This window comes from Leptinotarsa decemlineata, unplaced genomic scaffold (assembly GCF_025532065.1).
Source record: "Leptinotarsa decemlineata unplaced genomic scaffold, Ldec_3_MD MMD2_P_RNA_scaffold_9, whole genome shotgun sequence".
Taxonomy (NCBI): domain Eukaryota; kingdom Metazoa; phylum Arthropoda; class Insecta; order Coleoptera; family Chrysomelidae; genus Leptinotarsa; species Leptinotarsa decemlineata.
The window spans coordinates 4,291,950-4,411,728 of NW_027412536.1; the positions used below are offsets into that span (position 1 = coordinate 4,291,950).

The following is a 119,779-nucleotide window of genomic DNA, read 5'->3' on the forward strand; positions in this document are numbered from 1 at the left end:
TTGATTGAAAATTGTGTTCATCGGTATAGTAGAATTATGTTGTTTGGAACGTCTGGAAAGGCGTAAATGAGAGTATCTCCATTTTCGTTTAATTCAATATAGAAATCATTGTATAATAAAAAAGACAAACTCCTGGTTGTCTGAAAGACAAAAATGATTCGTACATAGATAGGTACATTGAAAGTGTGCAGCTTTTTGGATTTTTTAAAACCCGAGGTGAATAAATAACATTTAAACTCACTATTCTCGTACACTGACGATAGTTTGAAAATTGCAGGACAATTGTTAGGAATACATGAAATCTTGTGATTAAATTTCAAATAATTTTGTTAAGTTTCATTAGGAGGATCTGCTGGAATTATCATTATTGATGTGTATGGAATGGTGAGGGATGTTCATCAAGTGATGTATAAACACTAAAACTTTTATTCGATTTGGAACATAGTGGTTTTTTTCATTAAACCACATCTGTCTCCTCCAATCCACCACTTACATGAAAATCGTATTTATTTCGAAACTGAATAAGAGATGTTGATAAATACGTTATAGGATTTTCATTCACGCATTCAATGTAATTCACGACAGTGTACGACGACGAATATGAGTGAGATTGTACCTATCTCATATAATATTTTGAAAAAGGGTTTATTCTGGAAGTATTTAGTCTCTTTCATGCACATTTTTTTATATGAAGATGTGAAAGAAAAAAACCAAAACGTTTTCCCCAAAATTAATCTCTCCTGAAAATATACCCCTTTCAATTAAAACTAGAAATCTTCTTCATGAAATCAGTTCGTTTCCACACCACCCTTGAAGTAGAACTGATGGCGCGTTTTATTTTATAGTGGTATCTCTTTTAGGCCTAAGCCACTGTTCTCAACCTGAATAGACTTGAACATTCTTCTGAAAGAAAATGAGTGATACATTTTCATTTATAATTCTTTATATACCTATACGTACGGGTTATTAAACACCAACTCTTCCAGAGTGTTCTCGTCCATTTTTTTTCATCACTATTACTAGGAATATTATTAGAATGTATTCAAATCGAATTTATTATATACTTACGGATTAATCATCGTCTCTAAAATAATTCATTTTGAAATTATTATAATGTCTACTTGTAATATTCTACTTATAAAATAACCTTTAGCATCACCCATATAGGGTGGTGTTGAAGTTAATCTCAATCCCCAAACGGGTTGAAGGTTCCTCATTTTCCTGACCCACTACACTGGAGGAAAACATATTTAAAAAAAATTACAAAAAGCTTATCGTACTAACTTTTGCCTATCTAAGATTGCCGAAAACTTTTTGTCGCTCTTTACCATTATTTTAAGTAATTTGTTCCCGTACACCCATCGGTAACCCTCAGAGGCATCTCTATATTGCATTGAATGAAAGTATAATTACATAATTTGAAAAAATAATGTTCAATACTACTCACATGATAACTACGAGTTTCTCAAAAAATGAAGTGTTGAAGATTGTTTGCTTGCCCCATCCTCAATTGTACCTTTCAATGTTTGTCTCCGAAAACCAAAGATACTGGGATAAATTAGTTCCTCTTTTTCTGTTGGTATACAGGAGTTCCCATCATGACGCAACAGGTTACACACCATTCATGTTGTTAACTGGTAGGGATGAACTGAAGCTTCCGATGTATTGTGTGGCAGTCCTCTCGATGAATCTCAATAAGAGGTACCTCTATTAGAGTATGTGAATGACCTGAAGGAGAGACTTGAAATTGTACACGAATTTGCCAGGACCAAATTACAGCTTTCCAGCGACAGGATGAAAATAAGATTTGACAAATAGTCGAAAGAGTTTGTGTCCCATATTGCAGAGACCATAGCAAGGACCTTCCTTGGTAAACAAAAAGTTAAACGATCTGGTATATAGATACCAATTGTCACTCAGAAGCAAGCCTAAAGTTGTCCACATAGAGAGTCTTTACATGGGTCGTGATGTCCCCTCTTTTGGAATCTTGTTAGGGGCGAACAACCTCAAGGAAGGGGGTAGTGTTGTAAATCATGCCCTGAAGAATATAACGCCGGCCGCCACTGGTACCTATAAACCAATGGTGACGTAGCTGAGAGCGCGAGGATTTACCATGTTCGCTGCCGCTCTAGATGTAGCGAGAATAATGCTACCGATTTGATTTAGTTATATCAATTATTATCAAAAACAAGGTTACCTTCTTATCTTTATTGAACAGTGAACAGTGTCGCCTTGAAAAGTGAACTATTTGATATTACTTTCAGTGTTCATTTGAAAGTAGTTGTTTCGAGAAAGCATTTTCTTTCAGTTTGTAACTGAAAGTACTTTCAATATATGTTCTACACATCTTTGTTAAGAGTTTATTTTGAACAGAATTTATTTTCTTCGTCCTTTGAAGTGTTCCACATTTTTCATATGGATGAAGAAGTAGAAAGCCAACACCTTTTTTTCCCAATAATAAGTCTACTGAAATAAGTCTACTGAGCCAATGGTATAACCTATAGCTCTAAAGCTAAAGGAGAGCAGTTGTAGCAATATAATAGAATATTTCAAATACCAGAAAAAACAGTAATCTAGAAACACAGGAGGTTGAAATGACAACAGCACAGTTGCAACACTAAATAATATTAAGTGTTGCAAATAATATAGATATACCATATCTATTCACTCGGTATCGTAGACTTTGGCGTTCGACAAAAAGAAGTATTTACTTCCTGGATTCCTGAATTTGTAGTAACTGTTGGAGTGAACTGCTTAAAACTAGGTCTGACGATATTATTAAACTAAAAACTGGCGTTTTAAGACATCAATTAGCCAGGTACCTTCAGTCGCTTTATTTTCACAGGTTTTAGGAGAGCAATTTAGAGTTAAATCTGTAGAGAGACCTATTGTCCTCTTTACATTTTTCTGTCCATAAGTATGCAGATAATAACCAGAAATGTCATAAGTACTTACTGGTATCGTGATCTGAATAGCAACTTACTCTTTGTCGATGAAGGTTTCATGATTCTTTGAGGATTGTCGAGTCTACTAGTAGGTGAAGTATATGAAATTTATTTCACATGACTTCCGTGTTCAAAATTTTTATATTTCATAGTTATTGATGGAATGAATAATTTGAAAATGCCACACTCATTTGGGTAGTTACTGAAGCGTTGAAAATTACTAGTAGATCTTGTGTTGTGAAAAATAATTTACATCAGACAATTGCAAGTTTCATTATTTTCGCTTCAAAAAATTGAAGGAAAATTACACAAGCCGGTTTGAAGGTATAATTTTACCACGTATATTATGAAAAATAACAAAAGTGAAGGAATAAAAAAGAGTTTCCACAAAAGAAACCATCATATTAAAATTCATAAATTTCTTTGTGATAGTTCTTCGAAAAAAAAAACGTATCTACTTCGTTCAGTTTATATTCAGCGGTAATAATGAGTGGGTTCTTGCTATCCATCCTATTCAACTGAAATGAATTGAAAATATACGATTCATTTTTGATAGGGGTTGTAATTGTAGTGTATCAAGAGTGCAAATTACAACATGGAAATCGTACTAATGATTTTAAAAATATATAAATAAGGCTTTCCGTTCCTCAAACATCAGTTGAGTATTGGTTGAGTTAAGAAAACATCCTCTAGAATAAACTAGAAGAATAAATCCCATCATGAGGTGAGCCGAATACTTATTTATGTGATGCATTCCGCCAGGTATTCATAATGAATTCAAACATGTTTATTAGTAATATTACATTCTGATAATATTATTCAAACTAAAATACTAGTAATCACATAATGAAAGAGGATATTTCTGAAAAAAAACCTAATTTGTCAAAAATGTACCTACTATTCAACAATAATTCAATCGAACGGACACATTGATTTTAATTGTGGTCATACAGAATAGTCCATCTTCAATTCAAAACTATTAGACGTTAGAGAGGACCACCATCTGCTGAATAATTTCGGTCGACAAATTTTTTTCTATGTAGAGAACATCCAAATAGATTCATTTTATTCGATGTCAAAGATCCAAAACAATTCCCAAAATCTCAAAAATTGAACACAATTTATGGTATCATAATTTATTGAAAATTCAATATGAAAATTCATATAATATACACTCTTAATACCTCGGGCATTAATATACTTTCTGAGTCATTCGAATATTTTTCTGATAATTGTAATTTACTGGTAGCCACTATTGATGCCAACACTTTATATATGTTCTTATGTCAACACAATATGCAAAGAGAAATGATCTGTAAAATTCGTAGGTTGAATTTGACGTGATTTTACATTATCAAATCTCTCAAAAATATGCAGTGAATAAACAAAATGTAAAGAAGAGGAATTCAATGTCACAAGATGTAAACATGAACATTTCATTCAATTATTGTTGTGGGTAAACAATGTACGCTGTCTGTTCAAAATATAATGTGCATTTTGATTTTTCTCGAAAAATATTTATTTAATCATCGATTTCTAGTTTGTCCCCTTCAAAGTAGTCCTCAGATATAATACACTTCTGCCAGCTTTTTTCAATACTCGAAGCAGTTCCGATATGCACTTTTTGGTATGTCCCTGAGCTTTCTTAGCGATTCAGTTTTCATGGGTTTCTTCAATCTTGGGAATAGGAAAAAGTCACAAGGAAACCAAATCTGGTGAATACGGTAGCTGTGGCATGATTGAGGTGTTGTTTTTGACGAAAAAAATAAGAACAAACTATGACAAGCCGTACGACCATGTGGCAAGAACTCCTGATGCACTCGCCAGGGCTTCTTAAACTTTTTTCATTACGGCCCCATTTATGATTGCGAGTTTTCTGACCCCATATAAATATAAAAGAAAGATGAATGAATATTTTTTGATGATTCATTTATTAGGTAACCATATGAATATACATACATATGAAAATGTATAGTTTTAGAATTCGTTTAGAAACATACAAAAATCTAAAATAAAAAATTGCACAAAATGTTGTAAAATTGTATTTATTATAGTTACAAAAAAATATGCCCTATTTTTCATCGAAATTGCATTTTTTTCAATATTTCAATGAAATGGAATTCTGACCGTCTTAGTTCGCTTGAATATGTTCGAACGCAGTCGTGGTAAGTGGTAAGTATTGAATTTAAATTAAAGAAAAACATGTAATGAGATGGATGTGCCTGTTTTTTATTGCTTGATAACAAATTGAATCTTGGTGGAATGTTTGACACTGCTGGACGTAAGACCTCTCCAACATTTTTTAGCGATGAAAGATATTAGGATTCAATATGTGTTAAAGTTGAGAAAGTAACTTAACATAAATATGTAGTGTTGAATGGCAAAAGACATCTATCGCCATATCAGCGATTGTGGTGGAATTTAGTTCTGGGCTCTTCCATTGGGACAATTGAACTTTGGTTTCGATGTTACAAACATATACCAATGATTCGTAATCAGTTATTCCCCTTTTAAGTACATCTGAATTGCCGTTGACGTCCTTTAATGATTACTAAGCGATGCTCATGCGTCCGTTTTTTGGTCACTATTCAGAAATTTTGTAACGAACTCCGCTGTCACACGCTTCATATCCAAAATTAAAAAAAAATTGCATGGCATGAGCCAACCAATTTTCCGTCCTTTAACGATTCCTAAGCGATGCTAATGCGTCGGTTTTTTGGTCAGTATTCATAAATTTTGTAACGAACTCCGCTGCCACACGCTTCATGTCCAAAATTTTTGAAAAAATTGCATGGCATGAGCCAACCAATTTGCCGACACCCTCAGCAACTTCTCTAATAGTGAATCGACGATTCTACGTAACAATTTTCATCGCTTTCTCAACATTTTTATCGGTTGTCGATGTGCTGGGGCGTCAAGGGCGAGCGTTCTCATTCACATCTTCCCGACCTTCTGTAAAATTCTTGCATTGCTTGTAAACATTTTTCGAACTCGCCGTTTATAACTGTAAACAAAACACTTCTAACTTTTATACTTCTCGCCACAAACTAAACATGCTAAACAGCTAAAACTGTGAACATATGTTCGAGGCGACTGAACCAACATGGAAAAATAAAAAAATCGCCAATTGAATGTTCATTGCTTGCGAAATTTGAACATTCACCTTATTTTTTTCAACAGTCCACGTATTCATTTGGCACTTTTCTGACTTCTTCACTTGAGTTTAATACTGATTAAATATTTACAAGTACTAGCATACGACGGCCCCGGATTTGAACGGGTAGTATAGCATATAGGCCTACATTTTCTGTCATAGAGTCGCATCAGCTTTTAATCGAAAACATCGACTTTCGATGAAATTTACTCAAACGAAAGTCTGTTTGCAACTATCTACCCGAAGAAAAAAAACATTTACCCAAAACAAAAAAACGACCTTAGACTGCGAAGTAATACACTACGTAAAACAAAACCAATTTTTTATTCTTTCAAATAATTGAGATGGTCCACAGAAATTTGAAATAGCAAAAGAAATTTCTTTTTTTGAAATATTCACATTGAAAATAGTCTACAGTTTGAATCCGATTTGACTTTGAATTTAAAAAAATCCGAACGCATGGACACTCGTGGTTATCCCATGAACAATCAGAAAAAACCTATCAAACCATTATTGATGATTGACAATTACACAATCGACTTTAGCCATGATGAATTATCAATAATAATAGAAAAATTACTTCAGATATCCATTGCGAAGTCATATTTTCATTATATCTATTAATAAAAAAAAACTTCTATATGTTGCGAACTTTATGTGTTTAACCATTGTCCACCTATGAACTCCAATCCTCAAAACACGAAACTGGTGAGACATTTTACTTTTGACGTGGGATTCCTCACGTTTCCTTGCGAGCGACAACCCTTAGAGTGTCCGTTCACGAGCCACATTTTGCGATCGGATCGACCACACAATTGCAGTCGCGTTCCAGCGAACTCAAGCAGCCCATAAGAAATACTGTACTACACGTACACGGGCGTTCACCAAAGTCAAAACTGCAGTGAACTTGCTGATGATCTCCGCCGAGATGTCATCGCGGCATCCGCCGTACAGTAACCACAAACTTGCAGTCGTACCCAACCGCGTACATATTAGAGAAAAAGTACACGACGGTGTACATATTAGAGAAAAAGTACACGACGGTGTACGCGGTTGGGTACGACTGCAAGTTTGTGGTTAGTGTACGGCGGATGCCGCGATGACATCTCGGCGGAGATCAGCAGCAAGTTGACTGCAGACGCCCATTTTGACTTTTGTGAACGCCCGTGTACGTGTAGTGCAGTATTTCTTATGGGCGGCTTGAGTTCGCTGGAACGCGACTGCAACTGTGTGGTCGATCCGACCGCAAAATTTGGCTCGTGTACGGACGCACTTAGGCTCACACAGCACTCAATTTTTGATGTCAGTTGCCTCAACTGCAAGTGCGGTTTATATGACCGCAAGTCGACCACAAAAATGTGGTTGGGTCAACCGCGAAGTGCAGTCAACGTGGCCACAATGTTGTGGTTGCCTCAACGGCAAATATGTGGTCCGTGTACGGCCGGACTTAATCGTAGAAATGTGTGTGGACTGTGTGGACAGATTGAAGATTCTTATTTTTTAACGTGAAATTTCTAGCACAGGTGGACGATATGCAGTGAAAATTAATGTTTCAAATTTCATAATTTCAATGAATACGAAACTTCACTGTCATATATTGCCCAGAAAATACCCGCATTGGCCTGTTACCAGAAAAATAAATAAATACACCTCCAGAAATTCTTTTTTGTTGTTGCAAAGTTCATCTAGTTTTTTCATTTCATTGTTAAACTGATTCGGATTTTCAATGAATGGACGTTAATATGTCAGTAATCGAATGAACTCTTCATTCTTATTACACTCGTATTCCTTTTTCAAAAGATTTTCATCGAGTTTGATCATTTTTCTGACCAATAATTCAGTTACAAACTAACTCGAAATATCATACTTTTCTTCAAACTAAACATTGACATACAGTTTCATAACTATTCAAAAACTTTCGTTCTAGCGATATACTAAACATGATCGAAAATTTTGTGATTTCAAACATTCAAAGACCAATGCGAAATGTCGGGAAGAAAATAGTAGGTACTGATCAAATCAAAATAAAATTTTCCCTTAGTAGGCTTTTGAAAGAAATTTTTAGTTTCGGTTAATGTCAAATTATTACGTTTAATGAACCAAGTTGTTTTGTGTACAGATTTTCGTACATTTATAATTCACAAATGAGTTTTATGTACAATGTTATCCACACAAGACAGAGTGGAAATTGTTCTTTCATGTGGTGAGAATGTGCCATATCGAGATGTATTTTCAATCACCGGCATCCAGAAAAAAATATTCACTTTAGTACCGTGGGAAGGATATTGAAAACATTCAAAAAAACTGGCTCTGCGGACATTCGTTTCGAAAAATCACATAATTCGATAAAGTATAACAAAGAAGAACAACTTAATGTTTGTTTGAGCGTTGTTGAAAACGAAAAAACTCATATTAGGAGTATTAATGAAGATAAAGGGGTTGGCAGAGAAACTGCGAGAATAATTTTACATAAAAATAAATTCCACCCCTATAGCTAAAGTTCATGCACACTCTTAAAGAAGAGATTTCGATATTCGAGTAGAATTTTCATTTCGCTTCCAAGGTGAGAGAGAAAATGATATCGCATTTCCTTATAGGATTTTATGGACAGACAAGGCAACTTTCATGTCGAATGGAACAGTTAGTTCCCAAAATTGTCCAACAGTAATGAAAATTTTGTAACAGAATACCGAGACTAATATTCATTCAAGAAAAATGTGTGGTGTGGGTTATTACATAACCAAATGATTGGACCATATTTTTTTTAAAGAAAATTTTAACGCAGACATATACAGAAATTTCATTATGAATCAGTTGTCTGAAGTTTTCTATAATCTGCCTATAAGTGTTAGACGAAATGTGTGGTATCATCTTGACGGGACACTGATCCACCAAACGGTAGAGGTGAAACAGTGTCTCAGTCAAATGTTCAGAGGCAAAGTGATAGGACGAGATTGAGGAGATTATTGGCCATCAAGATAACCGGACTTATCTCCGATGGACTTTTTTCTATGGGGTTATCTGAAACAAAAAGTGTATAAGAACCGGACATTTGCAAACAGAGATCATTTAGAGAATACCATTCGGGAGTGTTGTGCTAACATAAATCCCCTATTTATTAAAAATGCCACAATGTCTGTGAATGAAAAGACTATAATTTGTATAGAACAGGAAGGACATACTGAATGACAAATTCGGGTTCTTTTTAAGATTATTGAGATGAATCAATGAATGTTATGATGTTTTGCTGTGGTTATAGTTATTTTGGTTTAATATTATTTGCACAACTAATGGTGAAAATAAAGAATATAAGATTTATGGAATTAAGTCAAGAAGCGTCATTATTTGCTCGATAACTACATCTAACAGTTTACATCCAACAGTCACACTGTTGGGTGTAAACTGCATCAAAATATTTCAAACTCATATGCAGCTGATGAGATACAATTCTGCTAAAAAATTCGAGTGTAATAAAAATAAAGAGAAATACGTTTATTCGATTACTGACATATTAACGTCCATACATTGAAAATCCTAATTTAACAATTTAACAATGAAATGAATAAACTAGATGAACTTTGCAACAACAAAGACGAATTTCTTTTTCTGGTAACAGGCCAATGCGGGTATTTTCTGGGCAAGGTATGACATTGAAGTCTCGTATCCATAAAAATTATGAAATTTGAATCATGTTTCGTTCGAATCGATATAGCGAAAAATTAAAACAATTGTAAAAAAGTCGAAGTGACAGTAGAGAGTCCAAATTCGAGCAAGGGTATAACATTGGAAACCGAACAATTTTATTTTGTGGCATTCTTCGAAATTTACAAAAAAAACTTTTGAGGATTTTCGAAAAAAATGTCAAATTTGACAGGTCGAGAGTAGCACAAGACAAAAAGCAAGAGGCTGTTTTTCACTCTAATTTTTCAAGCATTTTCAAGCACAAACTGCGAAGTCAAGTTTTCATTATATCTATTGATAAAAATCTTCCATATGTCGCGAACTTTATGTGTGACACTGTTTGCTTTGGCGTAGCCCTTCACCGACGGTATCACATGCTGAAGTGAAATCCCGGGTGTACATCCGTTCCTCATTTATACAATCACGACGTTTCGGCAAGATCGCACTTCTCATATTCATGTGCTTAGCTTGGTAGGAAAAGTTTCAAGTTCAGCTATTGCATAGCGGTTGATTGAATGAGTAGAATATACCACTCACGCTAACCAACTGGCTACCGAAAGCTTGCGAGACAGACAAATCATGATTATTTATTTGATTTCAAAGATAAATATAAACTATTGTAAATTGTTAAGAAACAATGAATTTGTTTTTCGGCCATATATATAGCCATTTCACTTAAAACTGCCAAAGGAAATATCTTCAGAGAATATATTTTAATTCATTTCAATTCTTCAAACGCTAATGAGTTGACAAACATGATGACTTCAACTTGACATAACCAATTCAAATTGTTCGATGATAATAACTTTCTAATATGATGTATTTGATATGGAAATTAAATTGAATTTAGAACAGTTTTCATCAATATTTTTTCCAAAAATACTCCTTTTTCAAAACTCAAAAATTGAAATAGTTTAGATCAGAATTTATCGTTCAACATATCAATCGAATCAGGTGGCACCTCTTGTAGGTATATTTTATAAAATAAATAAATACATTCTCCACCACAGTATTTTCAATGAAAACAGTTTTTGGTTATATATTCCTTCAACTAATAATCTGGTTAAATTGTTTTGAAACTTTAAGATATTTTCTCCGAACTGATCTTAGTTTAATTGTAGATTGAGAATTAACACAATCCGTGTCTTAACTTCATACATAGTTCCACTCATTGGGTACTTGCTCCTAGCACGATATGAGGAGTTATACAACAGAATACCGGAGTAAGTACTTCTTTGTCACCAGAACTTTAAATTTACATTTTATTTTTCAGATCGAGTTCTGTTCTTCAAACCATCATAATACGTCTGTTGCATGAAATCCATAAGCATATATTTCGTTATTACTTTCAACGTTATTGTATTCAGGAGGTGAGTAAATATTTTAAAAACACCATATAAAATATTTTTGCTGAGAATCAATGAAATACCTCCGGAAGCGAAGCGTGTCGAATCATCTCGCAAAGAAGTTACGTTCACGCCTCAGCAGTGGTGTAGTTCATAAGGCATTCTCGTATTCTGAAACACAACTTTCATATTTCACACACTAAATAATTCACTTTTCTCAATGCTTTAGTAAAATTTGTAAATGCAGATTACAAGTGACAAAACTGGAATGAATGAAATCATTTCTGATCTATATGGTATGATACTTTAATATATTATGCATCAAATGATCTGCTTGATATAATTAATGTAATAAATGAGACACTAAAATCTGTATATAACTGGTGCTGCTTCAACTCGTTAAAAATTAATAGAAATAAAACAAAATTCATGATTATAGGAAATGAGAAGCAGTACCATGACTTCAAAAAATATAATTACAATATTAAAATATCAAATGATAAAATTGAGTTAGTAAGAAAAATTAAATATTTGGGTGTAATTGTAGATAATAGAATATTTTTTAAGGAACATGCTTTATATATTATTAAAACAATAGCATTCAAAATTAATTACATAAGTAGGCAATCTAAGCACTTAAACCAATGGTCGCTTTTACTTTTGTATAATAGCTTGATTTTACCTCATTTTACTTATTGTGGAACCATCTTGTACTTACTAAACCAAAATGAAATTGGAAGACTTCAGAAACTTCAAAATAGAGGAATGAGAATAATATTATCTTGTGATAGAAGAACACATATAACATTAATGTTGAATACATTAAAATGGTTATCAGTAAAAAATTACTTTCGTTATTTAGCATTAATATTTATTTTTAAAATTAAAACTGGTGATGTTCCTGTATATCTACGTGACAAATTAAAGTATAACTTTGAATATCATGAATACAATACAAGAAATCGCAATAACTTTCATATACGTCAGACTAGTAATGTCAATTCAAATAATACAGTTTTCATTAAAGGAGTTCAAGCATTCAACGAACTACCGGAGGATATTAAGAATGCTACCTCTCTAAATATATTTAAAAGAAAATTAAAAGTGCACCTTTTAGACCTTCAAAGTGTTTAGTATAGGAACCTGCTAATACAGTTTTTTTTTCTTCTTTTTATTTTATTTATTGTGCTGTTTTTATTTATATGTTTCAATGTACATGATTTTAAATTTTAAATTTTAATTGTGACATTTAAATTTTTAAATTAGATTAAGACTAATATTGTAACTGCTCGTGCTAAATAAACGATACATATATATTTATAAAACAACATGTATATGAGTCATCTACGGTATTAAAGATAATTCACGGCAAAAAGCAGGTCAGCATGATAAATTCCGGTAGATGGAGTTGGATAACTGTAGGCTGCCGGATAGGACTCAGGAGCGTGACTCCTCTCTTCTTAAGATGACGACTGGGATAGGTCTGATTGGCCAGGCTGCATACCTATTTTCTATATGGGTTGGTTGTTCACATCGCTTTGTCTGGTAATATTGCCATATATTATATCTGTAGCAATTTTTATAGTAAAGTGCCACTCCAAAGAATATAAAGATGAATGAAAAGGTACCTAATAATCCATACAGGTATAGAAATGAGATAACTTACAGGTTAGGTATATTATGTAATATACGATTTTTATTTCCATTTAATTTTTTTTCAAGATGACCACATCAATTTTAGAGAATTTGAGCAGTCAGCAATTTTCCTTCATAATATTCAGATTTTTTCTTTGCCTGATTTCATTCACTACAATATTTCTATTGAGCTTTTAGATAAAATATTTGATGAAATCGGCCGATAGTTGATGAAAATCCATATCGTATTCAAAACACACTTTTATTGTGAGATTTTTACTAAACAGTTTTACCAAAAAAACAACACGTGTTTTGCCATACCATGGCTTTTTCAGGCGTGTCTTTAAAGTAAAGTAAAGTCTTCATTACTATTCGTAATTCTTTTATGAGAATTGTCTGTATTAACAATATATTCATGAATTTCATTATTCCATCGTAGATTATCTGCCCACTGAAATGAGAGCTTTCTTTCTACACACCATGATTCTTCATCTAGTTCATTTACACTCTTTGGATGCGTTATTCCATGATATTTTAAATACTTTCCACGAAACTAAAAACATTGAGTTGTTTTGAGTTTCTTATCGTTTTGAATTTTGGTTGAATAGTATGTGTGAATAGTATGTGTGAAATTTTACTGAGATCTCTAATAATAAAGAAGTAATTAGTTAGTTTTAGAACTTTTCGTACAGTAAACTTTAAATTTTTGTGATGAGTCAAAATAAGATTAATTGTACTCTGAGAATGTTCAGAAATTCTAGTATATCCATCAACAATGTGTCATAATCCCAATATAGAATCATTATCACCTAACATTTATATTGAAGTCACCAGTGATAACAATACATGTGTTTCTTACTCCGTTTAGTTTCGGTTTTGAAATTGCCTTTGGTTTTAATAGTTTTTTGAATGAAAATACTTTGAATGACAAGACGTGGTTTTTATCTTTGACAAGTATTCAAATTCTGTTTATTTTTGCCAACTATTCAAAAAAATCTCTAATAAATTAATAGTACATGAGTAAAATAAGTAAAACAAACATTTCAGATGAATAATCCGTAGGAACACTCCATCCTGGTGAAGAGCTCCTGTTATTCAACTAATCAATAATAATCCGTAAGAACACTTACAGATTATTATTCAGTCAACTTAGCTAAAAGTCTCCTAAATGTGCCCGTGGACGTTTTAACATCTACCACTCGAATGTGACCATCTTTTCCTTGATAAACCTCAGTGACGATACCTTTTGGCCATGTGTTTCTCGAAAACTGGTTGTCAACTATGATAACCACATCACCAACCTTGACTTTTCTTAAAGATGAAGAAAACTACTGAGTTCTCTTGGTTAAAACAGGTAGATATTCTTTTCGTCATCGTCTCCAAAAATAATCCGAGAGAAGTTGATATATTCGCCACTACACTTACACTTGATGTTCCCATTAAAAAGTGATTTGGTGTCAGGGCTTCACTGTCTGCTTAGTTGAGTGACACGTAAACCAGTGGACGGCTGTTGACAATGGATTCGGCTTCTATTAATAAAGTCTGCAGAACTTCGTCTCGTGGAACTTTTTCTTTGAGAATAACATTTAAAGTAGTTTTGATATGAAAATTGAATATGAAATTGAATTCAATGTTGTCAGGGGTTAAGTTCGAAATTAACTTATTCTGATCCAAATCTTTTAAGGCTCTCTTAGGTTCATTTGCCGCTCCCCTCAGGTTCGTGTCATTATTGGAAAATACTTTTTTGGGACACCCTCTACGACCAATGAGTCTTTTTTTTAATTATATTTATTTAATGTCGCATCAACCTCGAGGGTTATTAGCGACAATTCAAATTTCATAGTAAATTGATTTCTTACAATAAATTTTCCTATACGGTGCAGCAGCTTTATACGTCTTAGAAAGGCAATTCGTTTTTCATAGTTACAATTTTGTCCTAACGCTGCTTCAATTGAAGGGGGGATGTCGTACTCGACTCTCTCGTTGGAGTAAGATGCGCACTCAGATAAAATATGTTTGACACTTATGGCACAGTCACAAACTTCACATGTAGGAGGGTTATTACCGCTGAGGAAGTATTCATGAGTGAGGCGAGTATGCCCTAGTCGAAGACGTGATAGGATAACTTGCAATTTTCTCGTTTTTGGAAGTGATTTCCAGGGTAAGACCAATGGTTTGATTGCTGATTACTTAGAGTTGGAGCCATTCCATTGCTGTTGCCACATGTTAGTAAGAATTTGTTTGTAAAACGGTTTCAGGTCAGGGTGGGCAATTCTTTTTTCAATATCTATGAGTGGGTTAGTAATAGCATCCTTTGCCAGCTGGTCGGCCCTTTCGTTGCCTGCTATACCAACATGTGATGGAACCCACATAAAGTGGATATGTTTACGTTTCTCAATAATTGAGTGGAGCTTATGTTTGATGTGAAGTATGATGAGGTGTTCTGAGTTTAGCTTCGTTATTGCCTCCAGTGTACTCAGTGAGTCGGTAATTACCAAGAATTTTGAGTGATCGCTTTTCTCTGCATATTCAAGTGCTTTCCATGTGGCATAAAGTTCTCCTGAGAATACAGTGCTTTCTTCTGCTAGTTTGAAGGAGCTATTGGAGGCAGTACTGGTGAATGCCGCCCCCACTCCTTCTTCTGATTTGGATGCGTCGGTGTATATTTGGATACAGTCTTCGAATTGTTGCAATAGTTGTTGAAAAGTTGCATGAATTAAACTATGGTTGGTGTTATTTTTCTCAAATTGTACGACCCCTTTTTCAATTTTAATGCTTGGAAAGGTCCATGAAGGAGGATTAGGAATGTTTGAGGTGTTGAAAATTTCAGGTCGATTGAGTAGTAATTTGGAAAGGAATCGATTGAGTCTCTCGTAGAATGGAATTGCCACTCTCTTCCTTTTTGCAAATGTATTTCTGAACCTTTGGGCTGTAACGTTATTGAAAACAGGGATATCTGGGTTAGATTGAACTGCAGGCCGAGATGTTTTCTTCGAATACTTAATGGAGGTTCTCCTGATTCACCAATGAGTCTTCTAATTGCTATTATTGCCGAATCTGTACTCAAAGAATATGCCATTTCAAGATGAACTGCACGGGTGCTCATGCATGTAAACAGTACTCCATATCTTTTTTCATGTCTTCGGCCAACAGAAACATTTAAAGACCCAAAATAGTCCATTCTGAGTATGGTCAAAGGTCGAACAAATGAGGTTAAACGAGAATTCGGTAATGGTGCCATCTCTGGTAGTTCTGGTTTTGCTCTTTTATTTTTGCAAAAATGGCATCTGTTCCAATGATTTCTCACTACTGATCTTGTGTTCAGAGTCCAGTAACGTTGTCTCAGTTCATTTACGACATACTCTCGACGGTTATGCGCTGCCTTAAAGTGATGGTGAAAAATCAGCAATTTCGTGAAGTAATTTGTTGGTTCGAGAATTATTGGAAATTTTGTGTGATCAGGTAAATCATTTAAATACAAAACTCTACTTTCGAGTCGTATTATTCCTTCATCATCTAAAAAAGGTGATAATTTGAAGAGCTTGCTAGAGGATTCAATTTTTCTATAATTTTGCAGGTACTCAATTTCGTCTTGAAAATGTTCCTTCTGAACATATTTTATCCATAAATTTTTGCCGATTTTGATTTCGTTAGGCATGAGTTGTTGAATAACGATTTTTTTTCTTACATTACTGATAAATCTCAGCGTCCAAGCCGTTGCACGTAACAGCTTCAACAACGATAAAATATAGCTATATCCGGCAATACTTCCTTTATATTTTCTTGGTTTCGGGAAGTAGCACCAACACACTTTCTCTTCACCTCAAAATTGTCGATCTCGTGAATACGGGTTCGGGGCCATTTCTCGCTTGGGCCCTTCAGGAAGTTGGGACCTTTTAACCATATACTAGATTCCCAATTATGAAAATTATTTTCTTTTTCATGTCTTTTTGATTAATAGCTCAATATTCACCTGGAATGGTTTTCAATAGTTCCCTTGAGTTACTTGACCGATTTCGTATTATAAAACCTCCTCTTCCATGTACTTTAATTACACCAGATGTGATTGTTTTAGCCTCTTCTAGAGTTTCAAAACTGTATAAATAATCGTCAATATAATGGCAATCTGTAATAGCTCTTACAGCTCCTGGAAAGTCTTCTCTGAATTCTAGTGTGTTTCTTCTCATCACGAATTGGGCAGAATTTGAAAACGAAACTGCTTCAAATATCATGGAATCCATCTCATATTCTCAGGATTTTTTCCATCTCTTCTTCTTCCCCTCCACAAAGAACGCTGTGCATTTCTATCTTTCTGTATAATTAGGACTCTATGAAACATTTTATGTATGTCTGCTGTTACTGCTATATTTCTTTGCCTGAATTTAAAAATGAACCCAAGTAGAGAGTTTATTAAGTCTGGGCCGTTCAAAAGAAAATCGTTGAGGCTGGTACTACTGGATTTTGCTGCTGTGTCAAATACAAAACGTATTTTAACGGTTGTTTGAAGGTGATTGACAATGTTTCATGATGAATTTTACTAGTTCGGACTTCCATTGTCTAATATGTATATAAAATGATTTGAAATCCCTGACACGACTAAAAAAGACGAATTAAAAATGAATAACTGACAATAACAACTATATTAAGCAAAAATAACCTGGAATGAAATAATAGTGAAGTGAAAATAGAACGATTGAATAAAAATAAAGAAATAAAAATGAAAATTAAAATAAAAAGTTAAGAGATTCCAAGCCATGTTAGTTCACGAGGTTTCGATTGTTAGTATCTACAATCGTCTTCAAGTGATGACTGGACTGATTCCTCCGAGAGATGACTATTTATGGGTCGTTCGAGTACTTTCACTTATCCCCGCTTTCCATTTTTTCCGCTTCACTGGTTCAGTGGGAGATAACTGTTTGGCGGGAGTTGCCCATTTTTCGCTTGATGATGGGTTTCCATATGTTGCGTATCTCTACGCTAGCTTGACTGAATACGTTGTTGGACAGCATGTATGCGGCTTTCATGAATTTTCTCCTAAACCAGAGTTCCTCTATGTGCATGATCTCAGCTTTGGACCACTCGATATTGTGTTGATGGGTCCAAACCTGGTTTGCTATTCCTGATCTGCTGATTTCCCCTCGCTGTGTGTGTTTCTTGTGCTCGGCAATGCGAACATTCAATGATTAGTTTCACCAATATAGGATTTTCCGCACTCATAGGGATTCCGGTAAATGCAATTCTTGGAATCACAGTCCGCGTTTGGTGGCCTGGTTTTCGTGAGGCTGCTACGGATAGTGTTACCGGATCTGAAGCAGGTTCTGATATTGTACTTGGAACCAATACTTCTTATTCTCTCCGATCTTCCTTGCGAGGCTCCTTCTGTTTTTTAGCCAAAGTCTTTTCTACCATCGCTTTGGAGTAGCCATTCCGTTAGAGATCATTTTTGATGATGTCTAGTTCCTTCTCGAGACCTTCCTTCGTATTACAGGGCCCGAAAGCACAGTCTAATAAAGTCTTGATGATTTCTCTTTTAGTCGATTGATGGTATATGGATTCGTGGTTCAGATAATATCCTGTGTGAGTGGGTTTTCGGTAAACATATGTTTTCCACTTAGTGTCGGTTCTCTTCACCGACGTAGCAGCCTCACGGAAACTAGGCCACCAAACGCGGACTGCGATTCCAAGAATTGCATTTACCGGATACCCTGTGAGTGCGGAAAATCCTATATTGGTGAAAATAAGAGGCCATGGAATGTTTGCATTGCTGAGCACAAGAAACACACACACACAGTAAAAATGAAAATCTCAAAGTGAAGAACATTATCTCGATTTAAAGAAATCTTGCTCTCGTATATTCATGAAGAAATATTTTTTTAAACTGAGAAACATATTCTCCCAAATTGAATTCAAATCATTATTTCAAATAGACTGAATAAACGCTTCTTTTAAGTAAAAAAAAATATTCCACCAAGATTGTGCGTACATTTCAATAAAAATAATCACATTAGCTCAAGAGAAGTAAGTATGCATTCTTTAGTCTGAGCAAAATTTTATCTCGAAGCAAAACTGTTTTGGGTTTTGAAAGAATGATATGTTTACTTGGAACATTATTTAAATGTCTCCGTATGAGAAATTAATTGTTTTCCTTTGAAGAGAAGCATTTTTCATTTAAACACTTCTATTTGTATAAATCAAATAAACTCATTTACTTCATCAAAGATGAAATTATGCTTCTGTTTATAAACTGTACTTCTCATTTGGATATATTTACTTACTTGAATCCAAAGCATCTCATCTGTAATATGAACAGCTATAAGTGGTAAGGAAAGAAACTAAACAATACATTACATATTATAATTGGTTTATCTGAAGCAATTGCAAATTATATATATTATCCTGAAAAAGCATGTGATAAAAAACAAAACGTGAGAGAGAACTATATTTTCTTTCCTAATCTTTGCTTAAATATCATATTCCAACCGCACACTTTTGAGAGATCATACGGTTATACAAATAACAAAAATAAATATTCAATGAGAAAACATATATAAAAAAAGGGACATATTCTTGACAAATTGCAATTAATACATTTTCTTGTCTCAGACAAGAAAATGTATTAATTTATTAGTGATTTTACACAAATGAAATTTTCAAAACTAGATGCCATTCTGGTAAATAACAATATAAAAATCACTATCGTCTATCAAGTTCTGCATTTTGCTTTTGTTAATCCACAATTGCCAGAACATCACTTGGATTCTGAAACGAAATAAGAAATCAGCACATCATCCTTAGCCACTATTTCAAATATATAGAAAGGTAAAAATATGAAAACAGCAGCCACTTAATCAAAAAAATATATATTTTTTCAATAAAACACTGTTTAAGTGGGTTTATTCCGTTAACCAACCCAATTGTTGTTTGCATGCGACTGACAACCCTCAAAATTTTAAGCTTGTCTGAGGTCTTATTATTTAACATACGATTCCTAGCAAGTTAAAAGGTGCTTTAACATTATTTGATTAGGAATAGATAATCAATTCAAAAGACGTACCTCAAATCCCTGCGAAGTGGACAGAAGTCTATACAGAAAAATTGCCTTTCAAAATAATTATTAGAGAATCAATGAAAAATATAAAATGTTTCAATAAAAAAATGTAACTCATGATCATAAAAACATACTTGAAGGAATATGATTCGCTATTTAAATAACAGTATTCACTCTTTTCACGTTTTTGGAAATGCATATTTCATCTCTAGTGAGTTTGGTAATATTTCTACCTATTTCTTACATTCATAAAGGAAATTTATCAAATAATTTCAAGCTGAGTAGGGTATATTCAATGAATAACATAAAAACATTTCTGAAGTGATTACAGAAAGCAAAGACGTTTCGGAATTTAACAAATATTTACATGTTGAAATCAGAAAGTGGCTGTCACATATAGAAGCTTTTTATACCTACTGGTGACTGTTTTGTCATTTTTTGTATTATAATTTATTGTCGAAACTATAAGTACCAATAGCTTCCAATAAAAAATGAATTCGGTCTGAGAGAAAATCAAATTTTATTTAGAGAAAATGCTCTTATTTGAAACAAGATGAAATGTATGTTCAAAACAAGGGATTGGCAAATTTGAATGAACGTGGAGCAATTTTCAGTTTGAATTAATATACACTTGCAGAGCTCGGCAAATGTAATAATGCATGTGTGAAAAATTACGGAGCATTGGTATAATTTTCTCAAAATGAGGGCAAAATTAAGAGTTGCCATCAACGTTTACCACTTTCTCTTCGGTACTACGTATACAACGCGGTACTTACTGAAATAGCGGAGTTTTATCCAATTATAATACTCCCCAGTCTTGGTAGATACAAAATAATCGGAAAGAAATTGCACTGCCTACAGACACATAAAACACTTCCTCCTCAAAATCGCAACACACCAACATCACTTTCCAACACATACTGGCGCGTACGCGATGCTTACAACGGAATTCCCCGCTCCCCTCTCACTTAAGAGGACCATAGAAAGACCAGAGCACCACAATTTTTTTCAAACTGAAATTCCTGTTATTTTCAGTCGATCATAATATAGTTTTGTATGTAGATTCACAAAACTCTTGTTATAAACGAATTGAGTTATTTAAAGGGATACAGTATTGAACTAAAACAGACACTATGTGTTCAGATCAAGTTGATATTGCTTTCCATTTGAAACAGTTTATTTTTCCCTTCACATAGGTGGTGGATTTTGAGATGATATTATATTTTCTTGATTCAAAATAGTTCATTTTCGCCATGATATAATCAAACGAATGATGTCGTTGAAAGGCCAAGAAATTTGTTTTCTTTGTTGTCTCTGGTGGAACATGGCGATGTTGGCATAAAGTAATAGTTTTTCCAATAGAGATAAAAATTTCAAAGCAACCTATGATATTCTTTTAAAGAAATACTTTTTACTGTGCATTTGTTTAAATCAATCCTTCTAGTAGTTTCTTTCAAGATTGTTGTGGCTCCAATATCATCTGGATTTTGTGATTTCTTGTAATATTCCACTCCCAAACTGTCAATTTGTATTTTTGGCTTTGCATTATGAAGAGATGATTGTTTTACTTTTCTTATGTAATCTAATTTTTTGAATAGATTTTTCACATCCACAGACTGCACAGGAAGAGACAAATTGTCAACGGTACAGACAATACTCAAGTTGAATGTAATACTCTCACTTAGTCCACGTATTTTCAATGATATCTTCTTCGAATTATACTCTTCGGATGTAAATGAATTTGTCCATTGGATTCTCAAAGTTTCACATGGACTTGTTGCGCCTATTTCGACTGCCAGCGTAGAATCGATCATGGTAATGGTGGATGCTTCGTCAAAGAGGGTGGATGCTAATGTATTAAATTCACCTCCAGGATCGATTAATTCAACAGGGGCAATTCTTAACAGTATTTCAGTCTTCTGGGAATGGTTGACATGATGATTAACTTGCTCTTCCACCTCAACTGAATTATCTTCCACTACTTTATGCAAAAGTGGGTTGTGTTTGAAAGTACAACTATCGATTTCACATTTTTTCTTACTTTGGCAAAATTTTGTGAGATGTGACGATCCAAGACAAGTAAAACACACTTCATTTTCTTTTGCTCACTCCCAACGTTTTTCAATATCAAGTTTCCTGAAAAATTTGCATGTTTCAACTTTATGTTCATTTTTTTGCGATATTTACATTTATAAACTATTTTTTCTTGTTGCCTGGTAGTAAAAACGCACTTCTTCTTTCCGTCCTGTTCGTGTTCTGGACCAACAACGTATATAACTTCCTCACTAGTTTCACTCAGCCATGTGAAAAATTCTGTGATGGTAATTGAATTTTTAAATTTTTTCAATTATATAACTTTTCTACCCCATTCCATATGCAAATTGGGGCCAAGTTTTTCAACAATGTCATTTAAGAGTTAGACAAGTGATCGTAGCAGTCAAATTTTTATTTATTTTTTTCATTTTACTCGTTCTTGCTATCCTGAAACTGGTTTTCCTGGGTAGTGAAAGTGTTTTAAATTTGATGCTCATCAGGAAGGTACTCAAATACACTCTGAGAATCAGCAACAAAATAGTTGGTCTTGATCGGCTGATTTTTAATATTTTTTTAAATTCTCCCTGTTCTTGCTATCTTGAAACTGTTTTTTCTTGAATACAGTGTTTCTTGAATTTGTTGCTAACCAGGAGTATACTCAAATACACCTTGGGTATCAGCAACAAAATAGTTGAAACCGACCGGCCAATTTTTATTTTTTCATTCATTTTACTCGTTATTGCTATCTTGAAACTGTTTTTCCAGGGAAAGAAAAGTGTTTTAAATCTGATGCTCATCAGGAGGGTACTCAAATGCACAAAAAACTAAATAGTTGGTCTTGATCGGCTGATTTTTAATCTTTTTTTTTTTTAATTCTCCCTTTTCTTGCTATCTTGAAACTGTTTTTTCTGGAATACAGTGTTTCTTGAATTTGTTGCTTACCAGGAGTATACTCAAATACACCTTGGGTATCAGCAACAAAATAGTTGAAACCGATCGGCCAATTTTAATTTTTTTTTTTCATTTTACTCGTCATTGCTATCTTGAAACTGGTTTTCCTGGGAAGGAAAAGTGATTTAAATTTGTTGCTCATCAGGAGGGTACTCTGCTACGCGATGTTTTTGCACAAGATAATTAAATTTACAATAGGGTTGCCGAAAATCAAAAACACCACTAACATGCCCGACTAGGTCAGTGGTTTGCACAAAGTCGTGGGTGCAACTAATTAAAAGAAAAACAATGATTTTTAACTAAATGGGGAAGCGCCACCAATTTTTGTTGGCCAGTTAAAAATCGGAAAACTGCCCAGTTATTGGGGAAGCCCACTATTGAAATATTTAACTTCTCATAAAAGTAATAATTCTATTTGCAATGACTAAGGAAGTTTATTACAATAATAAAAAGAAGAAATACAGTGACCCTTCTGTTTGCCGATTACTCACTTCAATTGCTAGATTACCACTATCATAATACATTCGCTAATATGTGCTAATATGTGACGTCACGTAAAAGCTTACACCACTCCTCTCAATGAGGTAACTTGTACATTTTATTATAGGAAATAAATAAACACCGGGTTCTTTATTCAAATAACTTAGTCTAAACTTAGCTGCTTTTCGGGTGCTCCTTTTTCGTAAGCTGCCAGGGAATGAATACTGATCCGGCAGTATCGGTGGATACGGATGTAGTAGGAATCTGTTAATATTCCCAGTGGTAATTATTAGTAAAGGTAACGATCAGGAAACTTCTTCAAGAGACTGATCCCAAATTCAAGCTGATGCAAATACGCCTTTCTTAGGAATATTCTAACACCCTGAAGAAAAATATTCTCATGACAACATCGTAATCAAAAGGTAAGAACAATAAGGACAACATTTATTATGAGTTCCATAGCTGAGTTGAACAAGGTTGTTTGAAAATACTGTACTAACCTCCTAATAATCGAGGGTGTTTCCAACATAAAACAGACAAAGATCGTCCTCTGAGAATTGAGAGAAAATACTGACTATTTGCCCTTTTTATAAAAATCCTGCTTTTGCAGCGGTGGTTTCCAATATTGTCCCAAAATACTCCAAACTTCACAATATCAAAAAGGAACCACAGTTGGCTGAAAATTCGAAAATCCCTTCTAGGTAGTTAACGAGCGAAATAATTCAACCATGCAATCAGTTCATTCAGCAATTCACGATCGAAAAATATCTTTTCGCCAAAATTTCCGTCCTTATCTTTATGTCCTTGGGTGTGAGAAAAAAAGGAACACAACCTATTTACCGACCTAGTCGGTGTCATAGGCGGGTTAGAAAGGTTTTAAATATACATAAATTCGCATGTGGAAATGAATAAACTAACCGATTATTAAAAGTATAAATAAATTGTTTAATTTATAACAAAGCAAAATTGTATCGTAACAACTCAAATACAGCAAACAAAATAATTGGCCTTGATCGGCAGATTCTTTTGTTGTTGGTTCGTCATGTACATCTTTAAGTACTATCAATTTGGCAAAAAATTCACAGCTCTTTTGATTCGGGAAAAAAATCAAGATAGTGAAATTAGGAAAATTAAAGAAAAAAATAAAAATATCAACCGAACAGTTCAGAGTATTTTGTTGATGATTCTCCAAGTGTATTTAAGAACTCTCCTGTTGAGCAACAAATTTAGAATACTCTGTACTCAAGGAAAAACCAGTTTCAAGTTAGCAAGAACAAGAAAAATGAAAAAAAAAAACTTGAAAATCGGCCGATCGGTTTCAACTATTTTCTTGCTGATACCCAAGGTGTATGTGAGTATACTCCTGGTAAGCAGCAAATTCAAAAAACACTGTATTCCAGAAAGAAACACTTTCAATATAGCAAGAACAGGAAGAATTAAAAAAAATATTGAAAATCAGCCGATCAAGACCAACTATTTTGTTGCTGATTTTCGGAGTATATTTGAGTACCCTCCTGATGAGCAACAAATTCGAAACACTTTTCCTTCCCAGGAAAACCAGTTTCAAGATAGCAAGAACGAGGAAAATTAAAAAAAAATTAAAATCGGCCGATCGGTTTTAAATATTTTGTTGCTGATACTTAAGGTGTATTTAAGTTTACTCTTTGTGAGCAATAAATTTAGAACATCTTTAATTCCAGAAAAAACCAGTTTCAAGATAGCAAGATCAGAAAAAATTTAAATAAAAATTAAATTTTTTTCGCTATATCCAAGGTTTAGCAACTGAATAGTAACTAAATCTTCTGCGAATATCAAAGGAAAAGTATATAACTTATTGAGTTACCTTGCAACCTTTATATCACGATAGCATTATTTGCAATTTTTAGGGATCGGCAAGAGCAACAAAATCGTTGTTTTGGCAACTAATTAGCAACTATTCAGCTACATTTTTTTTGCAATTCTGCTGGATTCGCCATGCTAGCCGTATACGCTGATCGAAGAACCACTTATGTTTCTGACTCCGGTTAGTTTGGGTTTTGAAATTGCCTTTGGTTTTAATAGTTTATTGAATGAAAATACTTTGAATGACAAGACGTAGTTTTTATGTTTGACAAGTATACAAATTCTGTTTATTTTTGCCAACTAGTTAAAAAATATCTAATAAATTAATAGTACATGAGCAAAATGAATGAAACAAACATTTCAGATAAATAATCCGTAGGAACAACATCAATTCTCAAAAACACTCATCCAAAAATTGTTTAAATTTTTTAAAAGAAACAAGAAAAAAATTTCATATTTTTTGTAAAGAATGACTAGCGTATGGTTAGTGATATAGTGTTTCCATAATATGAAATATTCACCAAACTTTTATATTTAAATTCATGCTTTACGAATATCAAAAAACCCCCAGTATGTTCACTCTGAGAGTAACAAACATCAAATTTGTATCTCATAATATAAAGTTGATTTGAATCAATTTCTTCAGTTATATGTGTTTTTGTTGACAAAATGATATAGGTTTCCATTTATTAATGGTAAATTCTAATTGTTTTTTATTTTGTATAAAGCCCTGTATATTTACATATTGAACATTAGTATTCATTGGATAACAGGATGAATATTTTTCCTACCGACGATTCGAATTTGATTAAATTCTTCTTTAGGGCTCGAAAAGTAGTTTCTTCATTTCGAAAAATATCAGTTATATAGTTATATTATCAATACCTACGTCGGCAAAAAAACCCATTGCTTTTTAGAAAAAATTGATGCTGTTACCCAACCAACCTTTCTTCAGAATAATTATTCATATTCATCAAAGACAGTAGTGTCTACATAAAATGATTATTTTTTCCGCATTCAATTTTTTCGACAAAGGAATTCTTCGGTTTAATTCGTATCATGATGATGTATATGATTTCGTAGTATGATTTCGACATAGTGAAAATTTGATGTAGTGACACATTTCTAGTGAGATAAAAAATCTATACTTTTCTTGTGAACTGTGATTAATAAGTTTCAGTTTTAGATACCACGTTGAATCTTACACAACATTTGAGGCATGCGTCTGTTTACAGTTCCATTGCGAAGAAACACTACCCACCAACTCTATATTGTGAAATGATGACGGCCAATTTCTGAATGTTTCGATCTTTAATGCGTATAATAATAAATCATTCTTCAACAGATGTGCTTTCTGTTCATCTTCATGTTCAAATTGTTTTTTTTAATCAAGTATACATTGTAACTTGTAAATATAAAACATATCTGCACAGTGAAATAAACAGTAAACTAAATCACCTAAAAGGTGCTATTCGATTATCTATTTTTCATTGATGATTTTGGTTAAATGGTAGTCACGCGAGAATCGTTATATTCGTGCCAGCTGTTGGAGTACGGATGTCTACAAAGTATGCTGTGATTCGATAATTCATAGAGAATATAACGACAAGTGACTATATTGTACACAGAAAAAAATACTCATATATAAACCTTCCAGAGCAAAGTCAATAGCAACATTTGTTGGCGAAAATCTCTTTAAATGTTCGAGGAAACTGATGGATTCTGTACATTTTCTTCTTTCTCTGCATTTCGATTACATCAATCTTTTTTTCGTCTCCATCCAGAATTCCTTCTTTTGTACAGGACTCCAAGCATTGTGATACACTCACTCATTTTTTTCTCCAAATCTTTACGTTTCTTCATCGATCTGGAACACTCACTCTGTTTTTTAAAGGATAACAATAGCAGGTATCAAATGAAACAAAAGGTGCTCTGTAGATTCATTTTTGTTTATTTCTGATGGGTTTTTAGTGTAAATTCAAATATATTCAACAATCAAGATGTAAAATTTTATCATCCAATATTCCAATTATTAAAATGGCATCTATCTTTCTGACAGAAAAAAGAGGAGAAAAACTGAACTGGAACTGTCATGTGATCACTCTAGGCTCTTCACCGGAATTAACTTCATGCGAACTCAGCTGAAGAATTGGAAATCTCGTTGCTCAATGTTACTCAGAGTTTGTTTTTCGATTTATGTATGGTCGATCACAGATTGGCTACATGTGAACCCTCTTGTTAGTTATTCAGGATGAAAAAACATGCCTTCTAATCACATGCTCATCTCATATGATTGAACATAAGTCATAATTGTCATGATGAATTAGAAGTAGGTGTGACATCCCTCCATGAACGTATAAAAACTTGAAGACATGCGCAAAGAATTTCTATTTGTTTATTGAAACACCGGTTGTTCTGTTAAATGTAAAAGTTTTATCATCGATCAATAATGAGATTTGTGTACGTTGAAAAAATCACAGCCTGAGATTTATGTTAAGAGAATACCTAATTTTAACACCACACTGTTTCAATACTCAAAAAGTTAATGTTCAAGTGATCAGATATTCAGGTATCATCAAATATTCCATTAATTATCACTTATGATAATTGTTCAAGTGATCAGATATTGAGGTATCATCAACTATTCCATTAATTATCACTTATGACATAAGTACATTTTTTAAAAAAAATTCAAATGAAATTAGTTATAAGGATATTAAAACCTGAACATAAAGTAGTGGTGAAAAAAGCGGCTACTGGAATTAGGAGTAACATCATCTCTACCTCCTCTTCTTTGGCAACCCTGAAATAAGAATAAGGTAAATCAACTATTCTACTTGAAGTAGAAGTAAAAAAACTGTTAATAAGCTATGCTGATTACGCAAACATTGATTTCAATTTAAGAGCCACCAGTAGACAGCTGTTTCAGCTTATACCGGGCAGGCGGTCTTCGATTGAAGACAAAATGTGGTTATATATATATATATATATATATATATATATATATATATATATATATATATACATTTATATTTATATGTTATATATTTATATATAACATTTATATTTCTGACAAAAGGCAGAGTTCGTGCTTTCTCAAGCGGAGTTGAGAAGCAGCGCTCTTCCACTCAACCTACTTGATAAGAATAACTGCGTGAACGCAAGCGAGAGATAAGTGGAACCACTTATTGGTGTGATACCCAAGTCAACTTGCCAAGTTTTTATGTCAGTGTTGGTGGTTTGACCAATCAGCCGACAATTGCCATTGCCGAAATTTGGGAAGCTAACCTGAAATGCCTGCCCGGAACTGTGGATTCGTTATCCAATGTACTGTAAATCACAATCATTGCAAGGTATGTTATATACTATATTAGTTTGCTTCATTGATTCTGTTTTATCTTCCAGTTTAGTTTATAGATTTCCAACGGTTTTGATATCTCTGTTTGTAATTTTAATTTTGACATTTTGATTGGATTTTGAGAATATGCTTTCAATTTGTTTTGATAAAATGGGAATATGAATCAATGAAGAATATATAGTTGTTTTATTTTGTGCTAACATATTGTGCTAACAAAACTTCTTCTAGATCATTTAGGGATCGAATTGTTTCCCATAAAAGGGACATAAGGCTCAATAAAAATCTTGTGCTTTGACTGAGCATTGTATTAGAAAAAATCATTTTCCAAATTAGAACAAAGTATGATTCTTTCTACAAATTGAAAACAATTACAAAAAAAGACTTTTTCTTGAAATGATAGAAATTGTGAAAGAGTCCAATACTATGAACAAACGAATAGATATCAATCATATTAGTACAATATATACTTATGTATTACATTTAGACATGAATAAAAATAAGTGACATCTTTGGGAATTTTCCATGATGTATTTCTTTTTTCAATTTGTTAAGTCAAACACGAATTTTCTCTGACATTTTGTTATAAATCAAACATAACTATATATTTCCATGAACATCAACTATTTGTTTTCAAAATTGTTAAACAAAGTTATATCAATTTTGACAACTATCAAGTCAATTTAAATTCAATCTTTGACAAAAATTGTGTACAAACTTTCTACTATTATTTTATACAGTGTTCTTATATATATGTATATATATATATATATATATATATATATATATATATATATATATATATATATATATATATATATATATATATATATATATATATAGTGTGACCAAAATTTCATGAAAAAATATTCATTATTAACAAAGTTATGACAACTCAAAAATTCGAAAACTCACACACCTAACAGTTACAAAAAACACCCTATATCAATAGATATAGCCATGAGAATATTTTTTTTATGATTTCAACAATAAAGTGACGCCAAATGAAAAAAAAAAAATAAATAGCGTAAATATTTTTAATGAAAATAACGGAATTACATTCAAGTTTTCATGCAAATTAACTAAAACTAAGACCTAATATTTCAATTTAAACCTTAGTTGCCATGGAAATGATATTACAGTTTGACACTTGTGAGAGATTTAAGTGTACTATTCTCAACAATATTCACCTTACAGTTTTTCGAATTATTTTGTGTCATGGCTGCAAGATTGAGCGTAAGAGAGAAAATTGAAATTGTACGCCTTTCGGGAGATGACGTTAGAAGTGCTAGAGAGGTTTGTAGAGTATTTAATGAGAGACATCCAGATCGTCCTCGTATTACCTGCGGTACGGTAAATAAAATAAATAAAATATTCAATGAAACTGGTGCAGTATCAAAAATGATGTTAAAAAGTAATCCTGTACAAAGACGAAAGAGAAATGACAGGAATGATCAAATCATTTTAGATTATTTCGGAAATAATCCTAATGCCAGTATATGAATGCCACTTCAGATTTGAATATTCCACGAGAAACTATTCGGAGATGTCTCAAGGCGGAGAATATTAAACCTTTCAAGCCAAAATGTTTTTACTCACTTCAAGAAGGCGACGAAACAAGACGCCTGGAATATTGTTTATGGGCCCAAGGGGAATATTTAAACAATAGAAATTTCCTAAAAAATATTTTATATACCGACGAAGCCACTTTCACTACAAATGGAGTAGTGTCATCACAGAATTGTCGCTATTGGGCAGCGGATAATCCTAACTGGGTAATGAACTGTAAGAGCCAGTATTCCCAAAAAATCAACGTCTGGTGTGGGATATTGAACGAACGAATTATTGGTCCTTTCTTTTTTGAGGAGAACATTAATGCGCAGAGGTTTCTAGAATTTTCAATCACAAAGATTTGGGATGTTATTCACGAGCTGCCAATCAATGAACGATCAAATTTAATTGTCCAGTTAGATGGGTGTCCAGTTCATTATGGCAGAGCTGTGAGGCAATGGCTTAACGAACATTTTCCAAACCGATGGATAGGCCGTGGTAGTCCGTTTATAGAGTGGCCACCCAGATCTCCAGACCTCACAGTTTTGGACTTTTTTCTTTGGGGACTTGTCACACAAAAGGTTTACAAAAACCGCTCAAGAGATAGAAATGAACTTTGTGCAAGAATTCGACATGTATGTGCAGATATTAGCCCTCAAGAACTAAGGAACGTAATCAGAAACATTCGTAAGCGCTACGACACATGTATCGAAATACGTGGTGGATTAGTAGAGGGTACTAGAATATGAGTTAGAATTAATTGTTGCACTGAATCAAAACATTTCAATAATTAGTTATTAGTCACGTTTATTAAAATTATTTGCTTCATTGTTAGTTGAATTGTGTGAATGTAATTCTGTTATTTTCATTGAAAATATATACGCTATTTGTTTTTTTTCCATCTGGCGGCACTTTATTGTTGGAATCATAAAAAAAATTATATATTGTGACTGTTAGCTGTGTGAGTTTTCGAATTTTTGAGTTGTCATAACTTTGTTATGACATAATGATTATTTTTTCATGAAATTGTGGCCACACCTATTTAGAGGCACTTTGAATCCAGTGGCGTAGTGATTTTTTTCAATAAAAAAATCGCTAATAAAAAATCCCGAATTTCGACTAAGAAAAAATATCGTAGTATGCCCTGAAACTTTAATAAACATTTCAAATTCTGTCCCAAGGTGGACCTTTTAGTACTTGACATATAAAAAAAAAATTAATAAAGTCGATTCACAACTTCAAATTTTAGGGGGTGTTTCCATTGAAAATGGGTCACACTGTATATTTTAATATTAAATTTTACAAAAAGTATTTGAAGCTTTATATCTTCTATTAATTGTCTGCGAGCGCTTTCGACAGCTGGTCGTACTGTCATCTTCTAGGCACTCCTCAAACTGAACTTGTCATTCTGTCGTCTGCCTCTTTATACGGTCCGAACGTCTCAACTCAGGTATTTAAGGTACTTTAGGTAAATTTTCCTAGAGAAGATCTAACACAAAGAGTAGTACTTGATGCAGTACAAATACAGGCAAATTTACCTAAAGTACCTGAAATATATATAATATATTAAACAAAACCATACACATTCCTAGAGAAGATCTAACACAAAGAATAGTACCTGATGCAGTACAAATTTAGGCAAATTTACCTAAAGTACCTGAAATATATATAATATATTAAACAAAACCATATACATTCCTAGAGAAGATCTAACACAAAGAATACCTGTTGCAGTACAAATACAGGCAAAGTTACCTAAAATACCTGAAATACCTGAGTTGAGATGTTCGGAACGTATAAAGAGGCAGACTAAAGGATGACAAGTTCAGTTTGAGGAGTGCTTAGAAAATGACAGTACGACTAGCTGTCGAAAGCGCTCGCAGATAATTAATAGAAGATATAAAGCTTCAAATCCTTTTTATGAAATTTAATATTAAATATATATATATATATATATATATATATATATATATATATATATATATATATATATATATATAAATCCCCCCGAAGCCCCGATACATTCGGGTGGGCGCGCCAGCATAATCAACCAACGACCACTCCTCACACCGTTGGGTAAGTGAGCCTGGCTAAGATTTCTGCCTTAGTGCGGCAGGCCAGTATGATTTTAAGATTCGAGAGTAGAGAGGGCATCATTCCACCAACGACTCCAATAATCGAAGAAAAAATATCGATATTTTATCCGTTTTTCCTTCTCTTTTCGGACGTTATTTGTTTCGCCAGGAGCTGAAAATCCCATGACAAATGTCGTCTTGCCCTGGTAGTCGAAAAGGACTACATCAGGCTTATTTATTAGCTTGTATGAGCCTGAAATGAGGAACGAATAGTTCCAATAAATTTTGCACTTCTCTTTCCCCACAACGGATTCAATATATCCCGGAGCGTAGGGTAACACCGGTGTCTCGTCAATACCGTAAGAGTAGATGGTAATATAGCACTCTCAGGGTCGCGTTATGTCGGTGGATATAAGCCGAGACCGCATATGCTGGACATGCTGATAGCAAGTGCATTAGGGTTTCGGGCTACTCGCGGCAGGCCCTGCACCTTGTGTCAGGAACCTCTATACCCATCAAAGCGAAAGTCAGGCGCTTTGATAAGCCAAGGTTTCCAATGTTATTGAATTGTATTTCAGCAGAAGTGAGGTGATCTCTGTGGCTTTTATATGAGCTTTTTACTGAACGGGTTCAATTTGGTGACAGAGTTGTGGTCAACTCGTTCAGTGTCGAAAACTAAAGCAAGTTCATCAGCTGCTCGGGCAGCTGCCCTGAAGAGATATGCTCCAATTTATGATCTTTCATGGTCACGGACCATGCAGAGAAGGGGATCCGAACTCCTGACGACTTTACAGGCTATATCCAGTCATTCTGTCATGTAGACACTCCAAACTCAAAAGTCCACGGCCTCCCTGATGTCGGGGAGTGTATAATCGTGGAACGGGCGATTTGGGATGCAAACACCTATAGAGATGTATCAGGTGTTTACGTCGAGTTGATACAGCTTCTCCCGAGTCCACTTCACTACTCCAAACGAGTAGAGTAAGATTGGAACGGCAAGCATATTTGTTGCAGCAACTTTGTTCTTCCCCGATAGTTGCAATGACCAGATCTGTCGAAGTTTGTTCTGATACTTGCCGCGGAGAGAGTCCTTCACTGCTGTTACCTCTTGTAAGCGGGGTTGTTCCACCCCGAGGTGAGTATACGTCTGTCCGGCATCCAAATGTGGTGTAGGATGCTTCCATCTACGGGCTACACATCCTCTCCGTAGTCATCTTTTGAGATGTACCATTGCACATTTGACTGTCCCGAATTTCATACCGATAGCGTGCGTGTACTCTCCCACCACCCTCAAGGACTGATGGAGATCCTTCTCTCCAAACTTTGAAGCCTTCGGGCCATAATGATTTTTTCAGTTTGTTTCAAGGGCCAATTTCTGCCCTTAACTATATTTCTAGACTAGGATAGTCAGGGCCGGCCTAAGGCGAAAGTTGCAAGTGTGCAAGACTCACATTTATGCCCCTACTGGGGCATTTAAGGTCACAGTTTTTCTGCACTTTTACGCCTTTTAGAACATTAAATTTGTCTCTCAATTTGATTTATTATTGATTGACTTGATAGGTTCAATACTCTTTCTAGTACCTTAAACCAACTAATAAATAAACTAGTTAAATAAACTGATGAAAGCTTCTGGGTCACGACGTTACAATGATGTTTACACTTGTATTGCAAGTGCTCTCAGAATAAATAGCTAATGCGGGAATCACCGTCCGCCGGACCTAAGGTAAATTTTCATATCTCATGGGTAAAAAAATAAAGCAACAGAATTACAGTATTACAGAGTTTAATAATGGCGCATACAAAACAAAAGTTTATTAACTGTTAAGATAGGTACATAGTCTCTTTTATTATACATTTACACAAGGGCTTTTCCTGCTTTCATTTCGGAGAATGAGTTAACTATGTCCAAATGATCAACTGACTGAGACAGCTCGTTTTGAAAGGTTGAAAGGCTGTTAAGTCCTTCTTGCGACAGTGTTGACCTGACGTAAGTTTTGATCAACTTCAGCTTTGAAAAGCTTCGTTCAGCGGAGGCGACCGACATGGGCATCGTGGATATGATCCGTAACGCTATTCACAGGTTGACATAGGCATCCGTGCTTTCGGTCAATGATAAAAAGTTTAGAACATCCATTGGAGACTTTTGACCAAAAAAGAATAAAGTTATGTCATGAAACTCTTCAAGTGTAATATTTAGAGAAGATATTATGAAAAAGATTAGAATGGATTTTTATCCATTTTTCTTTTTACGTTATTTACGTGTGTACTGAAGTGTCAGAATAAAACTAAAAAAAACAAGAAACAATATTACTATATATTAATTATGTAATAAAATTCTAAGTTTAATGCATTTATCTGATAAAAAATAAGGTAAGATAGGGTGAGGTAAGAAGTGGAATTTAACTGTACAAAAACCTATCAAGTTTAAATCGTTAATTTAGGATGGTGAAATATTAATATTAATTTCAATAATTAATTCCTTGGGTAAAAGTTTCTGTATAGAAACCAGCTCGTCGCACAATTCGGCCCCTCTAATGTCACTTTGGTCAGCCCCATCTGACATTAGCTCTTCCAGTTGTTGGCATTTGATCAAAAGTGTTTGTCGATCGGGCAGTTTGTCTAGATTGAAGAGAAATTCAAGTTTTGAAGTATTGGCATTCAACTGCTAAAACCTTTCTTCCACAGCTGAGTAAGCAGTATCAACTAATGGTAAGAAAAATTCAACTTTAAATTTTTCTTGTGGGTCAGTAAGAGGCTCGTGTTCGTCTCTACGCTCAACCTCATAGTCAAAGTGTTTCTTCCTCCTCCTGAGTCTTGGGGCTTTGAATTTCGCTTCAACTTTCAGCTCTTCAGCCAACTCTTTTGCTTTTACCAAACTGGAGACAAATCCATTCTCACGAACGTCGACTAAAAAATCTGAAATGGATTTCAACGCGTCTACAACTTGAGGAAAGTTGATCACCTTTGATTGCAACATCTTACTTGCTAAGTTAATTTGAAAGAGGACGTCATACCAGGTTATTAGAGAAACTAAAAAACTGTAATCTTCAAGCATTGTAGCCAAAGAGTTTGCTTCGCTCCTAACATCATCTTCAAACGAGGGATCATCATAAAGATCCCAGAGAGCTTGGCGAACTTCGACGATCTGATATCTCACTGCTTTCAGTGAGTCAATTCGTGCCTCCCACCGTGTTATACAGAGCTCTTTCAATGTCAAAGGAATCCCAGTACAAGATTCTTCAGATCTCGAAAGACTCTCTAGGAACAAGCTCCAACGTTTGGTTGAAGAGCTGAATAGGGTATACAGACGTTGGATTGTTCCAAACAGGGTCACTGTTGGAACTGAAGACTTGGCTGCATCACTAACCACCAAGTTTAAGCTGTGACAGCCACAAGGGACAAAAAAGGCTCTTTTATTTTGATCGATAATTCGTTTCTGCAACTCAGAATGTTTGCCCTTCATGTTGGCCCCGTTGTCGTAGCCTTGGCCTCTACCATTTTGAATGTCAAGACCATAGTTTTCTAAGGCCTTAAAAACGGTTTCAGACAAGCCTTTGCCAGTGGTGTCCGTGATTTCAACAAAGTCAACGAAACTTTCACATATTTCTACCGTTTTGTCACTTTTTTCATGGACATACCGGAAGATTACAAAAAGTTGTTATTTTCTACTTAAATCTGGAGTGCAGTCTAGAATTAATGCAAAGTACTTTGCTTCTTTGACTCTGTTTACAATAGACTCTCGTACTTTATCTCCCATTAAAGAAAGAAGCTCGTTTTGGATGGTTTTCCCAAGATACGAGACACATCTTCGTTTTTCATTCATTAGAACTCCTGAAATGTGTTCTTTCATCACAAGATCGAACTTGGCTATGAGTTCAACAAGACCTAAGTAGTTTCCGTTGTCTAATTTGTAAAGTGTTTCGTGGGTCCCTCTAAAGGCAAGTTGGTGATGTGCTAAAAATTGCGTAGTAGCAATGAGTCGGGTGAGAACATTTTTCCACCTTTCCTTTTCTTGCGCAACAATCCTTTGATATGAATGGTCGATTGTCGTTCCTTCAGTCAGTCTTTTTTCTCCTTCAACCCATTTTTCGTAACACTTCATGTGATTTGGAGCCGTTTCATGTTTCGTCAATGTTTTGCCTATGTGCCTCCAATCACTGTTTCCGTTTTTTCTAACAAAGTTCTTGTTCCTGATATGTTAAAGATCCTGCAGCAAAAACAGAATACACTATTTTTCTTTTTAAAGTAAGTTAACCAACGTCTCCTAACCTTTTGACCATTTTTGGCTAACCTATAATAAAACAAATTAGAAAATGATCTTTTGTTTTCATCTCTTGGATAGCTCTCCAGCTCAGTTGAGATTGGTCCCTTGGTAATAATTAAATCACGTAAGCTAGCACTTATATGATCAGGCCAAGTACCCAAGTCCGTAAAATAACTATTCAACTCAGTAGCATCATAAATATCTGATTCTTCTTGGGACTTGTCGTTGTCGCTGTCGGAATCAGAAAGAGTCGGTTCTTTATGGTCCTTTGGGGTGTCTACTTCTTCTTCTTTTTCTTCTTCAGAAGAAAAGGAATCGTTGGGTTCATGGCTTGTTTGTTTTTTTGCAATTCAAAAGGACTGCTACTACCTTCATCGCCTAGTTCTACTTGGCATTCCTTTTCAGGTTGTTGCCTACTTTGTTCACCACCAAAATGTTCTATATTGTTAAAACTTGAGGTTGGTTTGTTTAGGAAACTGCATAAGAGTTTAGAACTTGCTTTGGTGTTTTTCTCTGCAATTGCCTTCCGTTTCCGGTTTTGACAACCCGACGGTTGTTTTGGTTTTGGCTTTGAAAACATTTCCAACTGAAAAAAATATCCTACAGAGCGCCTCACTCGAAAACGTGGAGTAAAGCTTATGTTTTAGATAAATTATATAGTTCAAAAATTTATAATACATACAGGTTTCACAAACAAAATTCAACTATCCGCACGTACGCAAGCATGATTGGTGAATATACCAAAAGCTAACAGCGTAAACTAAACACAACAAACGCAGAAAAGCAAAGAGATTCAAACCCCTCCAAAAGGCTCGAGTGTGCGGCTGCATACTTCGCACACCCCTCAGGCCGGCCCTGAGGATAGTGCAAAGTGCGTGACCTAAGCAAACTTACGCTTTTTTGCATTTCAATTATTATTGTGTATTGTGACAGTTAACGACATTTAGTGGCGAGTAGTGGTATTTTTTCAGCTACCCGCTAGGTGGCATTAGGCGTAATTAAATATTTGGAATTACCCTGTTGGTTCGAGAAAGTTCTGGTTCTAGCTAGTGTATTCCGATCACCTCCAGATGGCAGTAATAATTGCATATAAAAAGGCTAGCCGCGCAAGCGCGATATAGTCTGCGTAGGAAAGGCGAAGGAAACGAAACTGTCTATTGTGAAATAAAGTTACACCCGTCAATAAAAGTATTTTGATTTGACTCATTGTTTTTATGTGTGATTTGTTAGTATGGAAAAGAAGCGAAAAATCGACAATGAATGCAGAACGTTCCAAGAAAAATGGAACTTTCAGTATTTTGTGATTGAGTCCAGTAATATGGCGGTATGTTTAATTTGTAATGAAACCATAGCTGTTCTCAAAGACTATAACATTAAACGACACTATGAATCGAAACATCTTCAAAGTTACTCCAAGTATACAGGAAGTTTGCGGAAGGAAAAATTTGAAGCTTTGAAACGCGGACTCAAATCGCAGCAATCTTTGTTTACCAAAGCGAATACTGAACAAGAGTCTGCAAATCGCGCCAGCTTTCGTGTGGCTCTTGAAATCGGAAAACGTGGCAAACCATTCACCGATGGAGAAATGAAAAAAGAATGCTTCATTGCAGTAGCCGAAGAAATATGCCCCGGAAAATTTATTTAAAAGTGTCAGTTTGTCAGCAAACACCGTGGCTCGGATGGTGCAAGACATCGCAGAAAATATATCATCTCAACTGTCTGACAAAAATGGACCTCATGAGTGGTTTTCTCTAGCATTGGATGAGTCAACGGATGTGTCAGATACTGCTCAGGTGTTGATTTTTATTCGCGGAGTAGATAAAAGCTATGAAGAGTATGAAGAACTTCTTGATATTGATAGTATTCACGGCACGACAACTGGGGCAGATATTTTTAAGGGAGTTGAAAATGCCATTAATAAAAAGAACCTTCTATGGAGAAATTTGAAATGTATAACAACTGATGGAGGCAAAAATATGTATGGTAAAAATAAAGGAGTGGTTACACTTGTGTCAAAGGCTGTAGAAAATGATGGTGGTACAAAACCAGTAGTCTTACATTGTATCATTCATCAACAGTCCTTGTGCGGAAAATGTATGGATATGTCTGAAGTTCTAAAACCAGTCATATCAGTTGTTAACTTCATCAGATCTACTGGGCTGAATCACCGACAATTCCGCGAGTTTATTTAACAGATTGGAGAAAATGATTTACCATATCATACTGCCGTACGCTGGCTTAGTTGCGGAAAAGTCCTCAAGCGCTTTTTTGAACTTCGAGCAGAGATAGAATTTTTTTTAAATGAGAAGCAGCGCCCTTTTGCCGTTTAGAAAATAGTGGATGGATGTGGAAGTTAGCCTACTATGTCGATTTGACAAATCATGTGAACGAACTGAATTTGAGATTGCAAGGAGAAAATCAGCTTCTCCCCGATTTATACACCAATATCAAATCCTTCAGGCAGAAAATAATACTATTTCAACCGCAATTACGTAAAAAATGTTTCACACATTTTGAAACATGTGAAATATTCAGCCACACTACAGAGACTGAATTTCCCGTCAATTTTGCAATCGAAACTTTGAGTGCTTTGAAGATAAATTTTGATACTCGTTTTTCAGATTTTGATGTCATTGCGAATGAAATTAGGCTTTTTCAAAATCCTTTTGATTCTGACATTGAAACCCTGGCACCGGAAGTCCAAATGGAAATTATTGATTTATGGTGCAGTGATATGCTTAAGAACAAATATCAAAATTCATATTTGTTGGAATTTTATAAGAGTCTTCCACTGGAACAATTTGATAATTTTCATACATTTGCTTGTGGGTTGTTTTCTGTTTTTGGTACTACTTACTTGTGTGAGAAAACGTTTTCTAAGATGAAGTACACAAAGAATGTTTACAGATCTCAATTAACCGATGATCATCTTAAATCTCTTTTGATAATTGGTACAAGTAAAATTGATCCACAACTACAAAGTATTGTCGGTGGAAAACTACAATTACATAAATCTCATTAGTGTTTTTGTTTCACTGTGATTAATTTCAATTATTTGTTAGTTATTAATATGCTTAAACTTAGATACTAAAGTTAAGTTTTCTTTTGTCATCATTTCTGTCGTTAAGTTTTACCTTGCAAGTAAATAAAACCGAGTAATTATCATTTTCTGTTTTCTTCTTCAACTTATCACAGCAATAGTAACAACAATTAGGTATTCATTGGCTGTCGCGGGCCGGATTGATGACACTGGCGGGCCGGATTTCGCCCGCGGGCCGTAGTTTGGAGACCCCTGCTCTAGAGACATAAAGTTCAAGATCATCCATATAAAACAAATGGGTGACCTTATGTATCCGGTGACCGGGGGTGCCACAGTTATACCCTCGAGTATTTCTGAGCGCAACGGATAATGGGTATAGTGAGATGCAAAATAGAAGGGGACTGATGGAATTGCCCTGAAATACACCCGTTCTGAAAGTGACCCACCCTGTTTTGACACTGGCTTGACCAGATGTTATGGTGAAGTGAGTTCGCCAAAGTGGTATCAGTTGTTCAATGCATCTCACTATTTTGTCGGGTACCGCAAGGCATCTGAGCAACTGCAAGATGGGCTCATGCGATATTGTATCAAATGCCTTACGGTAATCGATCCAGGTCATAGAGAGGTTACGCTTATATTGTATGGAGTCCTGCGATGAGCAGGTTATCTTTACATCCAGCAACTCCTCTCTTCGACCCTCTCTGTTCATATATCCGTTCGAACACTCGGTAAACTGCGGTGAGTATTCGTGTTTATAAGATACTTGTAAACAACTTATAACACGAGTTCAAGCATGTTATCGGCCTGTAATTCTTAGGAATCGACAAATCTCCGCTTTTGGGAATGAGAACGGTCCGTCCCTCGACAAACCAATCCGAAATCGGCTGCTCTCCGTCCAGCCGTCAACCATCAAAAGAAAACGTAATTCCATTGAAAGTGACTTTGAAATATTGTTTCAGATCCTGTTCAAGCTACATCATCGATGTCAGGAGGTACACTCAAGGAACATAGCAGCCAGAACAAGGGAGATGATTCAAATTCATCGCCTGTCCTACCACACAAACTAAAACCACTAAAGCTGGAGACCAGAAAACACGCCGCGCCGTATGAAACATAGACTTGCATTCATTCATTCTAAATGATACGTTAAAGACGGCACATAGTTTAGTTAACGACTGGGATTCGAAGAAATGTTACACATAATATACCCGATTCCTGTCAGTCATATAAGAATAATTATAATAATAAAAGTGTTATCTTGTGAACCGTGTTTCAGTGCTATACAAGACGTTGGGTTAACACAATTACGTACAATATTTATTTGAAATGTATTGAATGTTCAAAACAAGCACTGTTGGAAAATATCAGAGCTGCAACACTTTTCTCGACGCACGTTTCACCAACCGAGTTGGCGTCCTCAGGGAATGATGTACTCGTACATCAATTCCTTACTGCAAAACTGATCTCAATTTATATCTTACTTATATCACAACTAATGGAAATCTGCGAGGAACAGAATTGCTTCCAGTTCAGTAACTATTTCTACAGACACACCGAGGCACGGCAAAGAAAACCCACTTTCTTCTTTTATAGCTATTCTGTTAGGTCGAAATTTTGAAAAGTTCAACATGAAAATCGCTTTCAAAGCTTCTTGCTCACTATAACAAATGTTATGTTACTCTAAAGACAAGATGTTGGGAAATGAAAAAAGGGGATATATAAAATTATCAGTGACGACTATAACAAAAAATACGTCGGCCAGATTGAGCGAGCTATTGAAACTCGTTTCGAAGAATACGTAGCACATATTCAATTTCGGAAACCAGAAAAATATCGCTCAAAACGCTTTGAAGATGGGCCATAAAATAAATGAGACTTGTCTGAAAAGGTCCCATTTCGAACAGTTCATTGTTTATACTTATATGAATCGCTTTGATGAAATTAGCAGAATCTTTCACGTGAAAATTTCTGCTAATTTCTGCCTCGATGATGTGTGTATAAAGGTGAAAGTGTCTTCTCTTAGATAAAAATAGAGACCAGTTTTAGAACTAACAATTAGTGCAATTCATCTCCTCAAGATGCCAAATTGGTTAGTGAAACGTGCGCCTGGAAGAGTGTTTGGTGTTGAGATGTTTGGGTACAGTGCTTTTATTTTTTACGCCAGAGTTTGCAGTTCTACCTTTCATTTCAGTTTTGGATGTTGTTGTGTAATGGGGATAATTCTCATTACACCCCCCATAAATCCGTCTGCCCTTGGTATAAATAAACGAAAATTGTTAGTTATGTTCTGTACTTACGAAGATATAACCAGGAAACTAATGTTTACAATGATTCCTTCAGTGAATGCGAAGATAGCAAGAAACGTGATATACCACTCATCTCCAAAAAATACTGGCAAATGTCTCCTTGGATGGGCATTACAAAATATAATCAAAGGAACTAGTGCGACTCGCAGTAACGCTGGTATCATCACGTGAATTCCATGTTTTGGCTGAAAAAAAACCATATTTGAAAAACTTGTATGAATGTGTATGAATAATTACTTCGTGAAAAAAGTTAATGTGAAATTTTTCCATTAGATATTGCTTAGATTTCACATTTTGTACTCTTAACTCAATTAAAATCAGTTACCAAGAGATTCAGTGCAATGGTTAACAGAATTGATGACTATGTAAAACATTAATACGAAAAAAGTCACTAACTGCTAATGATTTACTAGTATGGTGGAAAACAAACTTAACTGCAGCTGCATAATGTAATATTAATGATAAATACGAAAAATATTGTTGACAATAAATAACACGGTAAGAATAATATAAGCTCAAATATAAGACGTTTTTAATATCTGTATCCAAATCATCCTCCTAATTATTCTTTATTTCAGAGTACCTTTACAGTAAAGATACAGTCAAAAATGCAAATGTATATATTGAAAAAAAAAAACGAAAGCTCGTTATACAAAGCTAGCCTTAACTTAAGGTGTGAGTACTAGTAAAAATAGTAAGAATAGTTCATCTGCTTATCGAATATTGTTTCATCTATATGTGAAGAACACTTAGTACTTACAGTTTTCACTATTTTCGCAGCCTCTCTGCCAATTAAATTGAAAGCATTGAATGTCAGAAAAGATACTACTGGCCGAAAATATAATTCTGTAATGAATACATTTGTAGATTATTTTTTATGGAAGATAATAGAATGTTTCATAAATTATGAGTAAAGGTATGAGTACTAAAACTATTTAAAAAATTGATGTGTAAAGAATCGGTCGGTCATAATTTGATCAGTTTCAAATCGATCGGTGTAGTGCATGAAAATATATGTGACGGTTTGTGTAGCACGTGTCATATATTCGACTACCATGTCCATCATGGGTAACAAATTGAAGTAACTTTTCTCGACGCGCGTTTCACCAACCTAGTTGGCGTTTTCAGAAGGTGAAGAAAACGTTGTAAGGTGAAATTATCAGTAAAACTCACTAAGAATACTTGTAATAATTATCAACTGCGGTGTATGGTAAATATGTTGTGAACCTGGTTAAGTGCTACAAGTGTATAGATGGTTTCAGGGGAGTAAAGGGCACGCATGAATAAAGAGGCGAGACATTCTCTTCACGACCTGCCCTGCGGTGGGGGCTTTGGAATACCCTAGCCGGGTGAGGTGTTATCCGTAGAGTCCTCCGAAATGAAGGCTGATCCTAAGGTGTGTGTATACATACTGATATGTTGTACGACTCGTGTTCACACAGTAACACTAACGAGACCTTCAAAATACCCGGATTCCTCTTTTCGTAGAAAGCCTTGACACGGTAATGCAGGAGTTCTGTGATTGGAACTCTTAGTCCTGTTAAGAATCCTAGGAGCCTACATGGTGCAGTCAAGAAGTAAATTATGTACCCCCCACGAGCGAAATGTTTTATGAATCTGTCTTGCAAACAGAATTTGCATCAGGAGAGGAAACAAACTCCCCCTCGATCTGTGTTATCATTTTCAAGGTCTGCTGCATTCAACCCCCCAACCCACTACTGTTACCCCCATAATAATTGCCTATATCAATCTGCTCCTGTACATGCAGTCTATTCGTCTGCATCTTGTGTTGTCTATCCTCTTTCACCTCGACATCTGGATGATTAGGCGAGCATTATCAAAAAAGCATCTAAAAGAACCTTCTTGTCCTTGTTAGTATTCACTTCTTTTTCTATGACCTGACATCTGCGTTAAGCCAGAATTTACCTTTACATAAACATGACTTTCATGTCTGATAGGTCCTTCCATTTAAATAATCGGTATTATCAAACATCATTATCAAACTCTGTTTATTCAGATGATATTTTAACATTTAGTGGTAATTCTCTCAAATTGATTTCGTGATCTCGATTGAAATTTGAAGGCTTTACTCATGAAATGTGTATAACTGTAGAAGCCTTCGAAACATGTACTGCTCCCAAACACCAGCAATTCAATAGGTACTCTCCTCGACGCGCGTTTCATCAACCAAGTTGGCGTCCACAGAAAATTAAATAGACAGTCTAGTTCATTTCCTGAGGGCGCCAACTTGGTTGGTAAAATGCTCGTTGAGGAGCATTTTACAGATCCCGTGTTTGGGAGCAGTATTTGTTTTTGATTTATTCTACTCAAGAGGTTCCAGCTCCAACATTTTTAAAGACTAACAAATTTTCCACGTTGGCATATTCTGGGTGAGGTTGTTACTTACTTTCTAAAAGCATTCCGGCCAAATGTTCATATTTGAAAGCGAAGAAAGTGTTTTCCTGTACTACTCATCTTATAAATGGTTTTTGGTAATGTTATCTCAACGACATTATATGATTTTGAGGTTCTAGTGTTTCCTTTCTTTGATAAGAGAGGTCGCTTCGAACGAAGGGAGAAATAGCATAGGTACACCTGAATAGGGGAAAAGGCAAAGGGAAATATACAATTGAAGGAGTTGTGTGATGGAACTGACTGATATTTGATGACAATCCAATATAGAGTATATAAGTAACGATACGTTGTGATATTTTCATTGAACAGCTCCTTCACAGGAGTATTCCATACTAACTAAATTCAGTTTATTGAAAATGGGCAAAATTGACTTTGATTGCAAAACAATATTGTAAGAATATATTTGCCAATAATATCATTACATACTTTCCCAAGTAGTTCCGTGCATGTTTTCAGAGACGACCAGAGCAGTAAATCCTGGAAAAATCATGGCAGTTGATCCCTGTACGAAAAGAAAGGTTGCATAGTACCATTTCGTTCTCAAGAGCCCTGATACAAGTTTTTCTCTGATTCTGTTAGATACATTATTTGCAGTCCAGTTTTCATCCATAATCATTCTTGTCGTATTTACTCGATATATAAAGTATCTTGATTTTTTATTGACCATTGTCATGAACAGCGTGGAGAGAAATATAATGAGCGTTCCGAATCCAAAGTAGTATGTCCCATTACTTTGAGAAGACATTCTGGTGCTGATGAGTATCACTTGAAAAAGAGAAGCGATTACGCCACATATGGAGTGTCCTGAGTGAAGTGCAGGATAGTAGGAAGTAGGAAAATTCTTCAGTAGTTGAAATGCAGATATAATTGCTGTTGCGCTGAAAACTTGGAAAAACATGAATAACATAGTAATAAAAAACTGAGTAACCAAAATAATCTAAAACATAACACATTTTAATGTTTCCTAAGAGGAAGTATAGAGTAAAAAACATGTGATTATGAAAGAGAATGTGGGCGGTCACCTCTCAATTTTTATTAAATAAAGTATTATTCTTTCATTTAAAAATTTTTCTGAAACAGTTTTTCAAATATTCTTTATATACCGCATCAGAGTTGGAAAATAAGCTTTTTATCATTGTTACAAATGTTCACATGCATTTTTTGTTTGACTGGAATGCGTTTCCGTTACAGTTGGGTCATCAATGAAAAACGCGATAAAACACAAACTTTTACAAGTGAATAAGATTAGAGATAGAGAGAGAGGAAGAGAGAGATAGAGAGCTCTTGTTTGGATGATAGCTTGCACTCAGTAAATCAAACAAACGGAGTTGTCTGCAATTTCTCTGATTCTGAGACCAATTAATGGCTTGTTACTATCATAAGAGAGTTCACATGTTGTTTCTTGGGAAGTTTTTACGGTTTCAATTCTTTTCCACCACACAAATAGTTGTTTCGCAACTAATAAATTGTGTCAAATGTGTACATTTCATATTTCCCAGTTAGTAAATTTTATATCGTTGATAAATCAGGAATGACACTAATGTTTAATGGTCTACATATCGGGATATTTGAATTGCCAGATATCAGAGTTGAAAAATGGAACATGAGATATATTTTATAGTTCAATTAATCAAGAGCCAATTAATTTCATGAAATTGAGCCAAAATCGAATAATGGGGTTTTCACTATTAGTGAATTTCGAAAATAAAAGCAATTGTTCTATAAAAGACAAGGTTGTTTGAATCAGTTGCCATATCGTTTCGATTTCATTAGATTGTAACTTATATCGGATGCTCAAATTGTGTATTATTTCATGTGTATTATTTCATCTACTCAACTGTAGATTTTTTTTTCATGTGATATACTCGTATATTGAATTTTTATTATCTCTTCTCTGAGATAGTCGCGAATATTCAGGAGTGCTGAGTTACTACTCACTATTATTTATCACTTATCTCGTTTCTTGTCTATTCCGCAGCAACTTTAGATCGAAAAATACTAGTACTCTCAACTATGGTTGAGTTGAAATGAAAATTTGTTTGGTTCACGTCAGTTAGTATTTCCTAATGATTATGTTGAATTTTTCACTATCTCTCAAGTAAAATTGAGCAACATGTAGTGGTAACAAGCAGAATGTTAAGGAAACAGAAACTAAATGTTACGAATAAATGTCTTATGATGGAATCAGTCGATATACTTGACGAAAATGCGTAACGTATTCAAGTAACACTTTATTGTAATATTTCCATTGGGCTGTTTACAAAACCGCAACACGTATTTCGCGTATATGAATACCCCGAAACACGTGCTAAGGTTTTGTAAACTGTCCGATGAAAATTTCAAAATGAAATGTTATTTGAAATAAAAAAGTTATTGGGACGGGCTTAAATATACACAAAAAACGCATGTTAGATAATTATTGAAAATATTGTATAATCAAATTCACAATGAATTTTCATTTACAGTTTGACCCATTTTTAATGGGAACACCCCCCTAAAATTTGAAGTTGTAAATCGATTTTAATATTTTTTTTTAAATGTCAAGTACTAATAGGTCTATCTTGGGACAAAATTTGAAATGTTTATTGAAGTTTCAGGGCGTACTACGATATTTTTTCTTAGTCGAAAATCGTGTTTTTTTATTAGCGATTTTTTTATTGAAAAAAATCACTACGCCACTGGATTCAGAGTGCCTCTAAATAGGTGTGACCGAAATTTCATGAAGAAATATTCATTATTAACAAAGTTATGACAACTCAAAAATTCGAAAACTCATACAGCTAACAGTCACAATATATCTTTTTTTTATGATTTCAACAATAAAGTGCCGCCAGATGAAAAAAAAAACAAATAGTGTAAATATTTTTAATGAAAATAACAGAATTACATTCACACAATTCAACCAACAATGAAGCAAAAAGTTTTAATAAACGTAACTAATAACTAATTATTGAAATGTTTCGATTCAGTGCAACAATTAATTCTAACTCATATTCTAGTAGCCTCTACTAATCCACCACGTATTTTGATACATGTGTCGTAGCGCTTACGAATGTTTCTGATTACGTTCCTTAGTTCTTGAGGGCTAATATCTGCACATACCTGTCGAATTCTTGCACAAAGTTCATTTCTATCTCTTGAGCGGTTTTTGTGAACCTTTTGTGTGAGAAGTCCCCAGAGAAAAATGTCCAAAACTGTGAGGTCTGGAGATCTGGGTGGCCACTCTATAAACGGACTACCACGGCTTATCCATCGGTTTGGAAAATGTTCGTTAAGCCATTGCCTCACAGCTCTGGCATAATGAACCGAACACCCATCTAACTGGACGATTAAATTTGATCGTTCATTGATTGGCAGCTCGTGAATAGCATCCCAAAACTCTGTGTTTAAAAATTCTAGAAACCTCTGAGCATTAATGTTTTCCTCAAAAAAGGAAGGACCAATAATTCGTTCGTTCAATATCCCACACCAGACGTTGATTTTCTGGGAATACTGGCTTTTACAGTTTATTACCCAGTTAGGAATATCCGCTGCCCAATAGCGACAATTCTGTGATGACACTACTCCATTTGTAGTGAAAGTGACTTCGTCGGTATATAAAATATTTTTTAGGAAATTTCTATTGTTCAAATATTCCCCTTGGGCCCATAAACAATATTCTAGGAGTCTTGTTTCGTCGCCTTCTTGAAGTGTGTGTAAAAACTTTGGCTTGAAAGGTTTAATATTCTTCGCCTTGAGACATCTCCGAATAGTTTCTCGTGGAATATTTAAATCTAAAGTGGCATTCCTTATACTGGCATTAGGATTATTTCCGAAATAATCTGAAATGATTTGATCATTCCTGTCATTCCTGTTTCGTCTTTGTACAGGATTACTTTTTAACATCATTTTTGATACTGCACCAGTTTTATTGAATATTTTATTCATTTTATTTACCGTACCGCAGCTAATACGAGGACGATCTGGATGTCTCTCATTAAATACTCTACAAACCTCTCTAGCACTTCTAACGTCATCTCCCGAAAGGCGTACAATTTCAATTTTCTCTCTTACGCTCAATCTTGCAGCCTTGACACAAAATAATTCGAAGAACTGTAAGGTGAATATTGTTGACAATAGTACACTTAAATCTTTCACAGGTGTCAAACTGTAATATCATTTCCATGGCAACTAAGGTTTAAATTGAAATATTAGGTCTTAGTTTTAGTTAATTTGCGTGAAAACTTGAATGTAATTCCTTTATTTTCATTAAACATATTTACGCTATTTGTTTTTTTTTCATCTGGCGGCACTTTATTGTTGAAATAAAAAAAAATTTCATGGCTATATCTGTTGATATAGGGTGTTTTTTGTGACTGTTAGCTGTGCGAGTTTTCTAATTTTTGAGTTGTTATAACTTTGTTAATAATGAATATTTTTCCATCAAATTTTGGTCACACCTGTTAAGAGGCACTGTGAATCCAGTGGCGCAGTGATTTTTTTCAATAAAAAAATCGCTAATAAAAAATCCCGATTTTCGACTAAGAAAAAATATCGTAGTATGCCCTGAAACTTTAATAAACATTTCAAATTTTGTCCCAAGGTAGACATTTTAGTACTTGACATTTCAAAAAAAAATTATTGAAATCGGTTTAGAACTTCAAATTTTAGGGGGTTGTTTCCATTAAAAATGGGTCACACTGTATAACAGATTGATTCAAAGTTCTGAATTTGGTCTTTGGTGTAGTTGTGGCATAGAAGGCATGTAGAAAGTATTCAAAATCATAGAACACTAAACTTAGATTTATTAACAGAACAAATAGTATATTTATTTTGATATTATCTTTTGTTCAATACCTACTGTATATGGGGTGACTGAAAAGTAATGATTACTTTTGTCTTCAAATTGGCGTGATTTCAGACATGATAAAAGGTAAAAGTGGAACCCCTGGCGTAGAATTAATGCAAAAAAATACTTTTCTCAATTACCAGAAATGCGCGTTTCACTAACCAAGTTGCCGTCTTCAGGAGATGAAGAAAACGTTCTGTACGTTTCTGGTGATTAAGGTGATTAATTTTGGTAAATTCGGACCGTGAATCACAAAAAAGGATTGAAGAGTTTTTTCCGACAAATACGCAATCACTTATATTATTAAAAAATTGCCAACTGCTAATTGATAATTTTGGGGGTAAAGATTTGATTATGTTATTTACGTTAGTTTGTTTGTTTGTTTAATCATACATTTCTGCAACACAGACATATTTTTCTCATTTTTTTAATAACTTTGAGTTGAAAAACAGCCCTGGTCAGCAGCAGTTAAACTAACCCCTGTGAAGTAACTTCCATAAATATCTGTCAACTATAATTCAATGTCCAACATGCTATCAGTCCGGGAAATCGTTGTTTTTTCGGGGGCATTTTTCAGAACCTTCTGTGTAGGTACCTTGGGAGAGATTAATGTTTCGAGATTTATTTGGAAATATTTATTTTCTTGAATGTGTGTATCTCTCCTCGATATAGTCTTCAGAATTATTTTTATCTGTAAGAGTATTTGAAAGAAGTTGAGTATAGCAATTTTATATTTTCCCTTGATTATTCGATTTGTACGTGAAATGCATGAATAGGTCAAGTTACTTACTAACTGCACTCCGTGGTTAGTATTACACAGTAACTTTTATTACATGTCAGCAGGTTCTCTATTGAGTCATCTTTATTCATTTTCAAAATTGTGTAAGGGTAAATACTCAAAAATAGAAAGAGCAACGTCAGGCTTATTCTGATTTCTGTGAGGCAATTTCGAGTATAAAGTCGGGAGCATAATTTTGAGACAATTTAATGCTCACCTTCTTTTTTTCAAGTTTAAATTATGCAGGCTAGATTGATTTACTAAAAATACAAGTTAGTTGAACATTCAACAACTTCAAAACAGAATTAAAAGCAATAGCTTTATAGTGGAATAATAGAACTGAGATCCAGTTCATAATAAAAATGAACTTATGAGGATCAATTGGTAGGATGAGTTAACAGGCGATTTCTCAGAACTGGTGTTCAATATAGCATTGGAGAGGGTAGTGATAAAGATTGGCGTGAAGTTATCCACAGATTTCTGGCCACACATGCCGACGTAGAGGAAAATAAAAATCTGTGGTTGGGATACAAAATTATTAGCACCCGTACTAATATCTGTGGCTGGAAATACCTATTCACTATAGGTTGAACGTGAAATTATTAAGACTATTTGGTGTTCAACATTTTTATAGTCTTGAGTAGATTGAGGCGTTGATAATCCTTTTCTCATCAACAATACAAATTCAGTGAAAAATAAAATTGAAAATATTAGACTTACTTTCCAATATCCTATATAGAAATGATATCCGATGATGTGCGTCAATCAAAATCACACAACTTCCATAGTTTCTTGAGAAGATCAACTTGGTGACAACAGTTTTCTTGTCATCTAAACAGATTTCGAAAAAGAAATTGTTGAAACAATCAGACTCATTTTTTGAGATTCCTTGTATTCATGAAAACCACACAACTCTTATAGAATCTTGAATAGATCAACACAGTGAAAACCGTTATCTTGTTACCCATACAGATTTCGAAAATAAAATTGTTGAAACGATCAGACCAACTTTTTAAACCCCTTGTAGAATTGAAACCAGATAATGTGCGTGCATAAAAATCGCATGAGTCTTATGGAATCTTAGGTAGATTGACGTAGTGATAACAATTTTCTTGTCACCCGAACAGATTTCGAAAACAAAAATGTTGAAACAATCAGACTCATTTTTTGAGATTCCTTGTAGAATTGGAACCAGAAGATGTGCGTTCATGAAAATTACACAACGTACGATCGGATCACTGGAGCAAAACTATACTCAGTAAACAAATTGAAGGCAGAGTATTAATAAAAATATATGGAGAATCAAATATTGGTCAGTTCCATTCAATTTTTGACAGATATCAATATAACTGGAGGAGAATCATTCACATATAAACGTACGTAATTTACATACATAAAAGTAGCCTCATTTCATTAACCATTTTTCAATAGAAAAATGTCTGTATTTCTTGAAAGGAAATCACTTATTCCAAATATGATATGAAATAATAGAACTTCAATTAAAAAAATAGTTTGGTGTTCCACGACTTTGCAAAACATCCTGTATTATTTCAAAATTTTTCAAGTAGGTGAAGCCATTATTCTTGTGAGGAAACGACCAAATGACGAAATTCAGAACTTTGAGTCACTCTGTGACAACTTGTTTTTGTTAACATTAGGGATAATACTTACAGTTCATTAAAGTAGTTATGATGATTGACACAGCAAAAAATAGCTCAGTTTCTGTGGAGAAATAAAAAAGCTTAGAAACATCATCTGTCTCTCTAAATACGACAGGTGGTTAACGAATAAACCTAACCTAACTATATTTGAATTATATGTCGTAAAATCATTCAACTATTCCGCCGTACCTGAAAACACTAGATGATTGAATTATAAATGTTCAACTATCTTTTTAAAGTCCCTAATTGAAAGTACGATTCCCAGTTTCACGGCAGAGCAACAAATTCTTTCAAAGTTCTTTTGTCCAATTTAGTAGTTATTGAGTTTTTTATATAATAAATTAGGTTAGATAGTGTGGTCAACAGGAACTGAACAGGCCTTTTTTTAATGTACAATTTATATTATCCATATGATTAGTTTTTGAGTACATTACTTCGTTCGTCATTTCTATAGTAGTTCACTTGTTATATTGAAACTTCGGCCTTCGGTCTTGAAACAAGCATTCTCTCTGAGAATCATAAGTGACTAAACGATCTGACAAAGTAATGCAAACCAGTCTGGGCAGTTAGTAAGAGAAAGTAAGAGAAAGAGCTAGTGGAGAACAAAAAGAGAGTCGTCGTTTGCAGGAGCTGATGTTAGCCTTAACTGACATGTGGTGAGATAGATGTGGATTAATATTGTAAAATTCGAAATTGGAAAGTATCAGTCAATCGGAAAGTGAGCACATGGTTTGACAAAATAAAATCCTTGGTATGACAGTACAGATAATTTTAGTTTTCGTCGTTTTCTTTTCCCGTTTTTTCTAAGATAATATGTTAATATCCTAAGTGCCTACGCCCTAGTACGTGTCTAACTTTAGTAATGAGGAATTCTAAAAACTAAATTCGAATGAAGATTTTCCGATTCCAACCTCGACAGTCTGGCAAAAACGTTTAATCGAATTTAGATTCATTATCTTTACATCGGTTGTAAGTTTAAGTTCTAGTACGTTTCACTTGTTGCTACCACCTTCCTATTCATTCAATCTAAAGAAACCGCTTTTTCCACCTTAGAACAAAAACACAGTCTCTCTAAGCGCGTTTCGTCGAAATGACGTACATAAAATAAATAAATGATTTTTTTTCAAGAAGGTGAAAATATAAGGTCAAAGAGAAATATCCAAAGCTATAGAAGGACAAAACTATCACGTCTACACCTGAAAAATAAAATTAAGTGATATTCGTTGCGCTAACTTTCTTGGAGAAAAAGTAAAAGATAAAGTGAAAGTTTGGACTATGAACTAGCCATTATAATTTTCAGTTGAACAAAGTTTACGAGTCAAAGTCAAATCAAATCTGAAATAATAATAAAAGGAGGAATCATGAAATATAACCCTTATTTTGGAATCCAGTAACTCAATAATGTAAATTTAAATAAACTCTATTTCAAGTACTCACTTCCAGATGTGTCCACTCGAGTTAAAACTGTGCTAATGCCAAACAGAATGAAGATAACACTGAGAGCAAATATGATCCTTTTCTCAGCGGGTGGAAACCGATTTGAAAAATAAGTGACTACCAGGATGGACACAAGCATCGAACCTCTAGCAACTATACTGAAACTTGAAGCGAAATTGGTTTGAAGTGGTGTTGTTTCATTAAGTGTCAATAAATAGTTTTCAGAAGTGGCCCAAAGTTGTTCACGTACATATTTGTTTGTCACGGATATTTGATGTGAAGATCCGTGAGGGAAATCTGTTGGCCTTAAGGGAAATGATCTATGTCTCGGTCCAGATGATTCGAATTTGAACATCCAATACTGAAAATTATTATAATAATTAATCACTAACTTTTATTCAATCTTATATCATTTCTACAATAAAATTGGTACAACATTCCTGAACATGTTTATGCGGCCCGCCAAGCAATTCTAAAATTGAATTTATTTTATCGACTTCCTCCCATTAATATATTGCTAAAAAATTAATTATAATAAAATGGTAGTAAATACTAAACCGACATAATTTTTTGTAACGGGTTACTCACTTGTCGGCCACTTGTTCAATTAAACATGCAATACGAACGCGTCGCGTCTGCACGATTATTTGTGAGAGGATACACACTTGTGCGTGTTTGTGTTTGCTTTTGTCACACAGTCAGTCAGACTTGTGAACTGTTAACAATTTGTTAGCAATTTAACAATTCTTGTGTTTCGTGAAAGGCGTGTCTGTAATATTATTCTCAAAAAGGCAATATTTGAGTTTTTTACTCACACAAGTGGTTATATTTTCACGTGGTATTGACACCAAATTTACTATTACGAAAGAATTGTGTTCACTGATTCCAATGCAAGGGACTACAATCGGCAAAGACCTGTCCGATGAACTAAAGTTTGTGTTGTACAATTTTTCAATTTTATTAGAAAATATTATTGGTGTATCGACAGATGTAGCCCGACAATGGGGGTAGGAGTATCGGAAAGGCTATTTCAAGGAAGGTCCCTAGAAGGGAAACATTCGTTAACCACTGCATAATTCATCAGGAAAATTTGTGTACAAAAAGATTCAGTTTGCCAAATGACACAGTACCAATAATTAGGTAAGCTAATCGATCTTATAAAGTCACGCACGTTAAATCACCGTGAATTCGGAGAATTCCTGAAAGATTTAGAAACTGAATATGTCGATGTGTATGTCGATATCATAATATATATATATATATATATATATATATATATATATATATATATATATATATATATATATATATATATATATATATATATATATATATATATTATATATATAATATATGGCGAACGATATGGCGAGTGGAACGGACGTGTCTAGAGAGCTCTATTTGAATTCAAATAACAAATGTGTAAAGTGCAATAGAAAAGTGGCCAAAGGGGTCAATTGTGTAATTTGTTCCATCACATTACACCTCAAATGTGCTAACATTGACGAAAATTCACCTCCTTCGGAGTTTAAGTGCGAACAGTGCGATACACCAGACTCTGATTTCCATGATGCCATGGATGACGCAGCAGGTAAGCTGGACCCAAGGATATTCAAATATATCATAAAACAAAAGGATGATATGATAAATGAACTGAGAAACAAAATTTCAGTTTTAAACAACCATATCGAACTATTAAAAAAACTCACTAATCTAGACATACATCCAGTTGATAAGGTTTCTTTATTGAGTAAAAACGATAATGGAATGCCCACAAGAAAAAAACTTGAGTTGTCTGGTGGGCCACAGCCAGAGTCTAGTAAAGAAATTCCAACAAAAACTGAGAATTCCCGAGGTGAATCCTCAAAGGAAAAACAATTAAAAACAAAGCCGCAATTATCAGCCGAGTTACTGAGGATTGAAAGTGAGCGGAAAATTAATGAAATCGTGAATTTATCCAAAGACACTGATACGAAAAATGTGAGTGATGAACGAGGATGGAAAATGGTGGAGAATAGAAACAAACGCAGAAAAAAAACAAATTATATACGGGAAAAACACGGAGCTCACGGTAAAAGGTGCTCCAAAGTTTACAGCACTGCACGTCAGTAGAGTGGATAAGGAGACCACATTGGTCGAACTGACTACTCTGTTGAAAAATCACTTTCCAGAGGTAGAATGCGAGTCAATTGTACCGAAGTTTCCAGGTCACTACTCTTCCTTCAAGGTGAATATTCATCATACCAACTATGATCTTGCAATGAATCCTAATATATGGCCAGCAGGAGCATGCATCAGCAAGTTTTTTTACCCAAAGCACGGGATGCAGGCAGTAAAGTAGTGATGTCTCCTCTGTCACGTGAAAATTGCATAAACACCGAAATGTGTATACTACATCTGAATATTCAATGTTTGTCTAATAAGATGGATGCGGTTTCACATTTTTTGAGCGAAAATGAGTTTTCTATTGTCTGCTTGAGTGAACACTGGCTCCAGGAAAATACCCTTTCCACTATAAGATTTGACCAATTTAATCTAGCAATCTATTAACTGAACTTAACATCGTTTTAATAACTCTACACAGATCTTGTGCCCGTGGAGATGTTCATTTGTTCATGAGTAAACTTGAAGAGTTATTATCGGATCTATCAGACATATATAATCAAGTAATCGTTTCGGGCGATTTCAATATACACTTTGAAATCGATAACAGTATTTCGAGAGAAATTAGAAACCTTGCAACTTCTTTTGGGCAGGAAATAACTTTAAAAGAGTACACCAGAATTGATCCGAGAACCGATACCACTTCTTGCATTGACAACATTCTTACAAATCTCGACTCTTCATTGTACGATGTTGGGATATTAGAGACATGTTTATCTGATCATCGAGGTCAATATATTAAAATTATTGCACCTTCCAATGTTAGTCCTGAAAAAATTTTATTTCGTCAAGTTACAACTCGTAACTTATCCAAATTCAAAGAATCAATCGAAAACTTGGATATGAATATATTTCATACTTGTACTGACGTCGACATCTTATCGCAATATTTAAATAGTTCCTTACAATATCCAGTTACAAAAAATTTTCCAATAAGGAAGACAGCCAACAATAACTGCAAATCACCATTGAATTTTTTCAATCAGGAACTGAAAGAAATCCGAAACACATTGAATGCATTGAAAGTAATAAGTGATTCTAGTAATTCGACACAGGATAAAGAGATCTTCAAAGAATTCAAGAAATACTATAATTGCTCGCTTGAAGAAGCAAAACGTCTGAAATATGACACCTACATTCTTAATTCGAATAATAGGGCCAGGGATACATGGAAAATTATTAACCAAGAAAGAGGAAAAAAAAGTTCAAATACCCACCCATCACCTAATTTAAACGCAGAAGAGTTTGTTAATTACTTCTCTACTATTGCCAAAATATTAGTTGATCAACTGCCACAAACAACTCACTCAGCAAGAAACTATCTAAAATCAATACCTGCTAATACAAATTCATTCTTCTTAGCTCCAACCACACGCAACGAGGTCATAGAGGTAATAAATGACATGAAAAAATCGAATTGTTTCGATATTTATGAGCTGAATAGTGTGATGTTGAAAGAAATAGTGTATATTATCTCTGAACCCATTGCTATACTGTGCAATTTGTGTTTCAGTCAAGGATTTTTTCCTGATATTTTCAAAAAAACGAAACTTATTCCAATTTTCAAAAAAGGTGACATTGACATGTTGGAAAATTATCGTCCAATATCGATTATTCCCATTATTGGCAAGGTGATTGAAATCATAGCTAAGAAAAGATGAACAGACTACTTTGAAAAATTCAAATACTTGAATGAACATCAATATGGATTCAGGAAAAACCGCTCAACTATACATGCTGTGTCGAGATTGGTGAATGATTTTGTGGATGCTTTTGAAAAAAGGAAATTCACGGCATCTACCTTTTGTGACTTGAGCAAGGCATTTGATTGCATATCACATCAAGTTTTACTTGACAAACTTGAATACTATGGTGTAAGAGGAGTCACAAACACGTTTTTCAAATCTTACCTCACAGGGCGTAGTCAAACAGTTCATCTGAACTCTGTACCCTCTTCATTTCGGGATATCACTTGTGGTGTACCTCAAGGATCGGTTCTAGGACCACTTCTGTTCATTATTTATATCAATGATATATTTGATCACCTTAAGTTTGTGAAGGGGCTTTTATATGCAGATGATGCTACATTTTATTTCTCGGACTCGAATCTTGTCAATTTGAAACAGAAGGATGAAACCTTGATTGAAAAGATCGATGAATGGTTAATACCGAATGGTCTGACACAAAACCAATCAAAAACACAGAAATTGATTTTTTCTTCCAATTTTTCATCTAACAGTAATCAGTCTGTGAAGCTATTAGGTATTACTTTAGACCAGTCACTAAAATGGTCCCATCATATTGATATTCTTTCGAAGAAGCTGGCTTGTCAACTCTTTCTCATGAGAAGACTGAAAAGATCTGTCAGCACAGATATACTCATGATTTCCTACTTTTCTCTTGTCCATAGCCACCTGACTTATGGAATTTTACTTTGGGGCAACTCTATCCATACTTCCAGGATTTTTGTGATGCAGAAACGTGCGGTCAGAATCATTGTAGGATTGGGTCCTAGAGATTCATGCAAATCTCATTTTATAAGATTAGGAATTATGACAGTTCCCTCTATATTTATATTTCAATGTTTATTAGAGATCCATAAAAATTGCCACACTTTTTCCACAAATAGTTCAAACCATAATTATAACACTAGGCATGGCGATTCTCTATTGAATAGGAGGTTTAGACTAGGAATATCAAAAAAAAATTCGCTCGATTTGGATATATATAATAAACTACCAGCGGAAATTAAGAAACTAGGACCAGCAAACTTTAAAGCGACAATAAAAAATTTAATAATACAAAACTGTTTTTATTCGATTGACGAATATAGTACGCCAACTACTGAACTTTTGAAATGACTTGTATATTTTTTAAGTATTAGTTTTAGTTGTTTTACGACAGTGTATGTTTCTATATACATGTATATATGTGTGTATATGTGTATGTATATGTGTATATATGTGTGTGTGGGTATATTTATATGAATTTTTCAAGAACACGAGTGTGAATATGTTCCTATTTGACTTGCTACAAATATTTCATGTATATAACGTAGCCAATAAATATCTATCTATCTATCTATCTATCTATCTATCTATCTATCTATCTATCTATCTATCTATCTATCTATCTATATATATATATATATATATATATATATATATATATATATATATATATTGTATTTATTTATACACACAGTAAGACGCTGTAGCTAACCCCCCTCTATATTAACTGTTGAACGAGGCAAGATATCAAAGTCGGACAGAATTTGTATGAAAGGGAAACATTTTCAGTACTTTGTGATAAAAAAGTCAATGATCCAAAAGTCAGTAAAGGTCAACGACCTTTACTGTGTTGAATTTCGATAACCGGTTGCTGGTGTACATATTGGACACTTGAAAAAATTATAATTCGTAACTTTGCTACCTACCAAAAGAGGATTAAAACAGCTTCAAAGTTAGTTATCACAGGTTACACACAATGTTTGTAATGTAAGTATAAGGAAATGAAATTATTCACAAAAATGAATCGTATTAAAATAAAATCGAACAAAAGTATTAACAAAAAACTCATTTCTGTTTTTAATTCAATTTAGGATGTGTTTCTGTGATCGACTATGTACATGAGAATCTACACCGTGTTATCCTAGTAACAATGAGTATTCGTTTCCTTCCATTTCATTTAAGTTTTCAAAAATAGTTCGCGCCAGATATTCAAAGGAAAAACAGAAGCAATACGAAACAGGCCGTTATTTTTAAGAGGCAGAGAGGGTGTTCGGCAAGACTTTCTGATAATCCAAACTGCTGAAAGTATCTCAGGGAATTGGTTGAAATTCTTCAAACACTGGAAGTGTGGCTGGAGCTAGACAAGCTGGAAGAAAATCTATCTCGGACAAGAAACAGATAGAAATCGTTGCGTCAGTAGTGAAAAACCCCTTGCAGTCCACGACAATAGTTGCTCGTGAGAATGATGTCTCAACAACTACCGTCAAGAAATACCTTAGAAGACATAACTGAATATATAACATGAATTAAATGAAGTAAACCCTGACAGAAGAATGCAATTTTGTGAGTTAATGTCAGAACGTTTGATTGCAAATCAAAACTGCATTAAAAGTATTTGTTTCGTAAAATTGTTAACTGAAAATCCTACAATAAAGTGTTTTTAGATCACATTTTTTAGAAATGAGTTCGAAAATGTTTTATTATTAGGAGGTTCAAGAAAAACCTTTTGATTATTTGCTCGAATGATTTTTTATGTATAAGATGAATAATAACCAACTTAAAATGAAATTCAAACGTCTTTAATTTCGGAATCGGTTATCGAGATTCATAAAAGTAAAGGTATTTATACTTGTATAGAAAACTGATATACCTTCCATAAGAAATATCACAAGACCACCCTTTCCATTCGACAAATAAATACGCCCCCCCAGTGATGTCACACTATTGGCTTTTTTTATCAAAAAGGAATGAAGCGGTTCCTTTTTAACAAACATTTTTTTCGACTTTTTCTCCGTTCGTTATATATCAAAACACGTGTGATGGTTTTTGTAAAATCCTTGAAGTGAAAATCGTAAAGCAAATTGTATCACTTATTGATAGACACTAAATCCTACAGATATCTGTACATCCACTAAAATGAAGTAGAACAACAAACAAAATAGAACGTAAGGCCGTGCTGAAATTTTAGTAGGTCATTTGATACCTCTTGAACATGTATGATTTTCATAGTCCTTATGTAGAAATGGGATCAGTTGTAGATGACGCACGTGAGAATCTTGTTGAAATATGCAATCTGGTCCCCTAATCTCAAGGTCAAGTTCACGTTCAAAGTCATGTTTCATACACATAGCTGAAGAACGTCATTCATTAGCAAACCTCAGACGCCTTTGAAGGTCAAACCTCAGACGTATTTCAAGGTCAAAAATTAGGTCACGTATCTGGGATAGACTCTAATTGCAAGGGCAGCTGTACAAGGTCATATGACACTGCACATAGATTGAGGTTGTGTGGCATCAATCAAGGTTAATGTTAGTAATGACGTCATGGTGGTGAGTGGAGGATGAAAGAAGAATAAAAACTAGCAAAAATATTCACTTCTGATGCACTGTTTGGAACCTTTGGTGTAGTAATGAGTATTACTGGAAATTTTCTCAACACCAAACCGTTATTTCACCACCTCGACACGTGTTTCCATCACCAAGTGATCATCTTCATGAGGAAGATCAAACTAATCCTACTTACAAAGCTATCCTTATTTATACCATAGATCTAGGTACCTGTGTCTCAAGTATCTTAAATTAATTTCACAATATTGCCTTATCTACTAGTCTTGAATTAATTTTACAATGTGTCCTTTGTTACGATTAGTTGTGAATAGTTGAACGCTAATTATTAAATTAGGACAACTCCTTTTGTGAAACACCCGATATATAGTTCCAGCCGACTCGGTAAGTTTTTTTTTAAGGTTACTTTTTTTTGTCCGTCCGCTCTGGGGCACTCGTAAGTGAAACTGAATGATAACGTTCGGAAGACTTGATTTCAGGCAAATTATGGTTTTCGTATATAAAATTACGTCTTTTGACGGATATAGACCTGCCGTGCCTTGTTGTGATATTGTGATTGGGTAATTCTGCTGTGGAGCGATCTTGCAATATCCTTATTATCTATTGGGATGAATTTTATGGAATGAATTATTTCTTCCGGACCGTTTAAAAACATATCCGGCAATGTTACGCTAGTTGCACACACACCGATTTTGGACGGCCGACTTTGTACCGGTCGTCCAAATTCCAATAGTGCACCACATGAGGGAACAGGACCTTGCACACATGCCTACCGGTAATCGGCGTCGATCACCGGTAAGCATGTGTGCAAGGTCCCATTGCACACATGCTACCTTGGGTAGATTTTGTGAAGATTCAATATAAAAAGAGTCGAATCGATAGTCTTTTCAATTCAGTGGATAATGATCCAAGGCCCTACCTGGAGGTTTCTATTTTCAATAATAGTTTCGTAGGTCTTTTAGATTCAGGCGCTACACAAACTGTTATCGGTAGGTCTGGTTGGTGTAAATTACAAAGTTATAAGTTGAAATTAGAGAAATGTAATCAAGTAGTTGAGGTAGTAAACGGATTAAATTGCGATGTACTGGGCATTGTAACTATTCCGACAGTATTAGAAGGAAAATGGAGAGTATTGAGCTGTCTTGTGATTTTAGATGTTAATACCGAAATAATTTTAGGTGTTGATTTTTGGCGTGACATGAACATAGTAACTGATTTGAGAGATTTTGTTTTGGAATTTAAAGAACCATGTACAGCGGTCGATGCGTTAGAAGGTGAGTCGCTTGACGACTCCGACAGAAGACAGTTCCAGGAAATGATTTACTCGTTTTTCGAAAGCATAGGTACAGGTTTAGGTCTTGCGAAAGGCATTAAAAGTCGAATCGATACTGGTGATAGCGAACCGATAAACCAACGGTACTATTATAACGTTTCTCCAGCTTTGCAGAAAATCATCAACACCGAAATAGATAAAATGTTAGAACTAGGAGTGATCGAACCGTCGAATTCACCATGGTCCTCACCTGTTATGATGGTCAGAAAGTCTTCAGGAGAGTATAGATTTTGATTAGATTTTAAAAAGGTTAATGTGATAACGCGAAAAGATGCATACCCCTTGCCTTACGTTAATTCAATTCTCGATAGGTTACGAGAAGCACGATTTTTGTCTTCCATCGATATTAAGTTGGCATATTGGGAAATTGAATTAGAGGATAGCAGTAAAGACAAAAGAGCTTTCACTGTTCCGGGAAAAGGTTTATACCGTTCTGTGCGCATGCCCTTTGGCTTGCACAACGCAGCGGCGACGTGGCAGCGATTTGTTGAAAATGTGATTGGTGTTGCTTTAGAGTTTTCCGTTTTTATATATCTAGATGATATAATTGTAGTATCGAAGGATTTTGCATATCATATGTCATCTGTTGGGATAGTTTTTCAGAAGCTTTTTGAAGTGGGTCTAACTATAAATCGCGAAAAATGTTGTTTCCTTAGGGACGAATTAAAATATTTAGGATATCTGGTAAATAAAGACGGTTTAGGCATGGACCCCTCCAAAGTAGACTCGATGTTAAACTATCCGGCTCCGAAAAACGTGAAAGATGTGCGTAGGTTTATTGGTATGGTGTCGTGGTACAGAAGGATTTTGCCACTCGAGTATCACCACACCAGTTTAACTCAGAGAAATTCGCGTTTTATATGGTGTAGCCAAGCCTTCAATGATATCAAAGAATGTTTGATTTCTGCACCGATTTTAACATGCCCAGATTTTGATAAAGAATTTATCATTCAATGCGACGCTTCGCAAGTGGGGTTAGGTTGCGTGTTGAGCCAAGAATTCGAAGTCGGCGAGAAAGTAATAGCGTACGCTAGTCGGTTTCTGACCGGTCAAGAAAAAAAACGCATACAACAAACAACCATGCTTTATCTTAGTTCGAGGATTGATACTCTGAAGGAATTTGATTTTCAATTATCGGAAATCATCGACTTTATGTTGATGATATACACATTGCCCACTCTCATCCGTTTCACTGAAGGCCCTCCTTGGCAACTCTGGAGTTGATGCCGACGAAGATTATCACTACGAGTGAAAGATTTACCACAGTCACAGGAATACATTTTATATGATACGTTCTCACTAACTCACTTGATGTAAACTGACATAACCAACACTCGTCCGCTTCTTTAATACAGTTTGATCGGGCTCGTCAAGACGTCATATCCAACCCCACCTCTCAGCTACATGCGCCAAGCCCACCTCCCAACTGGATGCGATAACAGATGTCGATACGAACAGGCAGTGGTCATTGCGCTCTCGTAGAGGGCAGACAGTCCTCGGCCGCCTGCGTGTCAGCATCGATAGCGAGGCTAGAGCGATGCATTACGTCACAGCCTTCACCACATCGAGAGAGGTGAGGGCACACCGATGAATACGCATTACTCAGCCACTCGTCGTGGAGTGAACATTTGTTGTATATGCTGATTTTGAATCAGTACTTGAACCGATTCACGTAAATGAGCCAAATCCCGAAAGTTCATACACGATTAAAACATTCAAACATGCTCCATATTCATTTGCTTATCTGATAAAATTTTCATATAATGATGATTTGTCAAAATTTGTTACATATAGGGGTGTAGATGCACCTCAGAAATTTGTGAGTATTATTGAAGATTATTTGAAAAAGATATATGAAAATCATGTCAGATACCCTCTCGAAGAAGAGGAACAATTTGCTGCTTGTGGTATATGTATAAACCATTTATTGATAGTGAAGTCAAAGTTAGAGATCATTGTCATGTTACAGGAAAGAAAAGATCACATGCCGCTCATTCCAAATGTAATTTGAATTTTAAACTCCCTAATTTTGTACCTATTATTTTCCACAATTTAAGTAGGTATGATTGCCATTTATTCATAAAAGAATTGTACAGGAATAAAGAGAAAGTTGATGTCATCCCACAAACAAAAGAGAAATATATATCTTTCACTAAGCATCTCTTTACACACACCTATACCGATAAAGATGGTAAGGTTAACAAGAAATATCTCAAAATGAGATTTATCGATAGTTATAAATTTATGACTAATTCGTTGGAGAAGTTGGGTGCTAACTTGACCTCTGATCAATGTTTGGAGATGCATAAACATTTCCCACAAATAGAGAAATTCAATTTAATGAGACAGAAAGGTGTATTTCCATATAGTTTCGTTGATGACATTGACAAATTGAATTATCCATCACTTCCAACAAAAAATCAGTTTAATGACAAACTGAGTTGTGAACATACATCAGAAAATGATTATGATAGGGCTAGAAATGTATAGAATTTATTCGAGTGTCAGAATTTGGGCGAATACTCTGATTTGTATTTAAAGTCGGATGTATTGCTATTATGTGATATTTTTGAAAACTTTCGCACCACAAGTTTAGAGATTTATAACTTAGATCCAGCACATTATTACACTGCACTTGGATTATCTTGGGATGCTATGTTGAAGTATACGAATATTTAATTGGAATTACTAACTGACATTGATATGATTCACTTTTTTCAAAAAGGTATACGAGGTGGAATTAGTCAGTGTAGTGAGAGGAAACATATAGCAAATAATAAATTTTTACCAAATCATAATCCCAATGAACCTTCCACATTCATTGCATATTTAGATGCAACGAATCTATACGGTCATAGCATGTCACAACCTCTACCAACAAGTGAATTTACATGGTTGACACCTAATGAAATTCTTAACCTTGATGTGATGAATGTGAGTTCTGATAGTTCGTATGGGTATGTGTTTGAAGTGGACATTCATTATCCACAAGAGTTGCATGATGAACATTTTTAGTTGAAAAACTAATACCACCTCGTACACAATCGAAAATTCCCAAATTAATTCCAAATTTGAATGATAAAAGAAAATATATTGTTCACTATAGAAATCTACAGCAAGCCATCAAAAATGGTTTGATTGTAATGAATACACATAGAGTATTGAAATTCAAACAATCACGTTGGATGAAGCCCTATATAGACCTTAGTACTGAAATGCGTAATAGGTCTAACAACAAATCTGTTAAAGACTAAACTAAACTAATGAATAATGTGGTATATGGAAAGACAATGGAGAATGTAGATAACAGAATTGATGTTAGACTCGTTACACATTGGGAAAATATAAAGAAAAATATTGGTGCCAGAAAATTTCGTTGCCATTCAGTTGGGTAAAGTGAAAGTCCATTTTGATACCATTATATTTGGGATTTTCTATATTAGAATTATCAAAAACAGTCATGTACGACTTCTGTGGATGCATCAAACAACACTGAAAATGTCTCTTTACTGTACACAGATACCGACTCACTCATTTTGAAAGTAAATACAGAAAATTTTTATGAATTCATGGAAAATAACATAAGTAGGTTCGATACATCCAATTACAGTATAGTCAACCAATTCAATATTCCAGTAAAAAGTTCAATCTTGGGTAACTTCAAAGACGAATTTCCGAAAGATCCAATCATGAACTTTTATGGTACAGGTGCAAAAGCGTATTATGTGAAATCTTTTGATGGTGAATTCAAGAAAGCTGAAGGGGTGAAACGATCGGTTATAAAGAATGAATTGACATGTGAAGATTACCAAAAAATTGTGGAACATGGTGGTATGATATTCAGAAAGATGAATTCATTTAGAAGCGTGTTGCATGATATGTATACTGAATTGAAGAATAAAGTTGCATTATCATATCACGACGATAAACGATTTATCATTCCGAATACTACCCACACTCTTCCTTGGGGTCATAATGATATTGAATTTTATCAAAACGATCCGAATGATAATATTCGGTGGATAACTAATATTATTCAAGAATCACAAACTCAGGAGAGTCCACTGGATCAACTAATCAATTTATTGTCTGCCGAGGTCAATAATTGAAATTCTATTCAATTCCGGAAAATCCAATATTGATATTCTTGTAGGTATTCATAAATAAAACTGTAATGTGATATTAATGTATTGTGTATGTATATGTATTACTTTGATGAATGTGAAAATGGTTAAAAAAATTATTTATATATTTGTACGTATATCCAATTATTTGCATCAATAGCAGATATTCTGTTTAATGCAGCAACTATTTTTTGAGTATTCATCTTGATGTTTTCTCACAGTTGCAGAGTGAATGAATGAACTTCAGGATCGCAAGTCGACTTATATAATTGTATAGGTAGTGGTGGTGGTACGACTCCCACTTGACTCGTTTTGAGTGGAAGAGAAGGAGAAGTTATTCCACTATACTTTGACATGATGTTAATTTGTATAAATAGAGAATGTCGGTATAGAAGAGAGCAGTCAGAGTTTCTATAAGTCATCTCTTGATATTTCTAATCGAATTAAATCGAGTAAAATGCCGTTTCCAAAAGAGTGGAATGAAAAACCAAAAGTGTGTGCCTACCCAATGATGATTGCAGGGGCTATTGTGTGCTACTTTTGCCAAATAAGTAAACCTAAGGAAGCAATTAATCCATGTACTGGTATGTGTAGTGATTGTGTGTCGCGGATTCAACTATCACCTCCATCTCATCCACTGAAGCGAACAAAATCTGATTATCGTCAGCTTGAAGTGTTCCCAACCTTAATATTGAATAATATAGGTATTTGTTAAAATATTTGTGGTACCTGTGCTGCCGTTCCAGCTCCGCTGAAACGTTGTTTGCGTTGTGATACATATTCTATGAATTGTTGGAATCATGTATGCACTACATGTATGCACGAAAAGTGACAGATCGAAGAGGAAACCAAAAAGTTCACCTAAAGAAATGAAGGGTGATTTCAAAGCTGAATCGCTATCTTCTTTCAGTCCTCTACAACGGTTTGGAGAAATGAAAAAGAAAGCAAAATGCCGCCTTCTGAAGGCGCAGATGGCTATTGCTGAACTTGAAAAGAGTGAGCGGGCTACTAATGCTAATAAGGAAAGTCTTCAAGCATTAGATGCTAAGATTGCATTAGCGAAGGTTGAATTGGCTAAAATGTGTAAAGATGCAGATGAACTCCGTTCAAAAATTGTTAAAGATAATCAATTCAATCAACGTTCGAGAATGCAAGCTCAGGCAGAGCTTGAAGAGTCGACTCAACTTTATGAGACGGCATTATCAGTGAGAGATAATTGGCGAAAAGAGTTGAAGAGTGCATTTCAAAGTGACGGCGATTAGTTTTGGGAATGATAATGTGTTTTCAATATGGAGAGTTGAAAAATATAAGCGGGAATGGAGTATACAATTAATTTGGTTTGGTATACACAGAACGTTGAGAATGGCTGGGGCAACGTTTACCGCTGCAATATTTTTTCAATTCACATACTTATAATTGAAATGAAAACAATAATGAACTTTAACATTACTTTATTCATAAATACAATAGTAGATACATTTAAACCATATTTGATTCATCAATCCAAGAATTTTGTTCGCTAGGAAGGCCTCACCACTATACATATACTTTATTTTTTCTTTCCTTCAACGCCTTCTCAATCAGATATACGTCAGGATTTTGGGTTCGTAATAACTCTTCTTCGTAAAAACATCCTCTAATAGGTTGTTCATTCATATCTTCAAGATTATAGGTCATGGTGGTGGTTTTATTAAGTTCAACAATCTTGAAGAGCTCCGTTCGCAGTGTAAGACTTTTCAAAAATATTTTTGTACTTGCTTATACGTACAATATCATTCAATTGGAATTTGGGTTTACTTTGTTTTCCTCCAATTCCTTTGATACCTTCGAATTTCAATTTTGTTGTTGAATCAACATTGATGGGTGCCATAGCTATTGTACGATGAACTTTATTGTTATATCTACTAGAAGAATATCAAGCCATTTGTGGTGACCTTTCATCGAAAATTACTTGTAGAGCCAAGCCTTTATTATACGAATCACTCTTTCTGCTAAAGCCGCCTTCTTTGTGCTAAATGTTGAATAATGAGAGATATTATATTCTCGCATGAGGAATGAGAAGCTTCTATTGAAAAATTCTTGCCCTTGATCGCTTTGTATATGTATGGAGGAAAATTTGGCTTCCTTCAGTACATGTTTCATTGCATTAGTTATTGTACTACCTGTTTTATCTTTAACTGCTACAGTCCACAAATATTTTGAGTAACAATCAATCACTACAAGTATATATCGGTATCCTTTATTACTTTTTGCATAAGGTTGTAGTTCAGCTAGATCTATTTGCCATAGATCTGCAGAACCTTTGATGGTGGTTATTCTTCTACGAAAATTACGTCTTGCAGGTCTATGTAATTCATTAACAACTTGTCGTTTGACATCACTTATTTCATCAGTTATTCTATTTCAAAATGATTAAAGGAAAAATTGATAATGTTACTGCATTGAATGATGATATGAAAGTGATCATTACATATGAATATATCAATATATTATACCTTCTCCACGTAATTCTTCAATTATTGAAATTATTTCATTGTCATGTCCAGTATGCCCAGCTGACTTTGAAGCTACCAATAGTCGTAGGCGAGCAACTAACTCTTTCGGTGAATTCCAGTACACATAATTCACAAGTTTGGAATTATATGTTTTCTCCATTTTCTTTCGTTTGAGTGCTCCACCAATTTCACTTCTACTTCTCATTGGATATTGTCGTGAGTCTAATAGAGATTTGATAACTTCACGAAATTTCTTAGAATTTGTCTTTTTGAAACCATTCTTCAGATGATATTGTTTATATGGAGCATTCGTTATTTTCAATATTTTGGAATATACTTGACGAGTTTCTTCATTATCAACATCTTGCAGATTTTTCAAAAAGATCATATCATACAAGTCTGGACTACCTGCGCATTCATATTTTTTCACTTTATTAGCATCCCAAAATGAAATGTTTCCATCTTTAAAATGTACCACTAGACTTCCCATTTTCAACTTTTGTGTAATAGGATCCATACGTACACCAAATGTTCCATCATATCCTGGATTTCTAGATTTTACATCATTCAAATGTTTCGCTAAAACATCTTCACGACTTTCATTCATATTAGTTGAGGAGTCATGATCCGAGGAATCGATGTGGGATGATGATGGTGTTTCGAATAGAGTTGTTCTCATATCGTCTTGAAGTGTGCTCGTGTCACTATTCACAGATGATACACTACCAAAAGATTGTTTTCTTCCTATTGGAGTATTCATGGGATAATTTGAAGTAGATTGAACATTTCCATGGTTTGACGATAGCATTGATGATTTCGAAGTAGCGTTTGATGATGAAACATTCAATGGTTTCGTTATGGGCTCCTACAATTTTTCAAGTGTCGTACGATTTTCAATATTATCATTCTTGATAGAGTTGAATTTCTGCCTGACAGCTTCTGTTATCTCTACTAGTTGACGTTTCAAATTCATTTAACTGTTTTTATTTTCAGAATCATTTTTCGTATTCATAATGCTCTTTTTAAATCATAGCTCAATTCGCTGATGAAGTGACCTCTACTATATTCAGTGATCGAATAAGTTTAAATAACAGGATCATGGATATATAAAACTATCGAATCCTTTGCGATATCTACCTTCATCTATTTTTCTGTCCTTATCAATGACTAGAAATTCATATTGGTCCTCCCAGCATTTAACACACATCAATTGGAATTGTTTGAATGATACATGATCTGAATAAATATGATGTAAATCCGTCTCATCTTGTCTGAACATTATGATGAAATTGGTATTGTCACGCACTAATTGTTTGGGTACCTGTGAATATGTCTGTGCGAGATAAAAACAATCAACATCCTAAAGACGTCCCATACAGAAATATGATCTAATAATATCCTGCTTTTCAAATATCACATCATCGAAAATGAAAACAGAATTAGGCTTAGCATCGGAGGGTTCCACTATTTCTGCATTTTTGCTGAATGTATAAAAATCCAATCCTTTTATAGGTTCCAAAACATTTCGCAAGTACTGATATTTAGGTTGATTGAGTGATTTCGAATATAGATACACATTTCTAAATCTCAGTCCTTGTGTATGTGTTAATAGCCACATCATTGCATTCGTCTTTCCACAATTTGAAAGTACTATAATGAGTCCTCGAACTGATGATGGAAGTAGTGGACCATGTCTGAATAACCTTTGTCCATTCAATCCACACCCGAATTTCTCATCTAGATTATCTACACCAAACTTTTCTTTCTGTTTTACAATGCGCATCGTGCCGTGGTTGGAGACTATGTAAATGTTATTAGCTTCAATGTGTACCACCAAACGATATGGACGTATTGAAAGTGATCGTAAAATTAAAAGAGGTTGTGGTTTTGTTAATGATTCAATAAACAAACTTCCTTTCGAATTACATCTACCCGGAGGTTATCAATACTGTGGACAGGGTACAAAACTGAAACAACGTTTAGCTCGCAACGATCCTGGAATCAATAAATTAGATATTGAATGCAAAAAACACGATATTCAATATTCTAAGCATCCATCCGATCTCGCAGCAAGACATTTAGCCGACAAAGAACTTGAATACAGCGCTTGGGATAGGGTTAAATCAAAGGACGCGAGTATTGGGGAAAGAGCAGCTGCATTACTTGTCACCAACATTATGAAAACAAAAAGACATATGGGCATGGGTTGTAGCAGCAATAAGAAAATAAGTAAGAGGAAACAAATAAATAAAAATAAAAATAGGAAAGTTGCATTTGGTGCTGGTATAGTCCATTAAGTGCGAAATGTATTGAAGAAAGCTGGTAGGGATCAATTTGTGACGAATGTTAGCAAAAAAGCTATCACTGTGGCATTGCAGGCGGCACGTAAATACCTCAAAGCTGCCGGTGGAAAGAAGAAAAACCGCACACCACGGATAATTCCTGTTCCCAAGATCGGTGGACTTTTGCCATTGATACCAATTTTTGCTGGACTGTCCGCACTAGGGAGTTTAGCGGGAGCCGCTGCTGGTATTACCAAGGCCGTGAATTCAGCAAAAGCCAGTAGAGCGGCTTTAATGGAAGCCAATCGCCACAATAAAACCATGGAGGCTGCAGCATTGGGCAAACGCGGAAGTGGAATATACCTCTAACCGTACCGTAAAGGTTCAAGACTATATTTAAAACCATACAAAGCCGCAAACAAAACAAAAAACTAATTGAACCCCTACCTCAGAGGCCTCTTACTGATCTGGATCTCAGTTATCATGCACAAAAAATGAAAATTCCACATTTTCGTGGTGTTTTTATGCGTGACAGATTACCCTTTTCAGGTCCAAGACAAAACGAGACAGCTATTGTTAATTTAGATGGAATAAGTGGACCAGGGGAACACATTGGGTGGCACATAAAAATGTGGGAAAGAAGTCGCATATTTCCATAGTTTTGGAGATCTTCCCCCACCATTGGAATTGACTCGATTCTTTCAAAAATGTTCGAATGTAAAAATCAAATATAATTATGATCGTCAACAGAAATTTAATACAGTTTCTCTGTGGTCACTTGTGCTTACAGTTTCTCTCTGAATAATTTTCCAAATAAAAAATGGATACAATACCAAAACTGGATCGGGAGGCTATCAAGGGAATGGGGTTTTCACTTAGAATGTTTTTAAAATATGATACCTTGAAAAAAATTGATAAAGTGATGCTTGCAAATATGCCCAAGGAAGTGATACTTGCATGTGTTGCACATGAGATTGCATATGTTTGGTAAAAGTTACCCAAACATCTACAAGATGACATCGATATAATGAAACATAGATATTGTTATGAACACCACCCCGATGAAAATTTAGATTCAGATGTTAATGATGGTCCTATACCTCGAAAATCTATGTGTTGCATTAGTAATATAGATGATGTGAATATCGGTATCAATAAAAATGATATTTATTACAATGCAACACCTTTGAAAAAGTGTAAATTGTCTCAAATGTGCTGTTGCTGTGCACAACAATAAATTGAAATGTGTTTCAAAATATTCATCAGTCATGTCACGAAAGTTCGAGCTACAAGCTGTTGGGACAAGTGTCTTGAGTGCGGATTTTTTTCCACCAGTTGAATTGGATAGGAACAGCCAAAATGGATTAGGACTTTTGGGATTCTATGAATGCAATACAATCAATAATATAACTGAAGCTAATAATTTAGTGAGTTTCATAATCAGTCATGACAACTCATCGATACTCAAAAGTTTACAATTGAAATTCCATGTGGTGCTTACGAAATAGAAGAGATCAATGCCGTCATACAGAAACATATCATGTTCAGATTGTTTCATGATAAAAAACCAATTGATATCGTTGCAGATGATATTTTCTATCTACACGCTAATAATAATACATTCGAATGTGAAATGCGATCCAAATATGAAATTGATCTGACACATCCAAATTCTATAGCAGAAATGATGAGGTTCGCTCATGACATATTTCCACCAAATCAGATACATGAATCCTCATTACCAATAAACATTACAACTGTGAGACTCATCCGCTTAGATTGCAATATTATATCTGGTTCATATATAAATGGTGAAGAATCCCACATTCTTTTCTCATTCGATAAAGAACCACACAGTATTATATATATATATATGCCTGTCAGTCCAGAAAATCGTCAATTGATTCACAACAATTCAGTGCGTATTTGGATGAAAAAAATAACCTTATCGATTTTGGAAGTGAAGAAGAGATTTTCATTATTTTGGAATTGAAGAAAATCGAATAACTATTGTTATGGGTTTCATTTACAATAGACAAAATCGTATTGAACAATCCCAAACCAAAACGAGCTGCACTATCAAAAAGAACAGTGTGCATAAAAAGAAAAGTGTGCATAAAAAAAAGCTCATTCCACAAGTGTATGCTAAACAGTTAGCACATAACGCTCTGTCTGTGAGTGATCTTAAATTTTTGTAATCGATTGGATTGAAAGTGAGAAAATAACAATGGTGCTCAAAACAAACAATGAAAAGTTTAATATATTCGATAAACCAGTGCTCGATCATTCTCTCATAATTTTACATGAGCATACCTATAAGCTCTACGGATCACCGCTATTCAGGAATTCGGATGAAATTAGAATTGCAATCAATAATCAAGATGTTATACTAGATATTGCCGAGAGCTTCATTTACATGGAAGGTAAATTCACCCCCAAAGATGTAGCGAAAACATGCTATCGAATAATGCAATTGCATTTCTCTTTGATGAAATTTGTTATGAAATGGGTGGTGAACAATTGGCTGTTGTTAGAAAACCTGGGATAACATCTACAATGAAAACCATGATATCATTTCGACAATCACATGCTAACACATTATTGACATCTGGCTGGGGACTTTCACAATTGAAACAAGATATCTTGGATACAAACAGTCATGCTTTTAGTGGAAAACTACCACTGAAATATTTGATGGGTTTTGCTGAAGATTACAACAAAAGTATCTTGAATGCCAAACAGAAATTGATTTTGATTATCGCTCGATCATTCAAAAACTCATATATAGGTGAGGTTGATGCTGATTTGGAAATAAATAAAATCGAATGGAAAATAAGACATATTGTACCAGATGATAAACACAAGCTCAAACGTTTGAGTAGAATAAACATAAGCGGTCTGAATGCCAAAATCAAGTTGGCTTATCGTATGTGGGACCTCTATGAACTACCATCATTATGTGGGACTTCTTCAGACATATGGGCCATCAAAACAACTAACGCATTGGAAACTCCTCGTTTCGTCATCATCGCGTTCCAAAGTACTACCACATCTGAAGATAGAACACATGATATTACAAAATTCACTACTGCTGATATCAATAGTATTTGAGTATACTTAAATTCTGAAATGTATCCATATGAGCGTTGGACTTTGAATTTCGATAAAAAACTTGATGCTCCTGCTTATTATGCTTTTGAGAGTTTCCAGCGAAGTTATTATGTTAAAGATATGAGTGAAGCTCAGATGGATATTGGACAATTTAGAGAGAATCCACTATTCGTCATCGATTGTTCCCATCAACCGAATACAACAAAATCATCAACTATTGATATAAAGATTGAGTTTGAGACGAGGAAAACCAAGTTTCCAGACAACACTGAAGTATATGCATTAATTTTGCATGATACAGTTTCAACATACAATGCATTGAATGGTTCAGTTCATGTATTGTGATTTTTTTCCTAATTCATATATATATATATATATATATATATATATATATATATATATATATATATCAGATTTATTGTTTTGTAATCATTTTCTATTGTATATATCGGTAGTTAAATAAATAAAACATGAAAATATTAGAAAGTTTTTTATTTGACATTATTTATGATTTACAGGAACATACAGACTATCTAAAATAACTTCTTCCTCATAGTCATCATTTTCGCGACTATCTTCAATTTCCTCCCGATTTTCATCATTCAATTCAAAGTGATGAATAATCCATTCTGGCAAGTATGCTTAGAGGCTATACAGGAATCTTCCCAGGTCCAGTTCAATCATAACCTCACAAAGTTGCTACAATTCCAATTCATTATCCAAAAATTTGTTATAAACTTTTGCACCACTCCGATAGTTCTCAGCATCACGAAGACAATTCGATTTGTTTTTCATCATACCATACACTCATATCATAAACTCTTGCATGTTCGGCTCCATCACCCAACACCTTCACTTTAGACGATAACTGTTGGACCGATGATTTGAGATCTACAACATCGATCCAATCTGCATATACTGCATACTTCATCCACATCTTTGAATGCTGGAACTGAAATTGAATAAAAAAAAAAACAATAAGCAACCTCTAACTTGTTTCCATGATATAATACTCACATTCCCATTTTATTTTTACTTATAAAGTGAGTGTATTCAACTAAGTTAGTAATGTTTATATTTTCATATAATTATCATCTAATATATGAATATTATAAAAAAAAAGAAATTCACTATAATTACTATTATTATTCAATCATACTGAGTTCACGTTTTCATACCAGCAAAACTTTGTGGGCTATGACCTAAAGAAATTCACTATAAATGATTACAATTATCATTCAATCATATTGAATTTGACTAGTGATCGCGTTTTCATGCCAACAAAACTTTGTGGGCTCTGTCCTAAATACGTCATCGTATATTTACCACCCGATGAGTTGATACAAGTTATATCGTCATCACTGAATTGCAACGAAATACGTTTTGGTAGTCATGTTTTAAATAATTTATCATTGCTCACATCTTCCAAAGTTAATAAAATTGATTTACCAAATCGTGTAGAATAAGTTGAAATATTTTTAATCATGTACACTTCATCAATTGGCAATGATGATAAGGCCTTTTGCTCTAGTATTAAAACCTCCTGCACAATCAAATTATTAATTTTATTCAAGTCTATTTTTGAAAAGGACATGATGAAAATATGTATGAAAATATAAACAATTTCCAACAGACAAATACACTCACCGTCTTCCTTCTATTACGAACTGAATAACACTCTACCAATTGCTAACTGCTGCAGATATATTCGTCTACTGATTTCATAGTATGCCAAGCATTTTCTTTCATATTCAACAGTGCGAGTCATCCCCACCATGAAACCGTGAAATGTTCACATTGCTAGTTGCTACCCATTAGAGATGCCTGACGTCACAGCCAAGCCTACCTCCCAGCTGAATGCGATAGCAGATGTCGATACGAACAGAAAGTGGTCGTTGCGCTCTCGTAGAGGGTAGACGTTAGGCAGACAGTCTTCGGCCGCCTGCGTGTCACCATCGATAGCGAGGCTAGAGCGATGCGTTACGTCAGAGCCTTCATCGCATCGAAAGAGGTGAGGGCAGACCGATGAATACGCATTACTTAGCCACACGTCGTGGAGTGAACATCTTGATCTCTTACCGTTGAACGGTTGCTGCTGTGACGTCACACCACTACTAACTTGGTGGGCTCACACCGATGGAACATTCATTACTTGAAGGATTTTCGAAGTATGCAGACGTATGTTTGTACATGTATAGCACATGATGAGACCCTATACCGTGCATTCCCCCCCACCCCACACACACACACCAATCAAATGTAATTACGTCACTATGTCACACACACACACACACACACACACACACCTATACGTGACTAGGTGGTGAAGCGAGGACCGTGGAATTATCTATAAGGTTCCGAGGACATAGTGAAGGAGATGTCTTAGACCAATGGCGTTTACATTACTGACGATGAAATTTTATAAGCATTCCCAAAAGCCTCTCAGATTCTCTGAAATTGCGAATGGAAAAAATTGTGTGTTTCTTCCGAGGACTCCGTAACCACCATGGGTTGTGAGGACTCTTCAAATTCGCGCCGTTTTTTATGTGTGTGATGGAATGACTTCATTTGTACGCCGATGCGGGGACCTCATTTGCATAATGTGTGTTGATGCGAGGATCTCATCTCCATTTGTGTGTAGATGCGAGGACCTCAAATGAAATAAATATTGTAGGAGTGTTTGAAAAACATTGGCATTGTATGGCATTGCGATTGTGTTAGAATATGGGGACTTCAAATTAAATAATTCATGAGCAGTTCCAAAAGTTTGTCGTATTATGTTTGTACAGGCCGTTTCTTCTATCATGTGGTAACATTGCTATATTCTAAACCGTAACAGATACGAAGACGATTGAATATGAAAAAAGGTAACTGTCATCGGGAACAATACAATGGTCATAGAAAATTCAGGGGAACTCTCGCCCTTCTCGAGTTATACGGGGAAAACCAAAAATTCTGTTTTTCGTTTTTATCGTTTTTATCGTTTATATCAAAAAATGGAAAAATAAAATGTTATTGTATTTGAAGTGTACTGTGATGATATAATGATGAATATTCGATATAACGTTTCGTGTCAACATATCCACTATCAAATTTTTTTTCAATACGGACCTTCATTTTTTATTAAAGATATTGATAAAGCAATAAATTCACAGTCCAAGGATATATCACCTTTGATATTTATATAGCGTTTAATATGAAATAACTTAAATCATCAGTGACAAAAATTTTAAATTACGGTCCTGTCGTTACTTCTTTTGTAAATTGTTTCGACTTCTTAAAAATATAATTCAGACAACCCAATAAATTTGACAGGTAGGTACCCTGACACAATGAATATTCGTACTTTTGCGTTTTGGAATTTTTTTATTGCCGTAATCCTTCTTTCAAGGCTTATTTCTCCCTAATCAATTATAATTCATAATATTTTTATAATTCTCAATCCTGGAGGTAATGAAAAAATCAGTTTTGGCAAAATTAGATTATTATATAATTTGGTATGATCAAATAGCATCTCAATTCATTGACCATTTGAAAGCGTAGGCTCTGCTTGGTTTATGTGGCAGAAAGAATGAATGCGTTGTTGGTATCTGTTGAGAACTTTCAGACGTTTATGAATTTATCAAAGATGTATTGAACTTATGAAAGGACTGATATGGTATTTAGTTATGCAAAATCAAATTCAAATCCTCTTTTGACAAGGAATATGTATGTTGAGCTATACCCGAATCGTCCTATTCCGAACATCCAAATGTTTAGACGATTAGAAAGAAATTTGAGAAACTATGGTGCATTTGACAGAAAGAAAACAAGAAAATGTGTGGTTACTGGAAGTGTGAGGGATATAATAAATGTTATGGGTAAGCACATATTACCTCATAAACATTTAAACAGTAAAAACATTTTTTTTTTATTTAGGATTGGCCAGTTACAAAAATTATGCTAATCAAGATTGTTCTCCACGAGAAATTGCCCACGAAATGGGGATTTCTGTAAAATCCACCAGCAGTATTTTGAAAAAAAAGAAATGTAAATGCTACAGGATATGCAAAGTTCACCACCTTAATGAAAGGGATTACGAGAGGAGAGTACGATTTGCGAAGTGTTTCAGACGTAGAAATAGGGAAGTTGAATATTTGTAAAAATATAATATGGTCGGACGAATCAAAATTCACCAACAATGGTTGCTTTAACAGAAATATCCATTTTAGCTGGAATAATACAAATGAACATTTACTTAGGAAAACCAATTTCTAAGAAGTGTTCGGAATAAATGTTTGGTTGGGAATTGTGGGAACAACAAACATCCTTGGCCCTTTCTTTCACGATAATCATTTGAATAGTGGAGTGTATCTTCTTCTTTATTCAATGAATTCGATGGTTACTCAGATGAATTACCACTGAATACCCGCCATGAAATACAATATTTTCAACAGGACGGCGCTCCTCCCCATAATGCATCAATAGTAAGGAAACATTTAAATTCAATATTCCCAAGAAAATTGTTTGGAAACAATGGACCAATTAACTGGCTAGTTCGATCCCCAGATCTTACTCCTTTAGATTTTTTGTCTGGGGATACATAAAGAATAAAATTTTTTCAACACAAGTATAGATATCGAACATCTCAAACAAAAAATTAGTGATGCATGTATTAGTATTACACCTTATTATGCAAGAGAATTGGCACAGAAATTGTCTGAACCGACTTATGTGCATTCAACAAAGAAGTTCACAATTCGAGCATTTAATGTAGATTGCTATGTAGCTTTGATTTTTTATATGGGTTTAATTTTTTCGAAAATTTCATTACAAAATTTTTTTTTTCTGTTCGATTGTTGTCACTGATGATGATGATGGGTATTTCAAATGGAACGCTATAGAAATATCAAATGTGATATACCTTTGGATTGTGAATTTATCGCTTTATGAGAATCTGTAATGAAAAAACAGGTCCATATTTAAAAAAAAATTGATGGTGGCCACGTTGACACGAAACGTTTTATCGAATAAGTATTATTACATCGTCATGGTACACTTCGAATACAATAACATTTTTTCCCCCATTTTTTGATATTATTCAGAAACAACAATTCCATTCGAAAAAAACGGAAAACAGCATTTTTGGTTTTCCCCGTATAGTAAATTTTCTACGACCACTGTATTATTTTTGATGACAGTTACACTTTTTTACATTTAATCGTCTTCGTATCTGTTACGGTTTAGAATATAGCGATGTTACCACATGATAAAAGAAACGTCCTGTATATTACAATAAATTTATCGTAGTGTTTGGCCGGAAGAAAATATCTTTATCGTATTGAGGAATGACTTTTGTTCCATTTTCATTGAGCGTGTATCTGAAAAATATTTTAAGGTGTTATTTTTTCCTACAAGCGTGCGCAAAGTAGTAATTTTCTGCACGTCGCGTCGTTCGGAAAAGTAAAATTACCTACAAGATCAGATTGGTAGGGAATATTTATATTTGTTGGAGTAACTGTCGACTACTATATGCATAGTGAGAAACCTTTCAATAGTAATTCCGATAGTTGTATTTTAGCTAAAAAAAAGTAATATTTTTTTGAGTACTTGGTTCAATGATAAATTATTAAATTATTGTCAAGCGTGCGTCTGTCGACCTCGAAACATTGATTTGCAATTTTTTGTTGTATAGTCAGTTCTTTCTTTCAAGTTTAATTAAATATCATTGACTAATTTGAATTCATCTGATATTAAAGCTCGTAGGAAAAATTTTGTTCGTAACACGTGCGCAAATTGCTTTTTCCGTACGCAAGAACTCATCTGAACTGCGCTTCGCGTCGTTCATATAACTGTATTTGCAAGCGGAAAAGTAACACTTTGCGCACTTGTTGGGAAAATAACTTTAAAAATAAATAAATGTAAATAGCAAATAATTTACTGATTCAGATCTTTGATAATAAGCTCAATTCCTGTATGTATAAACAGAGTATCAGGAAGATTCTGAGTACTTTTGTCGCCTTCAATGATTTATGAGTTATTTAAATATCAGTCAGTATTTAATTGTTTGTCTATATTTCCATAAATAATAGTTGAAATCAGTATGGATAATTGAATATTCGAAGATCATTTTATTCAGTATTCAAAGAAGAAGGGTTTGAGTATTTTTGTCGTATTTTCAATAGTTTATAATTAAACTGGGCTTTAAGTTTAGATTCGTGTTAAATAGACATACTTCTAGTTAAATCAAGTGGTTAGGCTCATTCAATCCGGAATATTTTCTAGATCATTGTGAAAAAAAAGTAAATTAGTTCATAAAAAATTCTAAAAGTTATAAACAATTGAAGACCCTAAAAAGCAGTGTTCGGTTTTGATGTTTATAGTTCGTAAACTATAAATATTTTGGAATTTTGAAAAAAAGATCCTTGAAGAGGAGGAAATTTACTCGAAACGGTATCACCATTATTTATAATTTTAATTCAACTCTGAAAATAGCCGTCCGCGCGCCATTTTTAGGTTGCGCGCATGGCCTCTAAGTAAGTACGTAACTTGAAAATGATTTTTTTAAGGTGCTTAAAGTGAATAGAAAAATTTGAAAAAATATGATATGATCTAAACACCATTGAGATCTGATTTCCATCTGAATTTTTCATCAAAGTTAATTTTTCAATAATCTAGACAATTGTTAATTAACAAAATTTTCTAAAACTTCCTTTATCGTTCAAAGTAAAATGAATATTCAAATAATTACCGTAAAAAAAATTCTCTTCGTGGAGACCTTCTTAGATACATACAAAAGAAGATTACATGATAAAAGATCTGAAAGTTTCAATACTTCGTTTGAAACAATTTTTTAAAGTAAACGAAAAAGAAAAAACACAATAAAGTGAAAAAAATGTTTTTTTTATTTATCATTATTTTATAATTTTTATGTCAATGAAAGACATTTATAAACTGAAACAAATGATTTTTATCTCCATTTGTTTATAAATCACAAATGGACTATTTCAATATTTGAAAAAAAATTTACAACTTTATAGAGAACTGTCAATTATGATTTGTGAAAAAAAATTCTTAAATAATATTCAATTGTTTAAAATTTTTTATTTCATATATCTCCTGTTTAAATTATTAGTCAAGACATTTTTTCTTTTCTAAAATCATAATTAACGGTTCTCTACAAAATAACAATAAAATTTCATAACAATTCTATTTTTTATTAACTTAACAATTTGTTATAAACAAATTCTCAACTCAGTTTTATTTTTTTCTTGAAAGTTATGAAAACTACAAAAACCACCACGAGCATAAAAATACCGAAAAAATAATGGTCCCATTATTTATTCAATTTTGAAAATACACGTGCTGCAAAAGTTGCAGCAGCTGATCCATTTGTTGACTTAAATGCTTATATAACTTTCAAACTATTAGAGATACGACAATAAATATTCAGGTCATTTTTGTTATTGTTATTTTGTTGTTGTTTTGTTGTTGTTGTTATTTTCAGTTATTGGTAATTTGTTGTTTTAAACATTTGTTTATAAAAATTAACGATTTCCTCGGGTTTTTTCAACTTTTCAGGCTTATAGCTCGGTAAATAATGCGAATTCGGATATTGAACTTCCGAGCAATTTCGTTAAACTATAAATTATCTTCCAGAGGCAGTTGGTTATTTGTTTATTTTTTTATAAGCTATTAGTGAATTTCGCAAACATTTTGGGAATTATTATATTCCCACCTAATTGCTTACTACTATTTCACTGTATTCTAGTTTGTAATTGAAAAAATGCTTTGAACGTGCAATAATTTCATTAAAAAATATAAGACACGAGGTTAGAATAATATTGTTGAGTAGATAATAATACAGGTGCAACTAAGGAGAATCACAAATAAATCGACTATTCACAAAGATGTGAATATACCAACGTCTTTTTCATGTCTACTCGAAACAATGAAACGTTATTTGCAAATAAAATCAAAAATGAAAAATAATTTTCAGTATGTCACGAGATTTCGACACTGAACTGTGCTTGGTAACTGTTTATTAGACTATGAATCACATTTCCAGACAAAACAAGTATAAACTGTAACCCATGTTTTCGATAAAGGTAATAGGATAAATCAGGTTAGAGCAGTGTTTCTCAGACTTTTCGAATTCACGGCTCCCTTATGTTTTTTGAAGGTTATCGTGGCGCCCCGAACGGAAAGACTACACTAGATATTTAATTAATAAAAGTAGGTAGGTAGCTGTCTGAACGGATTGCATTTTGCAATTACCGATATTATCATATTATCAGAGTATTTTTATTAATAGGTACCGACGTATTACCTTTACTCTCAGTTATCTATGTTGTAAAACGTTGTACCTTGAGACTCACCCGTGGCCCACGGCTCCCCAGTAAAGGTTCCACGGTGCCCCAGGGCGCCGCGGCGCACACTTTGAGAATCACTGGGTTAGAGGGGTTAGACAAAAGACGACCTGTGGAAAAGCAGCTGCATATTGTAATGTACAAAATTCTAAACAAAAGCCGGGAATCGAACCCATGGCTTTCCGATCTTGAGTCGGGTGCACTACCACCGCGGCCAATTATATCATTTTCAAGTCGCATACTCGCTTAGAGGCTATGCGCGAAACCTGAAAATGGCGTGCGGACGGCAATTTTCAACGTTAAAATAAAATTATAAACAATGGAGACACAGTTTCGAGAGTCGGAACTTTTTTTCAGTGAATTTACTCCTCTTCAAGGACCTTTTTTTTAAAATTTAAAAATATTTATAGCTCATTAACTATAAACAACAAAACTGAACAATGCTTTTTAGGGTCTTGAATAGTTCATAAATTTTAGAATTTTTTATGAACTAATTTACTTTTTTTCACAATGATCTAGACAATATTTCGGATCTAATGAGCCTAACCACTTGATTTTACTAAAAGTATGTTCATTCAACACGAATTTTAACTCAAAGCCCAGACTATATAGTTATAGAGCTGCGGGTCTAAAACCGGTCTTTCTTTTGGTGAAATGAAAGTCCATCCCTCGAAAACCCAAAAATTAAAATATTTTGAAATCGGTTAGAGCCCATGCCAGTACGGCGAGAAAATGTCTATCGACTTTATTGACGATTTCTATATGTCTTCCGATATGAAAATTTTGTATGGAAAAATTTGTCGAGACATTGGTTGAGTACTACTCGAAACTATATGAAAGCTGTTAGCTCCTGCTGGCTGGAATGATCCATTTGAGCGAGGAAGAGCACATAAATTCACTCAGGGAGAAGAATGAATGCCATCAAATCAATTTTTGGGTTTGGTTTGGTTTGGTTTATGGTTTGGTATGGTTTCGTTTATGAATGAATACTGTTATTAACAGAAACCAAAAATAAATTAATGAAGTTATTAACATGTATCACCGATAAATTATCGCGAAGGTAATACCACAAAAGCTCAGATGCAGCCGAATATTTTTTGTAGTTGTTTTCAAATACTTACTTTCCGTGTTAGGAATCACATGCTAAAAGGTGAGACCTCGTTAGGCCTCTCAACTTCTGAGAGTTGTCGTTCGTATGGGGGCGACAGCTGATTAACGGAAAAACAGATTTTAAAACAAATTTTTTTAAAACAGAAGTTTGAAGTGACATTAAATGATGCAAATTCATTGTACATTATTAAAATTTTCTAGTGAATATCATTCGCGCATTGAAAATCAACCAAATAATTCTGAAAAATCCTTTTTTTTAATAAAAAACCGCATTCGGTTATTTTTTCGTTGTTTCACCAACAACGAAAAAACACGTTTTTTTTAAAAAAAACACGTTTTTTCAGAATTATCGGTAGTTTTCAATGCCCTTGTCCACGATAATTTGTTAGTAGCAAATTACAGCGGCAATTTTTGCGCGTTGATCAATTGTATTTATTGACTTGGTTGTCAAGATGACACTGAGGCCATTACATAATATTTGTTCAACATTTTACGAAATAGTTAAAAAATAATCACGCCAAATTACATTCGTTTTTTCGATAATTTCAACTAAATTAGCACTCTTCTTTGTTGCTATTAAAAAATCCCAGTCATGTACTTCGTCCACTCGTGAGATTTCTATAGCAACAAAGATTGGTATATCACCTGTGTAATCACTCTTGATAAATTTTTATTTTCCACGAAAACATATTTTATGAGTACAAAAGTATTTATTAATTAATGAAGAAATGAGAATTGAAACTTTCTGTTTTTTAGCACTTTTATTTGAAACTAACGTTATTGCAATTTCGTCCTATAAGGACATTTTCAAGGTAATGAACCATTGTTAGTTTATTGTATAAGTTTGAAAATGTCCTTTTAGGACGAAACTGCAGTAACGTTAGTTACAAATGAAAGTGGTAAAAAACATAGAAAATTTCAATTCTCATTTCTTCATTATGATTTCCTACCACGTAGTAGTAACGGCTACATTCATCAATTTATTTGTTAATTAACAATGAAACGAAAGTAATACAAATTATGAAACAACAACAAAAATTGATTAGCGCTTCGGGGCAACTTGATTGATTCCCGTGGCGCATTTGCTTTTTCAATTGCAGGAAAATCCGGAAAAACCTGCATCATCTGGAGATTTCGATCTGCTAACATCATCTGAAGATCTTGATCTGCCAATATCCTCTCTTTCATAAAATAAGATGTAGGCTTCAATAAATTCGAAATATCGCCACAATATTTAGTGACATAACTATCGTCAAACTTTAACCAGTCCGTTTCGTCTTTGGCCAATGCGTAATAATGACCAGATTCAACACCAGATCCACAGTGGACAATGACTACATGAAGATTATAATAGTGGTCTCCTAGATTGAAGTTTTCATTTATTTTGCATCTTGGTAAGAGTTTGGTGCTTCCACCAGATGTTGAGTCATGTTTGAAGAGCAACACGTATAAAACAACAAGTATAGCTGGTGCCTCAGATATACTTGTTGTTTTATAATTCTCAATAAGTCTGGGGCATATTCGGCAATACAGTTGATCATCACCAGTTAAAAGCTCTATTTTCAGATGATTCAACAGTAAGCTTTGCACGGACTGGTTATTAGTCATATCGGGAAACGCTAGCTGGAGTTCCAGAAAGTCACATACGTTTTTGCTATCTCTTGAACATGTAATGTTACATGAACGTAATCTTAATTCGGTTTGTTTGAATGCGTTTGAGTGATGAAAACTAGAAATTATCAGATGAAATTTGAAGAATGAGTGGTATTTGGAAAGATTATTTATTTCACCAATTTGGATGGTAGCATGTGAATACATATTTTTGACAAATCAAGTTCAATTGAAAACTATAGGAGTGTGTTGATTCAACTGGCCAGAATGAACCAGTGTTATTGATTAAAATATGAAAAACGTCACATTTTGACACGTGAAAAAATAATCATACTGATTTTGGTTTGTCATTTTTCAACATTTGATCAATTACATCGCTTTTTTCGTTTTCAATCACTGATTGATTATTGAAAGTGTAAATATCTCTAGTGATTTTTTTTTGTTGATGTAGCTTACAGTTTATTCGAATTGCTCAAGAAATTTATGACAAGCATAGAAAAATGTTATTTTTATTAATGCATAACAAAAACATATTACAGGGACAGACCTGGTTTTAGTGAAGCAGATTACCAGAAATGAACAGAGAGAATAGAGAAAATTCAAAGTGTTAGAAAACTGTGGAAAGTTGGACCTGAAGATATTGCATGCAAAATGTGAGTTTGAACCCAAGTGCAGTTTCGATTTTCTAACTTAGCCACTTCCGAGAGTTTTTCAATTTATTTATTTGGTCATCCCTGAGGCTGGACCCTACTAAAAAAGTCTCACTCAGATTTTCCCGATGTAAACACACAATGCTCCTCTGAAATATTAACCATTCAGTCGTCAGCAGTTTTTAGTAGACATAAAAAACATTCAAGAACTGCGAAATATGAAAATGGAAAAGCCTTGAATATGATGGAATCGTATCCCAACTTTCACCCTACACAAAAGTCCTCGCAATGCGACATGAATGATGTCTTTACTCCAACACACAATTTGACGATCTTCTGAAAAATACATATAATTCATTTCATTTGAGGTACTCGTATCCTCACACAAATGCAAATGAAGTCCTCGCATCGTCACACAAATTAGGTCTTCAATACAAAATGTGATGTTATTTTAAATATTCCAATTGCTTTTTAATATATTCAGAGTCCTCGTATCTACACACATCTACGAAGATGTCCTCGTATCGACACACAAATTGAGTCCTCTCAAAGGCAGATATATCACTGGCATTTGTGTGAATTTTTGAATTTGTGTGTCCTCGGAGAAAATGCAGAAATTAGGTAGGAGTGTGTTTATCAATCGATTGTTGCACGCCTAGCGGTGTGTTTGGTAAACTAAGTGTCCGTAGTGACCATGTTATGAGAACATCGTCTTTTTTTTTATTTATAGGTACATCTGAGGTCGTATTAATACGTAGAATACTAAAATGAAATCAAAAGGTTGTGTGTCCTCGCATGATAAACTGTCCTCACATGACCTATCTGGTATGGACGAAAGTCCTCGCATGGCTACGAATGCCCACTCACATACCCACACACACACACACAAAAAATCTCATATGAAAAAAAAAATTCTGAACGATCCATGCACCATGCACCCTTCAAGGTCACATCGCCTTGATGTTACTAAACAACAACAAAAAAAGCAATTAATACGTGATAGTGGTGGGGGAGGCCCAGAACCGGCTGTAATCTACTACTTTAGATGCCTATAAGAATGTAGAAATAGGTAAATATAATAATATTATGAATACCTAATAGTATACTATACAGGCCGTATTTTTTAGCTGATACCACAATTGCTATCTCGGAAACAGTAGATCCTACAAGGACGGTTGAACGGAACAAAAGTTGTCTATTCAGGAATGCAACACACTGGTATTTTCAGATCTATGATATCATCTACGTTTTCTGAGATATTTCCAAAAAATGAAAATGACAGATTTTATTTCTTTGCTCTACTGACTCCATTTTCAATTATATCAAAAAATGACAAAAAACAATTTGCTTTATTTCATGTGCTTTATAATCTGTGTCAACTCATTTTTCAATGCAACGTTTCGTTCATTGAATTCCATCATCAATATATTTTATTTAATTACGGACCTGTATATTTTTTATACATTTTCGTAGTCATTATACTTACAAATTCGTTGACATATCACAACATATGTATTTCTCAACGTTTCTTCCCGAAATTACATCATCAATATTCTGTCATTCAACTTTCTTTATTCAATGATAAATCAAATATCAAACTATTGTTGTAACACATAGTTAACAGTATCGTTAATACATCACATTGAAGAAAAGACAGTTGCGAAAGAAAATGTAACGAAGTAATAAATGATAGAAAATGAACACCATAACGGAATGTCTCACGTTACATTTTTTAAGTTACCGTCTCACGCGATATCACATCAAATGTTCGAATTGTCTTCCATCATTTCTTGAACAAATACCTACTTGCTCTAGAAATAGTGTGCTTGTGGCAGTTCTCTAACATCTGTGGAGTGATAGCGATGCAGGCACTCCTTATTAAATCTTTCAATTCTTCAATATTTTCAAAATTTGTTGTGAATACTTGATCTTTCATGAAGCCCCACAACAAAAAATCTAGAAAAGAAAGGTCTGGTAAACGTGGTGGCCATACAATAGGACTATTATTTCCCATCCACCTTCCTGGCATATATGTATTGAGGAAATCTCTGCAGATCCTCCTGCGATGTGGTGGAGCTCCGTCGTGTTGGAAATACTCATATTTTCTCATAAGGCTAAGAAATTCAAGTATACTTCTCCGGTCAGAGATGTTTCAAAAAAGTGGGGGCCAATAATTTCATTATCAAGAACACCAAGCCATACGTTAACACCATATCTCTCTTGAAAATTGGCAACTCTATGTAAATATTCATTTTCTTGTCTCCAATGATAATGTATATTCCTGTTGAACCATCCGTTATTGGTAAATGTACTTTCATCACACCACAAATTGTTTTTACAAATTTCATTATCTTGGCGAAATTTTCTAATGAGCCATCTACAAAAAACTTTTCTCCTGTTGAAGTCCGTTAAACACAAATGATGAACTTTCCTGACTCGATGAGGCTGGAATTTATTTTTCTTGAAAATTTTCCGTACAGACGTAGTGAATATGGCCGAATTATGAGCAATCTCGTTCAGAGATACTTCCTTGTTCTAAATTTTTTCATTTTCCATAAATCCTAAATCAAATTAATGTCACTTTACCATTAATGTGAATCTTCTTTGAACTCACCTAAAACGCCGATTTCATTATCGCCAGTAACGGTACATTTTCTTTCAGAGGGTTTTTTAAAGATCCATAATTCCGTAAGGTATTTTCGATTCGTTGAAAATATCTATGTGTAGGTTGTCATTCAGGATACAATTCCTGATACATTGCCAGATATTTGGTAGCATTCTTCAAACATCTCGAATATACAAGAAGCATATCCACTTTTCGTCATTGTAAAAATTCATGTTTCCCCCTTAAAATCGCTCAACGATTTGAATAACTTTTATTTTGTGTGTGACAATTAACTTGACATTCACATTCATGTATTTCATGGCTTACTTAAAAAAAAATTATCGCCTATCATGTTTCTCGTGAAAATCATCTATGACTTTTTTATTACAGTATTTTCATTAGTTAATTCTTGTTGATATACTCATTTTCTGAACAGAAATTTTTGGGTAGCTACAAATTTTCAGAAGACATTTGGAAATTATGAATGGCTTGGTATTAATACAAAGATTATTGGTCTCTCTTTTTTAAGACGACCCTGACAGAAATTTAGTTGGATTTCAGTGAATACAAATATTTATAATCCCAATGAACGACGTTATCGACAGGAGAACTCTGTGTTTCAGTAACATTCGGAAATTCGAGCCCTTTAATAAAAAAATTATAGTGATGATGTGGTTTCGGGAAGAAACGTCGGTAAATATAGATGTGATATATCAATAATTTTCTAATTATGATGATTACGAAAATGTATAAAACAATATACAGGTCCGTCTTTAAAAAAAACATATATTGATGATGGAATTCAATGAACGAAACTTTGCATTGAAAAATGAGTTCACCCAGATTATAAAGCACATGAAATAAAGCAAAAAGTATCTTTATCATTTTTTGATATTATTGAAAATGGAGGCGGTAGAGCAAAAAAATTAAATCTGTCATTTTCAGTTTTTTGCAAATATCTCACAAACCGTTGATGATTTCATGGATCTAAAAATACCATTGAACTTTTGTTCCATTCAACCGTCCTTGTACGACCTACCGTTTCCGAGATAGCAATAGTGGTATCAGCTGAAACAAACAGCCTGTATAGCTTGTTAAAATAATATTTCATTTATTAGATTGACCTGACTATTACATTAGGACACATTGTAAAATTAATTCAAGACTAGTAGATGAGAGAATATTGTAAAATTGATTTTATATAGCTTATACAGACATCTACGGTATAGATAAGGATAGCTTTGTAGGAGGGATTAATTTGATCTTTCTCTTGAAGATGATCACTTGGTGCTCAAAACACGTGTCGAGGTGTTGAAATAACAGTTTGGTGTTGGGAAAAAAATCCAGTAATATTCAGCAAAATATTTGTTCACAAACCCAGTATCCCCATTTCTATATCAAAAATATTACAATATTTTAAAATTCACCATGACTGGTACTAAGTTTGTTCGGCTGCAATAACGTTAAAATACATCTACTTGAGCATCATCATCAGTTCGAAGTGGCTCAGAATTTTATTACCCTGATTCTTTTATATGAACGACACGAAACAACATTCAACTGGTTTTCTGAGCATCACATATTTTTACTTGAATTTAAAGATTATGAAATTATACTTACACCTATGGCATTGATATAGAAATGGTATGGTACGTTCATCAATATTCCCATCACATAAAAAACTGCATAACTGACATAGAATCTATCTGTCAACTCCACTTTCAGGTTACCATTTTTACTCCTGGAAATTCGAAACATACTAATATTGTATATATTCAACACCTTCACTTTCGAGAATATTTTCTAAGGAAATTAATAAATAATATAAAATAATTACTAAAATTTCACTACCTGACAAAATCTGTTGGAAAATCCATTGTGGAATAAATACATCAGTTACTGAAGGCATAAAGAAGCTATTATGTGAATGTACTGGAGCATTCTTTTTTCTTAAAAATGTGAAGACAGGGTACAAAAATGCACAAAGACCGAAGAACTGACATATTTCATTAATCTACTTCTTTGGAGTAGTGGAGAGGACTCAACTACTCCAATTTCCATAGAAATTGGCATCCCAAATTGTTCGTTTCACTGTTAGGTATACTTAGTTTCATAATAGGGAGACAGTGAATTTAAAGTTACGAGTGTCGCTCCCCAGTAAAGTCATCAGAAATTCGGATAACTTTTTCTGCATGGTGTGCGACCGTTTCTAGGCAGCTACCAAGGCGATGGGTTAACTTGGCATGGTTTTCAATAACGAACAGACCACAACTCTTTTTTTAAGAATTTGGAACCCGCTCAGTAACACTAATTAATAATTCAAAAACAAAAAATGAACATTAGAATAAAAAAATAAAAAAGGAAATTAAAATTTCATATACAAATTTTCATGCAGAAGAAAACAAACAAGAAAAGAGCAGAAAAACAAATTTACTTGAAATTTTCAATGAAAAATTTGGCACTGTTTTATCGATACAAGATGATCAATTTCAGCCGGAATTGATGAGGTAGCTAGACGTACGCAGCTTTCTAATCGTACAACACTTAGTATTGATCAATGGTCATTTTTGATCAATTTCATGGTTGAAAATAATTGTTGGCAATCATATGTACTTCCGAACAGAGACATCATTTGCTTTGCATTTTTCGTCAAAAGCGGAAATTTTTCAGGGCTCAAATAAGATTTATGAAAATTTTCGATGTTTACTGAGAAAACTAGATTTCTCAAATCGGCATTATCCTGCATGCCCTGAATTTCATCATGCAAATTGTGAATAAACTGTGCTTTGCCTTCAAGTTCTCCATTAGGATCATTGAGGTTCTGAGTTATGTCAATAAGAAACTCAAAATCGCACATCTATTCATTATTAACAAAATAAAAAAAAAGGCATATCCCAAAAAAAATTGTATTTCGCTTTTTAGCATTGCACCTCTACTAAGCCAACGTACTTCGGTATTTAAAACCACGTCGCCATATTCAGTTTCTAAATCTTTCAGGAATTCTTTAAATACACGGTGATTTAACGCGCGCGACTTTATAAAATTGATTAGTTTGATAATTGGTAGTGTGACATTTGGCAAATTCAATCTTTGCGCATACAAATTTTGCTGGTGAATAATGCAGTGGGTAACACTAACAACTAACATCTATCTAATACATTTGGTATCTGAAAACGAGGTTATATAAGTAGGTACGCTGGAAAGAAAAGTAGTTCAATGAACAAGGGTGCCAACTATAAAATTCAACACTGGATATTATAGAAATTACCGTGGTTGTCAGAAAGTTAAGAGATAGTCGATAAAATAAATTCAAATTTAGAAATACTTGGCGGGCCGCATAAACATGTTCAACGGGCCGCCGGTTAGGGTTTCAACCCGCTACCAATGTGGACTGTATATAATTATTCACTAATATTAATGAAAGTCCAAGTACTTTCAACAAACTATATTTCTAAATTTTACACAATGTGCAATGTTTGCACTGCCTGTCTTCTTATATAACGTGTTACTGTCGTTACACTTGACTAGCAACCCAAAAGCACTTAAACTGTTATTTCTGTATGCGCGAGGGGTATGTTGGAGCCGTTGCCAAATATATAATTTATTCTATAATTTCTAACATACCCCCCACCTTGAAAGATTGTCTTTTAAAACGAAATGTAAAGTTACATAAAAATAAACATAATTTTACAACTACAAATCAATCATTAATAGATTTATGTGATTGCATTGTCAAGATTTTCTTCACGTAGTATAACCAGCTGTCCAGTCTGCAGGTTATCTTGCTTAATTTGCCATTTATGACGCTGCTGGAGTTCGGTGATATAGTCCTTTGATCACCGATTCCAAAAGTGTTGGTAATGAAAATTCCATCTATTGATTGGAATTTTCATTAAATTTGGATCAAGTGAACTGGTTAGTATTTTTCCGATCAGGAAGTGAGATGATGTCAAAACGTCCATATCGTTTGGATTGGAGGAGAGTGGGGTTAATGGTCGGGAATTCAAAGCTGCTTCTACCTGGGTGAGCAGAGTTGACAATTGTTCAAATGTTAATGAAACATTACCCATTACCCTTATTTAAATGGAATTTTGTTGATTTTATCCCTGCCTCCCGTCGACCACCAAAATTTGGAGAATGGGAGAGAATAAATTTCCAAATTACGCCTTCATTTGCAAAGTAGTCTACGAGTGGAATATCATCGTTTTTAAAAAAATCAGCCAATTTTTTCAATTCCGAATTGGCACCAATGGAATTTGTGCCATTATCAGACCATACAGAATTCGGTTTACCTCTACGTCAGCAAAATCTTTTGGATGTAGCAATAAATGTTTCAGGTGTAAGGGAGGAAATTAACTCTAAATGGACTGCTCGAGTGGAGAAACAGACAATTAAACAAACATAGGATTTTGAGAGCCTTGCAACACGACCAGGTTTATCTTTAATTAAAAAAGGACCTGCAAATCCACTCCAGTGGTGAAAAAGGGGGGCATTGGACGAACCTTTTCTGCGGGAAGAATACCCATAATTTGAGAAATACCCTTTGGTTTAGTTCTAAAACATCTAATACATTCGAATACGATTCTAGACTGAAGGTCTAGAGAACTTTTAATTCTGGTTATTAACTTAGCTCAAACTGAGGCACCACACAGTTCAAGTCGTGGAATTGTTTGAGATTTCAACGGTGTTACCTTTACCTTAGAACCGACCAAACAAACGTGAATATTGCCTCTTTCATTTATGCTTCTTATATATATGCATGACCCGTAAGCCTTTGAAGAGGAGGCAGCAAAGTCATGTATTTTCAACCTGGTAGGATTTGCACAAACTACATGCCGTGCAATTTGTAAATCATTGAGAGAATTAAATTGATTTTTCAATTGATACCTTTGTGTATGGATGTCAGACGGCAATGTTTCATCCCAATTTGCCTTTAATGCCCATAAGGTCTGTTATAACATTTCGGCAATAATAACACAAGGACGCAATAAACCAAGTGGATCAAATATTTTTGATATATCAGAGAAAGTTGATTGTTTTGTTATTTTGTCTGACTTTGAAAAATCAATACTATATTTGAGTACATCTAACCTAAAACACCAATACAAACCAAGCGTTTTGTTTTCTTCCTTTCCACCGAAGTGAACATTTTCCAATTTAGAAAAATTGCCATTGATTTTTTCAGTAACTTGCGGATCACTGCTAAACCAACTTTCTCAATGAAAATCCACTTGCTTTCAATAATGATGACACATCATTACATAACTGAACTGTCTCTTCAGGAGAATCTGCACCAGATACAAAATTGTCAACATAAAAATGATGTAAAATAGCTTGTGCGGCTTTTGGGGCACTTTCTAAGTTCTGAATACCAACTTCCTTTGAACACCCCATAGCCAGAAAAGGTGCTGATTTTGTTCCATAGGTAACAGTGTTCAAAACATAATCCTTGATTTTCAAAAGATCATCTTGACTATTTGCACCTTTATACTGTATGTCGTATGTCGTTAAGAGAGATGCCGTTACTTGTTTGTGATGATCCAATAAAGTCAACTCCTAATTTTGTTGTCGAACTTTGTTCTTTTAGGACACCATGATGTGGCAAAAAATATGACACTTGTTCATCATATAAAGATGGAGGTGCCAATGACATGTGTCCCATCATTTTATATTCTTCCATGAAATCACAATACCCAAAAACCCAAAACCCAAAAACATATCTAAAGCATGTTTTTTGGAATCTGCCAATTTACATGGTGATTCAGATAGTGGCACTTGTATCATAAATTTTTCCTCAAAAATCTCTTCACATTTCTGATCATCCTCAGACATGTAGTTGTTCAAGGAAAGAGGTTCCTCTATCGTCCAAAACTTCTCCAATTGATTGTGTAGATCAGAAGTTTGAGTAAGATTGTTGCTAACAAGATTATATTGTGTTATCATGTTTCCTTTGTGTCTACCTATAGATCCTGAAACAATCCAACCTAGTGATGTTTTTTGTAAAATTGGGTTTTTCAATCCCAATTTCATTTGACCAATACATAACAAAGAATAAAAAACTTCTGCTCCTAACAAGATATCTATCGGACTGGATTTCGAAAATTCAGGATCAGCCAATGGAAGATGAGGAGGAATATTCAAATGACTCACATCAATGTTATAGTTTAGAATGTTAACTGAAATTTGAGGAACAACCAAGCACATTATATTTTGTTTGAAATTATTCTTTATAGATTGAAATGTAATGCTGCACCTATTTTTTATTTCAGATACCGACTGGTTGATGCCAACAATTGATATCTGAACTTCAGTCCCAATTTTCGTGTAAAATTATATGTGATGAGATAAGATTGAGATCCATTATCAAGAAGAATTCTAGCGATTTGAGGACAATTTTTTTTATCTATCACATATACGGAAGCTGTAGACAATAGTACTTCGTTGCCTCCATCATGTACCAAATTTTCATTGAGTGTAGTTAATGTAGATATGTTAGCTGAAGTGACTTGTTTAGTACCCATTTGAGGATCAGCTGATCCACTTTTACTAATTTGCCTAGAATGTTGTGTTTCAAGGTTGTTTAGTGACTCATCAATAAGTCCTTTATGTTTTTGTACTTCATAGTGTAACAAAGTGTTGTGTTTCTGACCACACTTTCTGCAGTTACCACTCGAACAATCTCGACTTATATGTGAAGCTCTTCGCAAACAATTTAAGCATAATTTTGAACGTTTAGCATATTCATACCTTGAACGCACATTCATTTTTCCAAACTTTTCGCAATTATCAATTAAGTGGTTACCATTACAACAGGTACAAACTATATTTGACACTGAAACGAGAGATGTACTGGGTTTAAAATCAGATTCGAATCTACCATGATTAGATTTTTTATCAACATGACTGTTTTCTAATTTTTCTAAGAGTTCAGCCCTTGATTTCAGAAATTCTTTGAATTCACTCAATGTTGCTAATTTGTCGCGAGGCTGCTCTTCTCCCCACTGACGTAGTGTGTTTGAATCTAACTTCCCACAGGTAAGAAATATTATAATTATGCCCCAAGAATCAATTTTCAAACCCAGAGATTCCAGTGATCTTAAATGTTTTGTCATTGCATCCATGAGTTTCCGTAATTCGCTTGAAGACTCTCTAACCAATGACGGTAATGCAAATAATGATTTTAGATGAGTTTCCGTAATTCGCTTGAAGACTCTCTAACCAATGACGGTAATGCAAATAATGATTTTATGTGATTATTGACTTGACGATTCATTATCATACCTATCACAAAGCAAATCCCATGCAATTTTTGGTAATTTATGGCTGAGAATTCCAGCGATTGTATCATTTGTCTGACGTCACCATATAAAGCACTTCGAAGAAAATGTAATTTTTCAATATTACTTATAGAGTCATTCTCATGAATCAATGACTCAAATGTGCCTCCAAATTCCAACCAACAAGTGTCTACAACTCCACTAAATTTGGGAATAGGGATTGGTGGAAGTTTAGGTTGTGACATTATAGCGTTAGGGGCTCTCAAACTGTGTATGGACAAAACAGATGCTCTTTGTGACATATTATCATCAAAATTGTCATTAATATTTACATTGAACCCACCCAAAACTTCCTTGCAAATGGCTATAACTTTACGATAACTATCATCCAATTCTTCCCTGACTTTCAATTGATTTTCCAAGTCATTTTCTATTGTTGTTTGAACTTCATTAAAATTTGATAATAAAGCGTTATGTGACTGCATCCTTGATTCTAATTCTATCACAGATATTTTTTCAATGAGCTGACCATTATTTTTTTATCCAAATACCCATCTACAAATTTCTTGAAAAGTGTTAGGCGAGCTTTCACTACATCCCTTTTTCTATTTAGTGTTTTCATTTACTCTGCCATCGTATTTTCACATATGTAGGTAGGTAAATAGCACAAAATATGAAATAAATATTGAAAAAAGAACAATTGCCAATCTACAAACACAGTCAAAAAACAGACTTAATAGGTATAGAGGAAAGCACACGCATAGACGCACTCTCGTTCTTCCAATAAACAAACCAATGTATCCACTGCTCTTCACCACGTGGACCTCGAAATTCACGTCGTTAGAAATCCTTCCGTCGCCGTCGCAGATGACGCCCTTCGCTTATCCAACTCCTCAACACCGGCAATTCGTAGAAGTTGTCTCTGACAATCCCTACAGACCATATACCCTAGTCTGTGACAATCCCTCTGAACATATCGGCAGTCACGGGGTTATAGAGTTCAATTTCGCTAAGCACTACTTCTGGCGAGCACTCGATGTGAGGGTGTTCCTGGTTGCTATGCGGTCTTTTACCGCGCTCAACCGGCTTATGTTTCGTTTTGAAGAATAATTTCCAAATTGTCTCAATTAAGGAAAGTCTCAACCACAGAGATAAACTATCGGTATCCGTAATTTTCACTCTTAATAGCAGTATTATCCAAACTCGATGCACTGAATTATGCTCGAACTAACAGTATTCCAATAGTGAATGCCAAAATTATCCAAATACATCCGGTTCACAGGAACAAATTCTGCTCGAAGGACCAAATGTTAGGGTTTTAACCCGCTACCAATGTGGACTGTATATAATTATTCACTAATATTAGTGAAAGCCCAAGAACTTTCAACAAACTATATTTCCAAATATTACACAATGTGCAATGTAGGTATGCACTGTCTGTCTTGGGTATAACTATTTTGCAGGTCTGCAGGTCAGCAAATTGTTCTCAGTAGACAAAAAAAATTCAACCCCCACCCTTTGAGTATGGAGAAATTCCACATTTCTCATTAAATTGCAAATAAACCTTGCAGGTCGGCAGAAAGTCTTGCAGGTTGGGTATGCCGAACATGAATCTCGATCAGGTCAATCATTATCGACAGAAAAATGAGGGTTGGAAATTTTTTCTGTCGAAAATGATTAACCTGGTCGAGATTCATGTTTGGCATATCCGACCTGCAAGAATTTCTGCCGACCTGCAAGATTTATTTTCAATTTAATGAGGAATGTGGAATTTTTCCATAATCAAAGGGTGAGGGTTGGAATTTTTCTGCTGAAAATGATTAACCTGGTCGAGATTCATGTCTGGCAGACCCGACCTGCAAAAATTTCTGGCCTCCTACAAGAATACGAGAGCACTGTCTACTGAGAACAATTTGCTGACCTGCAGACCTGCAAAATAGTTATACCCGTCTGTCTTCTTATATAACGTGTTACTGTCGTTACACTTGACTAGCAACCCAAAAGCTCTCAAACTGTATATGACTGAATCGGCCGATACTTGATGAAAATCTACAACTAACGTATTCTAAAAACACTTCATTGTGTGATTTTCACTAGACAGTTTTACAAAAACGCAACACATGTTTCGCCATACAATGGCGTGTCTTAGAATTAAGACACGCCCAAGGAAGCCATTGTATGGCGAATCACGTGTTGCGTTTTTGTAAAACTGTCTATTGAAAATCACACAATAAAGTGTTTTTAGAATACGTCCCTCAAACTGTTTTCTCTGTTGCCAGATATATAATTTATCCTATAATTTCTAACACCGCCTGATGCTCATTTCTGTACTGTAGATATGGGCAAGATACGAAAGAAACGAAAGAACGAAAACGTCTGGGATTTAAGAAATGAACTGTGAGGGTTGCAACAAAATAATGTCAGCTGATCGGAGTAGATTATGATAATTCGGTTTGAGAAACACGTCTCACATATTCAGTTTCATACACCGGACAAGTCGAGTATCGTTCAAAATACTTTAGAATGAGAGAATCTAAAATCATTGACACCTGACAACAGGCTTTCAAATACTTTCAAAAGGTCCCATTCTGAATAGCCCGTTGTTCACTCTTCTATCTAATAATAATCACAGGTTGACATTAGTAGCAGTAACAGTCTACTATTTGTTCATGAAGATAGTAGCTTTATTTGAAAGTTGTTAGCGCGAGAGAGCGCCAACTGTCAGAAGCAATGAAGGACATACACAGTAGCTGTAGTGTTAATAGAATAATATATTATGGTTTTTGTTACAAAGGCCCTCGTCTTTCGCGAAAATATAAGATTTAAAAAAAATACAGAGGGGAAATTTTTAATGATGAAAAAAACTAAGTCCTTGTAAAATATACCTAGGAACGGATTTAAAAATTTCCTTGGCGTCTTTTCCTTAGACCAAGATCCACAAAAATCTCCTTCCTTCAGCCACAACTGTCACAGGTATTGTAACAATTTACAGGACTACTCCAATAGTGATTTTTTTTTTCAATTATATATTTTGGCACCGGAATAATAAAGTCGTTCCTTCCATTCAAGCGGCTAGTAGCAGCGCCAGAGGGCCTGGGTAGCTCTCTTCAAGCCTGGAAAAAAGTCTTCTCCAGAAATAGATGGGGTCAGAGGCCCGCTCGGCAATGTGATGGAGGGCGCCAAGACTAGGAACCGGCTAGCAAAAGCCATCCCGACTATGCGGACAGTCTGATATTGGTTATCAGAATAAGGGGTGAGAAATAAGAGTTGACGGACATCACGATGATTACCCCGTACGTCGAAGTTGTAATGCACGAGGAGATAAATCATATTCATTGAATTATCAGTTTACTTTTAGTGTTTGAGAATTACGTTTGAGGATTTTATTATAGTTAATATTACCTTTCTTATTCAAACTTAATTTTTTATTATTTCAATCAAAACTTTAGAATACAATAAAGATTCAAATGTCAACTCTTTTTCTACCACAACCATTGTTTGAGGCCCCTGCAAAGGTGTGGCCCTGGACGGTTGCCCTGTTCGCAACCTTCTAAAACCGCCCCTGCGAAAAGCCCTTAAAATGACACGGTGCCCTCGCATGATTGTTCCTTCGAATCTTGGAATAACCATCATTATGTTTCGAATTTTGTTCACGATCAGTACGCCGATTGGGTACGCCATCCATTGGTTCAGGTTTTATTTGGTGCTAAAAAGCTGCATTATGTCATGTCGCCTTACTTGAAGAAGCAATTTCAATGACTTCAAAAAATTTGGTACTTTTTTGTCTTTGAAAAGGCTATTTTGAACAAAATCTTTTTCAAAATCAAACATGTTCTCTTGAAATAGAAAACACTCAAATTCAAAATGATAACTGACAAAATATATATCTAACATCATATACCTACACAATTATTTCTGATACAGAGTGGATACTCCGTTTTCAATCTCGCAACTCGTAGTTCAACTGAATAATCTAGCGGTCCATTCATATGCACTTTCTTATGACAACTATAATTTGCAACACTGCACTGTCGAAGCTCATAAGCCTTTTTTTTAAATAATTGTCCGTGATGGCCCTTTTATGGTATCAACATCATAATATGATTAAAATAAATTTTGATTCATTTTCAAAAGCTTTTGAATAAGTTGGAAACTTTCTCTAAAATATTTGATAGTTTTAAATATCAAAATATATATTTCAGTTATTGTTGGAACATTCAAAAAATGCGTAAAATATATATTATGAAGATGTTTTTTCATTTATCAAAGAAGATTTAAAAGTTACCCAAAAATGATTAAATTCAAAGAATATATTTTTAACATTCACATACTACTTGGGATACCGGAAGAGTTAAAATTATGCATAGAATGCAGTCCCCCTCCAGAATAAAATTCGACCTGTTTCATAGATTTTTTATACACCTTCATTCACAGCATTATTCTAGACTTAAAGTGCTGATAGCAAGTTTTTAAATTGTTTCACCGTACACTTTTTTTTATAAGAAAGAATTACACTGAAACTTCATATGGCAGAAATAATTTTAAAAATTCGAATGGAGACAAATTTGTTCTTATCCGTCCCTGATTTGTACAAATTATTTTCTGCATTTTTATTTTTCCGAATATATTTTAGTCTGTTTTGACTAGACTAATTGTTTCAACTTTACTTTCTAGCGATTATCTGTCATCATCTGCTCAAATAAAGTATAAGGTGAGTAGAGTCAACAAGCATTCCACTCATCACTTAATATATATAATACATGATGTCTCACCTAGCATTCACGTCAACATGCATTTTCACTGTGGATCACTCAGTTTCGATTGTATTCACTTCGCGTACCTATTCAGTATTTCAATGTTAATAAAAACACAAATTTTTAATGCGGACAAATGAACGTTATGAACACATGGCAGTTATATAGAAAATATGGTAATGAAGAACATGAAAATCAAATAATACTATCTAGAGTTATATACCTTTGATAAGAGATAACAAACCAATTTATTTTTCAAATTATCTTGAAATAGTGGTGTAAAGATTTTATTTTTTGAGTCATCATCTGGTAAAAAGTTGTACAAAAACATATTTTCAGAAAACAAATCATTGTACGAATTTTAGTTTTGAATGGCATATATTTACTCATTATATAGGGTGATTGATGGTGGCATTAGACGTTTCTGATAAACCAGATCTGAGTCATTTAGGTAATCCTTTCTAACAATTTATCTTCCGGTGTTTTGTAAACTTCTTCTTCAAACATTCTCTACAGATAAAAGTCTAATGGATTATCGATGGCCAATTCCATAGTCCCATGCGACTTATCTACCGATTGTCACAAAGTCTGTCCAGTTCTGCGCTCACTTATCTTCTACAATGTGCAGGAGCTCCATCAAGAAGCTTTTGGATGTTGATGATTACTCGTTTATCGCGGACGTCAATTTGTTGTTCATCAACATGTTGAAAATATTAAAACTGAATTTATTTTGAAATCCGGCTCCTTTGGTGACGTGAGGATTTTCACTGGATCAATTATGACGATTTTCTATATTGAAAATTTCTTCTCGAAAATTTCGATTCATACTACAAATAATTTTATTTTTATAAAATCTATCTTCTTGAATACGTATCAATAACATTTCACAAAATTCAACTCTCTGCTCAACTTTCATTTGCGGTAGATTCGGAAACCTTTCGTTGAACTTTCTACATGTCTTGCTGATGATTTTATCACACTATCCAAAAATTATCAACAAATTCATAAGAACTTCATTCGAATAGTTTTGTTCCATCGTTTTGAAGGTATTTGAAACTTCTGAAGTGAAGAAAATTAAAATATGTTTTTTCGTTAACCAGCTGTCTCCCCCCTACTAACGATAACTGTCAAAAGTCGAAACTTGTGCGAGCTAAGGACTAACGGGGTCTTACCTTTTAGCTTGTGATTCCCAACACGGGTTGGACGATAGAAAGTGAAACTGATTGTTCGACCTTGCGGTTCGAACCACCGGTTCACATAGTGGTGAATTGAGTGGGTGAAGCAGACCACCCACGTCGACCGACCAGGCTACCGTTCTACCAAAATGTCAATATTATTAGGAGAATGTTATAACGTTACTGTCAAATTAGTAATCATGGCCTGCTTACAAAATACCGAATGGAAATACCATTCTGAGGGGACATTTTCACAAATAAATGCCCATAAGTCCGAAACTTGACTAGTTAGGTATACGCATGATATACATAGAGAGATAGCAAATTTCAACAGCTTTCTGGATTTGTAATAATTGTTTCATTCGAAATAAGCAAACGGAAAAACTGTAGCCTCCAAGTATCAACCAAACCAGTATTTTTAGTGGTCATGATTTCCGAAGAATAAATTGAAATTAATTCATATTTCGAAAACGCTAACAGATAGGGATCGGAAAATATTAAAAATAGTTGTCGTGTTATTGTTGTAGATTCAAAAAATAATATTATATACAGGGTGTTGTATTTGACAAATCAAAGTTTCAAGTACTTTCTAATGAAAGTGGCAACACCGCATTGTCGAGAATAATTCGCAGTTGGGTAGAGAATGTCCGAATACGCTCTCCATTGAATTTTAAAAGTCATCCGTTGTCTGGTTCACCAGAAACGTATAATATGCCATCCACCGTGAATCACCCTGTATACTAACTTCACGTCACTTTAGAAAAAATATTTTGATTCAAAGCCCTATCCTATCTATAAAGCGTGACTCACGGTCGATGGTAGGTTAGACGTTTCTAGAAAACGCAAAGCATGATTTTTCTGAAAATTTCACCTCTCACATTTCCTTACCTGTTCTATCGATCTAAAATATTTTCAGCATTGCGGCGTTGCCACTTCTATCAAAAAGTTCTAGCAATTATATTTTTTTTATTAAAAGGAACACCCCGTATAATAATACATTTTTGGAATCGCTCTAGTATTTTAATACTTTTTTGTTGATAATGTCCTATTCCTATCTTTATCTGTTTTCGAGATGAAAAATAAAGTGTGCTAAATATGGTCCAAAACATAGCCTTAATTGAAATGAAGTACATCAGTACTCTCAATTCATGAAAAGTTGATATTTTGATGATAGTTTGGACAAACTCGAAATATTCAAATAACACCAAGAAATCGACTCCATATTATACAGGGCGTGCTAAAATTACTATTATTTCCATTGTGCATAAAAGTAGTCGAAAGTTCATTTTTTCAAATGAAACCCCCTGTATATTACTCGATAAATTGAAAGATGGTGAAAAATGCTTCAAGATGATATACATGTACCTTCACCTAAATCGTCAAGTTTTCTTATTAAAGCCGTTTTTGTGGAAAAATAGTTATTCACGTTTTACCTACAAGTGTTGAAAGTGACATTTTATTTTGTGAGTGGGGATTATTGCAAAACGAGCGTCAGCAAGTGGAGCAAACTCACGAGCAAAATAAAATCACTTTTTAAGAAAAGTATCATACACATTTTTTTGTATAACGTTACTGCTAATAATAAAAAAAATTATAGGGTCCATGGGATTTGAACACACGATCTTTGGATTACAAGGCATATGTTATTATTGGTTAGTCATGAAAGACTTTCTACAGTTGGACTGAATACTACTTCATCATCGTCAGTAACTTCACAGGGATTTAATATTACTAATAGCACGAACTGCATGTGTGAACTATTCTAAATGATTTTTTGGTGGGTGTTCTGATTGAAGTGTTTCTATCAAAGAGATTTTCAATAACAGTTGTAAAAAAAAATAATTTTTAAAGAATTTGATTTCTAGGTAGCCGTGGAAATATCAAGCTTAGGACAGTTTAGTGATTTTTATAAGTAATTGATAAATGGTTATTGACGGTGTTTCCAAAAATCGCCAAAAATGAATGCAAATATTGATTATTCAAACGAAGTTCTTATGAAATTATTTATAATACACGGACAGTGTGATCAAATCATTGCCAGAACTTGTAGAAAATTCAACCAAATGTATCCTGAATAATTCCTATTAATCCTTTTATTACTTTCTCTCTTATGAACTCAAGATTTTGTGCTAACCTCACTGCAGCAGAATTATCCACTCGTAGAATGGTTTCAGATTAATAATTTTTTATACTCCGTCCCGGGTAACTCATCAACTTGATTCCGGTTCAGCTACCTAGGGGGATCGTTGTCATTATATGGGGCCAGTCTTTCGATGTGAACCACCAGTGGTTTGCTTCTTGGTGTTAACTGGATACGATAGACCAAGTCATTTATCTTCTTGGCTACCACATACGGGTCTTTCCATTTTCTCTGTAATTTCGGGCAGACTCCCTTATTCCTCTGGGGTTGAAATAACCACACCGGATCTCCTTGTTCGTACTCCGCATTCGTCGACTTCTTGTCTAATCGGGCCTTCATCTGGTCGCTGGCAATTTTCAGACGCTGTCTCGCAAATTTATGAATTTTGGCTAGTCGCTCCCTGGTTTCTCCGTGTGCGTTCTCCGAGTGTCATCATTTGGTGGCAACACAAACAGTAGGTCTGACGGCAGTTTCATTTCTCTTCCAGTTATTAGCATGGATGGGGAAAATCCTGTCGCCTCATGGACTGCGCTTCTGTATGCCAGGAGGAAAATCGGTACCAACTTGTCCCAATTTTTCCGGTTTTCCGAAACAAACATCGACAGGTACATTCAGTCTGACTGTGGGTGGAGTGGGGTCGTCCGGGTCTTCTTGATTCCTAATACTCCATGTCGGGCAACCACGTTGTTGAGAAAAGCCTCTGCTACTGTACTAGCCTCTTGGTTTGGAATAGGGACAATCTCAGGCCTTTTGGAAAAATAGTCCATCGCCACCATTAGGCATTTGTTGCCGCTCTCGGTCACAGGAAAAGGTCCAAGTATATCCACTGCGACTCTCTCAAATGGGGTTCTTGACAAATATTATGCCATTTTCCCGCGACTTTTTGTTATGAGTCCCTTTCTCAAAACACAAAGGTCACATCGTTTGCACTATTCTTCCACGTCGCGACGACAACTGGCCAAGTAGTATCTCTCTCGAATTCGCACCAGAGTCCTCTTGATGCCGAAGTGTCCTCCTGCTCGGCAACTATGGAGTTGTTCCAGCACTCCTTTGATGATTGCTTTCGGTAAGACCAGTTGGTGCACCACCGATGTCTCCTCTGGGCTTTCCCACTTGCGAAACAATAGGCCATCGCGTAGGCACAGTGAGTCCCACTGAGCCCAGTAAGCTTTCACGGCTGCACCATAATTGGAGAGTTGCTGCCAATCAGGTCGAACTCCGATGGTGAGCCAGTTTCGGACCAACTTCAGATCATTGTCTTTCTTCTGGCTTTTTCTCATCTCTTCTGTGGTCCATTGATCTGCTACTTCTGTATCCAATCTTATGGTTGTGCCACGTATGTGCTCCGTGCACTCCGAATCCTCTCGAACTATATCCTCTTTATTTTCTAGACGATGACAGTACTTGCAATGCTGTTTCATGCATGGTCTTCTGGATAACGTGTCCGCGTTGTTATGCGTTTGCCCGCTTCGGTGTACTACTTGGAAGTCATACTGCTGAAGTCTCTCTAGCCATCTTGAAACTTGACTCTCTGGCTCTGGATCCACTGGAGTCAGTTATTACAGTAAAGTGACGTCCCAGTAGGTAGGTGTGAAAGTGTCCTAAGGATTTCACTATGGCTAGAACCTTCTTTCTGGTGACATAGTAATTCCGCTCGGCTTTACTCAGGGTTTTACTGAAATAGCATATGACCTTCTCTTCACCATCTTGCTCCTGGAATAGTACGGATCCAATTCCGAACTGGGATGCGTCGCAGTCAAGAATGAAGTTCTCCATTTCTCTTGAATAGGCCAGAATGGGTGTTGTTGTTAGCCTTCTCTTCAGGTCGTTGAATGACTGCTGGCATTCAAGGCTCCAATCAAACTGAGTGTTGTTTTCAGTCAACCGGTGAAGAGGTTTGGCAATCCGTCCAAAGTCTTTTACAAATTTTCTGTAGTACGTACACAATCCAAGAAAGCTTCGGACTTCGTGTTCATCTCTTGGTCTAGGCCAATTCTTCACAACCTTGATCTTAACTGGGTCGGTTTTCATTTCCTCCTCCGAGATTACATGGCCAAGGAAATTTACTTGCTTTTGGAATATCGAGCACTTCTTCGGGTTCAACTTCGGTCTAGCATTTCTTATTCTGATAAACACCTCTCCAAGGTTATTGATGTGGTCATCGAAAGTTTTCCCCATTACGATAACGTCATCCAGCTAGACAGGCAGGCTTTCCAAGTGAGACCTCTTAGGACCAGATCCATCAATGGCTGGAGCATATGGAAGGACTTCGAACTGATACAAATCATTTTCAGCAGAAAATGCGGTTTTCTCTTTGTCTTCAGGATGAACTTCGACTTGCCAATAACCGCTCTTCAGGTCCAGCGTTAATGAACCAGCAAGCGTAGTGAGGGTGTCGTCGATTGTGGGCAATGGATAACTATCTTTCTTCGTGATGTCATTCAACCTTCTGTAGTCTATGCAGAAACGAGTTGATCCATCCTTTTTCGTCACTAATACAACTGGAGATGATCATGGGCTTTCTGACTCTTCAATGACACCTTCTTTGAGCATGTTGTCGATCATATCCTTTACTTCTCTCTGTTTGGCAAATGGGAGCCTTCTCCGGATCTGTCTAATTGGTTGGGCATCGCCGGTGTTTATTCGATGTTGCACTAGGTTTGTTCGCCCTGTAGATGTACCGGTGGCAAAGATATCATGGTGCTCTTCTAAGAATGCTTTCACTTTTCGTTCTTCCTCTGTCGTAAGCTGCCCGAGTTTACTCAACATTGTTTTATGTATTTGCGGTTCCATTTCTTTTGGTTTGCGTATTTCTCTCTTTCGGGTGTTTTCACAATTTGTGACTGCATGCACAGGCTCACAGAGTCCCAAGAGGCCGTTCTTCTTGAGTACAACCTTGCGCTCCCTAATATCTGCAACCTTGACTGGTATTCGATGGTCCATATTTACAAGGGCTCGGGCAATTAACATCTCCGCGATGTTCTTCTACTTCCACTAGCCCTGTGCTCAAATCTCCAGGTTTTCTCTCAAGTTTCGCCATTATAACATTTTTAGAATTTTTGGGGATCAGGATGTCTTCTTCCACAAGTATTCTGATTTTCGAGTTTTTCTCAGCCCTATACAAATCAAAAACATTTCTTTATTTTCGATTCTCATAGTTCTCCCTTTGATGTTCAAAATAAATCTGTTCTGTTCCATAATGTCGAGGCCGAGGACACACTCATCCATGATTTCGGCTACTAAGAGTGGATGTTCGATGGTCATTGAACCTATCCGTACGCTCGCAATGACTTCTCCAATTACTGGTTCCGTTTGTCCTGTAGTCGTTTTCAATATTGAGTTCTTCGGAACTGACTTCATAGTTTTATATACCATATCAGGTCGAACAACCGATCTGGAGACTCCTGTGTCGATGGTGAACGTGCATGCATTATCGTCCAGTTGACCTTGGACCAGTAAGTTCTTTCCGTTCTTCTTGATTCTCCAAATAGAAATCCTGGGGCTTTGAGCACCGCAAGCCGACACACGTCCCGAAGTGTCGACTACTACTCGTTTTCCTGATGGTCGTTTTGAGGGTCCTCTCTCCTTTCTGGCGTTGGTGACCTGCGCTATCTATCCGGTGTTAGGGTCCTGTCGTACCTCCTTGTTGCCCTGTGGTCACTTCCTCTCATTGAGCTATACTGCCTTGATCTGCGGTCTCTCTCATCTCATCTATTCTCTCGCCTATGCAGGCTTTGTGATCTCCGTGGTTTTCTACAATTCATTTGTAGATGTCCCAGTATTCCGCAATTATAGCAACGCTATTCTCCGGAAGGTTTTTTTTTCTTTATAGATGCTTTTTGTCCAGAGGTGATCGCCTTTAGCTTATCCTACAGTTCATTAATTGTTCCTGCGGCATTGCTTCTTCACTGAAGGTTACTCCTCTCAACTTTGGTTTTGCTCCCGTTGAAGCATTTTTCGCTGCCTAGAATCCCAGAGCAGCTATTGATACTGCGTTTATGGTAAGGTGCCGTCATTACCTCAGGCCTGCATTCCTTGGGGGCTTGAGGGTAGGATAGATTGATTAGTCGTTCTATATCTGCCCCATACTCCTGCAAGGTCTCTTGGTGTTGCTGATGTCTGCTTTGCAATTGAATCTGATAGACTTGTTTCAAATATTGTTGCTCGTATCGTTTCTCCAGGGCTTCAACGATCTTCTGATAATCGTTTTGACTACTCTCCGGAATGTTATAGAGTATTTCCAGAGCCTGACATCGCAGTGCCAGTACCAATGAAGTAGCCTTTTCTTCCTCCGTCCAGCCGTTGGCGTTGGCTGCTGCTTCGAATTGTCGATGGTACATGGCCCATGATGACTGGCCATCGAAAGTAGGAGGCTTCAATGTTTTACTTTGAGATATCCCTGATGTTGCCGGTACGACTCTCCTAAATGAGGAGGGGGTACTATGCCCAAGTAGCATCGGTTGTCTGGCCATGTGCGTAAGATCGAGTTTGTCTTTCAATTGTTTTCTTCCGTAACCTTGTTGGCTTCCTCCGTGGCTCACTTGTTGACTTCCATGACCCGCTTGTTGGCTTCCTCCAACTCGATTTCTACACGTTCCATAAAAGTATGTACTTCAACTCGGACTTCCTCGATATCACCTTCAACTTTTTCGGTTATTTCCCTCTGGAAGATTCGTTAGCCCTCGCTAATTTTCATAAAAAGCTCACTTTGTTGCTTTTCCAAATGTCTCAAGAACGAGTCTTGTTTTCTCTCTTGTTCTTTCAATTCATCTTTTCTTTTTCTTTCTTGTTCCTCGTTCATCGTTATCAAGTACTCGAGGATATTTGCTATCTCCGCCATCTCCTCGTAATTACTCAACTCGAGTATTCACCATCCACAATTAATCCGCTTCTGTCTCCAGTCTTCAGTACCACTATCAATCCCGCCGCTGTCACCACTGTTACGTCCTTGCTTTTTATTAAATTCTCTTCTGCGTGGGTGGATAATAAATAACTAATAAACCAGTGGTACACTTATTCAAACTCAATAACTATATTCAACTACATAATTCACACAGTGCTCTGGAAACAGTCGACCAAGCTGTTTGCTTGGGAAAATGTATCCACAAAACAATCAGAATTGAAGCAGAGATGTGAGATCTGGATGATCGCATAGATTCATTATCAGAAAAAATTATACCGGTTGTCATCAATCCTAATGAAACTGAAGTGAAGGATCATTCAACGAATCCCTGTAGACTTTTATCAGATTAAAATTATCGCAATGTCTTATTCGAAGTATTCCATTAAATCTATAAAATTGTTTCTGAATCATCTATAAAATCCAATAAGGAATATGAATCTTCATTTCCAAACCAACAAGAATATATAAAGTGTATCTCTCAGTACAACGCAAAATTTTGAACGCGGTTCAACTCGAAATCAGATGTTCAAATTTCTAACCGCGTAAATCTATTCTATTTGTATACTTATATGGTGATGTTTCGAATACTTTATCCATCTTCATTATCAAACCGACGATCAATTTTATATTATCAGTGTCAATGATAATAATAATATCAAATTTATTTACATCAAAAGACGAATCATAACTACGAATTATAATGTTTTGATTTAAATAGGTTGGATAAAGAAAATGGATAGAGTCTTTAAAACGTCACCAGATGATACATATTTCTTTTAATATGTAAATTTTTTTAAATTCAAGTTAATGACAAATTTGATTTTTTTTCCAAAAAGCTAATTTATCAAATGCAGTATATTTTTGCCCTTTGTACATTTGTGTTCATTTGTGAATTTAATATTCTGATTATTTTATAGATCTGTAGAAGGTAACAATTCTAAATAATAAAAAACTATTTCAAATATAAATTTTCCTTCCTTTCCTTAGTTTTCGCCATATTTTAATTATTTTCTCATCATACAGGATATATCAATGGAAAATTTATGTTAATACCCCCATTCCGACACCTATTAATCTTATCTTGAACGTAATATCAGAAAAATCATCGAGCCGTTCTTTTGTCGGTATTTTCGAATTCTTTGTTGGTGTTTTCGCGTTCTTTGTCACATATCCCTATTTTAATGGCTCGTTAGCGGCGTCCTCAAGGGATATAGAGGGTAGACATATCTCAATGATTTTGTGGGTGAATTGCAGTGCTATTTGCTTGAGACAACTGTGTTGCTTTCTTTGACGTAGCGACATGTTTGCATTCTTGAATTTTTTTTGCTCTCAGACAATACGAAGAAAGTCATAAAATGGACTACAATTCAACAAAAATTTTATCAACTGAAAGAAATACATCTAAAAGATTGTTTTTGGAAATATAATTTATATTTCAATCTAATAATTGCCTGGATAGAAGATCAGACATTGATCACCTCAGTGAAATCTATACCTTTTTATTAGACATTGACAAAAATCTACATGATTTCCAAAGCAACAATAATTCTGGTTTTTCATTAATATAATTTCATAACATTTTAAATATTTTCTTTTTTAACAAACTTCCAACCTCCCTATGGCAGGGTTTTACTTTCATTTAACAACACCTCTTCACATGTTTTCTTCAAAACAATGACCAGAATAGTTCCTTTGTGTTTCACAGTTTTATCATCTACAAACGAACACACCTTTTCAAACTGAATGACATGACAGCTGACATTGTCAATTGTTTTGTGTCTCTCTCTTTATTCTCCAACCACATGGCTTCTACCGGTAATCCATTATTTTGAAACAAATAACGATTTTTAGTGAATTTTAATTTAATATTCTTCTTTGTATCCAGTGAGGAATCAACCTCTTTTAATTTAATGACTTGTTTATTGTATTGACATGTTTCAATTGTTTAAATGTAACATTCTTTTCGACACGGCCAACCTCACTAACAGTAAGTTGTGACCTTTAATATTGATAATTTTTATATTGTATCACCATCATACAAATTTTGTAGCTTTTCTCTGAAGATGATAATAAATTTTACCGAAATATTGGAATAACTTGTGTTATAAGAGTACACTTCGGTTCTGCTGATCACCCAAAGATAATTACCTAGTTTTGTTATATGTATATACAGTGTCACCATTAAAGAGCGCACCATATGGGAAACTTTTTTTTCGAAAAGTTTCAATGAAGTTCAACTTCAGCACTTGTTTGTACTTTAAATTTAACTTAAAATGATGCGGCCAACTGCGACCCACTGACGTTCAGTGTTCAAATTCAACTTTTTTTTTGAAAAAAATTGAAAAAGTGCATTTCTAGATCGAATTTAACAAAAAGTTACTTGAAAAAGTTGTGTCTATGGCAATATTATATCCATATGCCAAATTTTATGCAACTAGGATAAAGTTAACGTTTTGCTTATTTTTGACAGATATCCCCTTTATTTTAAAATATCAATATTGTCATCAATTCATGTATACATAACAAACTCATCATGGAGTTTAACTTTTCTGATAAATTTTTACTCATACAGACATATTTAGAGGGAAATTAAAAAATGTGCTAAAAAATTTTTAACATGACTGGTCAGTACCTTCAATTTTGAAAAAGCAGATACAACTCAAAAACTGCAATAAGTATTGATGAAATTACTAGAGTTGAAATTACATTTATAAACACTAACTAGGGCGGTAAGGATGCTTAATCACGTTGAATAAAATTTTTAAGTAGGTCTTGACAAACAAAATGCATGCTATGGTAGTGTCAAGTTGTTGATTTACTTGTCAAATTTTTAACAGTTATTGTTGCAATAATGTTGTCTCTTCAGGAAAGAATAGAAATAGTTTTAATATGTGGTGAGAATACACCATACCGGCAAGTAGCTAACATTTTTAATGAACGGCATCCAAGAAAAAATGTTCAACATACTACTGTGTCAAGGATAATGTCAAATTCAGAGAAACAGGATCCGTAGCAAATCAATTTAAGAAAAAGCACACTCCAAGTAAATATGATGAGGAGGCCCGACTTAACATTTGTTTAAAAGTTATTGAACACGGGCAAACGAGCATAACTGATATAAAAAATACCGATTACAAGAGAGAAATTTTATTAAAGAATAAATTTTGGCCTTACAAGCCAAAATTTATTAACACATTAAAAGAACGAGATTTTGATGTCCGTTTGGGGTTTTCATTCTGGTTTCAAGGAGAGAGAGATGAAAATATAAAGTTTCCGTATAAAATTTTATGGACAGATGAGGCAACGTTCTCTCCAAATGGAACGGTAAGTTCGCAAAATTGTCGATGGTGGGCCCAAGAAAATCCTAGTTACACAGTTGAATGTGGTGATCAGTATTCCTTTAAAACTAATGTTTGGTGTGAGATACTTAACGACCAAATAATTGGGCCATTTTTCTTTAGGGAAAATTTATCATCCGTCGGTTATCTCAACCTTTTAAATAATGAGATTAGTGAAGATTTAGATAATATGCCTTTAAATATTAAATACGACCTATGGTATCAGCTTGATGGCGCACCAATACATCACACGGTTGCTGTAAAACAGTCCCTCCAACAAATGTTCAGAGGCAAAGTTATTGGACGTAACTGGGAACATTATTGGCCACCTAGATCACCCGACTTGACGCCTTTAGACTTTGTCTTGTGGGGTTACATGAAATAAAAAGTGTACCGAAGTAGACCATTTACTGACATACAACATCTGGAAAATACCATTCGCGAGTGCTGTGCAAATATAAATCCCCGATTTATTAAAAATGCAGTTACAGATGTCAGTAGAAGGACCATAATTTGTATTGAACGTGGAGGACGACATACTGAAATGTAGGCAATAAGTATTTGACAACCTCATTTAGATCAATAAGTAATTTTTTTATCCCATTTGTATTTTCTATAATATTATTGTTGTTTGAAATTTATAATAATAATTATAGTTCTATCGAAATTATTTGCATTTTTTTTTTAGTTGCCTCTGCTTTTTAGAAATCAAAGGTTTGTTTAAGAAAATAGCCAAGTGATTGAAACTTTGCACCAGTCATGTTAAAATTTTTATAGCAAATTTTTGATTTCTCTCTAAACATGTCTTTATAAGTAAAATGTATTAGAAAAGTTAAACTCCATGATGAGTTTGTTATGTATACATAAATTGATGACAATTAACCAAACTTGTTTTTTAAAATAAAGGGGATGTCAAAAATGAGCAAAACGTTAACTTTATCCTAGTTGCATAAAATTTGGCATATAGATATAAAATTGCCGTAGACACAACTTTTTTAAGTAACTTTTTGTTAAATTCGATCTAGGAATGCACTTTTTCAGTTTTTTTTTAAATGTCGAATTTGACAAACACTGAACGTCAGTGGGTCGCAGTTGGCCGCATCATTTTGAGTTAAATTTAAAACACAAACAAGTGCCGAAGTTAAACTTCATTGAAACTTTTCGAATAAAAAGTTTTCCATATGGTGCGCACTTTAATGGTGACACTGTATGACATAACATTTATTCAACAACAAACAATTCTCTTAATAAATGTTTGGAGGGTCCATTCGACATTGTCAATTAGCATCAAAGTGAAAAATACCTATTTGTGTGATACGGTAAACATGTGAATATTCTATGGAAAATTGCAAACGCTGCTTAGCCTCCAATCGTTTAATCTTTTTTATGCATTGATGGAAATATCAATTCTAAAACAAAAGTACAAAATGTGCAAACCATATATTTTGACTCAAATGAAAAGTTATTTTCATAGAAAATGAAATGTTTTTTCATCACTGAAAAAATTCATTTGCTATTAGTGTATGAGCTAAATGAATTCAAGTACCTACTTAATGAGGCCTTCAGTGTTTTTTTTTAATATATGTATACAGTTTTCTGGATGACTTTAGGGGTGAAGAGGTAGGACTCTATTATAAAGTCTTCTTTTGAAACGATAGCCGTCACTATCGACCGTAAAATGTCTCAATTGCTGATTAGTATTTTCCCTCTCTTGTACTATAACCTAGAGCTTCGTATATAGACTATCCACAAAGCTACAACCAGTTGGCCAAACGGCAGAGAAATCAAGTAAAAAGTTAAAACTATTATGTGTTGAAATTATTCTATGAAATTTTCACATTAGAAGAAATATTTTGATTCGAAGCCTCAAGCTTATCCACATAGATTGGAAAATATAAGGTCTTCCAACAATGACTTCCGAAATTAGACAATGAACCTTTTTCCTGAAGTACGAAAAATCACTCACTAGCAGCGCTAATAGTTCGGTAGGGACAAACACTGCCTAATCCTCATATAAACATATAGTTAAGTACAATTAAAAAAGAATGTTTTTAACAGAAGAAAATGTTCCTGGAGCAAAACTAAAATTTGCAACTATAAAGGATAACAATGTTGTAACATTAAAACGTTGGCTTGCATGCAGTAATTTGAAAGTAACTGGAAAAAAGTGAATTATTAGACAGGTTAGTATACAGACTCTAGTAAACGAGTAGCGGTAGATTCAAACTGTAATAATAGAAATTTAAAATAATTATGAATTTCAGACTTATTTCCCAGTGAAATATGAATCAAATATAGATAGTAATGAAATAAATTTAATTAAATATAATGAATATAATTTAATGAACGATTGAGGTTATATCTCATTCTAATCAATGATAATTATCTATGAAAAATTTACTATTCATTTGATGTTTAGAGCATACATATGAATACTTATTTATTTTTTGCACTGTTGAATCCACTCTCCTTGGAGCATGTATCCATTTCTTACATCTAACCTCATTAATATGAGGTTTTATAGATGGTATAAAAACACGTTTTCTTTCGAATATCGATTATCCGACGTACAATTGGCAAAACAGCAATGCTTTGTTGGCATTATACTAGCACAAAATGATTTTTCGAATCAGATTTATATTTTTAAATGATAAATTGATATTACGTAAATAACACTGTTTTACATGTGAATAGTTTATTGTTTTTGTCCCTACTACTAGTGCTGCCTCTCGTGACACGTTCGCTGTACTATTTTCAGGAAAAAGGCTCATTGATAACGGTCACCTTGTTTAAGCTGCATCTGTCAAATTAGTTGTTATTTTTTCAGTCTGTTTTGCCAAAGGACCATGGACGCATATAGCATTCAACAACACGTGCGAGTGATAAAATTGTTTTATCAAAATGGGTGTTTTGTTCTGGCAACTTACCGCGCACTTCGCCCATTTTACGGTCGCCATAATCGTCGAGGATTCGAGGTTCAGTAAATAATCGACCAATACCCCTACGTCGACAAAACGCAAAATCTGCCGAAAACATCGCCTCTGTCTGAAAGAGTGTTCAGGAGAACCGGAGGCAGTCGATTTCGCGTCTCTCAAAAGGATTCGGCCATTCGCAGACCACAACTTGGTGAATTTTGCGTCATGACTTGAGCCTGTACCCGTACAAAATTTAACTGACCCAGAACTGAAGGTAGACAACGATAAAAAAGACGTGTGTTCGCTAAATTGGCTCTGGAGCAGTTGGCAACTGCGATGAGCCCCATTTCTGGATGAATGGGTACGTGAACAAACAAAATTGTCGAATTTGAGATGTTACCAATCCACATGAGATCCAAGAGCGCCCAACGCAACTGTTTGGTGTGGATATTGGGCTGGCCGCTTCATCGGTCCATATTTCTTTGAGAACGGCGTTGGCCAGCGTCTGATCTAGGGAGGGGTAAACCGGGCAATTGCACGGGGCGGCAAAATTAAGGAAGGCGCGGCGTCGGCGGCGAAAATTTAAAAGATGGTTAAACAAAAAAACCACATCCTACACAAAATATGTTAGAATATGATATATTACTATTGACATCACTGAAATTTCACATCATATTTTAGTAGACTACAAAAATAAAATGTGGTCACACTGCGTCCTTCAAGCTGTACTGGATGCTGGATTTGAATAAATATTTCATCATTTCGGACTTCCATTGTCTAATATAATATAAATTGATTTGAAAACCCGGAAAAAAAAAATAAAAAGCTTAACCGAAAATAACAATTTTATTAAACAAAAAACTGAAATTACACAGAAATAACATACAAGCAGCAACCAATAAAATTGTTATTTCTTTGTAATTTCAGTTTTTTGTTTGATAAAATTGTTATTTTTGGTCAAGCTTTTTAATTTTTTAAAATTTTTTTCAGGGTTTTCAAATCAATTTATATTATATTAGACAATGGAAGTCCAAACTGATGAAATACACCACGAAACATTGTCAACCATCTTCAAACAAACATTGAAGAAATATATTTAAACTAAACTTATTTTGGTTCATTAATATCGGCAGGGAAAATTTGTCTTTTTATAGAATCTATGGAATAACGCATGTGTAAAAGGTGGCAAATATTATTTTGCCCGAAGCGGCGAAATAGCTGGATCGGGCGCTGGCGTTAGCTAGGCCATCACTGTCAACGGCGAGCACTATAGGCATAGTATGGTAATGATTACCAACTTCTTTTGGTCTGAATTGGATTATCTGGATACCAACGACATGTGGTTTCAACAGGACGGCACTACGTGCCATACGGCTCATGCCACATTGAATATAATGCACGAGCGATTTTAGGGCATGGTCATCTCACGTGGAGGTGATGAGAACTAGCCACCGAGATCGTGCGATTTGACTCCGCTAGACTTTTTCTTACGTGGTTTCCCTTAAGTCGCAGGTATATGCGAATAAGCCACAAACCACAGCAGTCCTCAAAGCCTCATCGTTCAAATTCAGCCTGATTCATGCACCAAAGCCATGGAAAATCGGACGTTTTGGATGCGCTTCATCTAGAGAAGCCGAGGCAGATATCTGAACGACGTTATATTCCATAGATAATGGCATCAATAGGTCTTTCAAATAAATGAAAAAATTCTATGATATCCCACATACACTTTGTTTTATTTGAAAGAGATAGAAAAAGCGTAATGAAAGACCCTATACATAGTTGTTTACTACAAATAATAATAATAATAATAATTTGTCTTCATTTTTAAAATTCAAAAATATTCAACATTTTAACATGATATAAACAGGGTCGGTTAGCCGTATTTTGGGAAATAATAGAATTCATATTATCTTGAAAATTGTCAAATACAGTTTTTTCAATCTATTTATCGAATGAAAATAATGGCATTTTTTCAACACTTGTTTATACCGGAAGCCGGTACCAATATCCCTAATTCATATCCCTATACATTTTCACATTTTTGGGTTAGTATATTTTCAATACACCCTATACCAAAAATGAAACGTTCTGGAGATATTCATTTTTTATATATAAAATATGCATACAGACTTTTTGAATTACCTACTCTGCTTTAAATATAAGAGGAATCCTTCTATTTTTAAAATTGGCAAAGTAGTCAATTACTTCGTCATAAAATCGGGGGTTGCCTGTCACCTCTTTCATATACTCTTTTTCAATTGAGAGAAGAGATATATTACTTAATCTATTTTGAGTCACTAAAGGATTTAATTATTTTCAATGCTGAAAAATTTCTCTCAACTGACGCTGATTGTCACAGTTATAGACACTTATAAGTTTATATAACTCAGGCATGCAATCTCTCATTTCTTTTTTCATTTTTAAACATAAAATTTAATAAATCTGAAGGAGACTTGTAATTTTGAAACATTTGAGGGTCGCTGTTGTTGTTGAAGTCGTTATAAAGTTTTTGGGGAAAATCTTTGGTATAAGACGAAAATTTTTCCAACAACAACAAATCAAAGTAGTTTAATTTAAGTAAATCTTCAAATCTAATTTGATTTGCATTAAAAAGGTGTCCAATATTTTATTATAAATCTGTTTATAATTTTGTCTCAAATCGGGTAAGTCTAAATTGGTTTTTCTTTTTTTCGGCACCGGCGGTTCGAGAGCTAAATCAATTGATTCGAAAATATAATTAAAAAATATATCGTTATTTCTTGAATTCATCAAAATTTCTGTTAAATTGTTTAACCGTTGTTTTGAGTGATTATTACCTGTTGATTTATTTTGAAGAATAGAAAAAACAACATTGGTATGTTCAAATATTAATTCAAATATTTTTAACAAGAAATAAACTTGTGATCATTTAAAATATAACCTCTCGCCTCCTTAAGACGTTGGTCGTCGGTTTTAAAATCGTCACTGTTTAGGATAAAATCAAAGACATCAATCAATTTGTGTTTGTTGAAATGCACTGAAATTACTGCTCTAGATGTAGAATTCCAACGCGTAGCGTAGCGTGGATTTTGAAAAGAATGCCGAAAATCCAGACAAACTTGAAAAAAATACGCGGCAATCTTTTATGTTGTTGCACGCTTTGCTTAATACTAAATTTAGGGCACGGTCATGACAATGCGTAAAAAGTGCATGAAAGCTATGGACTTTATTTTAGTTTGTAAACCATTTAAATGGTCGGCCATGACCGCAGCCCCATCATAGCTTTGCGCAATTAAGTTTTCCCTAAAATTATGGGTGTCACACGTACGAATTGAAAAATTAAATAAATCGTCAGCTGTGCGTCCATATGAAACATCATGAAAACCAATAAAACGTTCTACCACATTACCACATCTTTGACATATCTATAAACGATTGAAAGTTGTGATGTACAGGTAATATCGGTAGTTTCATCAATTTCCCATGCAAAAAAAAACACTTTCAATCTCCTTGCTCATATTTTCCTTAATAATATATGCCACACTGTCTATAAGCTCATTTTGGATTGTTTTTGAGGTGCCCGAAAAAACACTACTGTTCAAAAAAGTGCCAAATTGTGAATCATATTAGCCCCATAACATTCAAAGTTCCTTGTAATTGCCACGATTATTCGAATCTTCAGTTTTATCGTGTCCGCGAAAAGCTAATTCTTGGGAACCCAAATAAATCGTAATATCGATAACTCTTTTTAAATTCGACTGATTTTTCCTTACCTGATTATTAAAAGAAATTATGGCCTCTTTTTGAGCTATATCTAAAGCTGTTGCTATATTTTGTTTGCTAAACAATTTTAATTTACAAGACGAAAATATATGCTCCTTAGATTTAAAATGTCTTTCTGTAGAAAGAGGTGAATTCTTTAAATCGGAGTATCCTATTTTAGATCACGTTTGGTATTCGGTTTGTACGGAAAATAAAACATAGGGCCAACAAAAAAGTTTTTCTAGTTTAATGGAGCCGGTTAACCAATCGCATTTGTCGTACCAACTAATATTAAATCCTCGATTTTGTCAATTATCTGACTCTTTAATTGAAATCAAATTTGGTTGAGGCCTTCCCAGAGTTTTAATGATGTAAAATTTATTATCATAAGGTAAAGATTTGAAATTATTTGTCAGCAACCAATCGACTATTATATCATCAATTTTTTTTAATTTCGTCCAACTTATCCATAATAAATAGAAAAAAAAACTTACCGAAAAGTAAAAACCTGAAAACACCTTGAAATTGAAAGAAAACACTTTGAAAACACATTTAAAATATTACCAAAAAGCACTGCTATAATACAATACTGCCTGTTTTATACACAAATAACAAATATTATCAAGAAACACTAAAACGATTCACCGAAATATTTTTCAGGCCCGGTCCGTCACGGCATCCCGTCCGAATAATTAAATAAAAAACAAACGCAGTAGTACACTAACGAATACCAACTGGAGGCTAGCCTCCTCTAACGCTATAATTTCTGCAACTGAAATTACAAATTAGGACGTATGTCGTAGATCTTTTAAATCTTTCTTAAAAAAAATTTTTTTAATCTTTTTTTCCGTTAATCAGCAGATTGGATCGGTCTCTCGGAGCTTGTGTTGTTTAAAGCTGTCGGAGGCTTGGCTCCCTTGCAGCGTATGGCATTTATTATTTCGGGTTGATGGTTTATTCTTTATTCGGTCATGGGCGGTGCGTTTGAGGTTTGTTGATGCAGGATACAGTTTGGTACGTACTACGTAGTGAGTGATACTGTTTTTTCATGCATATTATGTATTAGAAATTAATGATGAAGCGTTCTGGAGATATTCATTTTTTTACTCAAAAACCAGGGATTCGGCTCTCGAGTGATTCCCCCATAAATAAGCTATAATTGATTCATCAAAATATTCCATTCCATCGTCTTGTAGAAGTAACGTTTCCAAAATGTTTTACAAGGTGTTCGGAATCGATGACTGAATGACTCAAAACTCAGTTAACACCCTTTTTGTGTCTGAAAATTACTTTTTGCATAATCTACCCATCTTTGTATAGAGTTACTTTTTTTTATTTGATTGCTTCCTTCCTTTCTTTTGAAGATTCCCACATTTTTCTCGTATCGAGATGGAGAAGAAGAAAGGCAACTTTCTTTCCCAAAAATTATTCTCTCCTGAAAATATCCCCCTTTCAATTTTATACCTTGTATTTTGGGATAGTCTTGAAATTCCGAGATTATTTTGACTAACTTTCGTGAAACGTTCCCTATCTCAAATTTCCTTGAGTAGGTATATGAAACATGCGCATGTCCACCATGAAACTACGAGCTACGAAACCTTCATTTTGAACAGTTAGAGATAATTTTTATAGAGCAAATAATTTGCCGTCATGATTTTTATTGAAGACAGGATCTCAGATGTTATAAATGATGAATTAAGAAATAGTTATTCTAAATGTTTCATGAAAGAGCGAAAATTGAAAAATATTGCATTCTCTATTCAAACAAAATAGAAAAACTATTTCAAAATTATGTTCGAAG

The 119,779-nt window shown here is 34.6% G+C and overlaps 2 protein-coding genes across 8 annotated transcripts; one reads left to right on the top strand and one right to left on the bottom strand.

The window, feature by feature from the left end:
• Positions 1-3,437: 3,437 nt before the first annotated feature.
• LOC141480477 (uncharacterized) lies at positions 3,438-40,656 on the top strand. Of its 3 annotated transcripts, none has more exons than XM_074170488.1 (4): positions 3,438-3,669; positions 10,902-11,003; positions 11,054-11,150; positions 40,361-40,656. In XM_074170488.1, exons 1-4 carry the CDS (start codon positions 3,665-3,667, stop codon positions 40,466-40,468), a joined length of 312 nt encoding a protein of 103 aa, XP_074026589.1. In that variant the 5' UTR covers positions 3,438-3,664; the 3' UTR covers positions 40,469-40,656. The 3 variants fall into 3 exon arrangements, with proteins under 3 accessions (XP_074026589.1, XP_074026590.1, XP_074026591.1); XM_074170489.1 differs by lacking the exon at positions 40,361-40,656 and adding an exon at positions 26,303-26,445; XM_074170490.1 differs by lacking the exons at positions 3,438-3,669; positions 10,902-11,003; positions 11,054-11,150 and adding an exon at positions 28,233-28,469.
• On the bottom strand, positions 27,047-99,951 carry LOC111504576 (equilibrative nucleoside transporter 1). 5 transcript variants are annotated; one of them, XM_074170485.1, is made up of 8 exons: positions 99,782-99,951; positions 89,353-89,473; positions 52,827-53,187; positions 51,400-51,450; positions 44,549-44,887; positions 42,468-42,553; positions 41,699-41,892; positions 27,047-27,919 (listed from the first exon to the last, which is right to left on the bottom strand). In XM_074170485.1, exons 1-8 carry the CDS (start codon positions 99,802-99,804, stop codon positions 27,808-27,810), a joined length of 1,287 nt encoding a protein of 428 aa, XP_074026586.1. In that variant the 5' UTR covers positions 99,805-99,951; the 3' UTR covers positions 27,047-27,807. The 5 variants fall into 5 exon arrangements, with proteins under 5 accessions (XP_074026586.1, XP_074026583.1, XP_074026585.1 ...); XM_074170482.1 differs by having other exon boundaries at positions 44,549-45,007; XM_074170484.1 differs by lacking the exon at positions 99,782-99,951 and adding an exon at positions 92,843-93,315 and having other exon boundaries at positions 44,549-45,007.
• Positions 99,952-119,779: the final 19,828 nt, after the last annotated feature.

What these genes read in the sequence shown, in the direction of transcription:
- LOC141480477 (XM_074170488.1), top strand. An exon ending in TTATACAACAGAATACCGGA is followed by an intron (nt 11,004 to 11,053) that starts GTAAGTACTTCT and finishes TTTATTTTTCAG; the next exon opens with ATCGAGTTCTGTTCTTCAAA. An exon ending in AACGTTATTGTATTCAGGAG is followed by an intron (nt 11,151 to 40,360) that starts GTGAGTAAATAT and finishes ATATTGTTTCAG; the next exon opens with ATCCTGTTCAAGCTACATCA.
- LOC111504576 (XM_074170482.1), bottom strand. Translation starts at nt 99,804, where the DNA reads ATGCATGTTGACGTGAATGCTAG. An exon ending in CATAACTACTTTAATGAACT is followed by an intron (nt 45,008 to 51,399) that starts GTAAGTATTATC and finishes TGTTTTTCCAAG; the next exon opens with TTTTCAGCGCAACAGCAATT. An exon ending in AGTTTCCTGGTTATATCTTC is followed by an intron (nt 27,920 to 41,698) that starts GTAAGTACAGAA and finishes TTCTTATTTCAG; the next exon opens with GGTTGCCAAAGAAGAGGAGG.